This window comes from Amyelois transitella, chromosome 10, assembly GCF_032362555.1.
Source record: "Amyelois transitella isolate CPQ chromosome 10, ilAmyTran1.1, whole genome shotgun sequence".
In the NCBI taxonomy this organism is placed as follows: domain Eukaryota; kingdom Metazoa; phylum Arthropoda; class Insecta; order Lepidoptera; family Pyralidae; genus Amyelois; species Amyelois transitella.
In genome coordinates this window covers 4,815,991-4,945,208 of record NC_083513.1, presented here as the reverse complement: position 1 = coordinate 4,945,208, position 129,218 = coordinate 4,815,991, and the positions used below count along the sequence as shown (strand labels likewise).

The 129,218-nt window shown below is 34.1% G+C and overlaps 3 protein-coding genes and 1 long non-coding RNA gene across 7 annotated transcripts; 2 read left to right on the top strand and 2 right to left on the bottom strand.

Annotated features, from left to right (window-relative positions):
* Window positions 1-10,793: 10,793 nt before the first annotated feature.
* LOC106137663 (uncharacterized) lies at window positions 10,794-28,025 on the bottom strand. 3 transcript variants are annotated; one of them, XR_009657053.1, is made up of 4 exons: window positions 27,916-28,025; window positions 13,998-14,126; window positions 13,084-13,331; window positions 10,794-11,037 (listed from the first exon to the last, which is right to left on the bottom strand). XR_009657053.1 is itself a non-coding variant. In XM_013338522.2 (4 exons), exons 2-4 carry the CDS (start codon window positions 14,028-14,030, stop codon window positions 11,002-11,004), a joined length of 321 nt encoding a protein of 106 aa, XP_013193976.1. In that variant the 5' UTR covers window positions 14,031-14,126; window positions 27,916-28,025; the 3' UTR covers window positions 10,794-11,001. The 3 variants fall into 3 exon arrangements, 1 of the variants encoding a protein (XP_013193976.1); XM_013338522.2 differs by having other exon boundaries at window positions 13,994-14,126; XR_009657054.1 differs by lacking the exon at window positions 13,998-14,126.
* An 8,959-nt stretch (window positions 28,026-36,984) lies between these two features.
* LOC106137730 (homeobox protein abdominal-B) lies at window positions 36,985-127,739 on the top strand. 2 transcript variants are annotated; one of them, XM_060946312.1, is made up of 7 exons: window positions 36,985-37,113; window positions 61,037-61,077; window positions 88,073-88,135; window positions 110,821-110,912; window positions 116,864-116,910; window positions 120,989-121,594; window positions 125,502-127,739. In XM_060946312.1, exons 4-7 carry the CDS (start codon window positions 110,902-110,904, stop codon window positions 125,894-125,896), a joined length of 1,059 nt encoding a protein of 352 aa, XP_060802295.1. In that variant the 5' UTR covers window positions 36,985-37,113; window positions 61,037-61,077; window positions 88,073-88,135; window positions 110,821-110,901; the 3' UTR covers window positions 125,897-127,739. The 2 variants fall into 2 exon arrangements, with proteins under 2 accessions (XP_060802295.1, XP_013194092.2); XM_013338638.2 differs by lacking the exons at window positions 36,985-37,113; window positions 61,037-61,077 and adding an exon at window positions 72,914-73,206.
* Window positions 49,664-50,916, top strand: LOC132902148 (uncharacterized). The gene is made up of 2 exons (XR_009657031.1): window positions 49,664-49,879; window positions 50,089-50,916. It is a non-coding gene; the product is annotated as an uncharacterized LOC132902148 (long non-coding RNA).
* LOC106137619 (uncharacterized) lies at window positions 52,792-55,332 on the bottom strand. The gene is made up of 5 exons (XM_013338478.2): window positions 55,240-55,332; window positions 54,601-54,720; window positions 54,105-54,278; window positions 53,575-53,731; window positions 52,792-52,913 (listed from the first exon to the last, which is right to left on the bottom strand). Exons 1-5 carry the CDS (start codon window positions 55,330-55,332, stop codon window positions 52,792-52,794), a joined length of 666 nt encoding a protein of 221 aa, XP_013193932.2.
* Window positions 127,740-129,218: the final 1,479 nt, after the last annotated feature.

The following is a 129,218-nucleotide window of genomic DNA, read 5'->3' as shown; positions in this document are numbered from 1 at the left end:
TAAACATTTAAATAATATTAAATCCTTTTCTTTTTCAGATACTCTTCAAATTTTACTATTTTTCATTGTTGTACAGTTATTTTAATACACAAATTACAGTGACATTAAAATATTCTATTGCATAAAAACATGAGAAGCCATATTTGAATTCCCATCATGTCGAGTTCCTCATAACATTCACACGTGCATCTTAACATAAATCGATTCAAAACGATCGCAGTGACGTGTGCACCCGCCTTTATCACAATGGCTGCCAGAATACTGCTCTCCTATTGGTTACTTTGCCGCGCTTTCTCCCATTATGCAGTCGCGCATGCTCTCACAAAAGCTTTCAACAATTATGGCCGACTAGACATTAATCCGAAAAGTTGAACAGTTTATTAAATACAACATTCTGATTGGTCGAAATTGTTGGTTGGAAAAAGAACAGTAATGGATAATTGTTAGAGAAATTAATATTGATTAGGTTAAAAATTGACACGCAAAATACATTAATTAGTTACTAGCCACGGCTTAACGCTACGTTATAGCTACGGCCGGGATCAATGGTTACGAGCTGCTACGATTTTGCTACAAGCTGCTACGGTAAGTTACCAACAAAATACTTCGTCTCTTTAAAGTTTTCAATATTTATAGAGGAAAAGTAAGATTGTAAGAATTAAGGATTTAAAAAAGGTACCAATATCATTATTTTTAAGAACCAATTCCTTAACGGTTTTATTTAAGTAAAAATAACTCCATTACTCGAAAATTAAAAAAGCAAGTTTTTAGTCAGTGGATTTTGTATCTTACCTTTACATACCTATAACCTTCAGATACCTTAACAGTACAGCTGAATTAAAAAGAAACTTTCAAAATAAAATGCTTATAGAAAATTGACAATTATATTATAAGTAGTTAAACAAGTTACTTACCAAATTAAAATTGCTAGCAGTCACTACATGTTTATATAAAGTTTGATTTGTTCACATAAACAAAAAAATATTTTTCTATATATCCATTCACTGCACTTTATACACTCACAAGACAATGGTTCTAAATTTTTTTTGTTTCTTCGATTCCAGCTATCAGCTAATCCTGTCTGTTTAGTGTTTAATCTTAGGTTTAGTGGGTATAATGTCATTTCATCTGAATATCCACAGTGAAGGAGCTTTTCATAATACGATGGTTATGAATTTTGTTAGATATTTAAAACTAAAAATATCACTCAAGTAAGTGCTTAGATGATTTATTTCTCTGAGACTAAACGTGACTTATGTAAATGTATGATTATGGAAGACATTATTTTAACCACACTGGAATCATAGTATGACGTCTGTCGTCACCGTATCCAAATCAGGACTGATTGGTTTATATCTTTTGGTTAGACCAGGTATGTTTACCAAATTATGGTAGTTTTTATGAACTCACACGTCTATAAAATCGACGCAATTCGCGTAACTCAAAGGCAGGGCTGGAGTCTGCCAACGATCATTACTTTTATTTTTATAAAAGTAATGATCGTTAGCAGAATCTAGACAGAGCAAGAAATACTTGATAAAAAATATAAAATTTTATAAATAAATTATAAGTTAAATCTATAAAAAACTATTTAATCTTTGAGTATAATTCTAGAAATTCTAACAATAAGTTAATGAATTCATTCAATTTTAATCACATAATATATCACTCGATACCTATACCTATTTTCTTGAATAGAGATTGAAGGTAGGAAATACTATATTGTTTGGTTATTATGTTTACCAAGTACGTACCTCCTTACTACTAGAATATTACGCCTATAAATAATTAGATCAAATAATTAGAAATCAACACCCCTATACGATGTTCTCAAAATTAAAATAACCTGAGTCAGTCCCTGTGGCTTTTTCTATTGTAACCCTTTAGTTTGCCATTCAACAAAGATATGAATGAAAGCCATTTACGAACAATAAAAACGATAATCACAGCTGTTTGTTCAAATTTATAGGCGTGTTGAAGGAAAAAATCAAGGAAATCGGGTGCTTTTGTTATTTAGTGGAATCTATGCCTTAGGTAATAAATGTTTATAGTTGGTCACGCTTTTGACATTTGCTTTTTTTTTTTTGAAAGGGAAGTTTATTTCTACTTAATTTTTTCTCTAATTCATTTGTTAGTTAAAATATCTGTAAACTTAGTAGGTAGGTAAGTAAATGTAGGTATTAATTATACTTCTCCATCTTGCAAGCTTAGCTAAGATCGTAAAAAATAACTAGACTCCATTATATTCCTAACTCTCATTCTCACACTAGTTTTATTGAGTTTTCACCAAAATGTTTAGTAGAATATATACATATAATTACGTCTTTATCCCTTACGGGGTGGACAAAGCTTGCAGAGAATCATGGAAGCTAGAATGTAGAATATAAATATTGAATTATATTTATATTTTATTTAAAAAAACACCATTCATTCCATTTTATAACAACTTCCTTCTTTTACAGAGGTAAAAACGTACTTTCAAAACGCTTTGAGGATAAGCAGAAGCTTAATATGGTGTACATTTAACTTAAAACCTTAATATACTGCTAGATGTCGCTACTGTGTTGGCAGCTTCTTGTAAAAGCACATGCGCTTTTTGGAAGCTCTTGCTTGATAGTGATGTAGTATCTATAAACGTTTGTAGATGGCGTGACGGCGAAAAATATAAATTGACTAGCTGTGCCCGCGACTTCGTCCGCGTGGAATAGTAATTTTGGGCATCATTGAAGCGCTCAAAGATTAATATTTTTTCCAGTTAATTTCAAATTTTCCATTATTTCTTCGGTGCTAATAGTTGCAGCGTGATGTTATATAGCCTAAAGCCTTCCTCGATAAATGGTCTATTCAACACAAAAAGAATTTTTCAATTCACATCAGTAGTTCCTGAGATTAGCGCGTTCAAACAAACAAACTCTTCAGCTTTATAATATTAGTATAGATATGCTCTTGAACCTTTAGAATTTCAAAGAATTTGTTTTTAGTCATATTATTACAATTTTCTTCAAGGTTAAAAAAAATTGAATTTCGTTCATTTTACTTCTACTATTATCCCGCCTTTTTTGGGAGCATTCTTTTGAATAAATTTGCGCCACTTATTCTGCTCTGATATAATATCTATAAAATTTGAACATACGTGGTTAGTACTAGCAATAAAATAGACTATTTAAAAATAATATTTATTTGCGTATAGGTAAAACATAATGAGCTGACTTACATCATGGGTACAAATCGAAAAAATAATTGCGATTTTTTTATTCAAGTACCTATCATCGATATTCAGCTATTAGTAGTTCTACTTATTTACCAGCAGAAAATAAAGCTTCTTTGGTGTGCTTTAACTGAAAATGTACAGCACTGGTAAGCTTTTCACTAAAATTACGTGAGGTTTGCTTACTAAAGTTTTAATCGTTCTGACTTACCACAACAGATGGCGTTACATAAAGACTGTATACGAAAAAGTGGCTTTTTGTATTTTTGGTATGTAATAAGGTAGTTGTAGGTATTTGTTGTTAAGGACCATGGCCAAAGACAGTAAAAAAACTGACTCTGCACTTGGTTTACATACTTAATTCTTTAGTTAATAACGGTAGGTATTTTTGGGCAGGAATCTACTATAGGTAGGTACCTAGGTACTTAAATGCTTCTTCTTATAAAGGTTTAAACATACATACATATGGTCACGTCTATATCCCTTGCGGGGTAGACAGAGCCAACAATCTTGAAAAGACTGAATGGCCACATTCAGCTATTTGGCTTAATGATAGAATTGAGATTCCAATATTTCCAATATATAATAAATATTTTTTAATTATAATAACAGATTGTTGCTATCGTAGTTTTAAAAGCTACACAAACTACGCGCCATAATTTATCATTAAGTAGGTATTTCTTCTTCTCATAATTGCCTTCTTATTTGTAATTGGATTAGCTTTAGCATATATGTACTTACATTAACGTTACAGACTTATATCGGACTTGATGTAGTTCTGCGACTATGTTATCTATCTAGAAACAAGTATTGGACCAAATTCTTTTTATCGTTAGGTGTCCTTTTATGCATTGCGGCATCCCCCTTTTATCAATATCAATAATGACTTGCATGTTATAAGTAAGCACTCTAAGATCTTCCAATTTTCACAACACATTGGGGTTGACCCTTCAAATGAACCAGAGGGGTGACTAGTACTACGTGATTTCCGGTCCAAAGATCGCATTAGGGGTAGGTTTATCTGGACCCCGCAATTTCGACGTAGTGGTGGTCATTGAGAGGGTGAGGGTGAAATTTTAGGACCCCATTAGCTAGAACGTCTAATTTGAATAAGAAATTAGATGAGTTAAGAGGGAAAGAGACAACACATTTAAATTTCGTAGGGAGGTAAGTAGTGTGAAAATTATAGTATCTGATTGACACGATTTTTCGAGCTTTTGCTTTAATACTTACAACAATTATTTGCAGGACTTAATTTTAAGTCGTTGAGATTGCAACCCGGGCACTCAAAGATGAGAGAGAGAGAAATAACATATAACCATTTCTATATCCCTTGCGGCTTTCAGTCTCGAAAAGACTGATAGGCCACGTTCAGCTGTTCGACTTCATGATAGAATTATTGTTTACACTAAAATACTTACCGAGCGTAATACTTATAGATATTATACTTACTTTTAAATGTATAAAATCAAACTGTTGTTTAAACTTCGACTATTTACTATCTCTTCGAAAGTCCAAGTACTCAACTTAAATTAGTGTTTGTGTACTCAAGCTCAAGATCTTATTACCTATTACTGCGGCCATTATGTCCCTGGAGGTAGATAGTGCTATAACTGAGCTAATCATTAAACCTAGTGGCCGCTAATCAGCGGTTTATAGCACATGTGCTACTAATGCTACTTTATAATTAACAACGTATTATACCTATTTAACTTATTCATAAAAAAGTCAATCTTAATAAAAATACTGACGATTTTTTCTATGTATCTAAGTATTTAATAAAGCATAAAGCTGACTATTAATATCGGTACTAAATTGTCTGCCTACCTACCCCTTCAGGAAATAGGCATGACGTTATCAACGTTATATATGATACTTACTAGCTGTGTACCCTGGCTTCGTTCGCGTTGAAATATAAGGGTAAAAAAACTTAGGTATTGTGTTATTGTTATTACGAGTAGTTAGTAGTAGTAGAGTACTACCAAAAGAAATAAAAATTCATCAAGTACGTTTGCATGAAAGAGTACCTAACTACCTTTACAAATTTGTCGCATTTAGGTATAGGATTAAATCAAGTCAAGTCGCAATTGTGCGTTTTATTAAACAAATACCTATCATAAATAAAACGATTGTCAGAAATGCTCTTCCATTGATTTTGACACGAGTTTTAATGCAATATAATATATGTAAGTATCTTATTTTTGCTTTCATCTTCATTTGTTTTCAGATGCCGTTATGTTTCGGGCTGAGGGTTAACACTAATCATCCAACTTCACGTCGTCGGCATCCAGTATGAAGAAATAATTCATGTACAAAATATGTAAATAAAATTCTTGCAGGCATTATACTTACACATAATATAAATAAATAATGTAAGTTATGTTTTATTGCAAATAGTAGGGTAAGTGATTTTTTTATGTAAAAATAAGATATTTTAATGTATACTTTATGCTTAAAAGACATACACGCAAAAGTTACCATTTTGGTTGTAAGTAAACATTAAATTTCAACAAAAATTACTTATCCTTTATACTTAGGTGATATCACAAAAGGCGGCCTTATTGCATAATGCTATCGCTTCCATGCAGGCAACCGTTTCATGAAGATATATCACATACACATTTTTAAACATAGGTATGCATACAACAAATACTGTAAAAACTTTTTACAACAAGCTAGTTATGACAATGTAACAATCCATAACATAAAAGCATGTCTGCAGTTATTTTTAATGCAGAAACATATTTTACAACCACATACGAAACCACATTATAACCACAAATAAATGTTCTCAAATATTTTGTGACACCTGGCATGAAGAGTAGAAAATAAATTGTGAGAGGCCAGTTTTTATCTATACTTACTTACTAATATTATAAAGAGAATCTTGAAATACACAAATGCTGAACCGAATTCATCAGTTACAAAAATTCTTTCACCGTTAGGTGCTTAATATGATGTATTTAAGTTCTTACTACGGGCGAAACCGTGAGGATAGCTAGTTTCTTATAAAATAATAGTAGGTATTATTAATCGTCACAAGTCTTAATTGACTTGCCTAGTGAAGGATCGATAGTAGGTAAATAATACTCTTTGTATAGGTCGCTGGTATAATTCGAAATATTTTATTTTATAAAATACCTACATTTACTTTGTCGAATACGAATCTAGTAATATCTTACAGTAAGCATTTATCTGGTTCTGCTGACTCATTGGTTTACTGCTAATAAAAATTATTGGATGCGGAATTTCTGATATTTTGAATAAACTTTTGGTTTGAACCTCTAGCGACAAGATAAAATTCTAGTCAAGGAGTACAAGGGAAAAGTATAAGGTAAAGTTATAACGTAAAATTTTGTTGAATTCTTAATACTACAGTTATTTGATTAGTCGAAGTTGAAATTGTCTTGATCATTTCTCTGAAAATTTGCTTAAGCTCGGTCACGTTCAAGTTAAAGTCCCCCTTCTCACCCTCCGGAAATAACCGCTCCCTTCACCATTGTCTCCGCGAGCTCGCAGCATCCGCCATATTTACTGCTATGTGTGAGCGGGACAAAGACAAATTTTCTAGATGAGTGACTGAAATAAAACAACGAGGGTGCAAAAGAGGTCTTGTATTTGTTTGAATGAAATCAGCTTGATGAAGGGAAAGCTCCGAAACGGAAACAGCGAAGCGATCATTTCTTGCTTTCGGTAGTATGTAGGTCTCTTTCTAATCTTTAAATTATATTTCAAGCGTGTTCTCACATGATGGAGGTAAGTACTTTGTCTTCTCTTATCTAAGTACAACAGACAGTTATTGCCAATACGAGTAGGTACCTACCTAAAATAAAAAAAATACTCTACCTAATGAAAATTCCATTATAACTAAGACGTTATAATATCTAAGCTGTCACATTTAAATCACAATTTAATCATTGGGTAACAATATGCCAGGAGTGAAGGTTTGTCTTGTCAATCATTGGTTTTAGTCTCTGTAAATTGAGGAATGCCAATTAAAGTTCTTTGGAGTGGTGTAAATAGTGTTACGAGAATCCGGATTTAATGATATTAACGTTAATTCAAGAATATAACTACTTTCTGACATTTTACATACATTCCGTATGTCGTAGTATGTAAGACATGGCGTGGACATAGTAAAATAGTGTCCCAAATAAGATAAAATGATGAAAAATCACACAATGAAACATCTATGATTATTATTAGACTTGGAAAATGTAAGTTAAAATATTTGCAAAATAAATAATAGTCTTTTTTATATATTGATAATCAAGACAAGTTAGTACATGGTTGTTTTGATATTAAATTAAATAGTTATAAAATAATTTTTAATTTTATTTACAAATACCTATTGGGTTTAATTGAATGGAATTGGCATGAAATAAAATGACACTTGGCTAATTTACTAACATGTGCAAAGAGTAGGCAGTAAAGCTTTGCAGCAAATAAAAACATTTTGAACCACATCGGTGGCTTAATTTTTTTCCCATACTTACCTTGCATCAATAGAAAAATGAAATTAAAGGAAGCAAATCGCTTTGCATTTGATGAATTGATAAATTATAATTTAAGAATATTAATGGAATTAAATAGACAAGACTTAAAGAGCAATTTCAGCTGGATGGCTTAATGGTAGAACAAGTTTGACAGGGTGTTCGCCCATCACCTACAAGAAGAATCCCGTTGATAAGTGAATTCAATTTAAATAAATCAAGATATATTAATTCTCAACAACAAATTCCCATACACAGGTTGCTGAGAATAAACAAAAGTTTAACAAAAACGCAATAAAATTACATCATCTATTGCAGTAAGTAAGTACCTATATATATAACAAATCCAGCTATATCCCTTTGAGTTTAATGAATTGTTTTATAGCCTACTTCTTTATCAGAGCCACCCTCGGGCACTCAGGCGAAATTTCCTGCATTTGAGTTGACACGCAGTTTATTGCACTCGTTATCGCGTTCGTTACTCTCCGTTATTTGATCGCATTAGGGGTGCACGTTGATGTCAATTTATAGGTGTAACTGGATGAGTTTATTGAAGTTTATTCTTAAAGTTCGAGTTTGAAACTGTTCTCCGACGGTAGTTTGGTCTACTAACGTTTGTTTTTTTGCGTTTTTAGGTAATTGGGCGACAAGGCCCTTTCATAGACTTCCTTTATTTTGCTCGAGGAGTAACAATTACCCGCTGTTAGTCAGATTCTTGCATGTTCCATCTTTTCTGATATTCAGTTCTGTGAGATTTTCTAGCTTGGTGGAGCCAGTTTGTTTCACTTTAAAAGGTGCCAAATGTAAATGAATCATATCGTGTAGGATCTGTTTTAATAGATTAGAAAGTCTTTAACCAAATATTCAGTATAAATTAAACACCAAGCTCTATGAAGATAATTTATATAAAATGCTTATGTAGGTACCTACTTTCTATTGAAAATCTCTTACGGATTATGTTATAAAGGTTTTTGTTAACTTATATATTTTAAAGTGATTTTGCTATTAAATTTACGTTCTGCTTTCAATACTCATCACATATTTCTATCGAAATACCCAATATTGTCACTCCTTATATGACATATCTAGCAGTATATATCAATGTTAATGGAAATGCATGATCATTTCCGAATCTCCTTCGTTTTTAATTTATTGCTTGTAAGTAGGTATAATGTACATAAAACAAGACAAGAACCGATAATAAGATAACCTGTTTTATTTTAGAATGTAAAAAAAATCATTATGGAAGGAGTATGTAGCGAAAGAAGTATGCAGGGATCTTGATAAGTAGAAAGATGTGGTCTATGCCTGTCTCCTGGAATGAAGAATAATTTTATGCGTTTAAAACAACGTATAAACAACCTTTTCAAATCGACGTAAGATAGACGTAGGAAAACAGTTAGGTACGTGTCAATAGGTAAGTATGCAAACTGCTAAATTCGAAATCCTTTAGGGTAGCGTTTGGTGTAATTATAAAAATCAATTAAAAACCAGTATTTAATTTACATCGATGCCGTACATATTTTGATAGCATTTACGTTTTCCGTACCTAATAAACTATGGTAAGTAGTAACTATGTTTGGTAGTTACGCTAAATAGGCCTAAGTGAAGTTAATATTAAGTAATTAAAACGTCACGTGTGTTTCATTTATCTGAATGTAAAGCAGTGGGGGGCCACTAGACTAATATAATCTTAATGACAAATTTTGCCAATTAAACAATACGGGCCTAGGAGAACGTGTGATTATAAAACGCTCTTGTTAATTGTGCTAGTAGGTAATTACATACTATGTGAAGATAAATTTATATACGTTAGCGCCACAGGGTGTTACAGTTCAATGTTGAGGATGTTGCAACTATCATTCGCCTGGTATATAGCGGTTACAGGTCCACAAGTTCAAGGAACGGGTTATTCACGTAATAAAGACCACTTAGGATTTCAGATGTAAGTTTCTATTTTTTCTATTTCTAGTGAAATTGTTGTCCACGACGTTTTCCTTGTTTTTATTAAGTCATTAATTTTAATTAACAGCTGGACATGGCCTATCAGTCGTTTCAAGTCTGTTGCTTCTGTCTACCCCGCAAAGGTTATAGAAGTGATTATATGTATGTATGTCCTTTTCTTTGGTTCATAAGTACATAACTAAGCCAGAACTTTTCATAAAACAGAACGCAAATCTATATAATAAATAGGTATGATAAGTTCATATTGCTGCGCTTAAATTACTTTACGTAATTAATTACAGTGGTACATTTTTTATTTTTTCAATAGTATAAATAAATAACTAATGTGTAAACCACAAAATTTACTCAAGGTGCGATATAACAAAAAAAAATCCCACTCATTATTTCCGTGGTGAGCGTGCAAACCGCACATTATCATCTAATTCTACAAATAAGTAATTACAGTCGTAGGCACATATACAGAATAGAAAAAAACCGCCCGCGGCACGGATGAAAAACGCCACTTTTTCTCTTTTGCACGTAAATGTATTCGTTATTTTACGATCTGCCGGCTTCTAAGTGAACGTATAAGCTAGTTAGTATGTGAGTATGGTAACTGTAGAGGTAATGGCTATGTCGGGTCCCAAGCAGCCGCCCTTTAATGGCGTCGTAATTGCGAACTGAAATTAAGTGTTATTTTTATGGTGATTTCTCTACTACTACTTAGTTGCTTTAAGTAGGCGTAAAGCATTTTATTAATTGAAATAAGCGTTGTAATAACCACTTTGAGTTTTTGAGTAGTTTGTAATTCGGTGTTTTATGTCATCAATGTGATGTGCGAGAAGTGAGCAGCTTTGTCCGTAATATTTTTTTGTTAGTTATAACAATTTAAAACAAATAGTTTGAAATTACCTTATTTTTGATACTCGTATTGACCATATTTTAGAATAAATGATCTAGTGAAATTTGAAACTATCAAAATAAATACTTAATTCTATCTATAAACACACATTCAGAATACCTATTGAATGCCGGCACTCATCCATAAACTTAAGACCGCAATAAAAAACAAACAAAATATAAAGGAGTCAATAAAAGACATTAATTTGAGTCTTACACTATCGTGAAATTTATTTCGGAACGGATATCATTCTGTCGTATTTCTTCGGGTAAAAAAAGTTCAAAAAGTACGAAAATTTATGCTTGTATATGCATACCTGACCCTTGGAAGGGGTTAGCGGATATTTACGACTGGTACACGTCGCGACGGCGTACTTGAGGGCGCATGTGCGAACTTGGCCCATGGCCATAAAACGCCCGCCGTAAATTATGGCAACTTTGTAGTGTGCGACGACGCTAACAGAAGATGTATGCTGCATACGGATGTCTGATCTGCGAAATTAAAAGTATATAGCTGTGAATACATTAGTCGTTACATACAAACATGGTTATCTTCGCTTGTCTTGACAGAACGAATAGTCTGAAAAACTTGAAGGGTACTTTCAGCTGGTCATATATTGATGAAATTGAGATTCAGCTGATATAGGGACATGTCACTATCTAAATCTCTATTTTATAAGATGGGGTGGCAACCCGCTGTTTACGCTGTGAAAACAGTGTTAACCTTTTAGAAAATAAAAAAGAAAACAGAGTAAAAATTATCACTCTATATAAAACGTGATGGTTGTATATTATCATGTGTTAACCTAAGTATGTTATTTTTAGCCGATCAAATTATCGGCTTAACTATCCTTAAAATTCATAACCTTTTACCTTACATGCTTACCTATATGCTTTGTTGATTTTATTAAATGTTCTATGTAGGTGAAAGACAATAAAGAAGCGACAATACAAACAGGCTGTCAATTAAAGGGAAGGTGTAAAGCGATCACAAAGTTGTGTTAATTTGACTAATTTTACAATCTTTACACCTACCTAGCTTTTTAACACACAGACTAGTTAAGTTTCAATAACTATGGAGTTGTACCTATTTCAATTAACACAGCTATTTTTAATTACATAATGTTTTAATTATGTGTATATTGTTGGCTCTGTCTACCCCGCGAGGGATATAGACGTGACAATATGTGTGTATGTACGTGAAAAAATGTATAAATTTAGTTTTTTGTATGTATAGCGTATTTGTACGACATTTGTGTGCCGTCGGGCAACCGCGGCAGTAAAATGGCGGTGTAGATAGCATGGAATCGTTGATTAGGATTTTATCATTCTATTTACTACAAGTGTGTTCGAATGTGACCGTTCCATTACTGCAGAATATATTCCACATATTTATTGCTTACATGGTAGCCAAAGCTAAAAGTAACAAGACTCAAAGCTAGATGACTTAATGATGGAACTGAATTGAGTGTAGAATAAATCATTTGATTTGTCCTTTTGGCCGGATTGAAATCCGCAAAAAAGGCAAACATTTTTAACGGATTTAAGTAGAGTTAGCAGAAATACCAAGCTCTATTTCCATTGTTACAGAGAATTATGTATCATCTAACTATGGCCATATATCTTTTATATATGTATGTCTACGTATGAGTATGTATTTTTATTTTATACACATTGCGGTTTAAAGTAATTGGTAAATAGATTTTGGGTAAGTTGAATTTTGCTCAATAAACATAACATCTTCAAAAAACAAGAAATATTCTACTTTGGAAGAAAAGTTATTTAAAAGTTTTTTTTTTTAATTCATATAAAGCAATAAACATAAACGATACAAGAGCTCTAATTATCAGATCACTTAAGTATACTATTACCTATGTGAAAACCATTGACAAAAGATAATTATACACGTAATTCTATATCTAACTGTAATTAACAAATGGTTCCTCATTCCCGTCTCAAGTACTTCACAGGAACAGCAGCAGGCGCCTAGACGCCCCTCCATAAAGGTGGATTAATACCGCCGAAAGCCCAACTTACTTAATAAATATAAAAGCCTCCGCCCGCGATCGTAAACCGCCCACTGCGCTCCGCCAAGATTACTTCGATCGCGACCAGCTAGATGAGACCTCTCAGTTAAGAGGACACCGTGTGTTCTGAAATTTGTCTAATATAATCACGTCTTTATCTCCTTCGTGGTAGACGGAGCAAGCAGTTTTGGAAAGACTGAAAGGCCACGTTCAGCTGTATTGTATACGCATTCATATAATATATACCAACTTATATTATAAATGCAAAAGTAAGTTTATTTGTTGGATCTTCACGCGTTATTTATTAAAAAAATGCGTAAATTTAATGAAGTTTATGAAAGGATATAGGGACTTTTCATCAAGGTATAAAAGGTCGACTTCTATTGGATCCGATGGCAGTGGGGTCTTACGCTGAGAAGCCAATGTTCTTTGCGTCACAAAGTCAAAAATAAGTAAGAAGACGAAAATCCCATACCTTAATTTTGTAAAATAGTACCATCAATTTACTTACTACCATTTCACATCTTGTAACATTTGTATTCAGAAACATCTTTCGTGTTCTTGCGACATAACCTCTTAACAGTTTTCTGTGTAAGCCGAGGAAGTTTCCGAAGTTCTCACTAGAGTAGACTTGTATTATCAGCATGTAGATTGCGCGCTCGCCTTGCTTTCTCCCAGATAAGAGTTTATGGCTGCCTGCAGAAAGGATAATGTGCTTCTTTGATGTAACATGGAATTGTTGCTCTCGTTCCGGTTTCGCTGTAAAGATAGATAGCGTTTCAGTTTTATTTCGTGTACTATATGAGTCGTGTTGTATACCACAACTGCTGATTGGATTATAGAGAAAGTTGTCGTTCTTAATATAAAGCGTACTTCTCTGTTTTGTTATTGCTTTGGCCAGTGGCAAGCAACTGAATAATTAAGATTTTTTTTAATCTGCTTTGAGATCTAACCATGTTCGTTAAGAGAAGTATGACATTTTCTAAGTTTAACTTAAATTTTACTTTAAGAAATATTTAGGACCACAGGCCCTGAAGCACAGTGGCATAGGGGCACTTGTGAAAAAGGGCATTTAGTTGAAAGAAATTCAAATTAAAAAGAAAAATAAAATATCCAATTTATGTCGACACCACGTGGGCACAACACAGTATGCGTAATATAATAAATACATATAAGATCAACTTTCTATTCTTATCTACCTTTATGATGGCAAAGTTCCCAAAGAGCTAATTAGTGTGGAGCCGGAATCGTTATCTGAACAGCACGGAAATTCGTGAGTGTATTTCGTTAACCCAAATATGCTTCCCAGGTTGCGTTTCCCGAATTTTGTAGGGTTACCATGGAGGGATTGAATTAACTCTCCGTATTTTAATTAGGTGAAGAGAGCTAATTTAAAAACGTTGTGCTAAATAAGTACCTACTTACATTACGTTGTGACATTTCAAGACCCTGATGCATTTTATTTACATGAAAATTGTTTTTAGTTAACCAATGTCGTTATATTTGCAGGGATCGTAGCATTCGTGGCAAGTGAAGCGATCTAGTATCTGCCTCCTGGAAAGAGACATTATGTATTCAGCATAGGTATTGTTGTTTGGTTTCATCGAAAGCGTTATTACCACAGAATTTCACAAATTAGTTTTAAAATGATGTACTTTTACTGTGATGGATACTGATGAACAAATCCATGCAAGCCAGTACCACGTTGCTTAAGATCATAATAACATTGCTTTATAGTTAAAATATCTCTGGAGTACATGAAGGATGATAATAAGCATGGTACGCATTACACCGTAGCAGACAAGCGTAACCATATCAATGGAGATCTAAGAAGTGAATGTTTCAAGGTACAGTTATGAAAATAATATCCGAAATCTAAGAATATGAGGTTACCTCTCTATACATTAATACATAATAATCAAGTCTTTATCCCTTACGGAGTAGACAAAGCCAGCAGTCTTAAAGACTGAAAGGCCACGGTCAGCTGTATGGTTTAATGATCCTCCCTAAATATAGCCCAATTACAATTATAACATACTCAAACACAGAAAAGTGCTCTTGTAAGTATTTCTACAGGTTATAATTATAAGTCCTATGAATAAACATTTTGAATATGTTTAAAGCATATTCAAAAAGTTGATACCTATCATAAATGATGAATTTGACATAATTATTATTACGATTAAGATTAGTATTTAAAAGTGATTACTTTCCTAAAGAAGTTCTAAAAAGTAATAAACAGTTTTCTTTTTTTAAAACAGTACAATTTTTTTTCAGCCAGAACTTTTATACATCCACAGATTATCCGACCAAAACGAGGTGTGTGGCGAACGTAGAGATTTCACAGCGTACGTGAACGTTATCATATTTTTACGGGGCACGTGAAAACGCGCGCTTTTATTAGGGGCGTTTTATTAGGGTTGCTAGATTAGCAGGCCGGATGTAGAGACTCCCGAGATCGGGCCACGTGCCGGCTTTATCGACAGAATGTGAAATTTTCAAGCTTTATGTTACCAAGTTATGAGGAATGCAATTTTGGGAAGTTAAAAATATGTAATGTTGTTATTTAGAATATTCCATCATCGATTTGGTTGTCAGTTCGAGTTGCGTACCTACTCCGTGAAGAGGAGCCAGGGGCCGATATTAATAAGATTCAGGAATGGATAATAAAGGATATCGACATTATTTTGTCACCTAGGTAAGTGATTTAGATGTTTTGTTTGCAATAACACGCACCTTTGTCCGCCGCTTATACTTAGTGAGAAAATATCTTGGAAATGCCGCTTTGATAAATAAATTCCAACATTATGTATCCGCGACACTATATTTGATTTATTTTTTATTACACCAAATTTTGGGCGGGCCAAGGAAAACAATCTGCGCTATGACGCGTGAAGGAATCGGCCCGTATTTATGGGGGGAGTTATTGTTTGAAACGTCTAAGTCGTAATTCCGCGACATAAACCAGCAGGCTTCACTTCGGATCCCCTCATCTCCTCAGGAACCCACCACCCTCTCCCCGGGACGCTGTTTTTCCCGTACGAAATGGCCCGTTTGAAATTGTTGTTTTATGGAACTTTTTACTAGTTGACTTTGCCCGAGAGAAAATATATAACGGCAATCTTTATGCTCTCTACCTACTTATACTTAAAATATATGTAGTTAGCGACATTTTATGTCTGTTGCTATAGCGTAGAATCTGGATTTTGATTAAAACAAATATTTACTTTCAAAATTATACCTATATATTACCTACTTTTGCATTAAGATTACCTTCTCCATCAATTTCATATCTTTCATCACTGGATTCAACCCAAGATAGGTGTACAACATAATGCATAAGTAAGCTTTTCATACAGAGAACAATAAATTAAACAAGATCGTTTAAAAATTCAAGCCAAAGAATCGTCAAGAGATATCCCAAGAAATATTGAAAGCGGGTATCGATAAAAACTCAAAATAACGACCTGTCACAAATAATATACAATGAAAATTATCTCCACCATTTTTAAAGTTGGAACGCGGAGTCGACGAACGCGATTGGTCGGCCGTGACAGCTGGATGAAATATGTCGGTCGGCGGGCCCCGCCGGCGCAGCGGGTGACAACATGGTGCCACTAAAATTCCCTAATGAAATTAAATTCCGTACATTTTGGATTTGCTCGTAAATAATCCAAGAATCTAATCCTGATTAATGAACGCGGGAATTGATGCTCTTCGAGGTTTTTAATTTTGTTGAGTAGGACGTTAGTATATGGGTAGGTATCTGTATCTACTCACCTACTTACTTTTATATTGTATGTCGAACTAACAAATTTTTACTTATTGAATATCTACTAAAATTTATAATGACTACAGAAAACTATCCAAGTAGTATTGTAGCTAAATTGTTGTCAGAGGGAGTCTCTACGGCTGGCTTTTAAAAAGGTAAGTATCCTTATTTATTGCTGCTTGATAATCTAGAAGTTGGTAGATGATACCGTGACTAAAACAACAATAAATGGAACAGACGATCACTAGACATTTTTATGACAACATATTGCTTACAAATTACGGTCATATATCTATTTGGTCGCTCCACCTTGGCCGGACAATTTCTTAGATAAAGAACGCCTTAGCACTCGAATCGAAAGGCATTTTAGATAAAACAGCGTGTATAGGGATGTATTAGTTACAACAAAATTACCAGTTTACGAGGCACAATATTGCTGTAGAGGCTTACGGCACCACTCTGTGAATGTAGGGTGGCCATTAGTTACTTACTTTTTATATCAAATGTACCAATGGCCGATCTACTAAAGTGAGATTATGAAAATTACATATACATTATCCAATTTATTATTATTGACAGATTATCCAATACGATAAATTGGAAATTTCAATGATGGTTCGAAGAGTAAGTACCTACCTAAAAGTCAGAAAGAAAAATTGTTTTGCTCAACACCTACTCAATTACAAGATGAATGTATAGTGAGAAATTTTCACGATAACAAAACCTTAGGACACTGCTAGTCACTTAAAACAAAGATTTAATAACCATTTGATACAACATAAAATAAAAAACTATAATACAATTGATAGATCAATCAGTCTCTTAATTAATTTGATACTTATACATTAATATTAAGTTTATTCCATAATAACGTTTTATAAATAGGCAAGTTAAAAAAGTCCTTCTATACACACACTTCCATTAAAAAATACGAAAGCGTGTTTTCCTTTTGTCTATAGTAACCGCTTACTATTCATGGAAGCCAAAGTCAATATAGTATTCAAGATTAGCACTTAAAGTAAGTCGTAAACATAATTGTGTAGATTTATGACGTGTTTCATAAAACATTGGACCATGGTCACCCTATTTGGGGCACTAAAGGCCTTTAGTGCCTTGCTGATGATTTACTGGGTGCATTCCTTGAGTGCCATTGTCCGAAGACTTATGGTATTAAGGCTTTGGATTAACTGTTAAGTTCACTATATATACCTAAGTATGTGGTAAATTTTCTTAGTCTTGTGTAGTTTTGATGGGAACTTTTTTAGAAACAAAAAGTTCTGAATTTGAAGGCATTCAGCGTTCAGGTACAGTGTTTATAACTCACTGCCTAAAGGATTCGGAGTGAGAAAATCTATCTAATCTACCAATGGAGTTGAGGATCCTCTGATGGTGTATATAATCCGCTTCAATGTCGCCCAGCTAGAGCGTCCGAAAGGGGCGCCGACACACATTATGAGTAAAACTTAAAATTAACCGGTCAAGAATTTAATTTTAAGAAACTATCACATACTTATGAGTAAATATTAAGCAAATACCTATTACAACACGAATCAAATTTATTAAATCTAAGTAACCTTCACATAAATTAAATCGAAAAGAAGTGATAAGGCTATAAAATGAAATAAAAACATAGAGATGACTAAACAAACAATGTCTTCACAATTTCAGGCCACCCATGTGCCCTGCATGTATAATGCAATAAAACGCACTGTCAGATGGTAACACATAAATTAGTGATGAAAGCCGATATTATGTTTCCACGTAATTTGAAATGCGATTAATTTTAATATCAATGACTTAAATAAAATAAAGAAAAATATATCGTAAAGCATGTTGGGAGTAGGTACAATGGTTGTCAATGTTGTGCATTCTATTGGAGATAATTGATTACGAATGGTAAAATAAAAAATTGGTGGATTTAATCAAATTTGAAAATAAGTTGATATTGAAGACCGATGGTAGATACATAAAGTACGTAAAAATACTTATTTATGTCATAACTATAATTTTTGGTGATTTAAGACATTAAAATTAATTTGGATTTCTTTTATTTTCTCCTGTTTATGGCTATGTTTGAGTCACTACCCAGTTTTAGGACCACTGATAGAGATTAAGGCACCGATTGTAACTCGAGTGGATAATTTATGAAGGCAATGTATAAATTATACAAGTGGGTCCCTGCTTAAGGAGCCACAGATATACGATTTCCTTCCAAACTGGTTTGGGTAAAAAAAAAATTAAATTTAAATCACTATGCAAATGCTGATAGAAAGATGGGGTCCAAAGACCAAATTAAAATAGGTTTAAGTAATATGGTATTAGAAAAAAGAGATATTCCTAAGAATAAATTATCCCTTTTGTATTGTAAGGAATACCTACTTCCTTTTTACTATTTTAAAAGCATGGTCAGTACTTATTTTCGTTAATTTTGGAACTTACATTACATACTTACATATTGACTACCATTTACGATACTAGTACCTAACCTTCTTAGTAGCAGGTGCGCAATCTTTATTAATAACCCGGTGCTATTGAAATATTCACATCTCAATCTCAGCGTCGTGTCTCCATAAAACCCTATTTCAGGATTCCTATATTTTTGTAGCGACACATGCGCCCGATTCCATGGAACGGTATAGAGTTTACGACCTAATATTTTTATGCAAAGTGTGTCGCCAAATGTGCCGCTCTGTGCCGAAAAAATACACAGTCACGTCCTTTCGCACGTAAAAAAGGATGCGACAGAATAAATATACACGAAGCCACCCTTTTTGTCCATTAAAAGAGCGGAGGTTTTTCTGGTGCGGCGATAAAATGTGCCCCAATAAATATGTAAATTTGTCGAAAAAATCTCGAATGCCGGCCGGTTTAGTCAGTTTCACTTTCAATGTTCGCCTTAATTGGTACAATTGCATGCATTGAAGGGATCGATTGGTGCCAACGACCTTTGTCTTCGACGGCTCCGTGAATAAGAATCTGCAGCTTTGTTATGTTGAATGTCGATAGAAATCACGCTGTAATATATAGGTTTGCGTATTTGTTAGTCTTGATTTTAAGAAATTAAACTATAGTGAATTGGGGAGTTGAGTTTGATAAGCTTCGCGATTTGAAATAAGTAATTGGTAAGTACTTAAGAAATTATTCACAATTACTCACAATTTATAAAATGGATCAGGGTCAGGCCGCCTAAATCTTTTCGCAGTATATAATTAACATAGTCAGTTGCACTGACTCTAGCAGTCCCGTTGTTTCGACACCAATGGCTGAAAATGTACTTGGAAATACGCTACAATGACTGAGGCCAACGATATATGAAGGTACCTATTACACATATGTGATTCTTTTTAGGCAATGGGCGAGCAACCTGTCACTATCTGAATCTCAATTCCATCATCCAGACATTAACTGAACGTTACCGTCGTCGTATCTTTATGACGCTATTGACTCTTTTACAAAAAATTCATAACCGCACACAGACTTGTGATAGTTAAATAAATTATTTTATCGCTACAAAGAAAGCATGTAAACATAGCAGTTATATAGGTAATCAAAAACGATTAATTTTATTGAAATTGATATATAAGCCAGTAAATAGAAGTAGGTATACCTATTAATTTTGGCGTAGTTCCCATTCCGCATCTCGTTATCTGAAACCCCTTTATCTCCCCTTTCTGTTCCCCTACTCGGCTCCCCTTCAAACTTACCGGTCGTTACAATTTCTAAGAGGCATTAAATTCAGTACTTTACTCGCTGATAAGTTTTCTTTGGTTCTTTAGTAGGTAGATATATAGTCGAAAATATTATATGTAATTATCTACTTAATTACAATTTTTTTTTCAATGTTTTGCAGTGTTATTATAGGTAAGTTATGTAATGAATTACATAAAAGTACGTAAAACTATTACTTACTTAAGTACTTATTTTACATGAATCTTGCTTTTCGGAACTTATAATTACAGCGTAAATACGTACCCATACTCCATTTTCTGTCAGACAGCCAATATTCAATTACCGGTCAATTCGTAGAAAAATAGAAAAGTATGGATTAACCATACCTACCAAATTTAGTGCAGAATAAAACTTTATGTAATAAAAAGACATAATGATTGTTAAAGATTAGAAATTCACCCCACCACAATTTATTTGTATCTAATTTATGTATAATATTGGTAACCCTGAACGGGATCATTTTACCAGGAAATTTTTGAAAACCTTTGTGCTTCCGAGCGTTCCCTAAGGGAGCAAACAAGCATTTTACTAGTAAACAAAAATACATTTAAAATTTCAACTCTGTCAGTATCTATTTATTCAGTACCTAACGCAAGAGTTTTACTTAGGTAGATAAATAGAGTAGTTTTATAAATTCTACTGTTACCGAGAGCTCCATCGATCGGCCCGGGCTGCGCCCCGGATGTTGGGGCCGCAGCTGTGACGTGTAAGAGGGTAGATATAGTCGTAGTTAGGTGGGGAGAACATATACAATGTATCTAAATCTTACTTTCTGATTGTAATACTCGAAAGTAATTAACGTAATTAATGAAAGTTTAAAGGTCTTTTATCAAGTCGGGTACGTTTTGGTGAAAGGTCAAGTCTTGACTTTGCCGACGAGTCGATCACAGCAAGTGTAAAAATGAAGTCTGTGTCTAGCTCTGCGAGAAGTACCGTGGTTTATGAATGTATAATTTTATTTGAAACTAAAATTTTGTAAGTAAGTATGTGCCGTGCTTTCCGGTACCTACTTAAGAATAGAACCACACGATATCTCTCCCATGGAAGTCGTAAAAGGCGAATAAGGCAATGGACACTTGAGATTCTTCATATAGGCGATGGGATAGCAACGTATAACTGTTTGAATTTGTATGAAAAAATAATCGACTGTGTTATGCGAAAAGAAGTCAAGTAGGACCTAATAAAATGATGTAACAGCAATTGTAAGTATGAAGGAGACAAATTTTAAAGTAAATCTTTATGAATCCAAGAAGATTACGCTACGAACTTCACTACTATAATAAGCACATAAAAAGGATCTTATCAAATAAGTAGTATTTTTTATATAGCTTCTACTTTTACAATACAAGTAAACTATGTAAAATTTAACTAAAGAAAATAAATTATATAAATTATTTAATATTTTAAAATAAGAAATAAATAATCCCTAATAGACCCCTGAGCAGAAAGAAACATATTCCATAATGAATCGTATTGATCGCGCTCGACTACAGCAAATAAATTTACGATCGTATTCTGGCATCGCGTGCAGCCAAAGGTGTGTTATTTATACCCTTTTATACCCCCTTTTTTATTTATATCCCCTTTTTTCGCAGCTCGTAACGGCTGTAATAAAGGGGACGTAATTTTAATTTCTTGATTGGAAACCTCGATTGGCCGGTTATGTGACTTAATGAGTTTATGGCCGACGATAACGGTAATGAATTTGTATTTAAGGTCAAACGCCAACTGATTTTTGGGTTGAACTAGTAATGGAATAAAGGTAACATTTCTGGTCATCATCATCATCTTCATGGCGTTGGTCCTGATTGTCTTCCCTCTCTGAAGAGAATCACGGGGTCTCCATGACGCGACCATGGTTTTGGAAAGAATTTAAAAAATCAGGTTTTTACCCCAAGCTACTTTTTGGTAATGGTAGTTACGCTACATGATGCTCGAAGAAAAATATATGATATCTTAGCTGACTGTGATTTACTCTTTTGGTCAATAAAATATTATTATTTTAAAAATATTTTTCATCAGGTACGATTCGGGGCGGAATTTCTGGCTGGAAATTATATTTTGAATTGAATTGAACTGATTTTAAAAATGTACTTCTATAACTATTTCAGAATCAACTAGAAACTTAATGTACTGGAAAGCGTACGTGACTTCCACAAATAGGTACATTAAGTATTATGTTAGTGTTAACGCAAAGCTCTCATCGTGATAAGGAATAAAAAACTTGACTAGTTCTGGTATAAAAACTACTAAATATCCTTAATTATTAAAAATATTCTCTCACGATAACTAGCATTAATATCTATTTACAATAGTATGTAGTAAAGCTTAACTAAATTAATATCTTGTACGTATCTAAGTAGGAAATATTTATTATCTCATTAATTCATTAAATAAATAAATAACTCAAATTAAGGTAGCTCTAAATAAGATCATTTTGAAGTTTAGGGTTTAGTTTTAGATCGCCAATAATGCAGAAATAATGTACAAACTTATAAGTATAACATGCTAGTTTTTAAATAATTATGTAGATATATCTACAAGACACGTTGGAAACCATTAAAAATCACTTCCAAAGGGCTGGTTCAAAAGACTTGAGAGTTAATTGAACTGCCACAAAAAGTATTTCAGATATATTTTTATCTGCCACGGTGCTTCACGTGGAAAAATAACCCAAATTAAAGCGTGTCTTCATAAATAAAAGCCACTTGAACGCTGGCTTGTGTTTAAATGAGCCGAGGCAGGCTGGGACCCTCGTTCATTCCCATGCCATACTCAAAAAGATAAATCTTCCACTCTCCCCGCCCTCTCTTCCACTCCATTAACTTTCAACTTTTTTGTATGCATTATATATTCTAAGTATATAAGCACAAACATGACACATACCTACTTCCAAAGATTACTCAGAACTTGTTTTTAAAGATTCCTCAACTTATTCATAATACAATGTTGAGCGCGCATATTTTAACTCACGCTTGTATTTAAAAAAATCTCATAATAAAATATGTACGACGAACCATTTTAAGCCGCGCAAAAAGGCAGAAACATCTTTGATTTATTTCTACCGCCTTTCGAGCGCGAATTATGTCTGCACTTATATTTTTATCCCCTTTATTATTTGCAACTTTGTATCGTACCTACGGAGTCACTTAACAAAAATATGGCGTATTAAATCGCATAAAGAAAACAGTGTTTTCAGAAAATAGTTGAGGATAAAAGGAAAGTTGTAAGGGCGTCGTAACGTAGGACATAAAGCCATTGAATAGCTTGAAAAGAATGTATGGAGGGAATTGTTAATAAAGATATAGAGCAATGTATAATGGGACATTCGCGTAGTTTACGACAATGATGATGGCGGATGAATGCACCCGTATATTTCATTGATCTATTTGATGCAATTTATCACTGATTTCTACCGATGATATTTTTATTACGGTTACAATGTCATAATCAGTGGTTATCATAATTTCATTTCCCTAGTATTTTATTATAAACCTAAATCTGAATAAAACAACATAAGTTTCGCGTGCAAAAGTTCTCTCTCTTTTATCTTTGTGTGTTTTTGGTTGTGCTCTAGACTACTATACTTTTGGGCCTGCCATACTGAGAGCATTTCTCTCTCTGCGGTGTCCAGTCACCGATATCCTAAGTTTTCAAAGTCTTTTGGTTGGCTTGCGTATCGTCTTTCGCGACGTCAAACTAGGATTTCTTGTTTCAGAGCTCAGTTGACGAATAAATAATTTGCAAAGCTTTGTGCTGAATATTTTTGTTAGAAAGCAATGGTGAAAATACATGAATATATTGATAATATAATAAATATAGCCTGTTTATATACATATAGAAGAAAAAAAATGTATACCGCGTTTGGGACGTATCTACCATGCATATGTATTCGGTTAACGTTATATTATCGTGGAAAAAATTTGAATGATTGCATAGTTAACGATAAAATATAAATGAAAAAAAAAATTAAGTGACAAGACATTAATAATTTCGTCAGGCGTCTATTTCGAAATGTTTCTACGTCCTGTCGAAACAACTGATTGATTTATTGAATTCATTTTAGGCAAATATCTGACGCATATGTATAGTTTGACCCAGCTTGTAATATAAAGTTTTACTTCTTTCGAGATTCACTTTAATTTCTTATACACAAATAATTTTGCCAACGAATATGCTTTATCTATAATAAACTCTAAAAAATATTCCACGGCTCTATCTCAGATCGACCGTAAATGTCTAAGTCAGGATAATATTTTACGAGTGTCAGCCGCGGGTCTGAGCGATTGAAGGCGGGGTACAACCATCCTTCCCTTATCTCATATATACGTACCAACACATGTGACAGCCAAATTTATCGACTTAAATACTCCCACAAAGTCGAAGCCTGATAGTCGGGCCTTACTGATAAAAGTTAAAAAAGGGGATATTTTTAGATAATTTATGTCAGGATAGATTTCATCGCATACGGTTCGGCGTCATATGGTTTCAAAATGTCTAAAGTTAAGATAGATAACAGAGTAAGCGTTTTATTTTTGAAATTTTATTAATTTTTATGACTTTTGAGTTTCTGTACCTACTGGACCCATAAAGGAAAGTATTAATTTGTAAAAATGTCCATTTTCAAGTGTATTGCATTTTGGCAAATTTTTTAATCGAAATTTATTTTTGAACAGGAAGGACTGTGTTTTTTCATTCAGTCACAGGAAAAAGTCTTATATAATTCTTACGTAATTAAATTTTGTACGGCGAGTAACGAGTACAATACTATTTTTCTCCAAAAACTGTGAAAACTGACGTCGGTCGCTCCACACGAATTCACGAGTCAACTCGAACGACCAACAAATTAACTTGTCATGTGAATAGTTAAATTTATTGCGAAATAGGAAGCTTCTAATATATACATATACCTAAACACATTATTAAGGCATAATTTTGCTCAAATGCACGCTCAATTATTACGTTTTATCAGTTTTATACCTACTTCCATACATGCATATTCACGACTATATACCTTGTGGGGTAGACAGAGCCAACCGTCTTGAAAATACTGATTGGCCACGTTCTGCTGTTTGGCCAAATGGTGGAACTGAGATAAAAATAGTGACAGATTGCTAGCACATCGTCTAAAAGAAGCATCCCAGGTTTATAAGCCTATTTTTTAGTCAGCTTTTTAGACATCAATCAGGAAAGAGATGGAGTGGTCCTATTATTTTTTCTTTTGCCGGAAATTAAATTACATACTTCCTGGTACTACCTATATACACATAACACATGAAGCGCTAGGAGATAATATATTGAACCGCATTAGGAACTGTGAGTAAACGCAGTAAAAGCCTGCAAATAGAAATTCGTCACTTGGATGTCGCTAGGAAGCCTCAAGATCAACTTTGTTGCTTTGTATCCATGTATTGTGTATGTGCTACAAGGGGAAGAATGCCGTAGGACATTGAATGTTCTGAGTTCTACACGGCAATGCACTGATTGAAAGACAAGATAAATGTTTCTTCATATTATGTTTAGATGCTTGAAAGTATTTAAAACTTAGTACCTAGATTAAAACTGAAAAAACTGATAATATGAAGACATAGCCTAAATATTGTTAAGATCCTTATCCATAGTGATTCCATATTATAATATTGATGAAAATCTAGTCTAGTTTCGGCAGCCTAACAGACAGACTGATTTTCCATAATTAGACTAAATACCTAAACATATATGTATGTATGTATGTACCTAAACATACATGCACTGTATATCAGGCTATTCTCATCGCATAGACTACGGTTAGTTGGATTAAAGTGATATAGAAAAAATAGATCTGTCGTGGATGTATAAGAAAATAGCCTTAACGGGTACGGATAAAATAAGGAGAAACTCTGATTAGATGTTTCTTATTGTTTTCTTGCTGAAAAAATTGACGTTTTATATATGTTCATGAGTAAATTAAAATTCTATCAATCACTTTTAGGAACATACTTGTAGATAGAAAGCTATTTACAACTTAAATTTAATTTTTACGAGTAATTTGTGATAAATAATTTGTAGTTAAATGTAACAAATTAAGTATGGCCGAGCGGTAAAGTTTTGTAGAGTAGCGAAGTCAAACAAATAATACTGCACGGTAAATATTTTACCTCAAACACATCAGTGGGTAATGTCAAAATACGGATTTTATTACTAAACTAGAGAGAACGTGCCTGATGGTCTATCAAGGTTGGCCAAGGCTAAATATACTAACGTTAAAAAAACAAAGATACTTATAGGTATTTAATTTGAGTTTAAGGACCTATACCTAAGGCCTAAATATAATTTATAAAATTTTAATATAATGTATAAGAGCTCTCTAAGCGAGTGTAAAAATGACAGAAAACAGAAAAGAAGGAAAGTTATGAAAAGAAACCTACTTACATATTAAAAGTCAAATCCGCTTAAAAGTCAAACACTAACACAATATATTTCCAATAGAATTCACAAATACAGTACTAAAATATGCATAGTGACTGGCCTGGGTTGTGTTTCAAATTGGACTAACAGCGAACAAAGTCCACGGGCAAGTTATATGAGCCCTAATAAAGCCGCATCTATTATTCCAGTGGATACTGCCAGCTGGAATTTTAAATGCGGTTTATGACCCAAATAATCTGGAGTTACTGACCTAATTCCGAGTTTTTTAATTGAATTGGTAATGAGTGTGTATTTGACCAGTGACATTATACAACATACATTAGGTACGCCTCTTTCCAGAATATGTAGGTAGAGATTATCTTTCCACTTGCTATGATTCCTTCATGGTCCGAAGAAAAATATAGATTGTATCTTAGTATTTGTAAGTAATTGCGAGAAGTTAAGTAGGTATTCTCGTTACTGGCATGTGTATCGACGTACAGGCGCATTTATAAATACATAAATTACCCACATTATGCTGAAGTCTTAAAGTATTTTTTCTAGTTTAATTGTATAAACATCCTAGCCTCCCAGGCAAAAGCTAGCGTTACCAAAATGAAATTACCCAATTTTATAAATTTTTCTGATCTTCTAGTAACTAGGAAGTGTTTCATAGCGTTGCGGCAATGTCTCTGTAGGGTTTTAACGTAGACAATGGACTAATATTTAATGGTAAATATAGGTCCTAAAGTCCCATACACATATTAGATAGAACACAGGTTCGTTAAGCCGGTTCAAAATGATGTAACCAAACGCGCAAACAGGCTATGTGTGCCTAACTTATTAACGGATACTCACTATGGATGGGCTTTGAAATAAAAAAGTTGTAACTTCAAAAAATGGAGCAAGTGATAATGATCTTTAACAGATATATAAAAAAGAATAATTTCCAATAACAGTTTCAGGTTTTCAAATTGCATTCGAATGATTCGTTTGGCGTTTATTGCACCCACAGGCAATTCAGTCTGTTAACGTTTGACTAATTTGTGAAGTGTTATAGAGGCATCATAAATGAGATCGTGTATAGCGGTCTGTCAGCTGATTGGGAACAGAAAGGGAAATTGAAATCTGATCATCTATTAATTATTAGTTGTATGATGCCTTGGGAAAATGCTGAGGCGGGGTGTGGTGGGCTTTTCGTATTAGTTAATATAGTAAGCATATAAGTCAATAATAATAAACGGAACTTAATAAAAATAAAAATTTTTATAATGATGTTTATGAAAATCTGAAAAACAAGTCTGATAAACACTTGGCTAAATAATTAAATGGCTTAAAAATTAAGCCTAGTACCTACATAGGTAAACATATACACATCAAACAATTGAGAAACGAGTTTGAAAATTAAACCCGAAGGTTTATTTGTTGGAGAAAAGATAACAGCAATTTATTTACCTTTATAAGAGAGTCTTCAACGAGCAATCCTTTTCACTTGGTAGCTTGATTGCCGGTGTGATTGCACCTATCAATAACAATACTGACGTCTATTGCAACTGAAATCGAAACCTCAACTGGCCACCAGCCGGTCGCCGTGAACCCTGTTTTCACTTTTCGCGTATAAATAAACACGCGTTTATTGTTTAGCCCAGTCTTATGCAAATGAGAATTGCTAACAGTAGCCCAAAGCACCCAAGTAAAAATTAAATAGGGCAGAGAAGGGTAGTTTTATGTCGTGCGTATTAGGCAATTTAGTTGCCAATTGTGAGGTACCTAAATGCTGAGGTTCTTTTATTAATTGAGAGATGAAGCCTTATATTTAAATGTTCATTATATTTGTATTTACGTGCATTGTATGCGTATGCCCTAAGCAGCTGACTTAAGAATGTAGGTTTTCCCTATTTATCTAGGTACTAACCTAAAGATAAACCTACCATGTTAGATGCCAAGATATAAACCTCCAACTAAATCATTCAAACTTACTTTTTAGATGATTAAAAATGTTTGATAAACGTGACTATATGGATCTACCTATAGGTAAAACTGTACAAAAGGTTCATTGTATTCTAAAGAGCTTAAGTTACATAACTTTCTTCCTTTTTTATCAAGTCAACAATTATGTTCTTAATATAGGTATATAAAAAAACATTAAATACTTAATCCACAAAAAGTTATATCAAAAGAACATAAGGATCTATTTTGACATTCTTTATTTTGTGTCAAAAGGGTTTCCAAAAATCTTAAAAAAATTGAAAGTGAAAGGCGCGGCTGTTGACGTCGTCACACTTCCGTTGCTATTGTTCCAATAAATATTTACGTTTGCATGCAAAATATGTTTTTACAACAGCTACCGAATCTGCTTTGTTATTTAAAACAACCCTTTGGTCGGCTTTTGACCGTGACTGTTTGTTTAGTTCTCTTGATATTGTTCTGCTTAAAAAGATGAGACTGACGCAAATTGTTTGTTAGTTCGACAGTTTTTTTACTTCGCTTAAACACGCACATTTTATAGTTTAACTCACCAACGTAATCTGTGTTTAGATGTATTCTGTAAAATTGTGCTTGTTTATAGACCTCAAATGGAAAATTAAAAAAATATTCTTAGTAAATACCTATGTTCCTTAATGCACCGGGCATAAGTATACGTAATGTTTTTTGAGTGAGTGGAGACATCATACATACATACATACATACATAAAATCACGCCTCTTTCCCGGAGGGGTAGGCAGAGACTACCTCTTTCCACTTGCCACGATCTCTGCATACTTCTTTCGCTTCGTCCACATTCATAACTCTCTTCATACAAGCTCGGCGGTTTCGGGTACTTTTGACCTGACCCTTTACCAGGACGTCCTTAATTTGATCAAGATACGTTCGTCTAGGTCTTCCCACTCCGACCTTTCCCTCCACACTCTCCTTGTATATCTGCTTAGTCAACCTGCTTTCATTCATCCTCTCCACATGACCGAACCATCTTAACATACCCTTTTCTATTCCTGTAACTACATCTTCTTTCACATCACAACATTCCCTTATCACGCTGTTCCTTATCCTGTCACTCAATTTCACACCCATCATACTCCTTAACGCTCTCATTTCCACTGCATTTATTCTGCTTTCATGCTTCTTTTGCCATACCCAACTTTCACTCCCATACATTAATGTCGGGACCAACACGCCCCTGTGCACAGCCAGTCGAGCCTTTTTGGATAGTTTCTGACTGCTCATAAAGGCATGCAAAGCTCCATTCACCATGTTCCCCGCGTTCACTCTCCTTTCAATATCACTATCATACTTGCCATCTGATGTAAACTTTGATCCTAGATATACAAACTCTTTCACTTGCTCCACTTTTTCTCCTCCAATCAAAATATTACATGCTGTCATTTCTTTCTCCATTTCAAAAACCAGTGTTTTAGTTTTACTTACGTTCACTTTCATTCCTTTCTCTTTTAAAGCTTCATGCATACAGTTTACCATCTCCTGTAACTCCTCCGCTGATGACGCCAGTATAACCTGATCGTCGGCATAGAGCAGACATTTGACGAGTAACTCATTCATCCTTAATCCACTTTTAGACTCTTTCAAATCTGTCAAACAGCTATCCATAAATAGGTTGAACAGCCACGGTGACGCAACACATCCTTGCCTAACGCCTTTCTCAATCTTAAACCACTCAGTGTGCGCTCCGTTTATCCTGACACAAGCACTCGAATCCTCATATAAGGATTTCAGTGCTCGTATTAAGAGACTGCTCACCCCATGCATAGAAAGTGCTGACCACAATTCATTCCTCTCAACTCTGTCATAGGCCTTTTCCAGATCTACGAATGTGCAATAGACTTTTTGACTCTTGGCCAAAAACTTTTCGGCTATGCACCGCAAGGAAAAGACCTGATCAGTACATCCCATTCCCTTTCGAAATCCCGCTTGAGCATCCCATATTTTGTCATCAGTTTCATTCCTGACTCTATTAATCAATACCTTAGCATACAATTTGCCGACGACGCTAAGCAGGCTTATACCACGATAATTTTTGCAGTCCAGCTGTGACCCTTTTCCTTTGTAAAGTGGCACGATAACAGCCTTACACCAATCTTTTGGTACTCGGCCGCTTCTCCAACATAAATTGAAAAGGCAGTACAACTGACTAGCTACTACGCCTTTTCCTGCTTTAAGCATCTCGACCGACACTCTATCACACCCAGCAGCCTTTCCCGCTTTCATACTCTTAAGTGCTTCCACAATTTCGAACATTTCAATTTCGCCTTCCATCTCATTCTCTTTTTCTTCGCTATAGCAGAAATCTTTCTTATTTCCTTCCTTTTTTTCAAATAAACTTTCAAAATAGTCCTTCCATATCTTTAGTACACATTCTTCTCCTTTCACAACGCTACCATCCTGGCATCTGATCCTAGTCAGCTCTCTGGTTATAGTATTTCCTCGGGCTGACCTTACGGATTTCCAGAATACTTTCAGATTTGACTGAAAGTCTTCTGATAGCCTTTTATCAAAATCCTCTTTATACTCTTCTTTCTTTCTAATCACAGCTTTCTTAACCAAATCTTTCATTTTCTTATATTCCTTACGTGCTTCATTCACATCTTCATCTATAACCTCTTGCATTCTTAAGTTAGCTTTTGCTGCTAACAAATCCAGCCATGCTTTCTTCTTTAATCGCACAAGTTCTTGCACATCTTTACTCATCCACGCATTTTTGTGATTTTTGCCTTTCCTTCTTCTACTTACACCACACACTTCAACAGCTACTTTCACAATTCTTTCTTTAAATTCCTTCCATCCATCTTCAATATCGCTCATTTCCTCTAAATCTTCAAATTCATCCTTCAGTCTATTAATATACTTCTTACCTACATCCATATCTTGCAAATTTTCTACTTTTACTCTTTCCAAAGCACTGGTTTGCTCCCTTACCCTGTGCCGCCAGCGATTGAAGATACCCCTTATCCGGGATATCACCAGTAAATGGTCCGAGTCAATGCCAGCACCGCGATATGCACGGGTATCCAGCACTTTGTTCTTCAATCTTTCATCTACAATCACAAAGTCTATCATACTTTTTAAAATACCTTCCACTCTTGTGTAGGTGTGGATCTCTTTATGTTGAAACATTGAGTTCGACACAAAAAGATCCCACTCTAGACAAATTTCTAATACACTTCTTCCATTATCATTCACCTTTTCGTCACCAAACGCACCAAGCACCTTTTCATATCCATCACGCTTTACACCCACCCATCCATTAAAATCACCTAACATAATAATCTTCTCATTTGGCTTGGTAACTTTCAATACTTCTCTTACACTATTCCAGAACTCCTCGTTTTCGCTTTTTGCTGATGTTGTACCCCTCGAACCCACATCCCAAGGTGCATAAACACCTAGAACGAAGATCCGAGTGATTCCAACTTTCAGCCTAATCCATAGAAGACGAGGGCTGACACACTCATACTCATTCACGCACTCAGCCATTCGTGCAGAAAGAATTAGACCGACCCCTTGACAGCCTCGGCTGGTACTGGAAATTCCAGACCAATACGCCGTGTAAGGGCCGTGCTGCGTCGCGTCGCATCCTTTCCGCTTCGTTTCATTCACGCACAACACATCCAAACGTCTTTCATCCATCATCTGGCATACTTCCTCAATCTTATCCTTCATTCCTCCTCTTACATTCATCGTCGCAAAGCGGCTTTCAGCAGACCGCATACCGCTCCCGCCGGGAACGAGACGTGATGGGGTGCGGACACCAATGGAGAGTGGAGACATCAATCGCCTCAAACCTTTGACGGTAGCAAAGGCGTCCACAACGCAATGCGGTCGCAATGCAGTGGCTCGGTAATTACAACAAGAAAGCTTGGTTGTGACAGCAACAGCAGAATAAGTACTCGCCTTCGCAATAACTTAGCTTCATTTCTTGATTATCAAAATGAGAAAGTAGATGAGAAAGTAGTTAAAGAAAACTAGTAAAGCTTATGTGAAAAGCTCTCTTAACTTAGAGAATAAGTACCTACTCTTAGTAGGTACTCTAGTAAAATAGACACCCCCAGTATTGTTAAGCCCATTCTTTTATCTATGAATGTAGTCAAAACTAATATTAACTTGGGATTCTTCTTTAAGTCGCTAGGCTAGCAACCTGTTACTATTTTAATCTCAATTCTATTATTAAGCCATACCGCTGAACGTGGCCTTTCAGTCTTTGCAAGACTGCTGGCTCTATCAAGCCCGTACGAGATAAAGACGTGATTATATGTAAGTATGTATGTAGTCAAAAATAATCGTTTTGATAAGCAAAGACGAAGAGCGGTCGGTAGCCGGCCGGCATTAAGTTTACGACGGGGATGTGAGACGCCATAAAACTCGAGATAAATCTAATCGGCCCGAGAAAACAATCCACTTTGGGAATTACGGGCGAGAACGGTCTGCATTTCGATTATTGAAGAAGCCTTTTTTATACGATTGGACTATAAAATTAATTAAATGTAGATGAAGTTATGGAAAGTCATGATCCAATATGAGTTAGGTTCGCTTGCCAAGGTTCCGCAGGACAGACGTTATCGCTTTGTATGAAAACCTGATTTATACACTTAAGTTTGTAGTTCCTACTTCAGAACTCTCAAGGTTTTGTAAATCTTTCTTGACAAGACTCAAGAGCTAATACTTGTAAGTGGAAGTCGAAAAATGTCCTTGAATATAAAAAAAACAATAATTAGCGATTTCCTTGGGTTGAGTAGGAATTATTAGGAAACCATCAATATATATTTTTATTATCAAGTACGTTGAATAGTTTTATTTTTCAAGTTTATTTACACTTATTTGCTACAAGAATTGAATTTTAAAGCTGCCTACGTTTTCCATTATCACGGTTCTACAACAGAATGATCTAACAGATGTGAAATGAAAGTCTGATGAGACTGCTTTCCTATTCGGTTTAGGCTCAGCAATTAATCTTTAAATATTTTCTCGTCGTAATTAATGAAAGTTATAGTAATTAAGTATAAATTAAAAACACAATCACATGCTTCATTATTGTGTACATACAACGAGTTGCGCAGTCATCCAGAAAGTGTGTATAATCGGACACAATAAATATTGATTTGCGGTGAAAATTGGCACTGGCTGCGTCTGCGCACTCGGTAGAACCTCTGAAGCGTCTCGTCAGCAATTAGCGACGCAGCGTGCAAACACCAGTCCTGTGCATTTGTGTGTACTGACGACTTATAAATCTTGAATCGTTCATTGTTCGTAAAAATATTTGTAATTTTGGATTATATTTTCATTCACTCAAAGTATTATTTTTATTACTTTTTCAGCAAATAAATTTCGGTTAATTTACTTTATCTAATATTAGAAACTTATAATGCTAAAATCACGGCTAATCATATTGTTTACGAGCCTATTTTTTGAGAAATGAGTGAAATTAAACACTACATAGGTATTATATCAAGAATATCTGACTAGTATAAATAATCTACAATTCGACTACGTTCGTGTAGAACAGTAGTAGTAGTATAGAAATACATATGTTTGAATACAGTTTACAATTTATTTCTTCCCAGATTGACATGTCCGTTCATACATCCCTACTTATACTACTCATCAACTATTATTATAATAAAAAAAAAAATATATATTTTTGCATTTCTTCTGCCCTTACATCTTGGTGTGTGTATGTGTGTATGTTACTTTGTGCCACACTAAGTCAACATTCCATGGAATGTGGCACGCGTACACCGACGAGCCTCTCCTGAGGTTGACTACATTCTGCATTTCACTAGTTAAAGATTTCTTGTTTATGATCTTCGTAAGACTACTCTTTCTCAAATTTCCTTATCTTTATAATCTATATATAAGATAAAACATAAGGAATACGGACAATGACCATAAACACATTCAACGGAGTCCTCTGGAAGTAGAACGATTCTTACAACATCTTTCGCTTTATCTTTCGTTTTTAGAGGATTTCGGGTTCACATGACCTAAACTTTCACCATTTTTTCAAGATCTACTCGTTCGTCTTAGCCTTTCTTCTTATAATATAGCACAATTTAAATCTTATTATTTTAATTGATAAATATAAGTCTTACTTATGCAGCAGAATCAAAATTTACCCACATTCATTAGCGATCTTGTTGGGGATTTCATTAGTTTATTTGTTATAAACTTTATTATAATTGCCAGCGGATATAGCATGTTTAAAAATCATTGGCCTTACCGTAATAAATTAAAGAATACAGCGGAAAAAATAAAGTTGTGACTATCTGAAACATTAAAATTACATTTAAATAATTTTCAATTTTAATAATGCCTTCAAGAGTGTTCCTCCTGCCTTCAGTCCTGGTTGCATCTTCACCAATCTGGAGAGGAGCCCGGGGTTTGCCTTTGATCATGGATCTTGGATTGGGTGAGTCAGGTTTTTACGCGAAGCGACTTCCGTCTGACCTTTGCGGGACCTAACCCGTATTGGTTTATGTGGTTAGACATATATGTAGCTGACTGAATGTGCAAGTTTCCTCACGATGTTTTTGCTTACCGTAAGAGCATCGGTTAGTATTCAAACTAATGTACATAATTTCGAAAATAGTTATGAGTACATGGCCGAGGTGGGATTCGAACCTGTGCCTTCATGCGCATCGACGCTCAGTAATGCCTTCAAGAGTATCGCATATTAATAAAAAATATAATCCTTCATCTATAACACCATGTTCAGTACATACATATAATCACGTCTATATCCCTTGGGGGTAGACAGAGCCAACAGTCTTGAAAAGACTGATTGGCCACGTTCAGCTATTTGGCTTTATGGTGGAATTCAGTTTCAAATAGTGACAGGTTGCTAGCTCATCGCCTAAAAGAAGAATCCCAAGTTTATAAGCCTATCCCTTAGTCGCCTTTTACGACATCCATGGGAACGAGATGGAGTGGTCCAATTCTTTTTTTGTATTGTTGCCGGAAACCACACGGCATGTTCAGTATCTCATAAAACTTGGAATCTAATTGGATACTTACATAGTAGGTAGGTATATTTTAGAATGTCACTTAATATGTGCCTATACGTAGATTTGTACCTTCATTCTCTGTAGTTCAAATCTTCAGTACGATCATCGTAATAGTGAGATTGTTTTTCTCGTTTGTCCGACTGCCGAACAACTGACATATAGCGGGAGCTTTTCGATAATAACTGCAAGTATTTTTAATTTTTCTTGACTTGACTTTGATTTCAAATGCATAAAAGTAAACGTTCTTACATACATTACGGCGTGGACAGAGCCAGCAGTCTCATAAAGACTGAATGCAGCCACACATCCATATGGTTTAAAGATGAAATTAAGATTCAAATAGTGACAGGTTGCTAGCTCATCGCCTAAAAGTAGAACCCGAAAATAAATTGAGCAAAAACTAAATACTTCAATACCGTAAGTAAAAATTTATGTAATAAAATTTCCCTTTCATCGTAACATTTAGAATAACTAGACCATAAAAATCTATGAAAAACAAAATTAACAATGTTGCTGTTGAAATAGCACTAACTAATTTATTTGTTTGGCTAACAATAAAATAATTAAGTTAACAGTAGCTCTATCATAAAGACATAACACTTTATAGAGTTAGGAATAGACAAGACCATACTTTTAGAGATAACAATCTGGGTGTGACTTTGAAATAAGCAAGAATTTGAATTAATAATAAAACCAGTTTCTAATGGTTCAAAACCTTTTAAGTGGTGGTGGTAGTTTTTGGTACTACTAACAAAGAACCAACTCCATTTTTTTCCCCGTTTACCTTACCATACCTACTCCCATTATGAAAAGTCATAGTGATGAAAGAAATAGAAGGGCAACGCTTATAATCTTGTATAAAACCGACTGTCTGTCATGTGAATCTGAACTCTATACGTATATAAAAGAATACCGATAAACATATTGTAATTTTTTATTTGTACCCGAGAACCTACCGTGTACCTACACTTTTAGCTAAAGTACTATTGGCTTTTATTGGCCAAAATGTTCAGTAAATCAGATATTAATACTTGCTATTCAAAAAAGAAGTACCTACTTACATATATACAATATGTATATGTATTTGTTCTTTTACGAATAGGTACAATTTTAATCGATATATTTAACAAAATGGGAATAAATGTGGGTATATATCGATTGAAGGCTGTTTTTAATCGTATTCACTACAGTATCTGTTAAAAAATAAACATACCGACGCCTTGACCTCAATAAAAACGCACTCAAAAGTGTATTATTTACCTGCGGGGCCATCATAATTATTGTTTAAAACAATAACTTTAATGATTTTTAAAGACCACAATGTTCCCATAAATGCTTCATAAATACACACCAAATCGCTACAGCGAGATGGAAACGCGATGAAAAATTAAAGAAAGATGCGTAGGGTCGATTTTGTTCTCAGGAACGAATGTGGGATTAGCCGGCGCGCGCTTCCACGCACGTCTCCGTAGACCCCGCCCGCCCATACGCGCATTACGTCGCCCGGCCTCGACGCGCTCGCTCGCGTCTCGAACGCGCCCCGTATATAGTGCACATAATTAATTTACAACACCAGTAAAAGTGATGATACAAGTTTATCGACTATAAATCTGTGCAGTGTTGTGATCGCGTGTCACAGGTAAGTGATAATTGCTCAGTCGCATGCCGCGCTGTTTGTGGAGCAAACAGGGCCTGCGAACGCGCTCGGAAAACAAAGAGTCGGTAACCCTTTGCTGGCGTTCTGTGTTTGTGACGATTTGACACTTAGAATACCAGCCCTTGGGAACCGCTATGTTGGTTTGAGAACGGCTCACTGACGACAGATTTTTAAGAGGATTTTTTGTGGAGTCCAAAAATGTTTTTTGCCTAAGCTATATGTTTCATATTATTAGTTACCTAAATGATTTCTAGTTTAGTTCAGAAGCTAACTATAAAATAAATAGATGGTGTTTCTATTAATCTAATACTTTATTAAAAAATTAAAGTTGCGAAAATCAACCAATCCGACTTTACCACTGAAAATTGTTTGTTAACAAAACACCAGCACTGACCCACTCAGTTCAATAACTAGGTAAGTAAGAACTTACTTATTTTAAGCTCCCTTCATGATAAATATTTTATTTATTTTATTAACGCTACTTACGTATAAGAACTTTCGCTAAATTTATCTAAATTTAAAGTTATAATTTTGAATTTGTTTTTACAAACATTAAAAATATATTTGATGAACATGGTAAAAATGTAAATAGGTACACCAAAATAATTTCATTGATATGTGCAAATAGATATACTTTAATCGAGCATATAATTACCTGTATGAACATTTTATACCATATAGTATCTAACATATTTATAAAATTTATTGCATATTCAGTTTATTCCCAGAAGCGTTGATGTCTTTTGATAACGTAATAAGTAGGTACTTATGTAAACTTGTATATGAAGTCAAAACATATAGCTGAATATGTTATATAGAGTATAGCTACTTATATTAATAGTGACAATAGAGAAAATATTACGTAATTTACTGATAAATAGCTGTTGCCCGCAACTTCTATATAAATTGTCATACTACAATATCTATTAACTTAATGTCCGCCTTCTTACGGTCTGTCATGTCATATCTCGTAATCATAATAATAGTAATCAGGGTAACATACATACATACAAAAAGTCACACGTTTTTCCCGGAGGGGTAGGCTTTCCTCTTGCCACAATCTCTTCATTCTTCTGTGGCGTCTAATAGTTCTGATGATCAGCGTGTACTAAAGGACAGATATCATTTTTAAATTTCTAAGATTTCTTTTTGAATATTCTATGAACTGACGAACTTTTTCCACCTACTATTATGTTGTTTGTACTCGTATTAATAACAGCTGCAGGTATTTCAAGTGTCTAGATAGGTACTTACTTACCTACCTACCTTAGGAGTCACAGTCATTCCAACATTGTTCAAAGTTTTTTTTTGTTTCTGGCAGGGAACAATCTGATTACTTGTATTCCAAATGAAAAAAAAAATCGAACCGCAATAGTAATTTTTCAGTAGGACATATTTTACTATGTACCTATGTAATGCCTCCAATAAAAATGTGAAAAAAATTGTTTTTTTTCTCTAAGACATAAATTTATAGAGTTATTTTATTGTTAAAGGAAAATGTCTTTCTCACGTTTGACTTTCTTATAGGTATTTAACTCTTGTTTTACACACACGTCTTTATCTTTTATGGGGTAGATAGAGCCCGTAAACATAAAACTCGGTAGGACACAGTTGACAAATATACTTACCTAACAAATCAAAAATAATTTTTATTTCAAAAAGGTGTCTTTATATACTTTAGGTTTACTTACTAAATTTATATAGTACCATATAGGTACTATAGATAATTTTCTATTGATAGTCACTATAGGAAATTTAACAGATTATGGGCTGGTAACAGGAAGTAAAATACTGCCTTAACATGTTCTTGTTAGTCATTGAATAGGCATCCTTAGAAAATGATTTCTATCTATCTATCACGCCCATTCGCCAAATGAATGCCACTAGCCGTAAACTCATAATAGCATCAATTCACCCACGTGTTCCCTCGTAGCTATCCTTTCATTTTCGTAACTCGTATCCTAATGAAGTAAGGCCTATTTTAGAGTGACACACTGTCAGGAATTGTAGAGATATGCTATGTAGTTTATTACACGTTATGCCGTCAGATAGGGTTGCCAGGCGTTCGGATTAAGCCGGACATAGTCAAGATCTCTGATCGTATGTCTGGTCAAAATTAACGGTGTTCAGACTTTTATTTTTAATAATTCGAGTAGATTGAGAATTAAGCTGCTTCTCCTTCAGATAGGTATATGCGAGGATGCGTAACGTGGGATGTGTTTTAAAAAAACAATGGATTATTTTAATATAATAAAAATATACTTTTGAATTTTACAAATTCTGAAATAAAAGTACAGTTTACACACCGCACTTTCACATCTTCGTTCTCTACTCACACAGCTTTTGTATAAATCTTGGCAAATTATCAAAGTACCTACTCATACAGCTAACTGGTAACCCTATAGTTAGACATAAAAGTAGACACCCAAGTTGTAGATTAGTATTTAGTACGCTATCGCTGGCGCAACATTGAAGCCATAATTTTTGAATCCCGTAGGTCAATTTTTAAGAGTCCACGAGTGAGTTTACGATTTGTTGTTATTGTTACAGTTAAGATTTAAATGGTTTTGATTGCTCGATGTTCCGGGTTATGATTCAGAATGAATTTGAATGATGATAATCTGAGTTTAAGTGCTGGTCCTTGTTATGTGTATGTATCTTTTTGATTTTACAGCGTTAAAGGTTAATCTTTTTAACCTTTTAATTTTAAAGTACTTATTCCTTTATTAATGATAGTTAATTCAGTGAATAAGCTATTTTCTTACTGAATACCTATGTATAATATTTGGTATTTGTCGAAGTAGAAAAACAACATAGGTAGGTATCTACTAAATGGATATCAATATGTGATAATAAAATTACAATTTTCACTGATAGTAGAAAGTGTAACCCTAGGTATATAGACAGAACGTATGTAATTGAAAATATATTTTTTTATTTAAGTAGGTATACTTGAATTTTGTAGGATACCCAGTTAAGGGAGCTGTTTCCATACACTACCATATTTATTAGAGTTTCAAGAAATTTTGGTAATACGAAGTAAGCACCTACTTACTTATTATTATTTTGAGCATGGTTTTCTTAAAATAAATAAACTAGGAATATCTCCCTCTCCAATGACTAAAACTCCTGCTGTGGATACGTCTGACCAATCAACCAATCTAAAACCAAAAATCCTTATTGGATCAACATACATACGTAGATACATAAAATCACGCCTCTTTCCCGGAGGGGTAGGTAGAGACTACATCTTTCCACTTGCCACGATCCTTGCATACTTCCTTCGCTTCATCTACATTCATAACTCTCTTTATGCAAGCCTCTCTCTTCGGTGGTTTCGGGTACTCTTGACCTGACCTTTGCCAGGACGTCCTTAATTTGATTAAGTTACGATTTAGATTATTGGATTAAGTATGGAATTAAATCTAGCTGCCGGAGTGTGCATGATTCTTCACGATGTTTTCACTTTTAGAATAACTAAATGAATAACTTAATTATTGTATTAAATATAAGATCGGACGGACAAAACTTTTATTGACAAAATTTTTAAAATATTATTTTTGTTGTTTTTAATTTATGTGTATTCAAATTTTATTTCATTATTTAATTTTTTTATATGATTTAATATGGTTAACTTAATATGATATACCTGTGTTTCAAATTGTAAAGTGTGATAATTGTAATAGGTGTAAACCGTTTTTGTCACAATAAATAAATAAATAAATAAAATAAATCATATAGCAATTAAAGCATGTAGGTACCTAAGTAATGTTACTCAAATAATCATTGGCATATTTGACCGTGGTAGGATTTTTGAATTTAAAGAATTTGGTGGGCTGTTATTTAAGCCCTTTTAACCACTCCAGGATTTAATCCTTTGAAAGAGGCACACTTTTTGAACTGGATACATTTTAACCGCTCGACCGCCAAGCTCTATTGCTAGAAAATAAATGCGAACAATAAATCAGCAAAAGCATTTTACGGTATGTTTTATTTAATCAGGAGTGGTAATAAAGCGCACAATGGTAATTACACCGCGTAGTGTGTGTAAATTTGTAGTAGCATGATGTTATTTCAGAAAAGAATCGCCTTTTAAATGGTGAAACGGTGGTTTCTAATCAATATCCAATCAGTGGACGGTTGTAAAATTAACTAAGCGGGAAATTAACTGCGTCGGCGCATTGGTGTCTATAGGTACTTACTTACGTATTCTGAAGTAGGTAAAGATTTAAATATAATTATAGGTTTATGTATTGGTATGTCACTGAATAAAGTCATAATAAGTAGGTAGGTACTATAAGTATATAGGTAGGTAATATTTGTATTAACTATTCCCAATAAATCGCCACCAGAAAACGGGTGGAAATTTTATTTTAACTAATAATACTTATCTAGCTAAAGAATACACGTGTTAAATAGAAATTATTTTGGTCGATGTGAAATAATATTTACCTACTCTCACTACTTGAATATATTAATTACCAATTCGTTAATAAGTCCCTTAGAAATTAGAGGACAGGTATGATGTGCATATAAGTATGGAAGTAAATGAATGTTCCTAATACCTAACTGTTTAAACTCTTTAACAAAAGATAAATAAGTAGTATATCTACTACATTGAAATAATAAATTCATGTAAATCCTACCTATACCTGATCTCGCACTTATCATACATACCTAGTTCATAAGCAATAATAGCCGATAAATTATAGGTAGACCTTACTATTACTTTAGTTTTTTAGCACCACACCTAACAATGTTTCTTTACATTTTTACCGTAGCTTGATATGTTTACAAATGACATGGCCCATGGCAAACGGCCATCGTTCAGGCGTTATGAACTTTTGAGTCCATAAATCGTATGAAACGACTGCGGCGCCGCTTGCTTCTCGTAAACGGTACAAATGGACACTAAAACGCATGTTGATGTACTAAGGCTGGTGAATTGCCTAGGTATGTAGGTGGCTTAGTGTTAGGAATTATTAATTGAAGTGAAATTAATAGAGAGTAGGTAAGTATATGGCACTTATAAGTAAGTCAAATTTTAACTCAATTAATAATACCTAAACTGTAGGTCACCTTAAGGTATCTAGGCAATTAATTACCTACTTACTTAAGTAATTACTTACACTTAAGTATTCCTACTGTTAATACTTACCTTTAAAACATAGTAGCTCACGTACCTATAAAGTACATTAAAACACAAGTTTTTCTAACTTTCAAATTGTTCAAATTGCTAAGAATTTCTTGTTTCTTTTTTTGCTGGAGTTGGTACTTAGTAGATTGTTGGATTAAAGTTTAAATTGGATGAACTCGTTATTTAAATTATAATGATGAATGATGATGAGGCTTACAAACTTGGGATTCTTTTTTAAGCGATGGGCTAGCAACCTGTCACTATTTGAATCTCAATTCTATCATTAGGTATGCCAAATAGCTGAACGTGGCCATTTAGTCTTTTCTAGGCTTTTGGCTCTGTCTACCCCGCAAGGGATATAGCTTGACCATATGAATGAATAAATGATGAATGATATTACCTACCGACTTAGGCAACATGATCTGAAGTGTTTCTTTTATAAATATACCTCGGTAATTTTAGCAGCTAAATGCGTAGAGTAGATTTTTTTGGAACCATTCAGTAATAAATTTCTATTCTATTCTATTCTGATCCCAGTGGATTAGGGGTTTCATGTTAATAATTTACCTATAGGGTAGGTACTTAATTGAGTATAAGTTTTTCTACATAGAGATTTCGAGAGTGAAAATAGAGTCAAAGTAGAAAAATGGTACGAGTAGATATCGTTAGCTTAATCTTATACTTATATAGGTACCTAAACTGATAAGTAGTAGGTTTACCTACGCTCATATGCGATTAAGTACTAAGTACCTAAGTATTACTTTATGTCTTGCTAGTAATTGGATTGAATTTAAGTTATAACTTATCCTTCTTACAAGGTAGCTTACACTTTCAACTTCTACCTATAGTTGGGTAACTTTACATATATATTGTGTATAGATAGATATACCTACAGCGCAAAGTATACCTACCAGATAATTGAAGTGAAATGGGTGAAAAATATTTAAAATTATTTTATAAGTAAGTATTAGAACGTGTAGGTAGTAATAAGTAGGTAAGTAGTCACTTATTTAATATTTTTAAAATCTTATACTTAAGTAGGTAAGTTTGTTTCGTTGATAAGTCGACAGGAAATAAAGTAAAAAAGTAAGTACATATCTATCTAAGTAGGTACTCCTATGAAATATGTAGGTACCTAATTACCTTCCCTTTTTTTCGATAGAGCAGGTAGAGTCGTATTCAGTAAGTATATTGAAGTAAGCTACATTATACAATGTAGGCGTCTATGTAAATGAAACAACAAATGATAACATACTGCCCCGCAGGTTCAAGTTCATAACTTATCAAGAGGTTGAATTAAGTAAAGGTTATCTTCATAACTCCTCCCTTAAACAAGATGGTCTCTTATCACCAACAAGATTTAAAAGTAAAGCCATCGTGTTTGGGGCCATGGGCGTCTTCGGAGGCGGGGCGTCTTGAAGCCCGGCCCTTTGCAAATGGCGCCGAATTTAACCAATGACGTTCAGGGTGCCGTATTCCAATTTTAAAAAGCGTCTGTTGCTTAGCAACTTCTCGCATGGTGGCAGTTCCTTTTTTAGTTGTGGCAGTTTTAAAAATGGTGAGCAGTGCATTCTAAATTTGAAAATCTCTAAAGTTTTGGTGTTCTGAAAAAAATTATTGACATAATTAATGCCCAAGTAATAATAAACTCAGGGGTTAATTAATGAGCAAAAAATGCCTTACCTACTTACTTACATATTAGGAACAACGACAAATTTAATGATCAAACAGGATAAGTAATATTATTTATGGACTACAAATAATAGCATTATGTTATTAATCTTATTTTAATTATTTAGGTGATTGTCTCTAGTTTAAATATAATTTTCACATATTATTTTTAAACCATCTGGTGAATTGATAACCTCAGTAACCTCTGCTTTTGTGACCAACTAACTGTCCTAACTGTGCTTTTTTATAAAGCATCACATTGTGCTTTATTTAACCTCAAGTTGAACTTTTCCCGAGTGTCCCCACATTGCTTTACGTTCTTGTTTAAGGTTACTTGACATTTAGATAGATGTCGCTGTCTCGGGATGCGAAGTTGAAAATTAGTTCGGTGTCCGTCTGGTAGATGGCGCTACGCTGTCAAAATATTTTTAGGGTATTTTTTCCATCGTCCAAAATCAATGTGATGGGTGCTTCAGCTCGAATTCAGTTTTAAGCTATATAGCTTAAAATAAAAAAGACACATATGTGTGCATATAGTTTTATTACAAATATGATAGGTAATGTCATCATGTAAATACGATGATTATAAGACCATATAGGTAGATAGCTGATCGTGGCTTTTCAAGTCTATTGCCTTTGTCTACCTTGTACTGGATGACAGGTTATGCCATGTGGTTCTCAGTACTTTTCCTTTGAACATCATAAAATGCGACTAAGAGAATATAAATTATACAAGAAATTATAATAATAGGTAGGTACCTAAAATACTTCTCATACAGTGTGCGCGCTGCTTTTGATTATGCAAGGAACCTGTCACTATTTGAACCCTTAGAGCAATAAATAAACTAATTCAAATTAAGTACTGGGCTAAACATAGCCTTCGATCTTTTCGATACTGATGACTCTGTCTACCTCGTAAATACATGATTTATGTACTTATGTTTGTGATAGATTGAAAGATCACTTTTAGTTTGTAGGTACCTTTTTAGTGATGGAATTGATGAAATCTATGGGTAATAGGAACTTACCTATTTATTTACTTACGTAGGTAGACATCTAATTTAAAGATTAAAGAAGGCAGCTAGATATTTGCGGAACTTTATTTTTGTAAATTTGCTTGAAACAAGTACCTAAGTAACTAGATATTTTTTTATTTATTGAAAACTATATTGAGACTTAGATATGTTTTTCCTAGGTCTAATAGGTAGGTATACTTAGGTAGGTAGGACTCTGTCTCTGTAGATAGAATTTGTTTAAATAAGATAAGTAAGTACTTAATTTTTGAGTTTTTCGTAACTTTTTTTATAAACCAACCTCACAAACAATTTCCACCATGGCTCGATCCCTTCCGGGTTAGACAAAGTCCACAGTCTTGATGGCGCCGTCCAGCTGGATGGCTTAATTATGGAAATTCAGCTTCATTCATTTCATTAAGCCAAATAGCTGAGCGTGGCCTATCAGACTTTTCAAGACTGTTGGCTCTGTTTACCCCACGAGGGATAAAGACGTGATCATATGTATATGTATGTGTATGTATGTGCAGCTTCATAAAGTAACTGATTTTATAGGCGATCGCCTACAAAATAATCAAGTAATCAGTATTTCCCTTGATTCTCTTTTACAATCTGTGCAGGATGGGAAAACGCTTGACACAAACAAAGTACCTAAGTATCTATTTTTTTTTCGTTTTCTCTTTATAATATCGGCATGGATTATGAATGCATGAATGAATTTTATTATTTCTTTTTTTAGCACGATGCGTCACATATTGTAGGTAGGCCGTTATTAAATTTTAGAGAATACTGAACAATTAGGTATATTGCTAGCCAAAATAACACATTTCTCTGAAAAGTTGATAAATGCGTCACACTGTACCTAACCATTTCCTTTAACATTTTACATTTGAGAGTGAGTTTGAGACTTTCAACGAAGGTTTTGCGTAGGTACCTATAGCTTACGAACAGTTCTACGGCATAATCCTCGGTCATGCAGGGGACATTGAAACGACTAGTCGACAGACCCTACCTTTTTGTCAACTTCAGTTCAGAGTTAAATAAACTGCGTTATAGCATAGAATTTTGGAGAAACAGTTTTAAATGTAATCTACAAAGAGCCTTTATAGCTCAAAAAAGGGCTATACGCGCCATGACGAGAATTCCACCTTGGAAGTCTTGTGTAAGTTTTTTTTTAAAATTAGAAATTTTAACTGTACCTAGTCTGTACATCCTGGTCCTTTTAAATAACTTTTATAAAGAAAGGCATCTCTACGAGTCTGAAGAAGAAATGATTGAGAGAAAACAGCCGTAGAAAGAACTTAAGGACAGGAATACATCCTACTCTAAGAGTGATAACGCAAGGTGTACGTTTCCAAACAGTGGTTTTTTTCAACAAGTTGCCTATAGAGTTAAAGACTATACGCAGTCGAAACATTTTTAACAAAAAGTTGAGGCCCCTTCTTGTTAAAAAATGTAAAGTGAATTTTAATTTAATTTAATGTATGTAAGTAAGTAGTAAAATTATATTTTATTTTTATAAGTAGGTACCTAGATTTAAGATTTTTTATAAATTCGAACACAATATTTTTTGTTTACCGAATAAATAAATAAATAAAATTCCAGTCCCTCTAACCCCTTCGGCCACTTTCGAAACCAAATTTAAAACTAGTTCCAAAATGAACCGATGACGCAAAATCATTCGTAGATCAAAAGACCGTAGGATATCTGGTTCGGTTGGTAAACTCCATGAGAGAAGAAAAGCAAAGGCTCTATGGAATTCCTACTTACCGGTAAGTTTAGTCTATAGGTAGGCAGTGGGAAAATTTGAAACACGCCAAGAAGAAGCATGATTATTTAAGTAGTACTTATTACTCTACCAGTTTCAAGGATTTAGATAGTAATCTCCAATATCCTTTATCCGGCTATACTTACCTAAATGTATTTATCTGAGTAAATAGCTACGTTGGTATTCAGCTGTTACCCCGCGTTCCCAGCAAACAAAAGATATAAGCAAGATTTATCTCTCGCATTGTTCTTATTCGCTCTTATGTTTTTAGTACTAAAGCAGCTTTTAGAATAAATTTTAGCAAGAATGGGGTGGCAGGGCAGGGTGATTTCCTCATATTGATCGGCGGCCATCTTTGTTAGCGCATGCGCTGTAGTCGCCTATTTATTTTAGTTGTGTTTATTGATAGATGGCGCTGCTGAAGTTTTTTACCAGTACCTATATACCTAACTGAAAAAAATCATTTTTTTATGAAAGTTTAAGATCATTATACTTAGTAAAAAGTACGTCACTATGAATCGTTTTATTTATACAAACATACTTACTACCCATAGGATCTTCTTAAATATATATTAAAATAAAATTCTATGTTCCCGCGGAATTTTGGAAAATCTACTATTAATGCACCTACTATTATCTCAATTCTATCATTAAGCCCAACAGCTGAACGTGGTCTATAAGTCTTTTCAAGACTGTTGGCTCTGTCTACCCCGTAAGGGATAAAGACGTGATCATATGTATGTATGTATGTACTATCTCACTTTCTACAATCATTACTCAATGTCGGCTGTGGCTATGCGTGTCCGTCAGTCACTCAGTAGGTAACAGTTTTTAAAATTTTGGTTAATAATTATTTTTCTAAACATTTCATCATCATCATCATGTGAAGAGCAAGAAAATAAACATTATGTTGTTTATACATTTTATTTTTATCCCTCTTATGATTACTATCTTAGAACCAGGTCCATGTCTTTCTCCTACCAAATCCATCAGCCATGCTTGCATCCTAAGGCATTCAGGAGGATAAGGATATTACAAAGAGTGACTCACGCTTATGACCTCCATATCCCGAATAACATAGGAACTTAGCTTGGTTTGGATCACGCTTGTTACAATCGGTGCTTATTCCTATTCATCTAGGTATTTTGACATCATCTTAATTTTCTAAAATGTAGGAAAATAAAGAAGTAGGAAATACTTTGTCTGGTGATTTTACAACACGAAGAGTAAGGTATATCTATTGTACTTGTAGTAGAGTTTCATGTAGGTAAGCACAGTCCGGCGGCGCTGGCAAGTTTCTGAAAAAAATATTAACTTATATATTTTGTGGATAAGTAGGTATATGTCTATTATCTGTATTTCTGTTAGTATACTATTATATTGTTGCTAAGAACACAGTGACTTGCCGCTTTTTACTGAATTATCTAGTTCCTTTATTGCTTGCCGGTTGACTGGAAGAGATTCCTTCATGGGATAAGTCCGCCATTGCAAGTGATTTGTTTCTTTCTGCCCTGGTATAACTAAAATGCCGTTATCTGCCAAATCCTTGTTTTAAGTAAAACGTCAAAAACTGCGGTAAAAATTTAAACTGATGATGGCATCAGTTTAAATTTTTACCGCAGTTTTTGACGAATGAATGGTCATCAATGAGAATGCCTATTTATGACTTAAAGGTACCAAAAAGTCGTATATACAGATCGAAAGAGATTTTTTTCTTATTTTACTGGTAAAAAGGATGTAAATCCTGATGTCAGATAACGGCATCTTAGTTACACCACGGCAGCTTTTATAACTATGTACTATTTTCTTGTTACTGTGTTTTCTATGCAATAAAAATATTACAAACAAACTTTTCTTATTTATTTGTATTATTATATCGTGACATGTCTAGGTATGTCCCTTAGATATAGGTACAACAGTTAGTTAGTTGGGAAGTTTAACACAACACCACACATTTTTGTGAGTCTACCTTACTCAATCACCAAAGAATAAATCAATCTTTTCTGTCATTTCTTTTCAGAAAACTAAGTGCCAAAAAAAATTTTTTTTCAAGAGGAAGGTAACTTTATACTGCAGGAAGATACGGTTAGGCACTTATACCTACCTATATAAATAACTTTTAGAATTCAGGCGTAAGACAACAAAAGACAGAAGAAACCGCCCTCACAAAAAGCGTTTGTGAGGGCGGCTTAAATTGTTTTAGTGCAAGTTCATTGCCCCCTCTGTAAAAATAACCCCTGCCACTGCCAGACGCGCGGTATCTGCGGCATGTATATCTACCTACCTTCAAAACAGGTATAATGTAAGTTCAACTATTAATACCTACGGTTTCTACTCAAACTTGGCAGTCAAATTTTAGGTGATGGATAGAACTGTCACAAGTACTTACCTATCTAATTAAGCTAAAAATCTTTTCAAGATTCGACCCCGCGAATTTGGTAAAACAAAAAATATATAATCTCAATCATAGAAATCTAAACAATATGGTATTTGGAACCTAGAACCTCTGTGTGCGTTTTATTTAAAGTCAATCGCATAAAACGTAGTTCTTTTTCGGTTAAGTACCTAATACCCTACCTATAAGTGCTGTTAAAGTTGATACAAGATTGTTTAAAAAATTAATGTAGACGGCAAATCTGATTGTACCTTTATGCGATGCACTATGTGACAGGCAGGTAAAATTATAAGTTCATATTTTGTTTTCTTGTTTTATTCGAAAATGTTGTAACCCTTTCCAAGGATATCTCGGCGGTGGTCGGGACGCGTTGCGATAATTAAAACCTCCACATCATGTGACTTTTATGTTAATGCGAAGGCTCGGTAAATAACAAAGGCGAAGTTCTGGATCTACGGAGCCTTAATTAACATTTTCCAGATACTTATAAAGATATAAATTTCGACGTTTTGATGGAGGCACTTTATCTCGAATAGGCAGAAGGTAAGGAGGGGGAATGACGCTCAGTGGGTAATGGCGTTCACCTAGGTAAATCTATCAAAACGCAGCATAGCAACACGCCACGACGCATGAAGGCGCGGGGGAAGGGGGCCTCTAACAGGCGGCGACACGAACCGACAGTCAGCCCGCATCAGCTGACCGTGAAGTGCGTTTCTTTGTTTGAGGCCGCGCCGATGTAATTTTACGTTTGGTGTTTTCTGTCGGTAAGTCTTAAATTTTAATGCCTATTTTATTATTAATTTACTTTTTCTGATAGTTAAACTATTCTATTTTGTAAATATAGTAAATTTTCAACTCTATTGTGCATATTTTTATTATTATTTCACATCAATCGCAAAATGGGCGTTTGGGGTTATACCGCTCATTTGAGCGCCATTACCCCTTAGTGACAATTTTTATTTCATTGTTGTAGATATGCCAAGAAAACGCAGTTAATCGTAACCAAAAACCCGTTGATGAGCCAAGATCTCCGGTATCATTTGCTGCTATAGCAATCACACCTACTCCAGGACCATCTTTTAAGCGAGGTCAAAGAAAGCGAAAACAACATGCTACCATTTTAACAGCAACCCCTATGAAAATTATTTTAGAAGACAAAGAAAAGAAAAAAGTAGAGAAACTTAAGAAAACGGGGAATAAAGTTGCCAAAGGGAAGAAACCAAAGAAACAAAAAACGCACAAGAGAAAAATTTTAATGTCCAGTTCTTCAAATAGTGATGATGGAGACCAAATATGCGACGATGACAGCGATGATGACATGAATGTGGATAATGAAAATTACAATAAATGCATCATCTGCGAATAATTCGGCAAAAACAAGGAATTGTGGTACCGTTGCACCCTCTGCGGGCTGTGGGCCCACGCCATATGTTCGGGATGGGATGCACCAGATGGTTTTATCTGTGATTTATGTGTTCCAAAATAACGAATTAATACGAATTTGTGTTTCTAGAACTCACTTTTATTTTATAATGTTGATATCATTCCTGTTTTTTTAATTAACACATATAAAATCGGTTATATTTCTTAAAAACATGTTTGAGCGTCGTTACCCCGTACCCCGAGCGGTATTACCCAGAGTAAGGGGGCAATGCCGCTCAAGCATGCTTTTTTTAAAATGTTTTTTTACTATTAGTAAATAAAAGGTATACGCTGTTATTGTTAACTAGTTGATTACTAGAGAGTTAAAGACTATGTTTCTTTTTTAAATTTTGAATTAAAATGTCTAATCAAAAAAATACACCATTTTTTCGTTAGCTGAACGCCATTCCCCCTCCTTACCCTAATCCTCTGTAATTTATGAATGACTAAAAACTGAGCATATTTCTTAATGCTTACAGATGAGTAGTCATCCTAAGAAAAGCTATGTAGGTATACCTACATTGATTATTTGTAGTTTCGCTTACATAGTTTGCGTATCTAGGAGAGTGAAATTCATCACATTCAAGTTGCCTTACTTCCGAGTCCTTATATTGTTCCTTCTACAAGATCGAAAAATAGAAAATAAAAAACGCTAAGAGAATACCTTTATGATCAGAAGAGGGTGATGTTGCTAAACTTATAACTTAGTACCTATTTGCCTATTTAAATCTACTATTTTTTGATAAGTCATTGGACAATCAAATAAAACGAACTACTTAAAAAGAACATTTTATTAGTAACAGCAAAAATAAACTAAAAAAATATTATGTTAAACATTTATAAAAAATCTGGCATTTACAGATGGTACTATTATTTCCAATGTGTCAGATAAGTATTCCAATATGTTTTTTTATTTATTTCAACTAGATATTCTTGTTGCTATTTTCACTGCGTCCTTTAACTTCTTACTGTTCACTTACTAGTTAAAATGGCCTGCATGTAAGCCTACAGGGCGTCGGCGCTCTAGTACTTCTGACATCGGAGCAGCTAAAAATATAATTAAGAATTACAAAAATGTCGATAAACTGATGTTCTACGCTATACATATACGAAACTGAAGAAACAAAATTTGCTTACAAAAATACTTCACAGATTTGAAGCTTAACATATTTTCGTATAAAACAAAATCTAGCTGACATTCCGATCGACATCTATCCTACAAATGTAGGATATTTATTGTAACTTGCTGTGTCTGTGTTACATTTTGGCGATGGGCTAGCTACTCATCTCTAAGTATTTCTTAGGTAATCTCAATTCCGCCATAGGTAGATAAGCCATCCAGCTAAACGGTATGAGTCTTGTGGATATAAGGACGTGAAATTTTAATGAATGAATAAATAATAAGAACACAATAATTATTATAATAATAAGGGAAAGAGGCGTGATTTTATGTATGTATGTAAATAAACGCTTTATCACAATTTAAGTTCTAAATAACTAGTTCATATCCATCAACACGCACCCAAGTTATATCATAGAAATCACCAGTGCAGTATTAAAAGCCGAATAAGAGCTCTGGAGACGCCGAGAGTTCTGCTCAGCGGTGATGCCGAAACCCAATCTAAGCTGTATTTGAAAAATAAATTGCGATCAAGCAAATTCAATCACGTAAGAATACGTCATATAGTTTATTTTTATTACTGGCCTATTTACTAAAGCAGTATAAACATCATATGAATTATCAATTATATATTATAGATAATATGAATTATCAAATTTGATACCTCATAAGCGAGTGTTAAATGGCACATAGAAGAAAATATCATGAAAGTTGAACGACAATAAATACTATCGTAATATTCCAATTAAAATTTCGTAATATTCCAAGTTCGACTGGCAGAAATTACCTTGTGGCATTAAGTCCACTTATTTTATCTTTTACGTGCATAAAGTTTAAATAAATAAATAAAAGGGTAGAGTTAAAGTCATCTTATAACTTTACCATAATATCTAACTGTCACTTGAATAAAACGCTACATAGATTTGTAGGTTAATCTAATGCAAGAAATTTAGGCAAAATCATGTAAACAATAAAATACAATTTCAGGGAGGGAATGAGTTGTTAGAAATCGTTATGTGATTTTGATGTAATACCTGTCCACGACTAGAAAATCCAGTCCCCTTTTTATTTGAATAGCATTGGACTAATAAATTTGTCTTTGGAATTTCTCACTGCATTCTTGAGTTCAACTTCCTAATTATTGATACTTTTCTGGAAGTTCATACCAATTGCATCCATTCCACGACTACCAGGAGCTGGTCTTGATCCACCTTCACGTCTGTAGGAACGAACTACTATTAAAAAGTAGATCCATACTGAAAAGCAAAAATTTTGAATTAAAAAGGTATAAATACCTAAAAAAGAATGAAGACAACCATCCCAGGCCACTGTACATATAACTTTGCACATTGCCAAGAGTTGTACTCCAATAAACGTATGAAAAATAACTTGGAGGCGTTTGATCTTTCTGCAACTTTATTATATAACACCGTAGCACTAGTAAAAAGTATATCCACAAAGCCATTACTGGAAATTAAAAAGAACGACACAACTGAATTAGCTTTATTACTCGACTAAATTGTTTTTCATCTTTGCGTATAATTGCATACGGTGGTTGCTGTAAAAATTTAAACTAGCTACTTAACTCGTTTGCCAAACGTCATATATTTTTAAAGTCTTTATTATAAAAAGACGGACTGTTTTACATAAGTCCCGTTTCCCCTTTTTTAATGGGTACCTATTACCTTTGAAGAAAACATCGATTGTCATTCAATCATGAGCATCATAAAACATCATTGTAACATACGTGGATGTTTGTATGACTATGTCTAATTGAGCCTCTTTCCCGAGAGTTAGACAAGACTCATTTTAACTTGCGTCCACCCTTGCATGCTTTCTTTGCTACATCTTTCTCTCTGTTGCATTTTATACGATCTCAAGATTTAGTTTATATAATTAATAATTATTAGCACTTACTGCCAACATCAACAAATGCGAAAATGAATTCAAACACTGGGAATGAGCCTCCAATCTGCAGACATGCTGACACATACAGCATGGCGTAAATAAAAGACACCAAAATTGATAATGACACTGCTACCATAAATTTTAATACAGCTTTTCCCTCATTTCCCTGCGAAAAGAAAAATACCTTAAAGCCTCGAAAAAATACATTAAAATATTTTCTGCCATGGGCTTATTCGATCCCTGTATTTATTCTACCGACCAGGAGCAACCGGAATAAAATTAATTTATAGGTGTTTATTTAATCGTTATTCAAAAAATTTCGGTAACGCGTAACAGTTTTATCCAGTTTATTTAGTTTAAAAATATAAGACACCCACATTAATAACTAATACCTATTAGGTACGTTCCTAAATAATTAGAATCATCATCAAGATCTCAAAGATAATTGTTATTTTATATAAAACTGAAAGACAAAATGAAAGTGAAATACTGTTTAGTAAGTCGATGTTTCTAAAACGATGATCGATTTGAAGACATACCATGGACATCCGTATCAGTAAGTAGATGCTGCTCATCAAGAAAATTAAATCGAATAACAAAGCCACCCATCCGAGATATTTCACAGCCATCACCAGAGGAACTGTGGAATTTGCGCTCTCAGGACTTAAACAGGACGGGCCAAGGCCGGTGTTTGCGCCGAAACCAAAGCTGAGCTGCATAAAAGATATTATTATCGTAGTAAGAATGCCATGCCAATTTTGTTAATAAGTCTTATTTAGTAGATAACTTTAGTGGTGTCTTTAAAAAGTAAGAATTTTAATTATACACTCTTTTCCTATATTACAGATGCTTTAGTCATATTTTCCTTTTTATGCTCACCAATACGTCGAAAGTGAAACGTAATTCATCATCTGGACTTCCTTGTTCATCAAGGCCATACCAAAACGAATGTTCTCATACCTAAATGGCAGTGCCAGAGTCTTAATTAAAATTACTGCTGCTACATCTATAGTTAAAATAATCGTCACTACTTACGATATTATTAAGATTGACGTCGACGACATCTGGGCGCGTAGCACTCGTGCTGATTATACACGACACGCGAACCATGTACGAGTGTCTGATGATTGCCCAGGACACTGTGGGGCTGGTGACCTGTAGAAAAAATGATTACATAGTTAACTGAAAGCAACAAACTTAAAACTAATCAAGATTAAAAAACAAATAAAAAAAGGACTAGCAAAAGTCTGTTGCAGTTTTTCGGAGCTATGAAATTCAGAGCCTTAATTTTCAATGATCATAATTAAATCAATCAGAATATTTTAAAAGTACAAATTTTTTTTTCACTTTTAAGTGTAAGTATATAATGGTCTTAAGACAACGAGCTTCACTGTAAAATATTTTGAGATCGTATGTTAGCTAAAGATATGATAGGAGAGTATATATATAGTTATAGTGTATAGTTTGATAGTTTAGATACACTCTTCTATCATATGTTTAGCTAACATAAGATGTCAAAATATTTTACAGTGAAGTGAAGCTCGTCGTCTAAAAATCATCCTGTAAGTGGTGTAAAACTTTATTTCCAGAAAGCGGTGGCTGATTAATCTAAATATCTATAATTTTTAGTAAAGCTTTTAACTTAGTCGAACCCACCGTGATAAAATAACTTACAATTCCTAATACAGCAATAATGATAACAGCGGTCTTCAGGTCAGCAATGCAGCCGCAACATTTCTCCACATCGGGTATATTATTCCAAGGCATAGTATTATGTAAAAAACCATTAAAATGATTAACAACATATACAATTGTTATTGGACCATCCATAAATGTGACATATTTAATGTCAGCAATGTCTAAATATATGTCATAAAATATATTTTTCTGTTCTCTTTGCAATGAATATGCACTTACAATTCCGGTGTAAGTAATTAATTTAATAGGAATATTCAAAACTATTAGCATGCATCTTAGTTTGGTAGTTCTTTAAAATAATCGTCAAAAAGCAATAGCACTATTGTACTATTTAAATATAAACTTATGATTTTTACCGTCTAGTGTGAAATTTTTGTCGTATCATGTTGCAAGTAAAATGGAGGTTAATATCTTCATAGATGCCAGTACGAGTAAAGCCTTATTTTGTTAATACTCTGGTCGTAATGCGTGGCTTAACGTAAGCGCCAAAAAGCCTGGATTCAGCTTATTGCTTCCCGGAGGCACGGAGCCGGGCGCGCTGCCTCTTAACAAGATTACATTGGTACAAGAAATGCAGAACCGAATAGAGATTTCAATTATAATGTGTACGTATATGAGTACAATAAGGAAGATAGGTAGTACAAAGAAATCTGAGTAATGTCTGTCTGAGTATACTCCTTTATCTTTGCATTCCTACCTGCTTTAGCTAACATTTGTCTATTACAGGCTGTAACTTAACACATACCTACCTAATTCGGCTTCGAAACGAAAATATATTTTCAGTGTTTGGTTACTTCCTAATTTCTTATTATTAATAGAATATATAATTACACCTGAAGCAGTAAATTAAATCTATTTGTTTTATTATTTCTCGAAGAAAAGGTAAAAGGATTGATAGTACCTAATATAAGTACATTTATAAATGTGAAACAGACTCCCAAAAAGCATCAACAAATACGAAAATATTTCGTCAAGTGTTACGCGTCTAATTGCTAACTGCATTTGGTGATAAGCTCTTAGCTTGGAAGATAAAACGATTGAGATAATAGCGGGTGGGTAAGCCAGAGATGGGGCCTCTAAAACAAAATTAAAATTGGACCCGAGACGCATACTCCGGAGAAAATAAACCTTGATGGCAATAATGAAGGGTAAAATTTTTAATAATAGATCATTAAATAATCCAATCCCTTTATACTTACTTAGTAGTTTTAGCTTTGTCCTAGTCTCGTAGAATATTTTTGGAATAAGTTCTTTTCCGTTATAATACACGCATTACTTATTCAGCAGTAACATAAGATATCGCATAATAATGAAAAACCATATTTTACTGAATAACTTAGATGTTACGTAATCGTTGGTAGGTAAATGTATTAGTTTTCCATTGATCATATATGTATATGCAAGAAATCTATTTCGTAATTGGATGATTCAGTCAAAAATTTTGAGCTAAATTTCTATGCTATTTCCTTCATGTTCTCACCACTGTTTCTTTCATAATTACCTGTGAGTTAAAATCGTGTAATCTAACTCGTGTGTTCCAAAAAAATTTTGTTCTTTAGGTGTACCTACTTACCTGCTGTTTACCCATTTATAGTAGCTTATAAGTAGGATAAGCTTCAGTCATTTATGCAGTCAGTTTTGCAGTTGTGTAGTATCAACCGTCGCTATAGCGCAGTTTGCTGCCAGTCTAGTATTGATCGGTTCACTCGCTTGTTTCAAATTCAATTCGCAGAGTGGGAATAACAATAAAACGGGTCCGTGTATCTCCGGGTATCACCTGCGCCCGTACGTGCACTGAAAACCAAACGAACAAACTTTAAACAAAGGATGCCATTGCCGATAGCTCAAAAAATCATAAGAAAATATATATAAGTAGGTACGTAGCTTATCTTATATCTCGGTTGTACAAAAATGGATAGTCAATATTTCTTGCCGAAAATATAAGTTACCGCAGCCATGACATATTTTTACACCACAAAACGCCGATGTCTTGTTTAGGAACATACGATAAATAACCAGTGTTTCCACGAAGGAACACCCGTGCGCAACATTCGTTCCCAATATGCGACGCCTACCAAGAAATGTCAAAATATTTCATACAACCACTTTTTGTGTATATGAGAGGCGGTCGTTCTATGATATATCTCTAGTTTTTACTGCGAAGTTTCTGATCCTTGTCGTACGCGGCAAAAACCCGCCTCGGGGCCGAGTCACGAATCGCGATGTGGGTCTCGTGATAAATCTTCACGAATCCCGCTTTATTTATTAAGTTGTATGGTGTTTTACGATGTACGCCGCAGGGGCGCTCATTACGCCTCTGCCAAACGTGATGAAAAAACTTTTCCCGCCAATGTCTTCGTGCAACATTAATTACGAACTGGGAAAGTTCGCTGAGGCGCGCCTTTATTATTTCTTTTGCTCGCCGACGGTACAATTTTACGATTCAACTTTTCTAGAATGGAAGGGACGGCTCGTTCCCGTCGTAGAACTGATAAGAATATATCGAGTAATATAGGCAGTAAAAACATTGAAGACATCACGTAGCAAAACAGGTCTCGGAGTTTTATGTCGGCAATTCGGGGCGTGCACAAAAGAAATGCTAACGTCGGCGCGGACGTGACGCCCGCTTACTTCCTATCTATTTCCAGATAAGTACAATAATATTTATATAAGACACTGGGTGTAATAAATTTATCTAAAGTTTCACATTCATCTGGATTAAAAGCTAACTTGTCTTCTTATCTGTTTTGATAACTCAGCGGCTTCTTTATACTTATATCGTTTTCTTTATTTTTTTAACTTTAATTTCATACAAGTAGCTTCGGATTCGAATGTGTGAATAAACCTTATACTTACGTAAAATATTTTTTTTTTATTGTGAAAGTCATGTTTTTCAGATAATGCACTTTTGGAGACCAAGTAGTAATTTATTCACACTATAAAACTTCATACTTAAAAGCGCAAATTATTCAGTTCAGGTTACATCAGCGTGATAAAATTTTAAACATTGAGCACAGGGTTTATCCTCCTTTTTTAATGAAATACGACATAACGGTTCTTAGTGCACTTACGAGTTTCCATTCTGGTACTGAAAACATTTTTAAATTAGGTAAGAAGTATAATTGATCGTATAATGTGACATAGGGAACCACTCTCAGAAATTTGAAAGAAGAGAAAAGTCTTATTTGTATACTTATAAATCATGCGGCATATTAGATATCTAAATAAAAATGTCGCATGATTTTTAGATAGCACAAGTGTTATTCGTACGAGTATTGATGTCAAATTGATTAGAACAACCCTACATAAGCGTGCTCATAATTTAGTTATATAGGTATATATATATAGGTACATATTATAGGAATTCGAAGAAATGGGAAAACTACCGTATTATGTAGATATATTACGAGTAGGTATGCCGATTTCGATCTGTACTACATAATTAGTAGGTATTATATCTAATTTTATATATTCTGTAATTATTCAAAACTTAAGGGATTTTGTATTAGCGAGTTCAGTTTAGCATTTTCACATAAAACATTTTTTGTAGGTATCCAGCAAGTCTAATGGAACCCAACTAGACGTTTCAGCGACCCCCTTGGTCTCGTAGTCCAATAACTACAGAGGGCGTACCTTGCACTTAATTTATGCTACTATAACTCAGTCGGACGGCTCCATAGGTAATTTAGATGTTTGTAGCAACATTGTCGTAATGAGAACAGACCATTTCAGGTTTATTGGCTGCACTCCAAAGAATGCCCTGATGAGGGCAAGGAATTGTTTGTTTACTTACTTATTTGATTCCATCATTCAAATTGTTTGAGAAATAGGTTTATCTTACTTGAAGACACAAAAGTAAAGTAAGTATTATTTTTAATATATATAAAAGTAAATAAATAATAGTATTTATGAGAAAAATCCATCTTATAAACATTTACTGACCGAAACAAAAATAATTAAGGTAGACCTCTTGTGATACGTCTAAAAGCGAAATATCTAATAAATATAATGGAATACTACTTACTTAAAATTATTCCGCTAAAACAAACTAGAATAGAAATACAAACCGCCTTCGGAAAGTACTGCTAATGTATTGTTACTAAAAGCAGCAGTATTTTATTTGCCTTAGTATTTAACTACTAAGTAAGATACGTTAAAATAGGGCAATACAAACTAGTTAAGTAGAAATAGACGAAATACTAACTACCTGTTTCCATCTATTTTGTAGACGTAAATCGTTTACTGAACGGATACTGCAACTTTGTAAACAAGTAACATTTCTAGGACACGAGTAAGTTAGATTTATTGGAATATTGGAATTTCAAGCACTGAAAATACTTTGTTGGTGTAAACTCAAGCCTAACCTCAAATAAATACGAACAAAATTATTTAAAAAAAAGATAATCCTAAATTTTTACTCAGTGAAATATGTGGGGTTTTGTATCTACACCTTCGCATCATTAACAGTTAAGTAAAATGTCTTACAGGTTTCGATTCTCAGTCACCACAATTTTATCGATTGAAAACTAAACTTTATCGGCATAATCATAAGGCAAAATATCCTGTCGACTGTCAAGGTGTTTATGACCATTTCAAGTCGCAGTGGATGTTCAGGTTTAAACGAAAAAGCTCATAATATATACAAGATATGGCTTCATGTGGCAGTTTGTTAAGAAGTTTATAGTGCAGCCAACACGGTTCTAGTTACATGAATTGAGAGAAAAAATAAGGCGGCGCTCCTCAACATAAAGTATAATTATTTATACGATTGAACCCCCATGACTGGTAAAAATATTAGAAATTATATACGAAAGTAGATATGACGAGTAATTGGACATGGCATATATCACATTTTATGTGTAGGTGGGTAGTTATGATAAACGCTACGAGAAGCGTGGACATGATGTTGGAATGTTATTAGAGATTTTATTAAACTTTTAGTCGTAAAGTCGAACGTATGGTGGTTATGTCTTAGACATATTTAATTTGTGATGATAATGGTGCACTAAGTAGGCAAGTTGATAGTGTGGCTTAAATTTTGGTGCCGAGAGAGGGTTCAGAGTACAGGTGTGCTCGTAAAATGTACGTTTTATGGAAATATAAGATCCTTGTCGGGTGTCGCTACACGGCGACGCTCTTGGCCTCTTGAGAATGTAATCTCTTGGAGATACGTTGCATGTACTTGCTTATATATTATGTATACAACATTTACATTTGCCGTACAGGGTTGCCTCTTTTGTGGGAAAATGTTTCACATTGTATGAAACAACAAAAGAAAACTTAAACGGGTTCTTTATCCGAAGCAATCAAATTTGATAGCGATCAAATAGGCACGGCTAGCTGTTGAATACTTGAAATAGCTGACTTTACTTCCGAATTCTCGACTGCCGACGAATCGATAGTCGATACCAATAAAACTGCGTCGATTCGCGAATACATAAAACGTTGGATTCGAGTCTGGTGCTCTCTACATAAAGCTAGGAGAGGGTACCAAGTTTTATTGCAAAGAATTTGCATATAAAGTAACCATTGAAGAAAAGCGATCTTGGTGTATTTTTTGTATTCATTGTTCCGAAGGACGTGAATCCTAGAGTTTTATGGATCGTGATGTTTTCGTTTAAATAAATAATGGCATCAACATTTTTTTACTGATTTATTTGAGAAAGATATTTTTTGTTGACGTGTTTAGTTACATTTTTGGTCGTAAATTTGTAGATTATCATCTGTAGACTTTATATCTACATTAAAACTAATTTATTGTTCTCTTTTTCAGATCCATGGCTTCTTGCAATACGACGGCGAAAGTATAACTAGGTAAGTATTTAATGAATGTATTTGAACATGAAGTTTATGAGGTATGTTAAAATGAGAATGCTTAACCTATGAGTTTTGCTATTTTCATTATAAAGATGTTATCACTAAGTGTGTTGATATTACGTCCACTATGTATAAAATCCATCGACAGTACCTAAAACTACCCACACGGGTAACATTGTCTGATAATGCAGTGCCATAAAATTCAAAACAGGTAAAGTTATGATATAAAATAAAGAAAAGGCAGAATGTAGTGACCGCGGGGCGTAGGTATCCAGTTCCTAATAAAAACGATATTTAATTGACGATAAGGACTTGCACCGCGAGGCTAATAAACCGGGTTTATTATTACTGTGTAAAACGCCTCTGTATGATAAACATAAGATTTTACTGGGCTAAGGCTGTACTTAAAGGTTTACAAGATTTTAATCAGAACATACATAAAAGGGATAGGCAGAGACTACGACTTTCCTCTTATCACGATCCCTGAATATCTCTTTCGCTTTAACCCTATTCATAACTCTCTCCATGCAACCTCGTATGGGCTTACTATTTATGAAGATGAAGAATTTAATATATAATATTTTTGGTATGCCATTTTCTGTTTTTCTTTTTCTCATGGTGCAATAAAGAGTCTACCTATCTGTCTATCTACTAATCAGTCAAACACATTTTTTGCAATTAGGTACCTTAATACCTCATTTACTTATGCGTTACTTAACGTATGCAGTAAATATCTCAAAAATAATGAAGTCTTTTAAAATCAATGAATAGGTAATTTATTAAAATGATTAGTCCCTGTGTTCACGCCTGACTGATGTTGATTGGTCTATAAATCGCTTAACATTTATTTGGTAGTAAAAAACTACCTGTAGCAGTAGGTAGTCTGTATAATAAAATAGGTATGTATTTTTAATTACGTTAACATATGAAGCATACAATTAATACAATTTTAACTCCTTGAATAAAACCGTAAAAAAGCTTTGAAATAAAAATAGATCAAGTAGTTTCAGTAAAGGTACAAAAGACAAATCTAACTAACCTAAAAAAGTTCATATGATTTAATTATATAACTCTGAGCTTTAGCGATATTGATATAAGGTGTTATCTTCCGCCAGTTTCAAGCCTAAAAAATCATGAATGCCGTGAGATACAGCAAGTAACTAAGTTTGCGTGTCACTTTGTAACGTATGACTGCACATAGTTGCATTTCGTCGGTAATGCAGATAAAAGGCGCTACGGAGCACAATAGCGTTTAAGTGATAGTTATGGCACTTTTTATAGGCAGTTAGATTTATTTTTACTGCATTGTTTGTTTTAATGCGTTTTTCGCGAGAGGTCGCGACAGTTGATTTCTCATTCATTGCGTTTAACGCGATCTAGCTCTGGCGCCTCAATCGATTGTGCTTTATAACTGTATTAATGATGAGAATAAAATGGTATTATGGGAAGTTAAAAACTTAACATTTATACTTGAGGCTGAGCGTTGAAAATATGTACATTGACGTATGCCGTGTAATTGCCACAGCCAATGAAAATATCTCTTAATCTCTTCCTGTGAATTTTGTAAACATCAATAAACACAATTGCATGGTGCATCTTGAACTTTAACAGAAGGTTATGCCGAAAATAATGAAAAAAGCTGACCGTAATTTTAAAGATTTAAGCATACAGACCAACAGACTAAAATAGCGACTTTGTTTTATACTATGTAGTGATTACCAAAAAGTGGTAAACTTTAAATGTCTGGTAGAATAAAAAAGTACATTAAAAATGAGCTTTGTAGAAAAACTATCCTTTATTGTATATCTAAGATTTTATAATAAATTACCAAAAAGTGTTGTTGAAATGTCTGATAGAAAAATCAAAAAGTACATTAAAAGTGAGCTTTGTAGAAAAGCCTGTTACAGTACGGAGGATTATATTAGTGATAAACATGTGTGACCCGAGCTTGCAACCAAAAATTCACTTGCATTTAAGAAAATCTTATCGTTATTTATTTGACGAAATATTCGTATTGACATAATTAGTTCTACATTCATTCATGTTTTTTAATATAGACAATGTGCATTCGTCCACGATTTAGATTTAAGAGATCTATATTCGTAAATCGACGTCCGATGAAAATGCTGCAGTGTAATTCGCTTCTTCTACACAAGCGGTAGAAGATATAATTAGATTTAAGTTATGTGACTTCAATAAGTTATATTATGTTACCAATTTTTGAAAATGAATCTATTTCATAAATTCTTAAATTGTAAGACTACTGTTTTTAGACAAAACTTTTAAAGTGTAATCATCAATTGTACAATTATTGCTTCGTAAGAATATTTAAGCATATATTGTTTTTGGTGGACTCTGAGCTTGAATACCTAGATAGCTGAGAAATTTATTTCGATTTTCATTTTTAAACTACATGTGTGAGACTACGCACCAATCTTATGCTATGTATGTTTGAAATCTCGTGCAAATATATTTGAAATCTTATGCGACAAATATTTCTAAATAAAAATCTAATTTAATAACACAATAGTCTATTGTTGTAAAGTTTTTATATCATACGATTGTATGTGTCTTTTGAGCTTCAAATAAACCTTCAATATATCTACCTTAGGTAGGTTTAGAAGTAACAATAGCATCCAATCGGCTTATTACAGTGCCCCACGACAGACCAGGCCCGAGTGGGTCTAATCAGGAAATATAGGGCAATAAAATGGCCCGGTGGCGGGTCTAATCGAATTGTCGCGTACCGCCGTACCCCGTGCGCGGCTACGGACCGTATTTTGACTCTTATTATCCCTTGATTTACAATTACGATCTCATTGAGAGAAGGTAATTGGTGCTGATGAGATTTGTCTCTTGGTAATTGTTATTAGAGGCTTAGATAAACGGGATAAAAGGGTTACATTTTTAATATATGCTTACATACCTACATAATTATCACGCCTATATCCTACGTGGGCGTGAGCCAAAAATTTTGAAGAGATCAAGAGGCATAGGACACACATTTTTAATGTTACATTAAAATCATGCAAGAACTTCTTTAATAATAGAATTGTTTTCCAACTATGCTTATATCTATTAACACACGTAACAATGTATGTATCTATGTATTGTTCAATTGTCATGCTATCCGCTATGAAATAATTGTTATATTCTTACGGAGAACAGACAGATAATCTGTGTGTTGACATAGTTTTGTTAAAAAATTAATATCTTCCTAGTATTTTTTTTCTATTCGCCCTAGATATCTTGAAACAAAGATCTCATCAAAAATTCAGCATGTGACTTCTGGGATGTGTACAATAAATCAGTTTTACAGCGTTCCTGTGTCATTTCAGTCGTCGAACGGCATAAAATGATAATTTTACTGCGCTCCCCTTCCGTCTTCAGGAGTTTACGACAATTGTGAAATGTATCGACAGTTCGGGTGTCACCTAGAAGGTGTATCAATATAAGCGCAGCTTTGGTAAACTTTAAGAGTCACAATGGCGAACATTTAAGGTTGAAAATCGTCCGAGAAGACGTTTTCTCTTGGTGGTTTGCCCATAAGTAACATATGGCACAGTTCCCCTCTTCCCGCTTTCCCCTGGAGCTGATATTTTGGGAAGATGTTCCTCAACACATCAATCTTTCAGGTGACTTTACTGTTAAACGTAATGGATTATGGTGATGCGCCACGAGGAATATTTTAGGATCTTATATATCAACGTCCCTTAACTAGACTAAACATTTGTTAAAGCCCTCCAGCCGTGGACATATGAATTTGTTTCTTAATTCCCAGTTGGTTTGTTCATAAAGAATTAAAGTTGTTTATAAATAATGAGTTTCTAAATCAGCCTTTTTTTTCTAGTCCTGTAGGAAAATTCAAGTGGTCAAGAATTTTGTTAAGTTAAATTATATTCTTATAAAATAAAATTGTGATTGAGTAGTGGTCATTGAAAAATAACAAAACGTGTATTGCTCACATAGGTACTTAGTGTCTCAACCGTACACAAAGAAAGGAAGGAAAGTATCGGTATTTAATTTATTCTTTTGTATGACGTCAAAACAAATGCGCGTTAAAATAAAATGTTAGTGATAATTGTAGAGGCAAACAAACTGTTCGGTTCAATATTGTTATGTTAATGACCTGGTAACGATATTCAAAACAAGGTTTTTGGGATAGCTCATGAATAAAAATTTGAAGCGTAATAATTTAAAATTTACAGCCGCAGTATTTTTGTATAAATATAATAATATATTTTTTTCTTAATAAGTAATGCATGTAAGGTTAAATATATAGTTCACTAATTTATTATTTTAAATTTAAACCATGCATGAGATTCCTTCTCAAGCTAAATGTAAATTATCATGTAGACTCTTGCCGCGGCATGTATTGGTATCGAATGTTGTTTTAAAATTATTATCTTCTTCTTCCTCCAAGTAATAATCTCGGTAAGATCCTCACGGTAAGTCACGTTTTTAGACAAAGCGACTTCGGTCTAAAGTTCGTAACCTAAAGTTTCCTAATCCATATTGGACTATGATTTGAAAGCTGCACTAGATGATATGTGCTTATTCCTTAAGTCGCCTTTTACGACTTCCATAGGAAAGGTATTATGGTCTAGTTCTTTTTAAAAGTATCAGGAAAAACAAAGCACTGGCTACTATTAACATATGTATCTGTAACTGATAATTTACCTGGGACCGAAATCGTTTATTTGTTGACCCACGCTAAGGTCGGAAATGAACCTAAGTTAACACAAGGGCTCAGAACTGGCGACAATTGCCGGTTTAAAGGCTCGTTTCACTTTTACTGCGATAAACGGCCACTATAAAACTCTACCCGTTTCACTGCATCATCAGTACTTTTAAGATCTTGCAGAGATTTCTCTTGTGTTTGTCTTATTTTTACAACTGTGTTTTAGAAGCGTTTAATGGTCTGTGAGATATGTTGTTGATACTGGACATAATTTATGTCTCAAGTTATACGTTTGATTGCCAGCCATACCATGTAGGTATATTATTAACAAAAGAAGATGTAATAACTTTTATTTGTAATTAATATCCTATGATGCTGAAGCCATATTTGAGTTTAAGACCGTAATTAGCTGTGGCTTCATTGGATTAAGGCGTAGCCAAAACGTTAATTTTGTAACGACATTACTTATTGCTATCTTCTACCTGAATAAAACTTCATTTTCAACAACAAATTTTGTTTTGGTAGATTATATATATCAATGTAGAAGTTAAACTTTAGTCGTGTGTGTGAAATGATCGAAACATATTAAGAACTTCGTTGCGTATATATACCTAACTACAGTTTTTAAAAACGTGAATACTAATAGGTACCTATGCAAATTGGGTAAAAAAAACTTACATTAAACACGTCTCTTTCCTAGAGGCAGGCAGAGACTTGCCACGATCCCTGCATATTTCTGTCGCTTCATCCACATTCATAAGTCCCTTCTTGCAAGCCCCAGGATGTACTGTACTTACCTAGTTCTGTCAAGGTTTGTTCATCTAGGCCTTCCCACATCACTGATCCCATTCACACTCTCCTCGTGTTTTCTTAGCCAACCTGCTTTCATTCCTCCTCTCCATATGACCAAACCATCTCAGCATTCCTTTTAAAATACTTAAATGGGTTTATGGTTGACGTAAAAAATAAATTAATTCTGTCTCTCTGCAAATAAGATACCCGAAATCTTAATGAGAGGGATTAAGACATGAAGATAGGTGTAACGTTCTCATGCATTTATGGACGAGCCACAGAATACAGAGATTACATTTTCTGTATTCCGTGGGACGAGCTCATTAGGAGATACGGGGTAATGACGTCACGTAATGGATGACCGTTTATCATACATACTAATGCGTGGTTTGAGGGGTTCTAATGGATGGAGGGAATCGTTTGGGAAGCGTCTTGAGGAAATATTCTTGATTGAGTCTTTTTAAAAAGTTGACTTGTGTTTTACTGAATCATTGGGATAAGTAGTTATTAAAAAAGCTTAGTCTAATGTTTCCTGCTTTTGAAAGACTTGCATTGTAAAAGTCAATCATGGGATAGTTCTAAATTGTCTTTTATTAAGCAATGGGCTAGCAACCTCTCAGTATCTGCCATCTAATTGAATGTGACTTTCACATGTTTCGAGATAATTGGCTATGTCTACACTGTAAGTAATAAAGACGTCATTAATGTTTAAAATAGAAATAGATATCCTTAAACGTAAATATTTAGATATAGGTATTTTTAAGTTATCAAGATTTATTTTTCTGCATAAGGCTACGAAAGTCTACGCCCATGTAATTTATTGCTTGAATTTTTAAGAGAGTAATTCAGAGTTCTAAATGTACCTATCTACCCATCAATATAAATCTAAGTACAAATAAATGTCTTCATAAAGTGCAAATAAATCAAAATTTTAAATATTTATCGTATATTGCTGCCAAATATTCTAATCGTGATTCTCATAATTGCGATTTTACGACAAGCCCTTGGCGATGATACAAAGAGCTCACACATTAGTAGGAAATTCCTCGCGCTGTGCTACCAATACCAACTGCGAGGTAAAAAGAGCGGTATAGACCGGTTAGGTCACCCACACACGTGTACATCAGCATTCGGTCTGTGGGTATGGATTAGCGCGGGCTGCCGCGCGGGCGAACGTAACGTCACAAAATGGCGGCCGTAAAAACAAGTGAAGAGTGAGTTACGGTCGCCGGGGGGTGAGGTGGAGGGGGCCGCGGCGACCAATGAGGGCGCTGCTGAGCGAGCAAGCCGCATCAAGCCCGCCAACTCTGCTCTTTCTTTATGGCCTCGTTGTTTTTCTCTGGCGCGCTTTTTCCTGATTTTTTTGCGGAAACTGTTTTGGTTGCTTTGTAAGGAGATCGTACAATGTATTTTTAAGTATTTTCCCCTGTGTAAGATGAATATTGAAGAATGTTTACCGGTAAAAGTTAAAGAAGGTATCTTATAAATTGGACAAAAATGTTTATTTTAAATTAGTATTTTATTAAACTTTTGTTATTTTATTTGTTCTAACATTTTTTTCTGGTTCATTTAAGACTCAAAGTTTAAAAATAACGTTTACAGGCAATTGAGATTGAGACACATTTTTTGACATTTTGGGTTTAATTGCTATTACCGAACCGAATGACAACAACTGCCTATCTACTAAAAGTCAATCAACATACTATTTGTTACAGATATCTCGTGTTTATATTCCATAATCCTAAATACATTACACAATATTCACTTAAAAATATAACCATAGTAAACCAACATTAAAACAAAAATGGAAAAGGCACGGTACCGAAATAAAAGAGGTCCGTCGTATATTTATTTCGTGATTTGGTCCCATAGAGCAACCCGGCGTCGGGCTCAGGGGAAATATTTTATAGCGGCTGCCCGCCGGAGCACCGGGCATCACGCATGCTTATCTAAATTGAAATTTCAGTTTCTAACTGAATCCGACCACGCACCGATAACAAAACCTACCTGCTTCAAAACTATAATAAGAATAACTAGTTTTTAGATTTTGTTCTATTTTTATAATAAAAATGGAATAAAACACACGCTTTATTAGGAAAAAGTACCTAACACATTACAAACACAGTACATTTTTTATGAAACGGATCTAATTGTTTTTGACATATGTAAGTTAAATAACTAGGTATTGTATTGTTGTATAGATATGAACCTTAAAATAAAAAATATTTTATTTTTTACACTAGATAAAGGATAGATAAGTAGGCGTAGATTGCTTAGTTGAAAAAATATATACCTACCTATACTTATATAAATAGGCACAAATTACTACACTGTCATCCATACTTCAAATAAAAAAAGTTTAACAAGAACTTAAAAATTAAGCCGAAAGCTCGCCTTATTCGAGGCAATAAAATGTGAAAAGTTATTAGGCGGCGAACTTTGGGCGAAACTTGCACAGTAATAATTTACTTAAGCCTCGTCTTGCCTCTGTAATATCTCCTCTGACATATTTATTGTTTCCAAGGGGGTGCCTTCCTTGGGGTGTAGGAGATGATTGCTACAGAACACGAGATAACATCAAACTTGGAACAGCGACTTGTTTTAGAATAAGATGTCAAGATAAATGAGACCGAGATTTTATGACCCTATGGATTAGTTACTTTCATGGAAATGAAGTAAAAGATGAAGATTATACCTATATTTTTTGCAATAAACGCTAATTAAGTACCTCTATCAAACCGCAATGCTTCCGCTTATTAAAGAGATCCATAAAAAGGAGAAAATATTCGCTTGTAACGAATGAACTCAAAAAAGACAGACAAAGCCTCCAGGAATAATATATGCTACTATTACTAAAAGCGGAGCGCGGACCTCAGGTCCTTTAAAAAATCTAGATATTTTTATAATTTCTGGAAATAGATATTTATTGGCTGGCTTGAAATTTAAACTGCCTTGGAATGTTTGGAACCGATAGCCGTTAAGTCATTTAGGTGTTTATATTATTTAAAGATGATATAGACATTCTCGTACTTTATTTCTACCAAATACAACTTTATTAGTATATAATTAATAAGATAAGGTTTATCACAACACTAAGTTCACCTTCAAGCTGTGACCGTGAGACGGTGGCGGTCAACCTAATCTATAAGGTTATTCGACAACACTCACGAAATATCTTTGCACCCAATCATCATATAATTGGCTATATATCACTAACTGCACCTTGCAAATTATCTATATCCCAAATATCTCGGAGCAATTAAATTGTTTTGTTATTTTCTTGTTAATTATAAAGAGGCATGATTGCCAATCAAGCATTAGAGGTAGATACGTTTTACGATCTGTGATACCAATCTAAGATGCGCGTGAGCTGCCCCGTGTGAAATTTATTGTTCATTCTATTAAAGATAACTATATATTGAAAGCAAGAAATAGTGTGCAGTTTACGTTGATCACTTAGTTGAATGAGTAGTTGAAGAAACATAAAGAAGGAAAAAAACTTCGGAATTATGAATTGATATGTAACGGTTATCGTCTGATGAGATAGATCTTATTATAAAAAAAATATCTTTGAAATCCTCTTGGTATAGGATAAGCATGCTCTGTAAATGTATATGTATATATAAAGGTTACATCTTGTGGTGTTGGTGTGGACATAAATATTACCTACTGAAATAACGCATGTAAAAATAATGTAATTGTACCTTAAGGGTGTGTTTATACAGGCGTCTGTCAGCTGCGAAGTAAAATTAAAAATCGAGCGCTACGAACTACAAATAGGGTTGCCTTTGGCATTATATAATAAATTTATGAGTTGATAGGGAAAACTTTAAATAAAATCATGTTATTTAAGTTAATAAAATATAAATTAAATATTTATTGCACTATGTCTTAATGATTCATGGTAAGCTCTACGAAGTGCTACAGCTGCTACGAAAACTGCTACGAACATTCGGACAGGATTTTGTACACACTGTCTTTTCAAAAATTGATAATATATTTATGATAAAGAGAAGCTGAATTTCTTTTGAGAAGTTGGAAAGGTGTTTATGATTACACATATTATGAGCATTATGAAAAATTTATGAAAAACCTTAGAAATACTAAATTCAAAAACACTCAATTTGGTCATAAGTAATTGTAATAAATTTGCAATACATTTTATTTCGTTTACTCAAATAATGAACAGTTATTTATGGTCTTGAGAGTCGCCTGTCAACCCTACTTGGTCGTGTAGCGTTGGCGGGGAACGCCAGGGTCGTCGACCGCCGCCCGCGCCGCTCTCAAATACCGCCTCGCGATCCGCGCCGGTTAATCTCGCTCCACATAATGTTAGTCTGCACTAAGCCTTATAAATGCCATACTATTTCAAATGTTTTGATTAAAATTCCTTACATAAATTTAATCACACCTCTTTCTGGAGAGGTTGGCTGAGACTATCTTTCCACTTGACGTGATCCCTGCACTAGTTTATAAAAAACTGAACATGGCCTTTCAGTCATTTCAAGACGTTGGCTCTGTCTACATCACAAGAGGTAAAGACTCGAATATACGTATGTATGTTTATAAACATAGGTACATTCACAATCTTTTCATGCAGGCTTGTCCGTTCAATATTTACTCTTTGTAAATTAAGGTACAAACATTTACATATATAAAATTATATATTATATACATATTATATAGAAAAACCTATCGGTTAGCAGTTGGAAACATATTTTATAGATATATAAAATATGTTTCCAACTGCTTTTACATGGGACGTGTAACCTGATAATATTTTCGAATCAGTGACTATTATTTCATACAGCATACTTATATACTTGATGTAGCTGAAGATAAGTGTTTTTGACTGGTTCTATGAATATTTATATAGAATATGTAACTGAGCTTGTATGAAGAGAGTTATGAATGTGGACGAAGCGAAAGAAGTATGCAGAGATCGTGGCAAGTGGAAAGAGGTAGTCTCTGCCTACCCCTCCGGGAAAGAGGCGTGATTTTATGTATGTATGTATGTATGTATGTAATATGTAACTATGTAACTAACTAGCGATAATAACGGCGTCGCGTGTGCCGTGCTCTGGGGGCAGATATTGCTTCATACGTAACCCATCGTTTGAAATATAGGCAGTTGCTTTATATTTCATTAAACTAATTATAACACTTGTACTTCTAGTATTTAGAATGGGGTAACCAAATATGTAATTCGAAAATTTTTATGATATTATTACTTGGTAAAAATATCTAGTTTTGCGTGATTAAGTTCAATATAACTTTCATTTTGGGAATGTTATGCAGAAATAATTAAGTTACTCATTGCATTAATTCCAACATATACCTAAGGGAAAAAGTTATTTGTTACACCCACCATGTAATCGCATTTATGCGTTTGGCATACTTTTAAAAGAGTCAGTACGGAGATTAATAATACACCCAATTAAGGCTTTAGTTTCGAAATACTGGAAAGTGAATATTCTATGTGAGTCTCTTATTAATATTTCATTTATTTGGTCACCCTACTTTATAATACGCTCTGCCTTGATACTAGTTGGCAAGGATTTAATCGATTTTAATAAAATTAAATCTCAGTCGTACGTTCATAGCTTTTGGGGTTATTTATGAAAACGGTCTTGCTTAGTGTTAATTGTGTTCATAAAGCGCAGATTGGGTTCATATTAAATCTGTTCTCATGTGTACGAATAGGAAGGATGTGTAGCTATATGAAAATCAGCATTCAATTTGAAGCTATTAAGTATTTGAGAGTTTCATTTTCTTGAAATTTAATGTATGGTTAACCTGTTTATTATTATTATTGTCACTGTTTTTCATTATCTTTCCTGTCGCGGTTTCTCAAAGATTTTGGTAGATTCTTTTACTTTGCTAGACTGTGTTAAGATATTTAGCAATGCAATTTATATGTCTCTTGATTATGATTCTCGGCGTTGTCTGGACGTACTGAGTGATTGCGGACTGGCGCCAGTGCCAGGTATAAAGCATATTATTTTATTTATGTATATAATTTTGACCATCACTTTCCATCAAATCAAGTCGTCCTACTAACAGTAAACGTAATCAATCCAATCTAGTTCACCTCGATTTACTAGGAACTTATTTATACGTGTGTAATTTGCTGGTACAAAGTAGGTTGTTCTGAAGGCGCTCGAATTAAGACGTTTCGCAAACCACAAGAAATACTGAACCGGACTTGGCCGTTGGTATATTTACATAGCTACTAGCCTATAAATAAATACTTGCCCTCACACACACGTGCACAAAATGACGCTGTTTTAACTTTATTTTATTTTTAAACGTGCGAGCGGCCAGCGCGCGCCGCCTGTAATTTCGCGGTGGTCGCGGCGCGCAGGCGCGTACGCACGCCTGAATAAGATGGCGTCGGATTAATTCCAAGTTTGAATTAAATTTCGAATTACATAGTGTTTGAATATGCGTTAAATACTTCAAAGAATCGCTTTGGCTGCGTAAAGAAACTATAGCGATAATAGCGTGCGCCTGACGCCGACTCTTATCGGTCTCGTTTCCAGGACATTGATTTTTGCTCAGTGCTACACAAGTCATACATGTTTATAACATCGTATTACAGTTATGACTTTGTATTTTATGTGCTTGAAGAATTAGGAGATTTATGGATTTTAGTAAGTAATTTCTGCTTTTATAAAATGGCGCGTGTGGTAAGGACACGACATTACGTTTATTATATATTTAAAAGGTACCTAGTTAGGTAACATATGTTATTATGATGCTTAAGCTTATTAAGATGATTATATTCAATTAACAGCTATATAAATTAACTTTAAGATATCAATTCCCTGAGATAATTAAACTATGAATCTAAATATACAGGTTACAGATAGACGTTCTCAGAAGTTATTCTCAAAGCCGCCGCCGCTCGCTTTTTGTATGAAAATTGACATTGAACAATGATATGAACATATTAAACATACATACATACATAAAATCACGCCTCTTTCCCGAAGGAGTAGGCAGAGACTACCTCTTAAACATATTAAAATTAGATGAATTTATATTTCTATGTAAAAATATGTACATTCGGTTAAGATGTTATCTATGACATAGTTGAAAAAGGCTTTATTTTTTTATCATGCATCACTATAAAACAGGCTTAATTTTTACTGTTCAACTTTTATGTGGCTTAGTACTTAATCTTTGAGCCATCAGCACTCTCTGCCATTGTGCGTCGGGAGACCTAGTCTCCCGACATACCATTTTCTCATTATTTCGATCGGTCTTCATCATAATTATGTCTTATTAATGATTGATCAACGTTGATGAAGTATCGTGAGAAGTGAATAAATAGCCACTACCTACTTCTCTGGAGAGAGACACAGGATATTAGGTATGTATTTGATGACGTTCAGCGAATGCCCTCGGGTAGAAGACAGATTTCATTTCATGATTTTTATATAAAGGAAGACAACGCGGGACTCTACATAGGCGTGGTATATTCCGACTTGATGGTAAATGAATATAGGTAAGAAAATAATTACATTTTCGTGTTTCGGGTAGCCTGAACCACGGGTTTAAAAAAGACTTTGACATTGAAGACTTACCTAATTATAGGATTTAATAAAAAAAAATTAAATTGAATGCCTAAGAAACTTCTAATTTTGCAAATGAAATATAATATTACTATTGCAAATTGAGAAAACCTAAACACAGTAGGTACGGATAATTAACAATAATTTTAAATATTAATTGATATTTAGGAGAAGAACACAACTGCGTTTTTGATGCCCCGTATTCGTACTTAGAAATAAACTCTGACAACTTTAGGCCTGTACGGCTTTAAAATAAAATTATTTAGTAGGTAATTGTTGTTCGTCGTTGTGACCAACTCCAAAGAAAGACGTATCCGTTTCCAATGGCACTTGGGGCCGCACAACTTCATGGTTCATTACTTTCATTGTTTGAGCTGGCACCTAATTATGATCCGTCTCTACAGTATTTATTCTAGTGAATTGTAAGTGGATTGTATAAATAAATTTGCCGTAGGTTTACCTACCGCAAATTCTTCTGTCTCTTATACTCGTAGTTAAATTTACTTTATATTACACCTTTGTACCATCTCTGTATGTGTTGTGCTGTTTGTTATCTATGTTTTATTCTTACGGTGCAATAAAGTATTTTAGCTATCTATCTAGATTTTGTCGACCTCATTGGCATCGATCTCGTTAATGTATTTGAGGACTTAATGAAGGTTCAATCCCGGATCTGACATAGATATATATTTTTTTTCACATTGAAAATGGCATATTTATTGGATATTGCTATAGAAGAGTATGACTGGGATTGATGCCGCAACGTGATGATGTTTAATTTTCAAAACACATCTAACGAAATTTACAACTTAGCATTGACTGTAGCTATACTAATATAGTATTGAGTTAATATGACATTACATAAGTCTCGAACTTTGGGGCTTGAAAACTCTGTGTTTAATACAATACAGAAATTAACAGATTTATCAGTAAAGAACTAATGCAAGTGATGTAAAATCGTGACTCCAGCTATCATTTTATTAGCCGCGTTGTGACCACGACTGAAATTCGTGAGGGGCTGCAACAATCGTGTACACGTTTGAGTCACTTATCAATATTACCTGCAAAAACCCGTGATAAAGAAATCTTGTAGGACGTATATAAGTATTATATAAGGAATGTTAATACATAGGTATCTACATAAACTTGTACCATAAAATTACTTTTGCTATACAAAGCAAGTGAGTAAATTCAAAATGTTTCTGGGTATTTGGGTTAAATTATTCTTCTTCTTATACAATGTAATAAGGAATACTTATATACACACACATGGATGTACTAAAATTTGAGTAGGTATGATCTCCAAAAGCTGACGAGAACAATTTTCTGGAACAAGTAAGCTATTCTCTATTCCCCTTGTCAGGAGAGAATGAAACACAGGTGGCGCTATAAGACCACATGATATAATCATGTCATAAATAGATCATAGCACACATGTGCAGGTAAACCATATTTCGACATAATATTTGCAGACAACTTTGTGAAAATATCTGAATCGGGGAACGCTTTAACAAGAGGTACCATATTTAATAATGAAGCGGCACAATGCCATGGGGCTACGTGCTTCTTGGAATGGCAAAATTTTTATCGCAACCCCGTTATCGTGGCCGATCATAAATCTGTTTTCAAATCGTGAGTCGCCATTGGTGGCACCGTCAGTACAAGCTCATGTCGGGCATGCTTCCAAACCGAAATGGACCGTCCTTTTACGATATAAAGCATAATTTACGATATCCCATCGCCCTGATTTAACACGTTTCAAAGGCCACAGGGCACACCGTCGCATTGTACCTAAGTATTTGCGAATGCACGTAAAATACTAGGCGAGGCTCTCAAAATGCCACACTTATTTACGGGCTTAGAGTTCTCGGCATTTCTAGCCTGCTATTGGAAATGGCATGAAGTGAAATTTTAAATGAACGCTTCGGTTACAATAAATTATATATTTTTGTGTAATGTCATCGTTGACTTTAATTTATGTGTAATTTAATTCTTAATTACCATAATGTTTCAGCTCTTTAGTGGTTTAAAGATGCTAAATAAGAAAATTATTCAAATTACCATGTTTTGCAAGTTGTGCTGATTTCCGATGAAGCGAAGTCAAATGCCATAATAATTAAATGGGTATTAGTTTCCCAAATTACAAACAAAATTCTACTAATTCGATAATGTCAGTTGATTTTTCATATTTATTACTAGAAATTATACAAAATAAACAAAAATACTAATTTAAAAATAGTGACTTATTAAATCTTTTTTAAATAGAAACAATGAATTCCCTCTCAAGAAATAATTTCATTCCTCTGTTACTCTGTTGATATTTTATCTTTACTCAGAGGTAGATTGTTTATATACTTAGAGATTTATAGGTATTGACTCGCCAAGGTATTAATTGTAAGGGTTTATTGGAACAGTCAATAAATATTTATTGCTCTCTCAGCGAGAGTCAATTACGGTGGATTAACTCTGCGTGGCGATGTAGGTGTGAACGTATCTTTATGATATATCTGTAATTGTATATGGAATATATAAAACTGAATTGAGCTCTGGTTAAAGTATATAAAAATACTTTCATTGCAAAATAACATTAAAAAGTAGCGTAAAGCTAGCGTTGAAGAAGAGGAACAGAAAAGAAGGAAGAAGAGAAGTAAGATAAGATAAGACGGGCATTTCCGAGTCGGAAGCTTATGTTCTTATTAGTGTTACAGTCAGCTGCAGATTAATCAATGTCCGCCTCTTTCATAGTCATTATTTATTTCAGAGACAGTCTTTGAAATCTGTTACGCCAACATTATTTTTCATACAAAGTAAATCTCTAGGAGAGAAGTTTTTGTGCAGATGACTGAAAAGAAAATTGACTTGAAAATTCCATTTTGAAATTTTCCTATCCTCGGAAGAACACATGTGAAACTATAAAAATCATAATACTCATACAACTCAAATAAATTGGAAAATCTCGCTTTTAATTAGGATGTCCAATTACAAATTACCTACCTACTCATGGAAAATTTTTACTGGATAAAAAGTTTATTAGTAGGTGAAGGTTGTTATTTTTTGTATGACATAATACTGAAAATGTGGATGTTCTTCATACTCTTACATTAAGGAAAACAATCATAGCTAAGTACACCTTTTACTAACCTAGGATATGATGTAATTGTTCAGTTACAGCAATTAAAGAACCAAATAGGATTGATAGCAGTAATAGCTTATTACGAAACAATATGTCTGCTTATTAAATTTCACTAAGCGTTAAATACTTTCGGTTTGTCGATTAAATTGTTTCGTTTTACCGATTAAAGATCGTACTAGATATACTTTAATTTTTTAAGCTTAATAATGTGATATTAAATTAGTTTCGACATCGTTCGGTGTTCGCTTTGTCAGTTTCGACACAATAAAAAGTTGCAATATTTTTTTTTTGTCAATGTTATTTATTTCACTGACATCGGTTTCTTTGGTATTTTAAACTTATTTTAAACCTTTTATAGAAGCATAAATAAGTTTATGTACTACTTAATAAGTAACAAAATTTACAATTCATATTATAATCGAAATAAATACCCAAAGCTCTGAAATTAAATTTGCAAAGTAATACTAAACCATAAATTAAAAGTTTAATTTCGCCTTTCAATTATCTTCCTTACTATGGATGAAGCAATAATTTCAACGGTGTTACAACTGTTACCAAGAAGGCCAGCCTTCACCACCAACAAACAACATCAAACATAAAATGTAGCCCGCTACATTTTACGTCTAAGCGAATCTTTTCATATATTTTGTTTCTGAAACATCCATGAAAGTTGCAACTTTCATTCAATATTACTTTGTCAACTCCAACGCAATTTAGGAGTTATTAATACCTAAGTTATTATACTTCAATGCAAAAGTTTGTTTGTCACTCTAAGTATATCTGTTACGCTTTCACGGCTAAACTAATTTTAATGAACATTTTGTTTGAATGTATATGGAGCACTTATGCCCACATTTTTTAATATTTCACATGAGCAGTAGCTAGTTGAAGATAAATGAAAAATTTCCCGCACAAAAATTTTGATTTATAGGACATGATCTAGCAATTAGACTAGGCTGCGGGCTGCGGGTTTGATTTACGATGATTCATAGTAATCATGGAGTGCGATCCGGCAATACAGCTTTATGACACTGATGGATGCCTGTGGTCGGCCGCCATCTTGGATCGCTGCGGTTTGAACGACATTTTATAGAATATAGACATTGTGGGAACTGAAAGTTTCTAGCTCGCGCAGGAATTGCTTTTAAGTTTAGTATTGTCAAGGTGGAATTACTAATAAATATTTAGTATAGAAATAATAATATATTTGCTTTTGATAAAATAAGTTTCACTTTTTGAAGAACATAAGCGACTGTAAGAAAGTAACGCTGTGACTAGTTAGAGCAACCAACAAATGTTAAAATAATAGTAGAGAGCAAAAGCTGCCTTTAAAACAGTTTTGCTATAAATTGACAAAAAAGAACGTGTTATGATAAATTAACTCAAGTCCTAGGCTTAATGTTTCTTAAATAATACCGCTGTTATCACCCTCGATGGTCTTTGAAATACCGAAAATATTTTCGAAATCATTCCCACGGGCACTCTATCTGAAGTAATCCCTCGATTATTCGACAGTGCGTTGAGCCAACCAAAAGCAATAAATAGGGTACTAAACGTAACACTTCCACATAAAGAGATCGGCGACATAGCAGATACCGTGTCATCGGCTGTCGTCGCCTCGCTGGTACCGATAAACAAATCGTCGACTCTCGACCCTCTATCGTGACTATAAAAACTTAACTATCCGGGAACACGACACACCTGAATATAAATCACGACAACTACTAAACGTACTTATCGAAATATGTACGACACGATCCGTATTTATGAAACTTTTTCACGTTTGCTCCGAGCGAAACACTTGAGATCACGCACCGGTTTCAAAGCCAAACAGGCACGATTGGAAAACAATTTATTGCTGTCGGGAATCTTGGCTCACAGATAGGTGGTAATCGTGATTTTCTTGCACCGTGTAAATGGATACCAATTATATTTTTCTAGCCCAGATGAAACGACACCCATAAGTAACCCCGGAGTCAAATCTAACTTAGTGCACGATTACTGGGGCAGAACAGTAGGGACCTACACACTGATGATACATACTGGTGATAAAAAAACAACTTAGTAACAGAACAAAAAAAAAACTGGTCTAATTTTGGAAACAAAAAGCAATAAACCCGTGATTTAATTATAATATTGTTACTAAATTTACCTTCAAGTATTTTCCCGTTCAAAGACTTTGACTCGAGATCTTTATCACTCCACAACACATCATAACCACTTCATGCAAACGCTAACCAGTAACTGTTCAAATGCAAATCGGTCAAGAGTGAGTTTTAAAAATGAAAGTAATGTCCACCACAAAACCAAAACAGCCGACCAAATTGTTTTCCAATATTATGCAAATTCTCTTTTTCTTGCGCAAAGACAAAAAGGACTTATAATGTCAACGATTAGTTCAATTTTTTTTTTATTATTTGAACTGTTTTTGTCCGGTTTTGGACGAACTTTTTTTGTCAATAGCCGTTAGTAATTTGCCTAATGCGTATCGATAATTTATGTAAAGGTTACGCAAGGATTGTTCTCTTTGTAAGGGCGGCTACACTTTCGGTTTCAGCGTACTCATTTACATAACAGGGTGCGCACAATGGCCGCACCCTTCGCGCACAATCCTTTTCGTTTCAGTTTTAAAAATGTTGCATTGTTGACATTTTCTTGCGAGTAATAAATAAATCAAGCGTATTTATACACGGTCCGGTGCACGCAGCGCACACAACAATGTTGCAAAATGTTACCGACGTCCTGCAAACCTATTCCTTTATATAATGGACAGTACATAAACTTAACGACTGCACTTATATGTTTTGAAACCGTGAGAAAAACTTCAACACGGTTACACAGTTACACACATTCTAGACAAACGTTACCTATTTGTTTATTTCGTGTAACAAATTTGTTTTAATTAAACAATAATCATAAAAATTAAACAAGTGGTCATTGATGGTAAAATGGTTGAAATAAATGCCAATAACACACGTCATTATGGCGTATAATATCGTTTTACAACTTTGAGGCAATAAATAAATTGACTGCCGTTTGTACATTTTATTACGATTTAAAAGTCGATGACTGTTTGAAACGAATAATTGATTTACGGTAGTTATTAAAGTTAATTTGATACTATTAGGTGATTTTTGTTTTAATAATGAACGTTTAGATAGAAATAAATTATGGTCGTCTCTAGTTATTCATGGAGTGTATTAGTGAAAAGTGCCTTGATTCGATTACATATTGAAATCCATATTTAGTGTGTGCTATTCAGTGCTTGTTTCAGGATTAACAGGGCCGGGGGTGCACTCTTGACCAGGATACTGAATTGGGTAAAGTGAGGTTTTTATACGAAGGGACCGACCTATAGGACTTTTGTCGATTGAATTCACAGATATATAATATTAAAGTTCTGGACCCACTTACACGAAGAGACAATAGTTGGGTGTCGATTTTTAATACTTTTAGATATCTTTGGTGATAAATATATGTATGTGCTGTGTGCTGTTATAATAATATGTTTTGGTGTTAAATCTTTAATTTAATAAAGTGAACATAACAAAATAGAAGCAAATAAAAAAAGAAATAAAGTATATCCGCCTTACACTGCGTATAACTTCCGGTTTGCAAGTTCGCTACAAAAAAACTAAGTGATTGTTTAGTGTCTCATTTTTTCAAAATAAGTCTTTTAATAAACTGTGATTAATTACACCTAAGTATATATTATTGGTCAATTTAGGTCCTTTTATTGTAAGAGTAAACAAACAGTGACCGCATAAATAGTAAAGTTAATGAGGAAACCACCAATGACTATTATTTAGTAGTATATCACACTTACATGTTAATGATCAGTGTTTTCTACGAATGTTTCAGTTCTAACCGTTGAACACGTGTTAATAACTAATAAAATATTTAATGGTGCATAAAAAGTTGAGATTTATACCCAATGGAAAGAAATAACCTGTGTACTTATTATGATAGATTGCGGGATAATCTTCGACAAGCCTCTACGTTGTCCTCCTGTCATGAGTCCTGGTTAATCCTCATCTCTCTGGAGAGGAGCCCGGACTACGCCTTTAACCATGATCCTGTTTTAAAATATGTAAGTCGGCTTTCACGCAAAGGGACTCCCTTATTACCTCCGCAATTATTCTGATCAATCTTATAACACGGGCAATATAAACCATTATGAGATCAAATAAGTTGTCCTTTTTAGAAAAGTTATTATTTTAAAACTGAAACATGTAATTTTTTTAATGAACTTTTTTTAACTATCTCAATGATCTCAAAGTAAAGATAACTTAAATGTATCTAACAACATTATAATATTTGTTGTTTAACCAATCAGAAACTAAACCTTTCATAAGGCAGGTCGTACACATAAATTATGCATTTAAATATTATCCCAAACATTGCAGCGTGTAGGAGGAGGATTTTAAAGCCCTTGTACACGATCGGAAGGAATTTAATATGGTAATAAAAACAATATAGGTTTTTAATTTTTAAATGTGACAGTTGAAAGTTGTAATCACAAAATGTTTTGATTAGAAATAAGTTTATATGAGTAAGTTCAACGAAAAAAAAAGCTCACAGAAAAATACACTTAGGTATGTTCTTTTTGACAATACATCCTATATTGATACCCTGTGAAATTGCAATGCAAATATTTAATTGCTCATGAAAAAACAAATATAAAATTCCATCATCAATTCGCCAAAAACGGGCCAATTTTCCGCCCACACATTAAACTTATTGTTAAAAGTAATCGCCTACACATCGTACCGAGTCCCTTACAGCGAGGCGTGGGAGAGGCATCTGGTACGATCTGGCCCAGTCGTAAACAGACAGAATTAGGCGGCCGACCGGGAAAAGAAACTTTAAATAGCGGCCCGTAGCCTAAGATAATTACACGTGACTGTAAATTATGACTTGATTAAGAAGGCAGAGGGATTTGGGTGAAGCGAGGAGTTTAGCTTACCTAATCTTGATCCCCGAAATTGTTTTCCTGATTTAATAACAGCGAAGCGATTAATTTTTCACTGATTATTGACTTCAGTGCTTCTTCTATCTTCTGTGAAGTAAGTATAAAATGTAGATTGTGGAAGGTAACTTATTTAACTCTTTATTGAAGTAGGTACTATTCAATAAAGACACGGTAGGCAGGGAATCGGCATATCTTAGCAGTTCGCACTATAAAGGGATTGAACGAGTCGGGATGTGCGATTCGTAGGTAGTAGCTTCATCCTATGGTCCAATATTTACTACAAGATCTCTTTGTAAATTCTTTAATGAGCTTAGTACTGTCAAACCCACGTAACATTGCAAACAGAGATAGCAACCATCACACTTGTATATAAGTAATTATCCTTGTCGGGTAGGGCTCTCATTAAAAGGGTACTTCAAAAGGGTGCATCAAAGGGGTCCTCTCGCCCTCACTATCATTCGTCTCCCGTGTCCAATCAACTCACAATTACTACATTAAAACAGTTTCAACTTTTCCCATCAAATCTAAATTAAAACACAGGATACCCCTATTCTGCAGTTTATTGACGACTGATTTTTTACGGGTTGTAAGTATATAGTTCAGTTTCAGTTTTTGGAGTGTGAGAAAAATTTAGGAATAATGGTTTACTTATAGAAAATTTCTTAATTGAGCTTAATGCTTTAAAAATAAACCAGTTCAATAAATAATATCCAATGTCTATCTCTATGTTTTTGTATATACTTACTTTGTAAGTATATTAAAATTGCTGAAATTATTTAGGTTTTCGATTTTCACTTACTTGATTGCATTGTCAGAAATGAAATCAAGTAAGTTTGATGCTAAAAATAAATAATAGTTATACCTAAAAGTTGATGTTCCATTTATGCAGAGAATAAAAGACTAAGCTGCTTACCACAGATATAGCTGCTTACAGTAAGCACAGTCAAAGCAGCTTGAACATCGTTGGTTCATGAATGGGTATTTAAATACGTAAGGCCATCAGCACCGTTATTTATGGTCAATAACCTATTAATACTTACATCATGAAGTAAATATATGTATCGGCTCGAAATTCTTCCGTTGACGCGCATTCCAAAGCCAGACTATGAATAATGTATGATTATTTAAATCTCAAAGAAAGCTTCACGCGCCATTACCCCGCGCCGGCCAAAATTGTATCAAGGAGGGGAAGACCTTTTTTATTATTTATGTAATATTTTGCAATTTTTAAATCGAAGGGTGGTCCCCTCGTAAAGGGTGGGCCCGCTGAATGAATTTATAGTTCTTTGTAGATAAACATATCAATTTGTTAGTGTTTTGTAATGTGTGCTTCAATTGTTGAGATGACTCTCAGTTGGTGCGATGACGTCGCTGGCCACGCTGGCGTGGAATTAGTTACTCTATGTGCTGTTTAGTGTCATGTGAGTGAAGTGTCTTAGATAAGAATCAAACTAAAACTTGTAAGTACCTATGATGGGAAATAATTAGTTATCTCTGTAGAATTTAATTTATTTATTGATTTCATAAATGAAGTTGAATATTTAAGGAAGCAGTCGAACTTTATTAATTAAACTTCCGTTAATAGATAATTGAAAACCGTCTCACTTAGATTAAAACAACAGAATTACTTTTTTCATAATTAATTAAGATGACCTACATGATATGATATACATGATATACCTAAGTTATATTTTCAGGAAATAAACAAAGTTTAAAACCAGCCTCTATGCTGTGTTTATCATGTTTGGCCTGTATCCGCTAACCACTTCCGCAACTTGAAAGATATCGATGCACATCAGACGGCAATCCACCGAGCAATTTTACTCGGGAATCGATTGAAAGGCAGGCGAATAAAATCGATTTTCCCCCAAATTGAATAGTCGTAAAATGTAGGTAGCAGTTTTAATGTCCAGATTGTTTACAAGGCGGCGTCGCAAGTGTAAACGATTGTCGATAATTGATGATTTGATTTACAACGTCACTAAACAACCGGTGTTTGGGCGTGGTATGTTCGCGCCTTTGGATTGTGTCTAAAAAAAGTACATTCTAATATGAAGTTTAATGATGAAATGAAATACAAATTCTTCTAAAACGAGACGGAAATCATGAAATGATCATCTTTCAAACTCAATAGGGTTTTGATATAAAACTTTATTTAAACTAGTTGTTAGGAAATGTATAGGTTGGAAGGTATATTCTACTGGCTGCATCTAATACATCAATATTTTTTTTATATCGCTTTTATGTCGATATTTACGTCAAAATATATTGTACTTACATCTAGTAGTACCTAGTATATTTACTGCCATTGTAACAGTAGTAATGCTGATAAGGCACACTCAGGTAGCAACTGCATTGTGTGGCAATTGCAGTAAGTAGGTATTAAACTATAAAATATATGCTACCGCCATGTATGTTTGAACGTTTACAAATAATATACATATATGCACGTACGTTTGCGTCCGTAGTTCACGTAAGAATATCTGTTGTTGGTTTCAAGGTTTGTGTATGTATCTTCTTCCTCCGGGCTTTAGTTCCGGTTGAATCCTAACCACTCTGGAGAGGAGTCCGGGTATGCCCGTAACCATGAATTCTGAATTGGGTGAGTCAATTTTTTACACGAAGTGACTACCATCTACAAGGAAACCTCTACCTCAACCTTTAAGGGAACCTAACCCGTATTGGATCGATCATGGTTACATATCCAGCTACTTGAATGTGCACAGTTCCTCACGATGTTTTCCTCCTGTCCTCGTATGTACATATGTATGGAACAATGCTGTTCAATGGGAAATGCCATTAGACGCAATCAGATGTGTTCCAGGAAAGTGCGAATCTATCATACTTCGTTTCTTGTTACCGCTGAGCTGGCTTTCCGCCCATTTGTTTTACGATGCCAAGCGTCTGAAAGGATATAAAACCACTCACCTATGAAAGCTCATTATCTAAATTTATCTTACATTAAATATACTTATAAGAATATACCTATTATTATATAGGTGGTATAAGAACATTATACCAACATCTATTTTGTTTATGCTGATAATCAAACTATGTCACCGTAAACTTTTATCGAAATTCATTCAGAATAAATGTAATTTGTTTGAAATTATATGGACGAATACCAAATCTACTACAAATTTATGAATATTTTGAAAGTATTCAAAAATGTTTAATAATTATGTAATGTAAAAGAGTTTCCATTTTTCCGGGAATAAAAAAACATTCAGATTCAACAACAAAAGAATCATTAAATGGCATAATTATTGAGAGTTCAACGTATTGTATAATTCGACAAACAAAGAAGCAATCACGCCAGATTTGTGGTAGGTTATGGAGTAATGGGGCATTGTGCCTCCTTCCGCGTTATTTTATGTATTTTTTATTGTATTGTTGTAGCGATCACATTAGTAGGTTTTTATGTATACTTATTCAGCACTGATATCTAAGGAACTAAGGTGTTAAGGAGGTATATAGTAACAAGAATAGGTAGCAAAGGCTACAAGCCTTTGGTAATGGTTATATTATAGTACATTGGTCACGTGTCTGTAAGAAGAGAATAATAAAAGTGTGTTGACTATGCACTTATTGTATGGCTTCTTAGTGTAAAAATCAGGTCAAGTGTACCTTAATGAGGTAGGCAATTCTTCCACAATTTTATTAAGGAGTATGCCTTTAGTCCAGCCACCTCTCACCGTTATATGTGTCATATAGTGTTAGATATCCCATCATGTTTTTATTATGTATAATCCTGTGATGGATATCCTAAATTTAGTCTGTTGAGCACCTGAATAGCCTAAACATTCCCATCTGTAAGCGGTACGTCCATTATTTTTGACAGTTGCTTATTTTTTTCTATTGCATATTTACATCATGTATAAAGACTTATATATCTTACTAAATAAAGTGAATATACTTATAAATTAAGTAAATCTAATGACTAGGTATATTGCGAATTGCTTTTTACTCAAAGAAAGGAAATAATTTGTTACATAAAATAATATGGCTCATTATACGGATTTTACTTTTCGGCCGATTGCAATTTACGTTGAAAGTCAAGCTACTGTGAATTTAAAATGAAATAATTAGCTGTTAAGGTTAATTACCCGTTAACACCCATTGTGGCTTTTAATGTGTGATTATGAACAATAGTGACGATAAAATTATTTTGATAGCTTTTTATTCGATTTTAAATGCGAATAATTGAAAGTTTATGAAAAAGTCAACTAAGAGAAATGCTTTTAAACTTAGATTTTTTGTAGGAGTTTGTGTCTTGCTATTTTCTCTTAATTGGCGTCGTTAGTCGCCAATTCAGACACTATCAAAAACTACTTAATCGATTTTGATATACCGAGAACTTTGAAACTCTACTGACAGATTCTACACATATTTTAAATTTCATAAAAATCAGACCAACGGTCTGAAAATTACAAACAGACATACCTACATACAAAAATGTATTTTCGCCCCAAGTTGAATAAAAGTATAGGTATAATAAAAATATTGTACTCGTTATGATAGAATGTCAAGTTTTTTTGCAGCATAATTGAAGCAAAATAACAACTTGAGTAAAATTAATATGGTTTAAAAAAATGCAGAATCGTCAGTAGATATTTCAAAACTCGTAGCGTGTCTACGCTACGCGCTACGAAAGTTGCGGGGTCGCAAATACGCAATAAACTTTTATCGCTTGTTCTTTCAAGTATTATTTGACAGTGTTGATGCGTTAAATTGCGATTAATAGATGATTAGCCATTCGGGCGTGCGTTTATGGCGGTCGCGTAATAAATTCATTTTATTGCATATCAATCACTCTGGAAGCGTGGCTCGCTTCTTGTGACCTCTTGAGTTCGTTTTGATATACTATTACTTTGACTATTGGATTTGGACTATATGAGAAACACATTTATGTACCTAGGTACTGCGACTAGTAGGTATAAGTCTAATAATACAATGATACATTTTCGTACTTATTATATTTATTCCCTTTCATATTGTTTGCTATTTTAATTAGCTACAATAATCGGACTTAATGCCATAATTATTCTCTACTTAATAAAATGATAAACAAATAAATAATAAGGTGTCAAATCAATATATTGAAAAAATACCCGTTGATTTACGGGGTAAATTAAATTACTTTGGAAGAGAGAAAGACTCCCTAGTAAAATTGCATTAAGCAAACCTATAAGAACATAATTAAAAAGGTATTAATAAAAGACCATAATATTCATATTTTTATTTATTATACTCCTAGGAAGATTTTACCTTACATACAGGTAATTTACTTATCATAAAGCCGAATCAGCTACTGAAACCAGTCGTTAAGTGGACCAAAAAAGATCAAGACCAGCACTTAAGAGGCCTGTAAATTCTTTACCATTAATATTTGCTTAACTTACCATAAAGCAAGGTCTCGTGCACTTAGTAAAGATTATCTCTCGTGTGGTTGTAAATAATGTAGTTACTGCAGTCTTAAGTATGGTTTAATTTATGACTGTCGATGGTGGAGTAACCGGCTCCTTTAGACTAACCTGTAAAAAGTTTCAAGAGTTTAAAAATGATTTCTGGATTACACAAGTACTTAAATAAGTAATACTTAAGTACATACTAAATGAGTAACCTTTATCAAAATAAGATCTTTTAGCTTTCGAAATTTTCTATGAGTACATTTGTTGAAACTAGATAGTTAATGTATGATAAAAATTAAATTTCAATATTTAAAATAAAATAATACGAGAATCAAGGAAGTTTGTTAAATAAAAAAATATATATGAAAGTTATTAATTAATAATTACAGGATCAGAATCATTTAAATAAAACATTTTTCATTTCAGATCTCATCAAAATGGCACCAAGGAAGCAACAGTGAGACAACACAACAAAACGCAGCCTAGAAGGTAAGTCCAAAATAAATATCAGCATTCCGATTCGGCCATTACAAAAGTCCGCCCAAAGCTTTAAAAGCCCGACCTACCTACCCGTGCACCGGTATCACCATTCTTTTGAATTTTTCATTCCCCTTCTCAAATCCAAAGAATACTGTGTATTCAACGGTGAATAAAAGAGATAGGAATAAAAATTTCATCTCAATTTACACAACAAAAAACACGTGAGAGTGAAAGGGATGGATTGAAAAAGAACATGGCCGCGCGTGTCGGTATGGCAGACCCAAATTCCCGGCACACATGTAAACGATATGGGTGTGTGAGTGATTCTCATTGCCGATTGGAAGGGTCCCTGATGCAGGTCATGATAACATTTGGATGATATTTTTTTTTGTTTTTGTATGGAAAAGCATTGCTTATCACAGTAGAAATATATAAGTTATCTTTTTTTTTCTGAAAGAAGAATGTAAAATATCAGCTTAAAATTATTAATGTTTTAAAAGATTTAAAGGAACAAATAATATCAAAATAAAAAGTTAGAGTACTTAGTTGGTAAAGTGTAAAATTAACTTGGTGCTGATACATCACAAAATTAAAATTATAAAAGGGTACTAAAAATGTATTGTGGCAAGGCAATATTACGTGATAAGAGAAAATTTAGACACATATAATATGTATAAAAACAGGAAAAATGCAGTCTAGAAGAACAAAACATATAAAATAATAAAAATAAAAATGTTTTGATTAACGAAATAACAATGCCTTATAAGTATTAATTTAAAAAACAAAATACAAAATAGTTTTATTTGTGTAAAATATTACATAACAAAATAATGTTGACGACCTCTGCAGCATATTTGTAACCTAGAAGTTTTGCAAAGTTAACATAGATGGCGCTATAAATAATTTTCATTAAAAGCTTTCGAAGCTTTTACATTTACAAGAGCCTTTGAAGTGTAAGTGTAGCTCATTATTTTTTTTAAATATAGGTTACCAAATTGAGGTTGCTTTTAAAATCCTAACATAATAAAAACCGTTCATACATGTAATCACGCCTTTATCCCTTACGGGGTAGACCGAGCCAACAGTTTTGCAAATACTATAATATGATTAAAATTGGTGTTGCATTTTTCATGTTAAGGTATTTATCACATCATTATTTTTAGATTATCCTAATAAAACTAACAAGTATAAGACAAAACCTGAAGCTATAGAGTATAATTAACTAATACAAATCTAAATTTTTAATGATAATTGGGGAAAAAATCGAATCTGTGTTCATTCGATAAAAATATGAAAATATTTACTGAATGCAAAGTTATAGTCAATTACCTATTTTTCCTTAAAATAGGTACCTACCTATTATAAATTTCTCTGAGCCAACGTGACGAAAATCTGACAAAAAAAATATATTTTAAAAAGCTGACAATCAGAAAATGAATTTTACGAATAAAAAGAGTTTAAACATACTTCCAATAAATATTATCAATGCATTCTAAACACACAAAAGAAAGAGGTTAGGTTTGAGGTTGGTTCATGCGCTTTTGAAAACTTTCGAAAGTTCAACCATGTGTTCATAGATGGCGTCTATTATAATAAGTATAAGTTTTATTTTACATACATACATATAATCACGTCTATATCCCTTGCGGGGTAGACAGCGCCAACAGTCTTGTAAAGACTAATCGTAGGCCACGTTCAGCTGTTTGGCTTTAAGATAGAATTGAGATTCAAATAGTGACAGGTTACTAGCACATCGCCTAAAAGAAGACTCCCAAGTTTATAAGCCTACCCCTTAGTCGCCTTTTTCGACATCCATGGGAAAGAGATGGAGTGGTCCTATTCTTTTTTTCTATTAGTGCAATGAATTTATTTTTCAATTTAAAAAAATGGTTTTTCTATTTCAATTGATATAAAAATACTTTTTGGTAAAATGATTAGCAAAGAATTGCTTTAGATAAGAATTAATTTTACACACATAAATTATAAATAATTTGAGATAACTTAATTACATAAGATGTTCTTATTTAGATACTCTTTATGCTTCTTATTATGAAATAACGTCTAAAGCCTTTTTGCTTTTCGTTAATTTAAAAATAATATCTACCTAATTTGAAGAAAAATTCAAGTAAGTAGGTACCTAAGTATATTGAGATTTTCTGAATTGTATGTAAGTAGTATTCGTTATATCTAAGTATGACTATGGAACAGGTTGCATGGAACCAATTATACAATTCCATCATCAAGCTACCTATACCTATAACTACACGTGGCTTTTTTCAAGATCAAACAGTTTCAAGAGTTTTTACTCCCATAGGCACGTGACAATATGTATGACCTATGCATGCATAGAACCTAGGTTTATACCTACAAATGATTGATGTTAGTACTACCTATAAGATAGCATGTGTTTAATATTTAAGTATTTAAAGAATTTTTTTTTTATTTAATATTTATTTAAGGTGTTATAATTGCTTATTTAAAGAGATATAGGTAGGTATAACTCTTTTAAGGTATAACAAACCTATTCTTAAAATTTATCAAATTTGAATTTTTCTGAGCCTGTCCCAAAACATTTGTCGTTCCAGATACCTATTCAAACAAAGAAGAAAAAAATATATTTTAATAAACTAACGTTTCAAAATAAAGCTCACAACAGCAAATATGAATTTTAATTCGGACAAGACAATACCTTTCAAACTGTGCTGTTCATAAAATTCCTAGAACCAAATGACCCAATTTTGTATGAAAATTCAAATCAGTTTTTTGCTAGTAAAGAGAAAGCTTGTGACTTCTGGGTCTCAGTTAATGTTCAGATATTGTGCGAGAAAGTAGTGTGTCATATTTTGGAAAATGTCTAGTATTTTTGGGGTTTTATTTGAGATTTGTGTAAAGATAGACGACGACGCAGGCGCAGACGTAGGCGACGCTTGGCGTCTGGCCAAGCGTGATCTTGTTAGGCGCAAGACCAGATGGCGGTATATGCGGGTATGTCTCTTTCTAGTCTACTTATATTTAGACAAATAGATTTATACCTACATTTTATTATTTATATAAATTGTACATTTTGTATGTATAGGTACAATATTAAACAAAGGCTTTTAAGGACAAATGAAATAACTATTATTAAGTAAGTACTTCATAATTTAGTTAATAATCGTAGACTTGATAATGTACATATTAAATTAAATATACAATAATTATAATAATATCCCGTTACAATTATTATTTCGCTACCTAAATGATTACTTATTTGACCCTAAAAAAACTAGTCAATTGAAATTAGGGCACTATCCACCTAAATCAATTAATCATTTTAACACATCAACCTCCTACAAGAAATAAATAACAGGTGAAGAAATATATTTCAGAGTTAAAAAATAATTACAATGTTGGCAATATGATACAGATTCATGCTTAAAGATAAACATTTTATAAATCCATCAAAGATGCCAAGAAATATAACAAAGCCAAACATTTCAACAAAATAATATCTACATTGACAAAATCAAAGTGAAGTGTTAGAGAAATATTCGCGGATTGAAGTCTATTATTATCTGAGACATTCTACAATTTTTTTTTACTGAAAGTAAGTATGTACAAGTGGAAATTTTGTGTATAAAAATACGTTTCTGATCACAAAAATTCTGCGTGCTTTGAACTTTATCGCGTGTAGGTATTGTTAGTCCAAGATTCCATTGGAAAATTCCTATTTGTTCAATGCTAAGTAAGTACTTACCTTATCGGACGAATTAAAATGTAAGTTATATTTTCTGAGGATATAATTTTAGAACAAATTAAGTTTTTTATGTCATTATTTATTTATAGGTACTTATTTAAACATGTTAAGTTTTTTGTTTGTGTGTAAACTCTAAAATATAACAAATATCTATTTATTACTGCGACTTTGGTATTTCAAATGCTATTTTGTAATAGCGAAAATAACAAACAATAATAATTTAAGTAGGTACCTACCCAGTACAGATATAATGTTAATTCTTATACTTAATCATGCTAGGTTTATTATACTTAGTATTTTTTTTAAGAAATCACTCAGATTGTCTTGTCATAAGGTAAGTTATTGCAAAAATGAAGAACATTTACCTAGTAATCTTAATCCATAAAGCAGCATTATACAGCCTAAATTAAATTATACCTTCTCGTAAAGTACCTAAGTACCTACTTATAACACGACAGAATTCCTCTATGTGTGGTCCACGACCAGGTTTATCGAAGACTGGTTGCCAAGACGCCTTAATGGTCTTCAGATGCGGCAACTAAATTACCAAGGGCAAATTAACCCTACAAATTACTGCCTTTCCACTTTGTGAATTAAAGGCAAGTAGTGCTTGCGTTTCTATAAATCTTTCTGCAGGTGAATTGCAGACTGTTCTTGTGAGTTACTATATTTTATCCGCTTTACTTTCTAGTGAGAATTAAAAGATATCAACCACTTTCTTAAACTTATTTCCTCATTCATTATCTCAGTATTATTTTCTTATTCAATCTAAGTCTAATGACGATTAAACCAAGGTTCTCAACCAGATAGATTTATATATACAGGATAATTTTATCTTTACATTTTAATAAATAAAGTTTTTAAAATGACTTTTCATCATAAAATGAAAAAGAATCTTTCAAATTACTGTCTAACGTCATTATACCCATATTAATTCGAGAAATGCCAATAAATATGCAATAGCTAACCTAATATACTTAGATATTGATGTTTAAAAGCGGATCCAGCCAATAAGGTAACATTTGTAGCACGGCTGAAGGATTTAAGAAGGCGGCCCTTATTAGCGGTAACGATCACATAAACCAGCGTTCGTTAGGCGCGCACGCATAACTTACAGAGTGGACGCATGCCACCCGCGTTTCAAGCTACCGGCTATAACTGATATTGCTTTGTAGTAGTACCTACTTTATATCTGTATAGTGTGTTTTTATATTAAACTTACTTTAAAGTGTTCATAGTGTTTAACTACTTAATACTTAGTAATAAATATAAGCACCTTTGTCAATCTAAATATTTCTTTTTTCATAGTTATTTGTATTTACCAATTTAATTTTTCAGCTTGGCTTCAATGTCCGTTAAAGACATGTGTCAGTGATGCCATGAAAATAATTGAAGAATTTTATATTTAATTTATTCTGTGCATACCAACTTACATTTTACCTATACTTACTTTACTGGTTTTAATTCTGCCTACATTTTATGTTTTGACACTTTTACGTTTCTAACTTCATGAATTATATAAACAGTAGGTACCTATGCCTATTCTTAATCAACGTAACGATAGTTGTTTATCACGCCTTATTTTCGTGATAAATTTGTGCGTAAATTAAAATATAACACGTCACTTTTGGTAACCAACTGGGTAGTTATCCTGAACAATTTATTCTGAAAGTGATTTCAAGCTAAGCTTAACTTAGCAATAGTTATAAGAAGTAAGTCATTCTTGATTCAACTAAGTTATTTTATTACATGTGGTTTAATAGATAACATAGGTATACTTACATAGGCTGCCTGTAGGTATATATTTACATACATAACACCCGTATTTCGATGACGCCGTTTTTCGCAAAGTTTTTAATAAGTACTTACTTACGTTTAGGTATAAATAAATATTTAAAATAGACGTGATATCGTCGCGAGGTGTGGTTTTCGGCACTGTGAATAGGACCCCTTCATATGGTTTCCATGGAGAGGTAAGAGGCTATAAGGGATGACCTAATTATATAGCTATTTGAATCTCAATTCCATTAGTAAGCCATACAGCTGAACGTGGCCTTTCAGCCTATACAAGACTGCTGGCTCTGTCTATAGCCCGCAAGGGATATACACGTGATTATTGGTATGCATGTATGTGTTATGGTATCATAATCTTCATGTAATTCTGTTTCTCTCTCTCCGTCACATGTTTGCATGCTTCAAGATTCGTTTTTGATTAAGAGGTTTACCATAAGGTTGCCAACATGTCCATCAAAATTGTAACATTTACCCAGATAGATCCTCAACAAAATGTAAATAATACAATAATTAATCTTAGTTTAGATTATTCACAGATTCATTAGTAGCATCCTCACATCTCAAAAAATATTAGCCCCTGTAAAGAAATTGCATGTTTTGTTAGGAAATAATTTGAAAACACAATCAATTTAGTTTAATATTTCTGCCAGATTTTTACGATTGCCGAACGAGTGGGGTGTAAGTGAAAAACATGTACGGAAGCGGGGAAATCCGTGTAATAACAATAACTCATATAGTTCGGGTGCCCCCCGCTAGATGGCGCGCGGCGGACACAAGTAATCCATTTATTCTCGGGGTGAAGTTTATGTAGCGATCTACTAAGAGACTGAGATTATTTTATGTTATTATTTATAAATATTGGTACTTAGTGCGTGCTGCGAACTGAGCCGCGGGGATTACATGAGGAATTTACTTTCACTCGTATCTTTCCTGCATTAGCTGATGTCGGTAAATGAATTTGTAGTAATATATAATAATTTGTAATAAATAAAAGAGAGTTTTAAAAGTGCAAAATTAATGATAAGCGTTGCTTTATTCGTAAAAATATATTTACACACTTAAATTGTTAAAAATTGCAATTGTTTTTTTTTCTAAATTTAGGTAGAGCACATGCTCTACATGGGTTTATTTTATTATAATTGTTTAAACTTATTATTAGGGCATAGCCGGAAAAATCTCCGTAGTTAGTTTTCTTTATCTAATTAATGCATGTAAAAATATATTTTTATTAGTATTTAGGTACTTACGCATTCGATCTTGTAACATAGCGAGCTAAACAGAGTGCGTCATTTACTAAAATAGTAATTGCGAAGTATGTGCGGTAGGTACTCGAGGCGTCCCGTTTTAGGTAGAATGTGAAGAAACATTTGCCTGTCGAGTTATCCTAAGAATGCGAGACATTTCGTTACCAAGGACCCGGGACAGGGGGAGGGGAGGGAGGCATCTCAAAACTTTCCGACCCCGAAGGAATTTTGCGGATGAGCGTTTTAATTGGAATCGCGAGAGAATATTTTGTAATTGAAGCCCGTGGGTGACGCCATGATAACTCACCTATCTGACTTTATGTAAATTGGAATTTTCCGTCAAAAATAATAGGCGATGATTAAGAGATAGGAATCTTTTATTTTAAAAAGGTGTTAAATAGCAGTTTTACGAAATTTGGTTATATTTGATAGTCAACATAGTTTAACACACATTTAGTTATTAATTAAGATATCAGCATTTCAAATATTTTTCTCTTTCCAATTTGACGGAATGTTATTATATGGTCTGGTGTAAATTTATTCGATAATCAGATCAAGATTAAAATCTCAACTCATAATTCTGAAAAAAATATAAGTCTTAAAAAGTCTTTATAAACATAAACAGGTTTTGTTTCCTGTCAGTATTTAGATTCAGAAGCTGGCATTAAAATTTTTAATCCAAAGAGTTTTGAATAATACCTATTCATAAAAATGATAAGACCAATTTTCTCGAGACTTCCCTCAGGAAGTTTACGTAAGTGCCTACTTATAGGTAGGTTGGTATTTAAGTCGTTCTCCTTGAAATAGGAACGAGCGAGTAGAATGAAAGAGTTCTTTATCCGATAGTATCGGATAACAAAGAAAGTTTTTATTGGCCAAGTTCCCGCTTCGGGGTAAATTCGAGTCGTGTCTGCTATTCCAATTTGAGAAAAAGGCAGTTGGTAGTTAAACTTAAGTCGTAGGTGGATTTCGATGGATCTAATGTTATATATTAAATTCTTTCTTTTTCTTTAAAATTCAATAAAGGTTAAGTCAGGTAAAAGTATTTCGACTCATATTCCAATCCCAATAATTTAAAAGTAATATACCTAATAAATGCGAAATTAAATTTCTTTACTGGAACCAATCTACGGTATGGAGTATGAAAAAGGACAGAGGGTACTTTCTGTGAATCCAACATAAATATGAATGTGATGGCGAAACGAAGACGTAGATTCTTAAGACAATCTTACCTGTCTGGAATTTCTGACTGGTACAATTTTGTAACATTAAATAATTCAATTAGGATCACAGTAAAATGGCAAATTTTCGTCGTAAATTTTATCAAGTGGAGTAATGAAGTATTAAGATTTATAGTTAATAAAACTTTTCATAATTGTTTAAGTCAGGTTACATATCATACATGACACAATCGTCATTGAAATGATAACCTACAGTTTTACTTGGAATTTATCTTGTTGAAGGAAAAATAAACATAATGAAATTACCGGCCAGAAGAATTTATCAATTTAGGCAGATTGATGGCACGTTGTTTGCGAGTGGAGTTCAATCTCTCCCAATTTATTTTACGGAATCATACGGAGGGGTCCTATTGGTAGAGAGAAACCTGAGTAAGAATCACTACGGCTATCTTATGAAACGTTAAACACTTCTAAGTTACGTAATTATTTTGATTAGTAAGCGATGCTACTCTTAAGGTGAAGAAAAAATCGTCAGGTAACCTTCACATTCAAAGAATTTAACGTCCTGAGAATCCAAGCCGAAACTGAATTCCCAACAGAGATCACAGGATGATCTGTTCTCCAACATGACCTGATTTTCCTGCTTTTGAAGCGTGGTTATTTGAAGATTCCGCATCCCTCAATGAGTACATACTTACCCGGACAAAATCTCAAAGAGATGACGAAATCTCAATAAATATTTCATGTTATGAAATCACTCCAAGCTGTATATTTTATACCTACATTTATTAATTCTTCCATAGATTTATTGTATATCCTATCCTACTTATGTTCTAAAAATCTGCTGTAATTTTCCTGAGAACAAAAATAAATAAATAAATGTACCGTGGCGGTCTCAATACGGCAGCCAAGGTTTATGTTTGAATTTAAATTGGTACATTTTATAATAATGTCTTTGAGACGCGCCGCTATCCCCTCGAGACTTTCTATTCTTCTTTTTATAATGTAATTTTCTTAAATCACCTTCCCTCCTCTGCCCTCCTGGTACTAACGTCCCTATTATAACCGTAGAAAATAATAACTGTTAAGTTTTTTCTTCGCCTTTTTTAAGATTCCTTTCTTTACGGTTAAATGACCTTACTTAAGTGTAATTGTAATTGGATTTTCTGATGTAGATATTTTTACATTCATTATCTTTAATTAAGTTTCGAATATAAAGTAAGTGCAGTAAGGTACTTACATAGGTATATTATTTTTTAAAGATAATATTTTAATAAGAGTCTAACTGTATTTCGATTTAATTAACAAATATAAAAGATTTGGTTCCTTAAATTAAATTCTTAAAAGTACAAAAATTCATGAGATCCATACTTTATATATCACCTGTTAACCTTTGGTTCTCTGGTAAGAGTGACTGAACACACGTGTCAAAACCTGTTTAGAATGAAACCAGGAAAGTTCCATGGCCTGCTAAGGACGACACCCGGTGTTTGTGACGGATATCCGTCGGCGCACGCGCACCAAAGAAATTACATTGTTTACATGTTAATAAATTCGACCAACACAGCGACGGTTGCAATAAACCGAGTTCTTAATAAATTGTTTAAAGTTTTAATCAAGATTTAACATTATATCTTTGTTCTTGCATAAAAAAAGATATAAAACTCCAAAAATGTGCTTAATGTTTTCATTAACAGTCGGAAAGCCAACACAAGTGACATTCACTTCCTTTGCTATCGCATACTTACATATAAAATGATAGATATGTATCTATATTTAAATTTAAAATAAAGTTTTACCAGCATACCTATTACAGCTATACCTATTGATTCATTAATTCATTGCCACATCGCCAATTGACACCTATTCCTAATTTAAGGTTAAACAAATAAGAGAATTAGTGCGTAGGCGCATAAATAAATAGCCGTCGTGTAGAGTCGAACGCGTTCAGAGGGTTATTCACCCCGAACATCTGTTCTCATATTTCAGTCACACACTATCAACATACACATTCAAGTGCCATGATAATGCTTGGATGTCTCGTGGTAAGCTGCGGCCTGTGTTGTAATCGGGACATAATATGTAAGGTATAAATTGATTCGTGTTATTTAATTAATGACATGTTTTTCTACAGGGGTCATTTCCATACCTACGTTCTTTTAAACAAGATGATCACTGCGACTTCTAGCAGAAGAAAATATTATGTCACCGAAATAGAAAAAATACCTATACCTAAAAATAAATTGGTTCTTACTTATCGCTTAACAGGAATCACACAAAAACTTTCAATTTAAATGACTAAGCAATTGCAGTTACTTGCTATCGTATAGTAAATAATACGTCCAATCCCCGCGACCTAATAAAAGTGAATGATAATGCACGCTACAACCGCCATATTTCTCCCGCGCAGATCGCTTTCTGATTGGTGCACCGGGCAACATGGTTGCTGCGCCTATTAATATTAAAAAAAAAAAGCTTGATTCGCAGGTATAAAGTTTGGCGTGTTCTTAACATTCTCATTTTAAAATATCTGTTTTATTTTTAAATCTACTACGAAAATACACATTCTTTTTTATAGGACTGAGAGCATTGGCATCAAGTTCTTTACGTGGCCCGGTCGCGTCGCGTATTTTCATCCGACGGAGAACTTACTTGATTTACGAGCACTTTAGACGCTCAGCAATTCAGCACATTCAGTCTCCGCAGCCATAACTGACAATCGTCTGTCTCGTAATTTTAACGAATTAACTCTAAAATTTTCCCAGCGAATCTCGAAAACAAGGTTTTCAACTTGTAATAGACGTGGTAATACAATACATTACCGCACTATCTGGTAGGTATAACATACGCACAAGTTATTTGAATAGTTTCAGTTTTGCGGTAACTGGTTAACTCGTCACGGAGAGGTTTACTGAGCCAGCATTGCTTTTCTAGTTTGGATTTGAAATGTCACAATCGTGGGAAAGTGAGATTGAAATGTGAGCCTTTCGTGTGGGGATATAGGGTTATAATTAGAGTGTATAGGAAAGTTCTGTTTAGTTGAATGGGGATGGAGGTTTCATTCGTTGGGAGTGAGTTGTATAGTTCAGCTAAGATAACGTTTCCGGACGAGTTGGGAGCTGCGGTATTTCTGTTTGCGCGTACAAAAACACGAATAATCCCTCTTGTTTACTTGAATATTGAAGTAGTCATCTTTAACTGGGGCTTATGTATAAAAGTATAAATTCATACCTACCTATACAACTTGTAGACCATATACCTAATAAAAATTACGCCGCTATGATAGTTAAATACCACACACACCTACTCTTTGCTCTTAGTACAGAAATAAACGTACTCATATATAGGTAGTATTTGTAAGTAGGTACTCATAGAAATATTGGTTGTTAAGAGAGTGATGGAAATAGTAACTGTGTGTGTGTGTGTGTGTGTCTGCATTTATGAATACAGGTAACGAATAGTAACTTAGTAGAATTGCAAACAGTACAAAGATCTTTACACGCAGGTATCAGTAAAACATACCTATACCTATTTTCCGTCGAATTTAATCAAGATAATCGAACACTTTCTCATTAGCTGATGAAACAAAACAAACACATTCGCTGTATTCCACGCGCTGTCCATATTAAGCTAGACCTTTATTAAGAGCAGGCTTAGCCCGCGGTCTGCCGACCGTTCCCGGACTCCCGGGTAATTTAATAAATACCCGCCCGAAACAATTGAGGAAACTCGTTGCCAACTGGGAAATTGCCTTGCCTCAGGGAAAATTTTTTGCACTTCTAATATACTTGTATTTGTGTTCTTATTGAAGAAATTTTATTAGATTTATCGGGGAAAATCGATATTTTGATAAAATAACACTTATCTAAGTTACCTATAAGGTTGCCAAAACTATCTTATAAAAGAAATCCGAGCTCAGACATTTTTTTAAAGCAATTGATACTATCAAACCTATCGGCTTGTTCCTTTTTGTTCCGTTTCAAATCTGTAATACATAAAAAGAAAAAACTATTCGAATTTCAAAAATTATTAAGCTAGCTACGAAGAAATAATATGACGGAGCCCGGAGAGCGCTCTCTCAAGCCAATTTCTCCAAACACGCCATTCATATTCATACCGCCTTTCACCCTTTGTTCGGTGTTACACAACCGCTGTTTTGTTACCCCATCCTTCTTTGTTAATTTTATACCCCGCTCTCGTTGTTATTCAATTCATTTGAGGGTAATAAATTCATCAAAGTAAACATTACTTCGTTCACATGCAAATTTCTTTACGTCCGAATCGACGGGGTCGACGACGACATAAAACGCTCAACTTGGAAATTCATTTTCGCCACTTAACTATTAAGCGATTTTCAGCGTGTGTTCAGCGTCTTTGTTATAATGTAGGTTTTATGATCGTTTGTAATAATTTAATATAACGTATCGTATTTGTACTTATATTTTCATTTAGGTAAGCTGCGACATTAGCCATAAGAAGGTGGTTACATTTAATATCTTGTTAGATACACGTGTATACCGAAGATCTTTATATAGAGTCGAAGAAAATTTACATAATTAAAATCTCAGCAGAAAATATATTGTGAAACTTAAATAAAAACTATTTGTCATATCTTTTTTATTACCTCTTTTAGATACTTAATTATGTAAATATATTAATATTTTATGCAAAGCTTTTATTCAAATCGTCCATTATCACATTACCGTTATATGGGACATCTTTATTTAAGAAAAGCGTATTTTGTAACAAAATTCAAAGGTGTCACAGGTCTTAAAACGTGGAACAAAATATCAAGTTACTTCTTATCTCATCCCTAACAAGATGATAGGCTTGGGTTGGAGTTTTGTAGAAAATGGCCGACTTACATACGAATGTTAATAACTTGGTGACACTTGGGCCGAGACTAGTTTTGGGAATATAAGGCCTATGTATTTAGATTGTATCTACATATGTCTTTAGAGCATAGAATAGACTTTTATCTACTGCTTGATTAAGGGCAATAATGAGAAAATGTTAATCTAGACTTATATCGATAAATCTTTAGTTCTATGAATCTTTCTAAATTGGCAAGTCGAAAAGTAATTAAAACAAGTTTTCTCCAAGTCTTAATAAAGTTATATCTTAATTTATTCTCCGATAGCAATCAAGGCATTTGCGAAGAATAACTTCATGATTATCCGTTGTAATTTCTTTATCAGACCGGCTTGAGGTTATTAAAATGTAGATTAACCTCGTATATAAACCTTCAGGTGCAATGAACTTCGTTTTAATTTGACTTACATCAGTAATTTGAACACAGTTAAATCTTTACCGAAATAATTCTAAAAATTTGTTTTATATAAATTAAACAAGTTGAAACTCATAATAGCGCTAAAATATAGCGAAATAGTGTTCAAATATAGGTAATAATTTTAATTTATATAAGCACATAACACAGTTGACTTTATTGAGCTTCAAATAAACTTAATGCACTAATTAATCTCAATCAATTAAAGGCAAACAGAAAAAAAATTTAGTAATAACAGAATTATATTTATACTCTAATGTATATTTGATAATAATATATATTTATTTATTTACTAATTTATGTACACAGAAAACATCGAGACTGATAAACACAAGAAACAAAATTACAAAAATTATATATTAAATGGCGTAGCATAAATATATAACAATTTATACCTACGTGATTGTGATTCAAGGTACTCGTCCACATGTGGCTTCCTAATTTAAGGCCCTTTGTATTCTCCCTGCATCGGCTCCAATATCGAACCTTTTATCTTTATACTCGTATACACTGCAAGCATAGCTCCCAAGAAACAGTCAGAATATGTAGAATATGAATTCGTATTTTCGCTACATAGGTTTCGATTCGATTTCTCAAACTGAAAGTGTTTATTTTAAAGAGACTAAGTAAGTATTGCTTTTTGAAACAAATACTTATTATGATTATTGATGCCTATTATAATTACAACTTTTACATACATACATAAGGTCACATCTATATCCCTTGCGTGGTAGACAGAGCCAACAGTCTTGAAAAGACTGAATGGCCACGTTCAGCTATTTGGCTTAATGATAGAATTGACATTGAGATTTAAATAATTACAACTATTATTCATCAAAATAGAATATATAACTAAACCTACTTATAGGAAATAGTAAATAAAAAAAATGTCACTTTAGATATTAATTGTAGATATCCTGGGTGGCGCCTTTTATCCCGGAGCCAAAAGAACTAACAGAGCCATTTTTCCGCTTTAAATTTTTCTTGGCAACAAACGGTTTTGACATAAAAAAATTTGGTAAAATGTGGCACAATTCACTTTTAAGCTAGCGTAGGTACCTAAGGTGAGACATGATTTAACTAATTATGCGTCAACCATTAGGTATGTCAAAAAAGTTATTCTTAAAAATCATTTTTTAGGCTCATACTTACATTTTTCCCTACTAAACTTTTCTAGATTTTCCTATACCTAAATAAGGCTAAATTTAGGAATAGGTTTTCTTAGTAAGGGTATCATAGAAGCTCTGTGGTAAGGGTACTTGTTTTGAAACTAACCGTAAGACAACTGCATCACAAAGGGTCTTTTAAAACTCCCACTGGGCCGCATTTCAATGCATATTAGGCAGTTTTATGCGATTTTTCGTAGGTAGGTAAGTTCTTTCCTTTCGTGAATTGAATGTAACGGGAGACGAGAAGAAATGGATATTAAATTTAAATTATTCTTTTTAATGTTTCTAAATTTGAATTTAAATTAATGACTCCTTTTTTGAGAGTTCCTTTGCTTTCATGTTTTTATTAAAATTTATAAAAATTCTCGTCGACAAACTATTTTTCTTTATTGGATGATTATCTAAAATCTAAATAATTTTTGTTGTAGGTATTATATCTTTCAATTAAGTCTTAGCCTTAGCATCTTATCCCATCCATAATATTTATCATTAGGTACTTTTTCAATTTGAAGATGTTCAAATAATAGTAAGCATTGTAGATGAGTATTATTATTATAGTAATATTACTTTATGTAGATATATCAAAAACATGTCGCAGAACAAACTCCATGAATGCCAATGTACCGGAAAATATAACAAGGCGATTTATATTCGGGGGCGGTTTGGTTCGGCTACAGCAGGCTTCTGTAGCAAAAATCTGAGTTACAGGAGTACAAAGAAAAAAATATGACCCTTAGATAATTCCTTAGATAAAAAAGTATCAACAGAAAAATATCATGTAATACTAGATACATATTTAAAAAAGAATTTACATAGGTATATGTAGGTTTGACGTCGTAATCCAGTTCGAGATAAAAGCTTTTTACTGTTCTATATTTAAAATTCAATCACGGAGAGCGGTTGCATCCTGCTAAATGCAAGCCGCGAATGACAAGTAAGAGGGTGGCAACGAAATCATTTCTATTGTGCCCGCGCCGCCCCGAAACAAAAGGTTTGCGTTAAGGGACGCATTATTTTTATACGAAACGGCCCCTGAATAACAACACGACGGCTTTTCTTCGTAAAATATCTTAATAAAAGCCGGAATTACGCGATTACATTCTGATCATGCGCTATCCTGCTTCCTCTTTTACTGAGGCGTTAACAGAATTTCATGTTTTGATTTACGTTGGTTTTGCCGTGATTTATGTTTATTTAAAAGGATGGTTGTTTTATTGCCTGCGTAATGTTACCTTCTCTTATGTATTAATATCTATCGGCTTCTTATTAAGGCTAGAAAATGTAACTTGATTTATTCAACGTAACGTGAGGTGGATATGTTGAGTGGTAATTGACATAGCTGGGCGGAATTCAAATAAAAAAGTTTGGGTGTGAATTACGAGTGAAAAGGGCCACCACAAAATAAATTCTCCTTTTACACAGACCTTTTTTATATTTCCTTACATTTGTGCATTCACTTCAAACTTAATTAGACTTTATAGAGCGTTACTTCCCAATTTCGTTTTACTCTCGCCTGACGCACGCCGAGACTTATTCATTGGAGGGCGTGGGAGGGGGATGGTGGTGGCATACGGGGGGGAGGAACGAGCCTGAAATAGCAAATAAATGAGACGAAAATGTAAATGTTGCGCTTCAAAGATGAAAAGCGCGCCGCTCTCCCGTTCTTGTTAAGCTCATCGCAAATGTGCCTGAATTAGGAACGCGCTAAAATAATTCCTTGCCCAGATGTAACAAACAGCGGTATGTATAAACATGTATAATGAATAACTAGATGTATTTTCATAGCAGTGTAAACAGTCGTAAATTCGATAAACACAAGCAGTTCATGAGCTTAATGTGTATAAAGGATTTGGCGTACCGAAACAATGTTGTATATTTTGATGCATTGATAATTGGGATCAGATGTAGTACCTACAAAACCTTCGTATTACTCTACGTTACTTAACTTCATCAATAGATAGGACAGAATAGCTTAATATCTGATATAAAAGTCCTTTATCATAGTCATAAAAAACACCACAAAGCCAATTGATGAAAACATGTAAAAATTTCTTAAAAGCAGTTCAGTATTTAACCTGAGTGTGTACTTACCTACCTACGATACTATAGGCACTCCCTACTCGCATAGCTACGGTTTCGTCTCGTCTCTGTCCGGCCCTTGTTTCTTGTAATCGATGCTTGCTATGAGAGGCACGTTTCTAGTCAAAACAATAGCATGCTCCCATATGCCTCACCGGCGAAGCCTTTCTGATATGGAATTTTAAATATATAAGTAGGTATATCTAAAGATTTTTTAGCGAACTACAGAAAAAAGAATAGCACTTTTGAATGTTTCTGTATGTAGAGGTGTTATATTTGACTAGTATGTCTTTGTCTTTAAAAAAATACTTTTCTAAGATATGTTCGATGAGAAGAATAAAGGACCTACTTAGGTATAGGTATACCTACCTAATAGAAAAGTAATTTATGTTCTTACCACTTCATAGAAAAAAAAACAATTTAAGATTACATCGGTATTCTCATTGCTAATATATTTAGAAAATATATTTTTCAATTACCTTAACGTTAGGGTAATGACCTTTAAAAGACGCTGACTCATCATTCCCAACTAAAGATCAAAAGAAATAAAACTTGAAACAATGAGCTTGTAGTTAGCACTACTTCATAACTTGATAAATGGCATGAGTTTTTTAACAGGAATTCTGCAGTATACTACACCTACTTTAGGAAAATAATAAAATTTTATTAATAATTAAATTTATTGATAACATAATTACATATGAACCAAAAAGCACTTAATGACATAATTTATGCCAATAAATTGAAGTTAATTAATAATTTAATTTACATTGATTTAATGTGTATTCTTATCCTACAAAGTTAACAAACAAAAAGTTTTCCTGTAACAAGTAAGTTTAGTTATCAAAGTGGACGAGGGTGAACAAAATACTCATATTCTTAATACTCTCTGTCAATAGTGTCGTAGACGTCGCCCCACGTTCAAGATATTGTTTCATCAAATAAGCCGTTTGGTATGAGTCCGCAAAAATTGCGGGCGACATATGTCACAGATTACACTGCACCATGCCCCCTTGTGGGATGTCTGTTTTATCTCACATGCGTTTAATCTAGGGATAGGGATGTCAATGTATTAGGTATAATTTTTTTTTTATAAAAATTTTGTTACAAATCCAAACAGGTAATGCGGGTAAATTTTATTGTACTTATTACCCACTTTTTCGAAATCTTTATCTTTATGTGAATATAGTGAAAGTAGTACTATTTATGGATATATATATTATATATATCCATAAATAGTACTACTTTCACTATATTATATATATTATATATCTATGATCACGTCTTTAGGTACCTATACCTTACGGGTAGAGAAACCCAACTATTACGATGAAAAATACTAATTATATGCCTCACTAACTGTTCTATCTAGATTCCACCTTTACCTTAGTACTTACATATTTATTGTTAAGATACGAAATTACGAAGTTTTAGAAAGGATCATAACCTTCAACTGAGATACTCACAAAGCGTACCAACTGCCTACTACTCTTTGTTATATTATTCATAAAAGAACACACATAAGGGCATTTAGTGCCTAGTCTTGATATAAAGACGTCTATGTCACGGTAGGTATACTCGCAAAAGACATAAATGCATTGAAACAAAGGATGCAGTCATCTTACCCTAAATGTGATATTCAAGTCCATAAAACTGCATGATGCACATGCATGCCCATGTTGAGACATTATATTTTACATTAAATGCAGTTTTTAAGTGACCTCAGGGTTACCAACTAGCATATGAGTAATAATAAAGTTAACAGCTGTTTTTGAAATGTTTGTATTCACAGTATATACCTGTCTAGTATTTATTATATAAATTATTTGATGTATGGAGAAAAACATATATATATATATATATGTCTAGGTAAAGAATTCGTATATAGACACGTATATACGTGTCTAGGTAAAGAAGTCTAAAAGTTGACTAGATTGAATTGTGTGAAATACTCTTTCACAATAAGCCTAATTTTTTATTTTGAATAGCAACATGTATGAGTTAATATAATAAATAAATCACACAAAATTACACTTCATAAATGAAGGAACACTTATTGCATCTGCATCTGTGACATTTATTCTTTAAGTACCTCAAACCAAGATCTTGCTCAATGTAAGTGCTTTCATACATGAAAATGATAAGGGATGTTAAGCAAGTTACATTCAAGATATATAAAGCCGTGACTTATGTATAACAAGGTAGTAATGTAGGCGGCGAACTCGTATGAACGCTGTATCGCTACATCGTTGCATCCGGGGACTGACTGTTACAATAATGGAGAGGAGAGATGTAACCTTCAACAGAATATGTCACATGTGCCATGAAACGTTCGCCCATTAAATAAATATTCTTGATTCAAAAAAGGTAATCAATATTTATCAAAATCTCTTGTGTATCAGATTGACTGAAATACGATGTTTACTTGGCCGAAACCTTAATCCCAACTGATATTTGGAGTGTATTTCTTGTAAAATCTATGGGAGCACTGAAACTTGATGTTAAGAAATATCCGCCCGAACCTAGTTAGTAAATAATAGCTGTAATTAGGAGCAGAAGATTAAACAAAAAGGTACCTACGTATGACGCAGCTCTAAACAATTATCAGTGAGCAAAGATTGTTGAAGATTCCCTCTTCTACACTCTCATTAATTTATATTCTGTCTGATCAGATACTGTGTTTCTGAGAACCCAAGTGCACTGTTTTTTCTTTTTGCATTAGCAGCCGACACCTGCATTTCATTACATTTGAATGCGCGCAATTGAAACAATGTTGGTTTCTTTATTCACTAGAAAAGTTATTGTAAGTTTTTTTTAATTTCTTTGATAGAAAATTCATTTAATCAATATTCCTTTCAATTTGATATGTCGTCAAGAATTTTGACATTAATAAAAAAATCAGTTTAAAAATGCTTTTTATTAATTTGATGCCTTTGCTAATACAGAGATTACAATATTTCTATTAATTCCTGCGCTAGTCGTTAATTAATTGTAGTCTGACTTATTTAACATTAGATCTGGTCATTAGTTTCAATATGCTATAGTTAAAAATACTAATCATTAAAAAAGCACTACCTACGTAAAGGTACACACAATGATCGAAACAAACAGAATACCTATCATTTATTCATGAAAATGAATTAGTATTGGAGCAAACGACGCACAAATCCACTCCAGAATTCATTCGAACAACGTAAATATTTTATTGCCTCGGAGAAAAAATACGGGGACAAATTACCGGGGAATATCGGGAACAGTTTTCAATCTTATTCCTTAAGTGGTACAAACGATAAAATAAATTTTGCGCTTGTGGGCATTTATTGCAGAGATTTTCGGGAGCTTCCAGAGTGAATGCGTATTTTCTTCCCGGCTAATGGAAGGAAACAGGCTTAGCAAACAAATGTGCCCGTAATTCAATATGATTAAGCTGTATTCTTGTAAATGGAATAAAATGTTTCTAAAACATTCTGCCTATAGGCCTGAAGTAAGTACTCGTTTATTATTGTTTGATGCAGGCTTAGGTACTATGCAGTTTTAAATATTTGTTTCTCCTTTGTTACTTAAATCTTGTTAGGACTTACCTGATAAGTAAGTAGGTACTTGATAGGTACTATCGTATTCACCAACGGAAGTGCTGAGTAGCTTATCCCTTGATTTTTGGCCTCTAGTCAATAGGTTCTCTTGAAATTCTATCATAATATTTTCATTTATAATAATATAGAGAATATTGGAAAATAATCTTAACCTATTAATTACGTCCCGCTCAGCTTTATGTAAATAGTGATACATTCTTTCCTCTCAACCTACACATTTATAAAAATACGAATACTACCAACACAAACGTATCTATCGTACCAAATGTGATAAAATTAAAAATACTTACTTACTTATGTGAGCCTGATCGTTTTGGCATTTTAAATTTTATGTAATAGGTATATTCCGATTTAAAATGAGCAGCGTGATATGGCTACCGAAATGAAGTTGTAGATACCACGTTGTCCTGTCAACAACTGACAATTTATCTAATTTATTACAGCAATTCATAATGGATACTTTTATCTGAACGTACCTATAGTTATTTTGGTCTGTAGCCTTTTTTGTATCAGGTTTTGTTTTTTATGGGACAAATGAGTAGTTAGGTATTATTAATCTTAATTTTTAAAGTGAAATTGAAATTTATAAAGTAATGTCACCAAGGGACTGGACATAGTCTAATAGTATTAAACACAAGGATTACCTTAAGTTTTTAAATTTACCTTAAATTTAATTGTTTCTAAAATAGCAAAGGACCGCTTTATGTTTGTCAAAGTTCTATAAATCCATCCAACATTTTTGTCTTGATTGTAACAAAACAACCGTTAATCTTTCTATACCTAAGTACTTACATAATATTATGAGAGCGATCTTGCAACTCCAATAGTGATTGGTCGAATAAACAAGATGGCGGCAGTTTGACAGCTGTGACACTTGAACCTACACTCATGTGTATGGTTGATTTGATATTTCCATACCTACGTCCATTGAACGTAATTATATATTCTTATAATTATACTTACAAAATATTGTTTCTCAATAACAGAAGAATCAAAAAAAAAAACGTACCGTAGGTATAACGAATTACTACTAGCCTAACCTGAAATCCTAATCTGGTCGTGTGTTAGGAATGAAAAATAAAGTGTTTCTTTTTTTTAAAACCTTAGGTACCCTATTCTTAAGTTATTTAGTAACGTTATGAATGACATTCGTCATCGATATTAAATATTTTCAATTTTCAAAGAACAGTTTTAATTTATAATAGTGAGAAGACGAAATTAAAAAATCTAAATCTTGAACTTTTTAGCGCTCCTTCAAGGATCGCAAAGAATATTTAACTCCAACATATCCCAAGGGCTTTAAGCTATTAAGCTTCTCCAGAAGTTTTCTGGTGGGTAATATTTTAAAAGAGAAGAAATTCATATTTTTTATTTATCAAGTAGACAAAGTTTTAAAGTAGGTATACACAAGTACAAACGAAACTATTGTCCCTAGAAAGACATTTATGATTGTATTTAAATTTACAACGTAAGAGTGAAAAGATTTGAGTTCATTAGCTTACAATGTAGTGACAAAGAATTTGGTATTTTCCATTTTACATTCAGCATATCAAAGAAGCTTAGTGCTTATTTTACGAGTTTATAATGCGTTAAGTAACTGAGAACAGTTAAACTTATTGTTTTAGGTAAGTACCTACTTTACTATGTAGGAAACTGTAAAAATGTACATCAATAATAGAAACATATAAGTATAAAATCATATATGTATAGGTATGATTTTAAACTTATATGTACTACTAAATATACTGACAATATTTTTGTTAAAGAATGATTAAAACGTTATTAGTGTAATAAGTAATTATGAGTATTGCAGTTCTTCCTATATTATGTAGGTATTAAATATTCATAAATTATTAAATAACAGATTACAATTAACTTGAGTTGACTAAGCAGATATACAAGGAGAGTGTGGAGGGAAAGGTCGGGGTGGGAAGACCTAGACGAACATATCTTGATCAAATTAAGGACGTCCTGGTGAAGGGTCAGGTCAAAAGTGCCCGAAACCGCCGAGCTTGCATGAAGAGAGTTATGAATGTGGATGAAGCAAAGGAAGTATGCAGGGATCGTGGCAAGTGGAAAGAGGTAGTCTCTGCCTACCCCTCCGGGAAAGAGGCGTGAGTTTATGTATGTATGTATGTACAATTAACTTGATTCATAGAACTGAGTGAAACGCGTGCTTTAGCACCTATTATAACACTTTGATGGAAAACGATGATATAATTCAAATATAGATTGTAAAATCTCAAGTACACGTGTAATTACAACTTTATGGGATAGTGGATGGTGTGAAAAATTCTGTTCGTAAGCATTTAAGTTTATTGAAACATGTAGTAATAACATAAAAAAATTGTTTTAGGTGTGTATTGTGTAGGTACTTCTTATTACTTTGGCTGAGATAAATACCTATATAATTATATCAATAATGTTGGGCTTAGTTCAATCGTGTTTTTCAATTCTTATTCTACTCTATTATTTAATCTCCCCGAATATTTTAAAATATTTTTGCTATACACACACAATTTTCCTATGTATTAATTTTATTATCTCATGTTCTAGGTGCTTAATATAAGATATATTAAGATTTTTAAAAATGTTTTGTGTTTTGTTCCAGGCTCATTCCCGGTAAGGTTCGAGCGCGGATCCCTCGCGGTCGACCTTACTAAACAGGTGAGGCGGCGACGCCACACAGAACATGCTACTAAGGTTTGAATTTCAACTTTATTTTATTTACTTATTAAGATTATTTTAGCTAAGCATTATTATCCTCTGACGTTAATCCCTGTACTTTATCCTTGGAAAGGATATCGGTAGTTATCAATAATATCGATACAAAGGTATTGTTATAGTAAAATGTATCAGTTACAATGATTGAACAATTTATTAAAGAACAAAGACAATACCATGACGTGCAGCTGTTCGTCAAAAGTTATCCTTAACATTATTTATAGATTTTAATAAAGTAATATAGAATGACAAGAACGTGTATGTTAGTAAAATAATGTGTTGCAAAAAAGCAGTTCTACCATAAGAAGATCAACACATGTAGTAGGTACTTATATAAGCGTAACAAGGTTCCAAAAACCAGTTTTGTAATACCAACAGGATAACAACCTAAGAAATATGTAGCTTATGTATTATACGAAGTGCATAATATGTGCATTCACGACAAAACGTGCCTCGTTTGCAGTGGGCAATCGTCCGCGGCCTCGCTTGCATTTTTATTGCATGTACTTTTGTCTCTTAGGGCATACAATGGCATGTTAAAATTACACACAGATTGACAATTGAAAAATTAATTGTACAATAACAATGTACGTGCTCTCCTTGCCTAGAAGCGGTCGAAAAATAATATTGACTGAAGACTGAAAGGCCACGTTCAGCTGTATGGCTTAATGAGGGAATGGAGATTCAAATAGTAACAGGTTGTTAGCCCATCGCCTCCAAGAAGAATCCATGTTTATTAGCCTATTCCTTAGTCGCCTTATACGACATCTCTGGAAAGGAGCACACGGCACTAATATACCTAATAATGAGTGATATAAATGTATTCATTCAGGTATACGTTTTACTACTAATGGACCAGTATTGATTCGTTTCTTGATAATTATAAATTAGGTTCATGTTCTAGTACCTAAATAGTACGCCGTATGCCACACTCCACTAGTCGTCAATTGTCCATACGAGACAAGATAACTTCACCACTAATATTGCAAATGCTAGATTAACTAACGTTATAAAAATAGACATAGGAATAGATTTTGAGGAAGAAACATGAAATTCAAAATACTAGCAGATGGCTTTTTATATTATTATTCCATCCAAAATTTATTACACTGTATAATAAAATATCAAAAATTATGACATCACTACAATGTTGCGATTGTGATATTCACAGCGACATTTTAATCTGATGCCAAAAAGGCAAAGGGAATGTTTCGTGGAATTCCAAACGAGGCGTATTTTCATCTGTCATGTGAATTTTATGTGCGGGCGAGTACCTACGGAAAGTACGAAGCACGTATGGTTAATTACGTAGTACTTAATTCTCAAAAGTACCTAAAGAATTCGGATCGGTCGAGCTTATTAGGGAGATATTTCCACACAAGTGGGTGTTACAACGGCGATTCGTAGATAGAGAACCTATCGTAGGCGATCACTGATCCGAGATCTGCTTATAATGGGTTTGTATTATTTTGTAACACATCCAGTGTATGTTGAACTACACATTGCGCGTTACCAGTACCAGTGGAAAGGGAATATTTCTAAATTTAAACTTTGTTTGTGTTGTAAGTTCCTCTGATTAGGGACATCGAGTATTTTTATATTTTATGGCTTTCAGTACTAAATAGGTCATTACTACTGATAATAGTATCTCGACCGGCGTCAATTTGGAACTATAAATAGCGTTCAATATCACAAAGAACCATTTAATAAGAAATCGGTGCTTCCTCAAAATAAAATATAAATTTAACTGTAGCCTTCAAGTATTTCCGTCCTTGTTGCTCCTGAACCGGTTTATGCCTTAACGAACGAGAATTTGCATGTATATCGCAGACGATAAAGCACGATGTTCATGTAGCATTTTCACGCAAAACTGTCATAGAAATTCTATGGACATTTTAATCCACCGATCGGATTAGGTATCGGCGATCAATTCCGGGCCAGTAACGAATCACAATATGTGTCCTTGCAGATAACATCGGGCTATGAGTTCGGACGGAATACTAAGTGTGGGGACCACCGGCCAATCGATGACTAAAGGCAGCTATACACAACACACGACTTTAGTATACGCTGGATTATACTGATCTAAAGTCCGAACGCATTTGCAACACGTCATACATGACATTCATCAGTAGAATGCCGAATAGCCGAATTCTATTTTTGGCTCTGTCATGTCGGTTCAAACTACGCTGAATCGCGTAGTGTGGATTGCTTCATACGTTTTCATACGAACTTGAACTCCTCAATTTAGGGTCCTTTTGTTTTGCAAGCGCGGCTACTTGGTGTATACCAGCACTTAGCTAGCGCCCTCTCAAGGATAGAATATTTAGTCAGGTAAATTTTCGTTGATATGATCTGTTTATTAGAGGAACCTGACCACCACCACTATAAGTACTAACTTACTTGTATATGTGGATTTCTTCACAGTGTGTAGACAACCTTATTAAATTAAATTGGGAATGTGTGACCGTTCGCTTGCGTGTGGCTTCGACGAATTTTTGGTTTGGGATCATTCAGTTAATTAGGTTAGAAACTTTGATTTTTAACATAGATACCGGTAGCTGTAATTGCTTTTAACGCCTCCGCGACGAATAATTAGGATAAAATAAATAGTGTATTAATCAATGAAAAAAAAAAAAATAAGCGAGGGAAGACATTGATAGAAAATATAAAGTTTCTGGTATTTTCTTATTAAGTATCGTTTTCGTATAGGTAAGTAGTAGTATGACGTATATCCAAATAAATACATAAGCAAGAAACTTCAGATATGCTGGTTTAATAAAGGATTACTTACTAAGTCCACCAGCAGAGAAACTTTGGCCATAGCCCGAAACTTCGGCATTCATCTAACTTTCTTCAATTCCAACTCCAAACTCGTATCAGGAATCGTAATCCGTCTGAGCGTTTAGTGAACTACTTTTTTTTTCTTTTTTCTTCGAGTAAATGGAGCACAAACCGATGGCCGAGGCCACTCGAGCTGACATTTACGACTCAATTCCAAAGCATAGGCCGCCGTCCAAACGGGTGTGTACTATTACTACTTTAATGTGAACCACCTCGCCCCCCTGCACACTGCACGTAATCAAATCAAAACCGACCCTTAATATAACTTCAAATGTCTTGATATACTGGCTCTAGTTACTTCAAATAATAACGAGACGAGTTTGGACCCATTATTACAAGTCATGTTTTATCTATGTTATAAGCACTTGTCAATAAAGTATGTTCTTGCATAGATCGCTTGCCTTAAAACTAAAAAGTACAGTCTCATATTTTGTTTTCATTGGTTACGCAACCTTTCTCGAAAACGAGCCGTTTTTAATTAAATTAAAAGCATTAATTACTTATTTCACGGTAAATACGCAGCGAAATTAGATGACGTAACCAGAATAAATTTATAAATGAGTAGGTAATACTTCAACGGAATATGAAAAACACGTATATATTTTGTAATAAATATTTGATTTCGTCATAGAATTTATGCATGAAAATTGTGTACTAATACAAATACGTATCGTTAAATACGTGAATACTTTAAATGACGTCAAAATTCAGTAATTATTTATATAACTATTTATATGAAAGAATAATATGCTACCAAAGCTTATCAAATTTGGAGGTAATATAGTTGTATAAATTCACGTCGACATTTTACAAAGTGCATGGGAACACGCATGAATCATCCTTCAAATTCATGATATAGATAATATTGCTATGTTTATGTAAGATAAAGACATATTTACAATAACAAGGGAGGAGTCCGAACAGCGGTTAATGGCGCGAAAACTGACTGGATCATATCCCGACTTTACGACACGAAGTAAACGGCCGATTCATTTGCAATTCTAACTGCCAACGTACCTATACGACAACAACATCTAGCCGATTTCGACAAGTTTCTTGATAATGTGTTTTGAATTTTATATGTAAAGTTGTGTTCGTGCCTGAAGGCTTAGCGTTTTGGTTGGGAGATTGTGTTCGCAATTCAATATAGCATTATCGAAGTCAGTGTTTCTTTCAGATTTTTTCTGTAATGGGTCAAAGAACTTTTCTTTGATAAAAATATATAGAAAATCAAACGTCATTTGTCATTATAACTATCTATAATATGCATTCATATGTCATCAATATCTAGTTTACATACCTAAAGTGCTTCACTTATGCTCAGTACAAAGTTAACTGATAAACATATTTTTTGTCGGTGTAAGTTTTCTCATGTGAGTGAGAGCAGTTTAAAATCAATCATTACTAGCACATTAATTGCTGGTTTGTTAGGTAACACGCAACTTTACGACCCTAGTCGTTACCGAAAGAAACCTTGTAAACATGTTTTTTCTACACCCGAAAATACTCACCCCAAAATCGAGGAGAAAAAAAAAACTATGGTATTCCAAATTCGAAATCACCTATTTTATGTATAAACTCCGTGACTTCTCGCCGTATCGAATGACTTAGAAAGGATTTATTTATACTTGAACCGAGGTTAGGGAATAAATTGTATGTTTGTCAATGAGTCCGTTGTGGGTGTTGCCTTCAAAAATAGAGCAATGCGATGGCGGGTGACGTTAAATGTTAGCCAATGATTTAAGGGAGTTCCAGTGGCTTGTTAGTCTCGTCATTATTCTGAAATATTGCGTTACTATTTTGGTTCGGCTATTTTTGGGTATGACTGCGGAATTTTAGAAATTTGAGTACCTAAGTAAAAAGTTTTTTCTAGATTTACTAAGATTATTTATATATACCTACAGAAATTTAAAAAACTTTCAGTTCAATTTCAAGTTCAATTCAGAACAATTAAAAAACTTACAGTTCAATAAATTATTCTTCAATAAGACAAAAAGTAGGAAGATATCGCATTTTATAATTTAATTAAAGATTTTTCAATTTTTTATACTGTTACTTTAAGAATGCACGTGTTTTGACAAAATTTTATATCTATTCTACCTATATCTTATATGTACCTATCTACCTATAGAAAACGGAGTGGCGGCCAGTACAATTTTTCTTCTTATTCTATGTAAAGGACAGTTTATTATCATAATAATAATAATGTCAGACATGACAAAAGCAAACAATTAAAATTTATTTCCATTTAATCCCTGAGAAAGGAGTTGTATAAAAATTTAATTTGTATAAAAATAAAGTTATACGTTTAAAAATTACCATAACAATGATAAAATACTCGAGTTCAAGTCGACCTCAAAATTAAGGTAGGTATAATACCTACGAAAACTAATAAAAGAATATAAAAATTTATATACGATAAATTACATTCTTTTGCCGTCGTCGGCACTACTTAAAAAAGGAACAAAAACATTGAATAATAAATGTCAGAATGGATTATGAATTAAAGCATGTAGGTCTGACTATTAACGAATTAATTAACATGTGGAAGTTCATAAGCTCTCCAATAAGCTTTTTACGGCTTACTGATTGGTCACACCTGACTCCGCCGCCAGTTATTAAGGACCGTAAGTACAGCTGAAAGTAGACCTTACATGTTTCTAGTAGGTCGCTTTGTTTCATGTCCAATTATACTATGTAGGTAGGCATTGATGTATTAAACTAAGTTCTTCGTTGTACAAAAAAAAGCAAAACGAATAGGTTTAGCAAAAAGGCGGATGTGTTATGTAAATTACTTGTATATTTTCGTAAGACATAATAATAGTATAAGGTATTATACTAGATAAATATACTTATTACCTACTTATGCATATCGAAGGGTAGGCAGAGACTTTGTCTTCCTATTTGTAACTTTTACCTTGTTTCATATTCCTACAGATAGGAAAGCGCCCCTAATACTATTTGTTAATTTATTAACAACTTTTCAAGTTATATAATAAAAAAATTTCATTGATCTACCTAATTCCATTTTGGTTTCATTTATGTACTGTTACTAGATGTTTAAAGTATTATTTTTTTGTTCCCAGATTGCCGTGCCCCTTTACGCAGACGTCGCTCGCAAGTCTACGACAAGGTGATTATTTGAATATACTATATTTTACGTAGGTAAATTTTACTAACATAAAGTCAATATTTTTTATATTCGATAAATAACTGGTAAATATATATCCAATCCCCCTTGTTATCAAGACGTCCATCGAAGAGGTATTTAATTAAAGCATTTTTATGCGTAAAAATGTTGAGAGCAGCTTCAATTTTAAATCGAGTTCAGTATCTTAACCTCGATTCTCGTTTTAATCTCTGGCAAGGATCGATAATAAAGTACTTCTACGGAGTGCCTGTAACGGGTTTCGAAGGTACCAGACGTAGCGTTAAACATCGACAATTTATTTTACGGGTTTGGGCCGGAGAAAGCCGGCATTTAGCGGAAATTAAGGCGCAACGAGTTTTTCAATCACCACACTCAACTGAAGCCTCTTACAATCTACACTCATAAAATATTCCGCTTAATTACACAGATCTCCCGAGGCATTATCTGTACAAGTTAATTATTTAAATACACCAATTTATATTCTAGCCGCTGATGTTTTATTAAAAGTATAACCATGTGACACGAAATTAAGAAATAAAAAATAAATGTTATTGCTCATGTGTCCATTTATGTCATACAAAATTAACCTAAAATCATAATTTACAGATAGGATTTTCTTTTTACAAAAAAGACATCACATATTTTTATTCTTCGTCGCTTTAATATAGGTATGAGAAATCAAAATCGACGATTTTATATGAAAAAATCGTATTTCCTCCACAACACTTGTAGTACGCAATTGAAAATCTGGTTTGCGCAACCCACATGGCCGAGATAAGAAAGCATTTTATGTGGCATGCGCTTGGCCGACCATTGGCCGAAGTTTCCTAACGTAAATATTTATAGCCAGGCACACTTGCACCATGTTTGTTTCTGTCATTCAACACGCCTGAATCTTGTCTGCGTGTCTGGCTCGCCGTCTCCACCCGCTTTCCTTTGGGATCTCGTGCCCTGGGAAGCTAAACGTCAATGACCCCAATCTGTACAATGTTCCATTCGTCTGATTAGGGTTTGTTTAACTACATGAAGCATGAAATAATATTTATCTAAGTAACTCTTATAATATTTTACAAATTTTATGTAACATATTTTTTGATATGTTAACCTACAGAGTAAATGTCAGAATTTTCTCGTACTAAAAACTATAAGAAAATGCCAGCAGAAATAAATACATAGATAAAATAGAGACATATTATTCTTTCATGGCTTCAATGTATGAAAACCAATATTTTACAAAAAAAAAACACGTGTTTCAAAATTTATACTAACATTGCAAAGTGTATTTTGTGTACACTGTTATTTTGAAATACTCAAAGAACTTGTACGAAGAATTAAAAGAGATTTAATATTTTATAGCAATTTCCAGTAAATAAGCGACGTTATTTTGTCCAATATTCTAACGGCTGGTAGTAAATAACAAAGGTTGCCTAGTCCAGTCTTGTATTTACAGTCAACATTGTTGTCTTTAAACTAAAAAATCCTTATTTATATTAAGTTATACACCGTCAAATGTATGTAGATTCACAAAAGTCGTTGCATAAAAATAATCCAAGTCATTACATCTGTTAACACGTCCACAAGTAACCAATTTATTGGTGCGCAATTCTTTTGATTCCTTTGAAATATTGTAATTATGGCTACCTGACTGTGGGAACATGTTCTTATTATATTTTGACAAATCTGGTTGTATTATCATAATACGCCATAAGACGCCATGTTAACAACGGCGATTACGTTACTTTCGTTCTTATGTGTGTTTTTCTTTTGTTCGCTGATATGTTTTATTGTCGTGTCTTGTGTAAACAGAACACTATAGGTGTGAAATATTGTAAGCAAATTTATTGGTTGTATAGTGCATTGTCGCCTTTGACACGGCGTGCGTATGAAAAGAAGGGCGTCGCTAGTCTTAAAGGGATGTTCGACCCTATTTGCTCCTGTTACAATAGGCGGGCAGAAGTTGTATGCGATGTAAAATATTAGAACATAGTCGATATATGAACCAGTTGTTACTATCAATTCAAATCTTTCTTAAGAGAGCTTTCATTAATTTAAAAACCCACAACGCCAGATCTTAAGTCCATTTTAAGAAGAGGTATATCTTTTGTATCACGTAAAACCGACAGTCAAAACAAAACCAGTATTCAGTTAGGAAAACGTTGCTATGATAGTGCATGCATAAAACAGTGTCATAAAAAGTAGAGTCGTTGAACTGCCTAAAATGTAAGGCATTAGTCCGCGGCCTTGCCATTGACAAAAGCAATAAAATAAAATTATATAATTTAATCTAGTACCTAGCATTATTTGTGGTGAAATTAACAGACGATAAAATTAAGTTTATACTCACAATAAAATGTGAGTGAGTTGCCGTCATAAAGTCTCGCGTTTTTTATTGGTGGCAACACTGAGTGATGCTTGCAGTTTGGTTAAACGGAGGTTTATAGCTATTTCTCCATTAATCGTTTTAGTACGCACCCGCGCCTCCTGATTTGACAACCCTTGCTTGTACAGTCGGCCGCACAAACATTAACCATATTACCTGTATGACGCAGTTGAACTTGCTTTTAAATGTAAAGGCCCAGGGTTTGATGTCCAGACTTACCCTAGATCTCTTTATGGAACCAAAGCACGAATCTCGAACTTACTTTGGAATAGCCCTACCTATTTGTTGATGGTGAAAGAATAATAAGTTCATAGCATCATAATGTATAAACTTCTTATTAACAGCACATGTAAATAAAAAAGCGACACAAGCTTTATATTTTATAATTAATACCTACTAACAGTACAGCATATCACGAATCCCCAAAAGTTATACTATGTCATAATGATCATGTAGCCTACTGTACTTTGATGTATCAGTCTATTAACTTCGTATGTCGCGTTAAACTCGGGAGGTGCTTAATTGAATAACTTTCGTGATATTTGCGCCGGGTCACAATTTTACACGTTTGGGGTAAATCGAGCCTGAGTTTACATGAAGCTCTCTAATAGAAGTACTGTCTGGGTAAATGAGGAATATTATTCTCAATTACGTATCAAGTTACGTCAATTCTATACATTGATAGAGACAAGTTCTAATGAAGCGAAGGTACAAATTCCGTAATTAATTGTTCACCCTGACCTTTTTGTACTGACTTGACTAGAATAATGTGTTGTGGCAAATTGCCTTGTCTTTAATGCACATTAAAGTAATGAATAAATATTGAAAAATATAAACTTGCTTCATAAAGTAAAATAGACATATTTTAAAATCATAGTGCCTGTTCGTAATGTTTTAAAACCAAATTAATAATTTCTTCTAAAACAAAAAGTTGAAATCGAATCTAAATTCTAGCGAACTTAATCCTAGAGCGGTGTGGGATAAATTGGGCGCCCGTAGAGCCGCCGCCCGCCTACGCCGCGGCCGCTGTCGGCGCGGTTAGTTCCGCCGCCCGCCGCTAGATGTGGCGAGCGCCGTGCGCGCCTGTGTGCGCGCCCGGCACACGCCGTCGCCACTCCGCGCTCGACCGCGCCGCAGACTGCGCGCCTCGCGTACTCCAGCACGACACCCTCGCGACATCGCTACCGTAGCGCACCAACACCGACGAAAAAATAATAAGAAACTGTTGCGTCACGAAAACAAAATTTATTTCGATAAATAACACGACCCGTGAACTTTGTGCACGATCTCGCACTCCAGTTTTCCTATTTACGAGACTGTTAAAAATAATTGGACTCTATTTTTTCGAGGTTACCAGACTTATCATTATCAGTGCTTCTTCGATGGACGATCTGAAATTTAATTAAAAATTTCCACTACCCGACCGAACTCTTATTTGTACTAGTCTAATATCTGCGGTTAACTCTCGTCCGGTCAGCTGGCTAAATCGGGAATCGCGTTTTAATTTTCATGTGCCGTTGCGGTGTGGACGCGTGTGTGCGCGGTGCGATGTGCCCGCGGCGCGCGTGAACCGGTCGGTGATCTTCGCGCTCCCCGTGGCTTGCCCGGCCGCCACCCTGTACCCTGACAACCATGTCGGGGGCCTCGGCGCGCCCTGCGACGCGGCCGCCGCGTCGCCAGCGCCCGCATCCGGCCACTCCGCCGGGCCGGCCTGGTGGACCATGATGAACGGGGTCGGCGGCGCGCTGTACGAGGAACCGCACGCGTCGCCCCCCGGAGGCTCGCCCCCGGCCGCGCCAGCCGCCGCGCCCCCCTCCGCCTCCAGCGCCTCGCCGGCCTCCGTGGGCTCCAATCCTCCGCAACCGCCCCTGCACATTCCGGCCAAGCGGTACGAGCCCGAGCCCGGGGTCATACGGCACGCGCAGCAGCCCTGGGGTTACCCGCCGGACGCTCCGGCCTCCTTCGAGCAATATCCCACCGGACCTACGTATTACAACCTGCCCGTGGAAAGGGAGCGGAAGTCTACGCTGCCTTTCTGGCCAACGAGTAGCGGGGAATATAAGCCGTATGCTGACGGTGCTTGCCACCAGGGCTTCTCGCAACCCTGTTGGAACTACCCGTATGGGGCGCCGAGGAGCGATCAACCCCTACCCTATGTCAGTGGAGACGAGCGCCGGACGGCCGTCTCCGAGCCCTCCAGCTTCTCCCACGACGCGTACGGCCTCCGGAACTACGCACCTGAGTCCGTCTCTAGCGCGCCGTACCCGCCACCAGGATCCCTGCCAGGTTAGAACTAATTGCTCATTTACATAACAATAACGAACAACCCTTAGCCTGGCTCACATGTTTCTGACGTCCGTACTTACTGTTTGTAATTTACAAAACTTATCGGCTGTTATAGAGTCGAACATAATGTTGAGCAAAACACTTCTTGAAATTCATAAACAAATACATATAGCTTACAATGTTCCAGCCTTGATATTCAGTAAGGCAAGTTCAGGAAGTTCAACTGTTGACCATAATTCTACAATGTTTATGATATTTTGTAAGCACTGTATGCTGGAGTAAATGTTGAAAAGTTGATTTGTAAATAATTTATTATCTAAGAGTTTGTCAGCCTTGACCTAGGGCGGGCCGCTTGCCGCTAGATGGCGTTGCGCGGCACACATCTCTGCCCGCGAGTGTGTCTCACGCACACAGCGGCACATTCTGCATCTGTGTGGGCGTCGCGTCACTGTCGATGCACACGTTTGCACTAGCGCGATCTGAAAATCTTCATATCACGATAATTCAAACTTCTTAATTCATTGGCACGATTTCACATTGCGCATTGTCTTGTGGATAAGTATCAGGAATTTGTGTTAGTAGAAAAGTGGTATTGCAGTAACTAAATAGTAAAAAAATATGTTTAAAGTTGTTAAAAATGTTGTTAATTTTTAGATAGGTCGATAGATTCCTATCTTAAAAATGCGTTTTAAAGAAAAATAACTCAAATATGAAAAAGAAAAAAAACTCATATAACTTTGTAATGTAAAATGTAATACCTATTTACTAATTTTGTCCCATATCATAACTACATTAAACTAAATTCATAAAAATGTACCTACGGAAACTAAAATATTTATGATTTGGGCAATCTGTCTATACAAGCATTTAAAATTCATAATCTTTTTACGATACCAGCAACAGGTACTCCACATTGTCTTACAGTCAAAATATCGAACGGTCAGAGTACAAAACATGTCGATAAAAGCGCCTGTAAGCCAAACATCGTATCGTTCGAAGCTCCTAAACCTTCCTCTGAAAGCAAGCGAACGCCCAAATCAAAACATTTTCCCACAGACCACCATAAATTTGATGAATGAACGAAACACGTGCTACAAATGTTTAAAAACCAACCGTAAGCGCCTTTTTATAGGCAATGTAAAACGGTGCTATACAACCGACAATAAATTAAAGTTTACGTAAAATAAAGCGCCAATAAAAATGTATAACTAATAAATAAACACGATACCTGAGCGTTAAGACAATAAACTGATCTTTGAGTAGTAGCAATAAACCAAATATTGCTACAATAAACACATTATAGGCTGATGAGGCGATAAAAAACTAGGTAGCGGAGTACGGAGCTACTTGGAGGAGCGATTCATTGCGCCTTGTCGTAGATACATATCACTTTTATGAATCGTAAAACCGCGACGACGTCACTGACATGCAAGACTATACTGGTTTCTTCCCCAAAATCGCGTAAGTAAGTAGTAATTACGAAACTACAACCGCCATGTCAATATGAGAGCAATAAAAAGGCTCCATTCATAAACGTTCGTCGCTAGTTCACTTTCGATTGCCGGCTAACCATAAAGATGGGTTTATCGTGCCTCTGTTACGGCAGAGGTGTAACTTGACATAATTTTGCGTAAAACGCGCATATAATGGCCCATTAAAAGGAAACAATTGTTGAAAAAGTTATACGAGTGTTCACGTCACTTTATGATTGTGTGTTTATGGCCCACCTGAGGTTGACATTGACTTTGATTTGTGCATTTACGGCTTAGTAAATGTTAAACGAATGACTCCGTTGGTATAGTCATTGGAGTAGTAGCTGCGTCCCGCTTTCCTTTTACGTTGAAGTTTAAGAGCAACAGTTATTTCTTAAGTGTGATATTAGCTATCTGTACATTGCTGCTTTTCATTCAAAACACCTGCTATTATGGAATAGAACACGGACATTCAAAATAACGCTTAATCATAGCTTTTACTGAATTTGCGGAATATTTTTACAAATTTTGCAAATAAATTTTTCCATAAACTCAACCTTAAGTCGAAGCAATACAACTAACAATCGGTTGGCGAGCTGCAAAGAAATCTTGTCTCCGAAGGAGACAATGCCAACGGTCGGGTAGGTAAACTTTTATGAGCGAAGAGAACCCACACTTTTATTGCCACTGATCGCTACCTATCCCCTCATAATTGACAACTCGACTTGTCATTATGTTCTCTTGAAACAATTGTCAATTTTGTCCCGGAATATCTTTTGCGACAGTCAGAGTTATGGATTAGAAAATAACGTACCATCAATACAGGTTACAATTTTTTTAACTTAGTCATACCACCATTCTAAATTGTGAGTTTTAACTCATTGTTAGACATTGACTTCAGTGACCGTGTTATTGTTTATCAGAAAAAATTTTGTATAAAAAAAGTAATTGAAATCACGTATGAGATATTCAGAAATCATTAAATTTGTTCGAATATTTTCTACTTTATCAATTGCCTGCTGTTAGTGCATTCGGTATCAGCCGCCTACAACTAAATTGTTTCGGACTTAATAAAAAGATTGTTCGGATAGGAAAAACTTTTAAGCGTGGGCGAAGCATTTGTTGTGGTAGGGCAGTTTTATGAAGGCTCATTTAATGGAGACAAACCTTGTAGGTGTAGTAGAGTAAACGTAAACACCTCAGACATTTATAATTCTGAGGCTCTTCTGTAAAATCTTAAGTACTCTAGAATTTAAAATATAAGTTTAAGTAGATAATAAAAAATTACCATTGGCTTGCTAAAGATAAAGAAGGTGTCAGACTAATTAATCATGTGTTGCCGGGTGGGTATGAGTTTATGTAATCTAAATAAGTAGCGTCATAGCTTCTGACTCCTAGGTCACAATTATTAAAATATTTTATTGCCTATACTGAAAAAAATAGAATGTTTTAATTTGTTTTCATTAGTAATATTTTTTAAATAAAAAATAATTATAGGTTATCATGACGTCATAGTTACGATAACCCAAAATCGTGTTTTGACGGCAAATTTAACGTAAACAACTTGTTAGACTGACAATAGGTATCTAATATTAAAATTTGACCTGACCAATTTGCATAGTCTCAATTTTTTTACACTTCGCAATTTGTTACTTAGATACTTTGGATTGACATTAACAAATTTTATCTCAAACATGAAAATCCTGCAATTTTTAATTATCAGTAATTTTCCATTATTCCTGCAAAATATTGTTTAATAGTGTCCTCCTGCACGTAGGAGTGAATCTTACGGTCGTTCGAGATGCAAACGTGCACTTACGACATCGGCTTATGCATTCATCCGCTAGACAATGAGGCATCTATTTCGCAACACTCATATCCAAGTACCGTTTTGAATAATAGGAAATGGTGCAGCGAGCTGCACGCATCGAATATTGAGAAGGTCGCTCGGTCGCATACAAACTTTATTGCCGGTGATCTCATCAAAAGGACCGCGCACATAAATCGCACTACATGTAACTTCTAACGCACCGTACGCTCGCTTCCAATTGTTTTTATGAACGCAGCATGGAAATGGCTGGTTTGAACACGCATGCGGCCCAACAGTCGGAACGCAATGTATTAAAGGCAGATGATTAAAACCGGACGTCTCGACGAACAAAGGCAAAGGAGAACCGATCCAGTCGTTACGTTACGAGAATTCCTTCTTATAATGCCAAGTTATTCCATTTAATGCTGTTTCTAGTCCAATAAATTACACTTATTCCTGAACGCATTCGTGGAAATTCTTGTCAAAGACTGTTAGAGTTATAGAACTGTGCAATCGTGCCAACGGATATTTACGTATCAGACTAATTTGATTGAAATATAACTTAAAATAATTATCGTCTGCAATTTCATTTTATACATTATTAAAATTATTTTTCTTTTCACAGGTTCCCTGTCTATGTCTGTGGGAGTTGGAGTCGGCTGCGGATCATCAAATCCCCTCGATTGGACAGGTCAAGTGACGGTTCGCAAAAAACGCAAACCTTATTCAAAATTCCAAACCCTCGAACTAGAGAAAGAGTTCCTTTTTAATGCTTACGTGTCGAAACAGAAGAGGTGGGAGCTGGCAAGGAATTTAAACCTAACGGAGAGACAAGTGAAGATATGGTTTCAGAATAGAAGGATGAAAAATAAGAAGAATTCGCAGCGGCAAGCGGCCCAGGCCGCGCAGAACAACAACAATAACTCGAATGCGAATAACCACAACCACCACGGGGGTCACCACCACGCGCCGCACCACGTGGCTCTTCACCATGCGGCGCCCACCAAACACCATCAGTGACCCGCGCCCTTCTCTGGGACTTACCCCCTTCACCACGGTATAGCCAGCTAAATCTGAGAACCGGGAAGGAAAAGTTCCATAGGACTAAAGTGTGAAAGTGGTCGTAGCTCGAAAGTTTCAAGGATTTGTTTACGTCCATTGAATGTTACCCGATAGACTCTACGGACGCTGTACTCGCTATGCCGTTCTTATAACGTAAAGTGGACATTTCGCCGTCAGGCGCGCCGAGTCCCAGAGAATCTCCTAGTAAGATAATCATGTGTTGTCGATTTGTGTATAGTATTAATTACGAAATTATGTTCTGTAATTTTAACGAGACTAAGGTACATGAGTAGATAACGATTCCTGATATTAATAATGTCTAGTTTAACGCTGACTTATGTATTTGAAAACTTATTTAAGTACGAATTACGATTATTAAAGACGTCACCGATGGATTATAGTTTCTAGATAGTTTATTGAAAATTTTGTAAAATATTTTGTGAGACTGCTTATTGTTGTATTCGTAACGCTGTTCAGAGGGTGATTAGTCATAATCAGTTAACTTTTAATTTCGTTACCAAATTGTTGATCTTCTCGGGTTGCTTTGGTGGCAGTTATACAACTATTCACGTGTATGTTATGATGCATGAATTAGTACATAGCGGCGGCTGTTGGCTGCCAAGTAAGTAGCTATTGCTACCATCGACGCATCGACAATGTCTACGATGTATTACAGCATAAGCAGATAGTAACCACATTATGATCAAATATTTATTACTGTTTAATTTCTTATCGCATTATTCGTAAATTTTGTTATTTAAATTATGGATTTCTGAAAAAGCTTTAACTCGGTTCCAGTAGAATTATTCATTAAGTTACTGTTATGACATTTTTAAATATTGAAGTTGATGTTATAATCAATTAATTAAGTAATATGGGCAAGTGCATTAATATTGTCCCCTATTGGTTCGTGTACTGTTCGCTTTAGCCTCTCTTATTACTTTTTATTTTTGTTTTAGTTAAATATTTTATTATTTATTTATACATCACAATATATAAATCGTCTACATCGAACGAGTTGTTTACGTTAGGTACAAAGTGTACAAAAAATTACTTTATTTTTTACATTATTAACTTAACGGTATAAAGTCATCCCAGTTTAGGATATCATCTAAGTATTTAGCTACCTACAATCTTCCCTATTTTATCGTATAATATCTATATAATAAATGTTTTATTGTAAACTTAGTAGTTTACTCAGATCTAATTCATTAAATCTGTATTGTCCCGTAATTATATAGAATAATTAGATGTTTTTGTACAAAATGGCGACCTCGTCTAGGAAACCGAATTTCCCTTTGCAATGCTTGAGGAAATAAACTTAGACGAACCGACTCGTTTCTAAGCTCAGAATTGTGTCATAATATTAATCTATCATTGTCTTAATAAACAGACAAGATTTTGTTATTTCCCCTTTATCTGAAAAGCAAGTATTATGAGGTTATTTGCTATTTTGAGCTAATAAAACATATTAATATCTTTAAATTGGCCAAGTACTTATTTAAAAGAGCATTCTGTACCGAAGAACTTGCTTCTCAGATGACGTAGGTATCCTCCAGTTAAATAGCTTCTCTGTATATTCAACATTTCAGTAGATTTACACCTAGAACCATACTTACCTAAACTATGTAATAATTAAAGGTCTCGTAATTCTTATTGTACAGATAAATTAATGTAGTTAATCACGCCAGAAAATGTGAAGTTTTGTTAAGTATAATGTATAATTAAAAATGAATGTGCTCTCGACAGTTTGATGACGAATTTAGAAAAGAATGTATGAAAGGAGAAAAAATTAAATACTTCGTCGTGTCCTGGTTCCTTTTTTTTTTGCCACCTTCCTTCGAATATTAAGAACTTGTAATAAAACTTAAAACATATAAGAAAGTAAGGCTGGCCAGACGTGCGAGCTATATGGTCAATAAATACTTTGATACTTCGAGGCTTCATTCCAGAATTTTGCATTATCATTAGCTGTCATGCTGTCTCATTTTCCAATACTTCAAGTTTACTTCATTTGCAGTCATTTCACTTACCTCCTCACATGCAGCCAAGCAGACTAAAGCATGCTATTTCGATATTTCCTTACTCAGATTTAAAACCCTAAAGTGTGGTATTGCACCATAGGTATTTTATAACGATAACCAAATTAAATCAAGTTGTCATACAAAATGTATGCCTTACTCTTATGTCTTCAAAATTGTTACCTACTTCTAACGTATACGACATCCGGTGCAACACTCGCTAACTATTAAGGCTACTTTTAAGACTACGTACTACTACACTACTTTATATAGATGATAGACGGATAAGTAAGCTATTTCAGATAAGTTATCGCAAAAATATAAAGGGAAGAGATGCAGATAAAAATAATACTGAGATATGGTTAAGTGAAACTAAATAGTTAATCAAATCTAATAAACTCAATGTAACCACAAACACACATACACGCACATTTCGTTTAATTAGAACTTAACTACAGGGAAATTGGAACTGATGACGACAAGGCTAAACAAATGAATGAGTATGAAATAGAGGTAAGTTCATAGTCTAGAAATAATCATATCAATTATATATTCACCACAATCTATAAGTATGCAACAATTAAAAGTTAAGCTGGTTCTGTTTATGTCATATCTATCAAATGCATATTAATTTATCCAAACAAGGTTACACTGACAGATGATGTCATACATTTGGTACACGACATTGCATAAGCGGTTTTTACTGTCATATTCATGAAATAAGTGTGGGACCATCTGAAGTGTTTGGAAAAACCTGCCGCTTGAATTTTCATTGGTTGACGATCATTCTGGGCTAAAATACCTACTAGGGGACCCCAGCAGTTCCGCCAGCGTCAAACGAATATTCCCGTTCATTCTAGTTTCCTCGGAAATTTCGGGAATTCCTCTCCTAGTGCAGCCCTAGCCTTACAGGGAACCCTAATACCAAAATAGTTTCTTAACTCAGCGGTTCGGGCTGTGCGTTGTCTGTCAGTCAGACAGTCAATGGAAGATGTTTTTAGTATAGATAATTTATAACCATTGACAAACAAGAAGATAGAAAGCGTTGGTGGTCGAATCGCTAAGGTGTAGTGTAAGTTGAAATAAGTGATGCGATAAAGGCACAGGTTCAAATTCCGACTCGGCCATTACCAATGACTTTTTCGAATACCTACATTAGTTTCAATTGTAATAGATGTTCTTACGGTAAGTGAAAAGAATCATCAGGAATCCTGCACATTCAGGCATTACGGGTGAGGTTAACCTGCAAAGTTTGCAGA

Coding starts and splice junctions, on each gene's coding strand:
- LOC106137663 (XM_013338522.2), bottom strand. CDS start 14,030: ATGCATCAGGGTCTTGAAATGTCACAACGTAATGTAA. Junction 13,332..13,993: donor AATGTCACAACGTAATGTAA/GTAGGTACTTAT, acceptor CTATCTTTACAG/CGAAACCGGAACGAGAGCAA. Junction 11,038..13,083: donor TTACAAGATGTGAAATGGTA/GTAAGTAAATTG, acceptor TTAATTTCGCAG/ATCAGACATCCGTATGCAGC.
- LOC106137619 (XM_013338478.2), bottom strand. CDS start 55,332: ATGCCTTGGAATAATATACCCGATGTGGAGAAATGTTGCGGCTGCATT. Junction 53,732..54,104: donor TACTGATACGGATGTCCATG/GTATGTCTTCAA, acceptor TTCTTTTCGCAG/GGAAATGAGGGAAAAGCTGT. Junction 52,914..53,574: donor CGCATTTGTTGATGTTGGCA/GTAAGTGCTAAT, acceptor TTTGCTTTTCAG/TATGGATCTACTTTTTAATA.
- LOC106137730 (XM_060946312.1), top strand. Junction 116,911..120,988: donor GCTCGCAAGTCTACGACAAG/GTGATTATTTGA, acceptor CCGCGTCGCCAG/CGCCCGCATCCGGCCACTCC. Junction 121,595..125,501: donor GCCACCAGGATCCCTGCCAG/GTTAGAACTAAT, acceptor TTCTTTTCACAG/GTTCCCTGTCTATGTCTGTG.